Here is a 120,639-nt window from a genome sequence, read left to right on the forward strand (position 1 = left end):
CTCCTTGTTCCCCGGTTCCGGGGGCGGAGGGGGAACCCCTTCCGCTGTCGTTTCGCGACCCAGCACCATTTTTAAAAGAGCCCAGTGGGGACTCTTCTGCCGACGATCCTGGGGGTGGGATCGGGGCAGAGCCAGGGCCGGTTGGAGCGGCCGGGTCATTTGCCGTACCTTGTGCGGTCGATGGGCCGGCTGCTGGCGGCCACCTCCTGGAGGAGGACGGGGTCACGGTGGGGGACGCGGGAGAAGAACTAGAGACCACCGCCAGCGAGGCGGTGGATCTGCTCGCGGCCGCCGCTGAGACCCTCCTCATTCCTGCAAAGGAACTCCGGGACTTTTTGGCCCAGAGCAGGGGTCGCTGCAACCAAGCCCGACTGGCCCTGGAAAAATGGTCCGAGCCAGAACTGGTCAAGGGGTCCGTCCGCGCCGCCGCTAAAACCTTGGCCGCGGGCGGGCCCTTGACAAAGGCGCAACAATTTGAGCAACGCGAGCTCGAGGGACTCCTCGCTGGGCTGCGGAGGGAGCGGAGTTCAACAAAAGACTCCGCTCCCTCCCCCACAATAGGTTAAGGTAGAGGTTGCACTATGCTTTTGCCATGAAGATAACCATAGCCAGCCTCAACATCAACGGCGGCAGAGGGGCACGCCGTAGATTTGACAATTTTTCGCTCCTGCGGGAGGGGAAATATGCGGTGTGCTTCCTGCAAGAAACCCACACCGTTCCGGGAGACGAAGTCACGTGGCTCCTGGAATGGCAAGGCGAGGTCCGCATGAGCCACCTCACCGCCACTTCTAGTGGGGTGGCCATCTTGCTGGGCCCGCAAGGGCCGGGCGTGGAGGTCGTCCTCTCGGCTTACGCCGATGACGTGCTCCTCGCGGTAGAGGATCCCGCTGACCTGCGGAGGATGCGTGAGTGCCAGGAGATTTACTCGGCCGCATCCTCCGCCAGAATCAACTGGGAGAAATGTTCCGGACTCCTGGTGGGTCAGTGGCGGGTGGACTCCCTGCCGGAGGAGCTCAGGCCTTTTGCCTGGAGCACGACCCATCTCCTCTATCTGGGAGTCTACCTTAGCCCCGATGAGGGAGCTTGGCCGGCGAACTGGCAGGAGCTGGAGGCCAAGGTCGCCGCTCGCCTAGGGCGCTGGACAGGACTGCTCCGAGTGCTGTCCTACAGGGGTCGAGCGCTAGTCATAAACCAGCTGGTGGCCGCAATGTTGTGGTACCGGCTGGTCACTTTGACCCCTCCCCCTGCGTTTGTCGCCAAGATACAGAAGAAGCTGGTGGACTTCTTCTGGAACAACAGGAAGCACTGGGTCTCTGCCGCGGTCTTGAGTCTCCCGCTTGAGGAGGGCGGTCAGTCGTTGGTGTGCGTCAGCGCCCAGCTCGCGACTTTCCGTCTTCAGACCCTGCAGAGATACCTTTACGTCGAGCCCCCTCCTAGGTGGTGCGCTCTGGCGACGTATTTCTTCCGCCAGCAGCGCGACCTCAATTACGACACGCAGCTCCTGTTTGTGAACTTGGGGGGTGTCAGGACCGCCCTCCGGGAGCTGCCTGTCTTTTACAGGGAACTCATCAGGGTCTGGAACAAAGTCTCCACCAAGCGCAGCTCTCCGCCGGCTGGAGTGGCGGCCATCCTGCAGGAACCGCTGCTCGGGATTCCGTACCTCCACGGCCGAGGTTTTATGTGGCGGTCGGAAGAGAGGGCTGTGGCTGGTGAGGTGACCAGGGTCAGGGACCTGCTCGATGGCGGAGGAGCGGGCTGGATGGCGCCAGGCATGCTGGCGTGGCGCCTAAATTCAGCAGTCGTCCGCCGCGCGGCCGAAGCCACGAGTCGCTAAAAACAGCTTTAGGCCCTGACTCCGTTAGGTGCATCGAGGCGGCTCAAGCACGTGGGGAGATCCCGTCCGAACTGACCCCCGTCCGGACGGAATTCCTCATTGGCGCCAAACCCCGGAACCTCCCTCGGGGGCCGGCGCCTCACAACTTGAGCCGCCTCGTGGAAATCCCCTTCGTGCCTTTCAGTTCCGCGCGGAGGGGTTTCCTGTACGGGCTGCTCCTGCACACTCTCAACTTTGCCATCCTCGCCGGCCGTCCGGACACGCCATGGCGTACCATCTTGCCGTCCAGAGGAGACGGGGGTCCCCGATGGAGGGCACTCTATGCGGGAGTCCTCCCACTATTCATCGGGGACTTGGCCTGGGGGGTGGTGCACGGAGCAGTGCCGTGCAACAAATTTTTAAGCTGGTTCACGGACTCCCAGGCCGTCTGCAATTTCTGCGGTCTGGAGGAGTCCGTGTTCCATGTTTTTATTGAGTGCACGAGGTTGCAGCCCCTGTTTCATTACCTAAAGGGGCTGCTCCTGAAATTCTGGCTGCACTTCAGTCCCACTCTCCTGATCTTTGGGCACCCTGTGCGGAGGGGAGCGGGTAGGTCCGAGGGCCTCCTCGTAGGACTGCTCCTGGGCACGGCCAAGGGTACCATCAGCCGGTCCAGGCAGCGGGCGGTCGAGGGGGTCGTTCAACCTGACTGCCTGCCTCTCTTCCGCTCTTACATCTGGTCCAGGGTGTCCTTGGAGATGGAGCACGCGGTGTCCACCGGTACGCTCGCGGCCTTCCGCGAGAGGTGGGCACCGGAGGGACTGGAGTGCATCATCACGCCCGGCAACCAAATTTTAATTTGATTTTACGTTTTTAAGTTTAATTTGTTTTAATTGCCGGTGCTTTTAGTGTCCCCCTCCCCTTTTATAGGGGGCACTGGAGGAGAAAAAAATTTGATTTTAGTGCCCAAAAAAAAAGACAAACACAAAAAAAAACACAAAAAAGAAAAAAAATGGGCCTTGTAAATATCTGGTGTGTCATCCAGGTCGGGTGGCACCGATTAATGTTTATGTTTTACAGGTAAACTCCAAAAGAGTTTCATGCACCAATGGTGGAGCAGTGGAAGCGTGTCCTACTCAGTTCGCTGAGTAAGCAGTGAGAGAAGGAGCTATCAACTTTTGCTCCTGCCTAGGAAGGCCTGGAGAGCCCTGAGAACAGCCCAGGAAGAGAAGGAGGGAAGGGGCTTTCTACAATTCTAATCCATCTCGAGAGAGAGGAGGAGAGCTGCAAATTCAACCATCTTATTACTGCTACAGAGAGTTGGAGAGAGAGGAAAAAGAACACCATCCAGTGTGGAAGGAAGGAGAAATTTCAACAACCAAAGGTGGGTGTGTTTTGGTGCATTCCGCCTAAAAGACTTTGTTGTATTGGTGGGGGGAGGAAAGAAGACCACTCGAGGGCCGGAACATCGCGGGGGGTGTGTGTGTGTGGAAGTGTGTGTGGGGGCCTTGCTTACAACTCGGCCCCACACACAATTGAAGCACCCCTCCCCCATTGCCTAGCCTGGGATAGCTGGAGCTACCTGGCTGAAGAATATTTAAGTACCCTAATTAAACATCGTTGGGAGTGTGTGCTTGGGTGGCTCCAGCTACCCGAGGTGAAGACATCTCCCCCCACCCGAAGACCACCCCAAAGACTGTGCTTTTGTGTTTGCCATCTGGGGAGTGCACCCACCCATTGCTGTGAGAGGAGACCTGCCCTCGCAGCCTCCCTCTTTCCCACACCCCCTTTTCTCTATCTCTCTCTCTCTCTGTCTCTCCCCTCTCTCTCTGAGAGCCTTTCCTCCTAATTTTTTAAAAACAATTGAAACAACTGAGCAGAGGGAGCAAGGCCCCTCCCCAATTGCCAACTAGGGGAGAGGTGTGCCTCGTTAAGAGCTCCTCTGCTCAGTCTTATTAAACGACGCCAATTAAGACCATTAAGGCCTGTGACTTTGGGGTGGGTGTAGCCCTTAAAGGGACCCCGTGATGGCGACCCCATCTACGCCGGTGGCAGGGCCAGCTAGGACTTATGCGCAGGCGGCATCCACATCCACGGCACCTCCTGCGCCACCTGCTGCCCTGCCACCTTTCAGATTAATAACGAAAAAGCACGGGGTCAAGAGCTACACTCACCCCACAATGAGCATCGAGGAGTGCGTGCGGGCGATGGCTGGGGTAGTCAGCCCCTCAGCCATTGTCGCAGCCTCCAAGATGTCTGGGAAGGCCGTGTTCTTCCTGGGGTCGGAGCGGGCGGTGTCCCTGGCCATCGAGAAGGGGCTCACGGTGAGCGGAACGTTCCTGCCGGTCGACCCTCTCGAGGCCACCGCGCAGAGGGTCGTTCTGTCGAACGTCCCGCCCTTTGTTCCCGCTGAGCTCCTCCTCCCTCACATACAACAACTGGGGGAGGTAAGGTCGGGGATCAACCCCATACCGCTCAGCCTTAAGGAGAGCCGCCTGCGCCACGTGTTCTCCTTCCGCCGCCAGTCTTTTGTCCGGCTGGAGCGGGAGGAGAGAACAGAGGGCCACTTTGATGTAGCGCACGAGGGGACTGCCTACCGCGTCTTTTGGACGTTGGATGGCGTGCGGTGCCATGTGTGTAGGGAGGTGGGGCACGTCCGCAAGAACTGCCCCGCCTCCAAGGCCGCCAAGCCACCGAAGGCGGCCAAGGCTGGCGCCGCCGCCACCCCTCTCCCTAGTCGCGACCACGTACCGGAAGCCGTAGGTGCGCGGGCATCGTCGGAGTCCTTTGATTTCACGGCCTCCGGCAGGGGGGAGGGAGAGCGTCCGACCAGAAAGAAGGCGCGGGGAAAAGCGAAACAACTCAAGGCGGGCCCCCTCGGTGCGCCAGACAACCCGATCACCGCGCTCGGCCCAACCCAGTCATCGGCGAGCACGGGGTGCCCTGAGCCCGTGCCTGAGCCCTTGAACAACACCACGGAGGGACCCGGGCGCGGGCAATAAAAGGAAAAGGGGGGAGTGGAGCGGGAGGCCTCGGCAGACATGGAGGTCTCCCTGCCTCCGCGCTTCCCCAGTAACAAAAGGAGACGCCGCTCCAAGGAGGAAGAGGGGGAACAACCCCCCCCGGCGGAGGAGTCGGTGCCCACCGCGCGTCCCGCGTCCCCCACCAGCGCCCCCAAATCGTGCCGAAGGCGAGAGGAGTCTGTCCCCGGGGAGGGTGAGACAGTCGAGGCTGCCCAGCCTCTGCCTCCCGGGGTTGGAGTGGAAGAATTGCCTGTCGCGGGGGACGTGGGGTCGGCGGAGGAATGCGTTACCGCCGGGTCGAGCGTCCCGGGGACTGAGGCGGGCGGGGCCGGAAAGGCGGTACCTGAGCCCGCCCAGCCAATATCCAACTTCTCCCGGGATTTGCTCGACCCGGCAGAAAATGAACACGTTAACCTTAATTTAAATTTTAGTTTTGAAGAAACCGTACACGCTGGGCCGGAGGGTGGCAGCGGGGAGGGGGAGGAACACCCACCCTCGCCCCCTACTTAGGAGCTGGAGCACTTGGAGGGCCTGGGGATTTCCTATGGCCGGGTCTCTCCTTGTTCCCCGGTTCCTGGGGCGGAGGGGGAACCCCTTCCGCTGTCGTTTCCCGACCCAGCACCATTTTTAAAAGAGCCCAGTGGGGACTCCTCTGCCGACGATCCTGGGGGTGGGATCGGGGAAGAGCCAGGGCCGGTTGGAGCGGCCGGGTCATTTGCCGTACCTTGTGCGGTCGATGGGCCAGCTGCTGGCGGCCACCTCCCGGAGGAGGACGGAGACTCGGTGGGGGACGCGGGAGAAGATCCAGAGACCACCGCCAGTGAAGCGGTGGATCTGCTCGCGACCGCCGCTGAGACCCTCCTCATTCCTGCAAAGGAACTCCGGGACTTTTTGGCCCAGAGCCAGGGTCGCTGCAATCAAGCCCGACTGGCCCTGGAAAAATGGTCCGAGCCAGAGCTGATCAAGGGGTCCATCCGCGCCGCCGCTAAAACCTTGGCCGCGGGCGGGCCCTTGACAAAGTCGCAATACCTTGAGCAGCGCGAGCTCGAGGGACTCCTCGCTGGGTTGCAGAGGGAGTGGAGGTCAACAAAAGACTCCGCTCCCTCCCCCACAATAGGTTAAGGTAGAGGTTGCACTATGCTTTTGCCATGAAGATAACCATAGCCAGCCTCAACATCAACGGCGGCAGAGGGGCACGCCGTAGATTTGACAATTTTTCGCTCCTGCGGGAGGGGAAATATGCGGTGTGCTTCCTGCAAGAAACCCACACCGTTCCGGGAGATGAAGACACGTGGCTCCTGGAATGGCAAGGAGAGGTCCGCATGAGCCACCTCACCGCCACTTCTAGTGGGGTGGCCATCTTGCTGGGCCCGCATTTTCAGCCGGAGATCTTGGGGGTCGAGGAGCCCGTGCCAGGCCGCTTGCTGCACGTAACGGTTCACCTGCGGGACGTGCCGCTCCATCTCGTGAACGTGTACGCCCCTCAGCCCGGCCCGCAGCAAACGCGCTTCTTCGAAGAGGTGTCCGCTCTTCTTGGCTCCGTCGACGTCGGCGACTGCATTGTCCTCGGGGGGGATTTTAACTGCACCCTCGAGGCGAGGGACCGCCCCGGTGCCCCGCAGTGCATGACGGCGATGGAGAAGTTGAGGGACCTGGTCAGGTCCTTCGACTTGGTGGACGTCTGGCGAAAACTCCATCCCGACTCTGACGGGGTTAGACAGGTTAGATGCAGGAAGAATGTTCCCAATGTTGGGGAAGTCCAGAACCAGGGGACACAGTCTAAGGATAAGGGGGAAGCCATTTAGGACCGAGATGAGGAGGAATTTCTTCACCCAGAGAGTGGTGAACCTGTGGAATTCTCTACCACAGAAAGTTGTTGAGGCCAATTCACTAAATATATTCAAAAAGGAGTTAGATGAAGTCAATACTACTAGGGGAATCAAGGGGTATGGTGAGAAAGCAGGAATGGGGTACTGAAGTTGCATGTTCAGCCATGAACTCATTGAATGTCGGTGCAGGCTCGAAGGGCCGAATGGCCTACTCCTGCACCTATTTTCTATGTTTCTATGTTTCTATGACTCCAGCGCCTTTACTTGGCTGAGGCCTGGAGTAGGATGGTCCAGAGTCGACCGCCTTTACGTGTCTTGGGCGTATGTTTCCTGCGTCCCGGCGGCCTCCATGCGGCCGGTGCCGTGTTCGGACCACCACCTGGTGTGGGCGGAGCTCGCTTCGCTCCGCGCGAGGACGGGGTCCGCGTACTGGCACTTTAACAACCAGCTGCTGGAGGACGTGCGGTTCCAGGACTCGTTCCGTCGTTTCTGGGCCGACTGGAGAAGGAAGCAGGGGGGCTTCCCCTCCTTGAGGCTATGGTGGGACGTGGGCAAGGCTCACGTCCGCGTCTTCTGTCAAGAGTACGCGAGGGGGTCGACCAAGAGGGGGGCGGCCAGGGTCGGGCGCCTAGAAAAAGAGGTGCTCGACCTGGAGTCCCGTCTCGGTCAAGTCGTTGGGGACCCGGCCCTGCGGACGGTGTACAAAGCGAAGAAGGCCGCGCTGAAGGACCTGCAGCTCGTCGGGTCCCGAGGCGCGTTCGTGAGGTCGCGGATCCGGTTCCTGCGGGATCTGGACCGCGGCTCCCCCTTCTTCTACTCGCTGGAAAAAAGACAGTGTCCGTAAGCAGCTCTTGACGCTGCTGGCCGACGACGGCTCTCTCATCTCGGATCCGGAGGGCGTCAACAACAGGGCCCGTGAATATTATGGGGCTCTGTTCTCTCTGGATCCGTCCAGCGAGGAAGCGCGCAGAGTTTTGTGGGAGGACCTGCTGAAAGTCAGCCCGGAGGGCGGTGAAAATTTGGAAGCTCCGCTAAGCCTGGCGGAGCTGACCGGTGCCCTCGACCGGCTCTCGAGGGGAAAAACCCCGGGGCTGGACGGGCTGACCGTGGAGTTCCACAGGGCGTTCTGGGACGTCCTGGGGAGCGACTACGCGCGGGTCCTGGGGAAACGTCTGGCGACCGGGGAGATGCCCCTCTCTTGGCGCAGGGCAGTCATCGTCCTGCTGCCTAAGAAGGGCGATCTCCACCTCCTTAAGAACTGGCGCCCGGTCTCCCTCCTTAGCACGGACTACAAAATCTTCGCCAGGGCGATGTCTGCTCGCCTTGGTGCCGTGCTGGACCACATGATCCACCCCGACCAGTCCTACACGGTCCCGGGCCGGACAATCCACGACAACATCCATCTGGTCCGGGACCTCATCCATTGTTCCCAGGAAGCTGGTCTGTCGGTCGCCTTCCTATCCCTCGACCAAGAGAAGGCGTTCGACAGGGTGGATCACGACTATCTGCTCGGAACTCTGCGCGCTTTCGGGTTCGGGACGCATTTCGTCGCCCGGATCCAACTTTTGTACGCCGCCGCGGAGTGTCTGATTAAGGTTAACGGGTCCTTGACGGCGCCCCTTCGCTTTAGGAGAGGGGTGCGCCAGGGATGCCCCATGTCCGGCCAGTTATACGCCGTTTGCGTGGAGCCTTTCCTGCGCCTCTTGCGGACGAGGTTGACGGGGCTGGCTCTGCAAGGGCCGGGCGTGGAGGTCGTCCTCTCGGCTTACGCCGATGACGCGCTCCTCGCGGTAGAGGATCCCGCTGACCTGCGGAGGATGCGTGAGTGCCAGGAGATTTACTCGGCCGTGTCCTCCGCCAGGATCAACTGGGAGAAATGTTCGGGACTCCTGGTGGGTCAGTGGCGGATGGACTCCCTGCCGGAGGAGCTCAGGCCTTTTGCCTGGAGCACGACCCATCTCCTCTATCTGGGAATCTACCTTAGCCCCGACGAGGGAGCATGGCCGGCGAACTGGCAGGAGCTGGAGGCCAAGGTCGCCGCTCGCCTAGGGCGCTGGACAGGACTGCTCCGAGTGCTGTCCTACAGGGGTCGAGCGCTAGTCATAAACCAGCTGGTGGCCGCAATGTTGTGGTACCGGCTGGTCACTTTGACCCCTCCCCCTGCGTTTGTCGCCAAGATACAGAAGAAGCTGGTGGACTTCTTCTGTAACAATAGGAAGCACTGGGTCTCTGCTGCGGTCTTGAGTCTCCCGCTTGAGGAGGGCGGTCAGTCGTTGGTGTGCGTCAGCGCCCAGCTCGCGACTTTCCATCTTCAGACCCTGCAGAGATACCTTTACGTCGAGCCCCCTCCTAGGTGGTGCGCTCTGGCGACGTATTTCTTCCGCCAGCAGCGCGACCTCAACTACGACACACAGCTCCTGTTTGTGAACTTGGGGGGTGTCAGGACCGCCCTCCGGGAGCTGCCTGTCTTTTACAGGGACCTCATCAGGGTCTGGAACAAAGTTTCCACCAAGGGCAGATCTCCGCCGGCTGGAGTGGCGGCTGTCCTGCAGGAGCCGCTGCTCGGGAATCCGTACCTCCACGACCGAGGTTTTATGTGGCGGTCGGAAGAGAGGGCTGTGGCTGGTGAGGTGACCAGGGTCAGGGACCTGCTCGATGGCGGAGGAGCGGGCTGGATGGCGCCAGACACGCTGGCGCGGCGTCTAAATTCTGCCAACGTCCGCCACGCGGCCGATGCCATCGAGTCGCTAAAAACAGCTCTGGGCCCTGACTCCGTTAGGTGCATCGAGGAGGCTCAAGCACGTGGGGAGATCCCATCCGAACTGACCCCCGTCCGGACGGAATTCCTCATTGGCACCAAACCCCGGAACATCCCTCGGGGGCCGGCGCCTTACAACTTGAGCCGCCTCGGGGAAATCCCCTCCGTGCCTTTCAGTTCCGCGCGGAGGGGTTTCTTGTACGGGCTGCTCCTGCACACTCTCAACTTTGCCATCCTCGCCTGCCGTCCGGACACGCCATTGCGTACCATCTTGCCGTCCGGAGGAGGCGGGGGTCCCCGATGGAGGGCACTCTACGCAGGGGTCCTCCCACTATTCATCGGGGACTTGGCCTGGAGGGTGGTGCACGGAGCAGTGCCGTGCAACAAATTTTTAAGCCGGTTCACAGACTCCCAGGCCGCCTGCAATTTCTGCGGTCTGGAGGAGTCCGTGTTCCATGTTTTTATTGAGTGCACGAGGTTGCAGCCCCTGTTCCATTATTTGAAGGGGCTGCTCCTGAAATTCTGGCTGCACTTCAGTCCCACTCTCCTGATCTTTGGGCACCCTGTGCGGAGGGGAGCGGGTAGGTCCGAGGGCCTCCTCGTAGGACTGCTCCTGGGCACGGCCAAGGGTGCCATCAGCCGGTCCAGGCAGCGGGCGGTCGAGGGGGTCGTTCAACCTGACTGCCTGCCTCTCTTCCGCTCTTACATCCGGTCCAGGGTGTCCTTGGAGATGGAGCACGCGGTGTCCACCGGTACGCTAGCGGCCTTCCGCGAGAGGTGGGCACCGGAGGGACTGGAGTGCATCATCACGCCCGGCAACCAAATTTTAATTTGATTTTACGTTTTAAAGTTTAATTTGTTTTAATTGCCGGTGCTTTTAGTGTCCACTTCCATTTTATAGGGGGCACTGGGGAAAAAAGGTGATTTTAGTGCCCAAAAAAACCCCCCCCAAAAAAAACACAAAAAAAAACCAAAAAAAAAAAGAAAAAAAAAGGGCCTTGTAAATGTCTGGTGTGTCATCCAGGTCAGGTGGCACGGTTTAATGTTTTATGTTTTATAGGTAGACTCTAAAAGAGTTTCATGCACAAGGACCCCCAGGTCCCTCTGCACCACAGCATGTTGTAATTTCTTCCCATTGAAATAATATTCCCTTTTACTGTGTTTTTTTTCCAAAGTGAATGACCTCACATTTTCCGACATTGTATTCCATCTGCCAAACCTTAGCCCATTCGCTTAACCTATCCAAATCTCTTTGCAGCCTCTTTGTGTCCACTACACAACCCGCTTTCCCACTAATCTTTGTGTCATCTGCAAATTTTGTTACAGTACACTCTGTCCCCTCTTCCAGGTCATCTATGTATATTGTAAACAGTTGTGGTCCCAGAAGCGATCGCTGTGGCACACCACTTACCACTGATTTCCAACCCAAAAATGACCCATTTATCCCGACCCACATACCTTTATCTTCTGCAGTAACCTGTTTTGTGGCACCTTATCGAATGCCTTTTGGAAATCTAAATACACCACATCCATCGGTGCACCTCTATCCACCATTTTCGTTATATCCTCAAAGAATTCCAATAAATTAGTTAAACATGATTTCCCCTTCATGAATCCATGTTGCATCAGCTTGATTGCACTATTCCTATCTAGATGTCCCACTATTTCTTCCTTAATGATAGTTCCCAGCATTTTCCCCACTACAGATGTTAAACTAACTGGCCTATAGTTACCTGCCTTTTGTCTGCCCCCTTTTTTAAACAGAGGCGTTACATTAGCTGCTTTCCAATCCGCTGGTACCTCCCCAGAGTCCATAGAATTTTGGTAGATTATAATGAATGCATCTGCTATAACTTCCACCATCTCTTTTAATACCCTGGGATGCATTTCATCAGGACCAGAGGACTTGTCTACCTTGAGTCCCATTAGCCTGTCCAGCACTACCTCCCTCGTGATAGTGATTGTCTCAAGGTCCTCCCTTCCCACATTCCCGTAACCAGCAATTTTTGGCATGGTTTTTGTGTCTTCCACTGTGAAGATTGAAGCAAAATAATTGTTTAAGGTCTCAGCCATTTCCACATTTCCCATTATTAAATCCCCCTTCTCATCTTCTAAGGGACCAACATTTACTTTAGTCACTTTTTTCCGTTTTATATTGGTAAAAGCTTTTACTATCTGTTTTTATGTTTTGCGCTAGTTTACTTTCGGAATCTATCCTTCCTTTCTTTATTGCTTTCTTAGTCACTGGAATTATTTGAGGATATAATGAGCATGGTGGATAGAGGTGTACCGATGGATGTGGTGTATTTAGATTTCCAAAAGGCATTCAATAAGGTGCCACACAAAAGGTTACTGCAGAAGATAAAGGTACACAAAGTCAGAGGAAATGTATTAGCATGGATCGAAAATTGGCTGGCTAACAGAAAGCAGAGAGTCGGTATAAATGGGTCCTTTTCCGGTTGGAAATCGGTGGTAAGTGGTGTGCCACAGGGATTGGTGCTGGGACCACAACTGTTTATAATATACATAGGTGACCTGGAGGAGGGGACAGAGTGTAGTGTAACAAAATTTGCAGATGACACAAAGATTAGTGGGAAAGCGGGTTGTGTAGAGGACACAGAGAGGCTGCAAAGAGATTTAGATAGGTTAAGCGAATGGGCTAAGGTTTGGCAGATGGAATACAATGTCGGAAAATGTGAGGTCATCTACCTTGGAAAAAAAAACAGTGAAAGGGAATATTACTTGAATGGGAAAAAATTACAACATGCTGCAGTGCAGAGGGACCTGGGGGTCCTTGTGCATGAATCCCAAAAAGTTCATTTGCAGGTGCAGCAGGTAATCAATCAGGAAGGCGAATGGAATGTTGGCCTTCATTGCGAGAGGGATGGAGTACAAAAGCAGGGAGGTCCTGCTGCAACTGTACAGGGTATTGGTGAGGTCGCACCTGGAGTACTGTGTGCAGTTTTGGTCACCTTACTTAAGGAAGGATATACTAGCCTTGGAGGGGGTACAGAGACTATTCACTAGGCTGATTCCGGAGATGAGGGGGTTACCTTATGATGATAGATTGAGTAGACTGGGTCTTTACTCGTTGGAGTTCAGAAGGATGAGGGATGATCTTATAGAAACATTTAAAATAATGAAAGGGATAGACAAGATAGAGGCAGAGAGGTTGTTTCCACTGGCCGGGGAGACTAGAACTCGGGGGCACAGCCTCAAAATACGGGGGAGCCAATTTAAAACCGAGTTGAGAAGGAATTTCTTCTCCAAAATGGTTGTGAATCTGTCGACTTCTCTGCCCAAGGAAGCAGTTGAGGCTAGCTCATTGAATGTGTTCAAATCACAGATATATAGATTTTTAACTAATAAGGGAATTAAGGGTTATGGGGAGCGGGCGGGTAAGTGGAGCTGAGTCCACGGCCAGATTAGCCATGATCTTGTTGAATGGCGGAGCAGGCTCGAGGGGCTAGATGGCCTACTCCTGTTCCTAATTCTTATGTTCTTATGTGATTAATGCAATGAGGGACAGAAATTTGAACAGTCCAGCAGAAAGGACTTACCTTATATAGCCCTGGGAGGGAAGTCACAGGAGGTCTGAAGTTTGGGAAATGGCCATCCAGACGGACGGACATACCTGGGACTCACCCACAGGGAAGTAGCTTTCGGGGAATATGGCCTATTTGGCATATAGCCAAGGGCCAAAAAGGGGGAATTGTAAGTGGAAAAAATAGATTTGGCATTAGAGGGTATACAAGAAATGTTTAAATAAGTTAGCCAGAAAAGGGGGATAGCTGAAAAATAAACCTCACTGTGTTTCCAAGGTTTATGGGCTCATTGGAATGTTATCTTATCTCTCTTGCTTGACCAGATGGATTTTTCCATTGTTACTTTTGACCCCTTGTCCTGTTTATTTGCCCTTCTGGGTTTCCTGTGATGGGGCCTCCTGTAATTAATCATTCAGATATGTTACATCCTGATAAAATGGACCACTACAAAGGCCGATGTTAGCTCGTTTAAATTCCGAGGTGAGGTCCAGTCCTAACGATGTAATTATAACAAAGTTCGATAGCTCCAATAACCAGAAGGCCGCCAGGTCAGCACATTCTAGCAAGATGAGGTCACCCTAGGAAGGCCTGAACCTGGTCTGTCAATCCAAGGTATTACTGATAAGGTAACCAATCAGGAGTCGTGGGAGGTTGTATTGGGGAAGCAAATGGTCTTTTGAACATTGTATAAAAGATGGCTGATTTTGCTGTTCAGCGCACAGGAGGCTGTGTTGGGAAATTGCTCCTGGACCGTTTGTGATTAAAAGATCGTTGAACCTTGCCTTCCATTTCCGTCTATTAACTTCGAGGGTTGCTACACGGATTGGGATGAGTGTCGACCCCATATATCAGGGGGTACGCTCGTGGAAAGAGAAGCCTTTCCGCTATTTCCTTTCAACAGTGAACCCGGAGTGTTCTGCTTTTGTGCTTGCAATTTACAGCCCAGTCATTTTAATGGGTAGAAAATTGTGGCCTGGCTAGTGGAGAAATGGAAAACTCCAGCCATGATGTCAGTATATGGTTAAACATTGGTTGGGGGGGCGGGGGCCAGGGAGGGCGAGGAGGAGGGAGGCATCACAGTCGAGTACGATCCTGTGCTCATCTGCCGTCCACAAGTGCACTTTCCAGCAGAGTTCGCTTGATAGCCACCCCGAGGCCAACGTCAGCACTCAAACTAAAACTTATGAGCTTCTGATCAAGAGGCAAATGTACCACTTGTGCTCTGGGGTATAATACTATGACATTAAATTTGAAAAATGGCTGAAAGAAGTAATTATAATTATATCTAGAAAGTGATGAGCTAGCGAATATTACAAAATACATTTTCAAACTCTAAAAATAATATCTTGTGACTATTTGTCAAATAAATGTGACATTGTTCCATAAAGTGATATCAGTCCAAATGAATATTAAATAAGAGTTTGATACAAAGTATAATACTAGTAAAGTAATTAGAATTTAAAGATTGCCATAGAAAAGTCTCGACATATTTATCATTATTTTTTTTAAGTTTGTGCAGGTTTTATGCATTATTTTGTGCAACACAGACAAAACTAATTTAAGAAAAAGTAAATTTTTCAGGTTAGAAGATAATATAAATCTGATGCAATTACAAAGACCCGCTGGCATGGTGGATTTAATTCTTATATGTAGTCTTACTCAAGGAACATCTGGGACCTGAGTGAACCAGGGTGAAAATGTAAATGAGATGAATTCTCCATCTCGTTTCAGCACAGACCTCCTGTGGAACTCAGCACACAGTTAAATCAACTGAATCCTTTAGTGCAAGGCAATAATTGTCTCGTATCACGAATTTAAGAGTTCCCCTGCAGTCACTTGCATGCTGTTCAAATTGAGAATTTATATTTGTTAGGCAGGCTGTTTAAATATTATCCTGAAGGTATTTTAATGCTTCCGTTCCAGTCTACAGCATGGAAATGACTACTACAGACTTGTAAATGCTTGATAATTGGATTGGCTCAAATTTATGAAGGGAAAATAAAACATCAACATTGCGCCATTCAGATATGACTGGTGTGGTGTGACATTTTATTGTGTTTTTTTGTTGTGCCCTGTCTAAATTCAACACCATTTATCCAGAAATGCATCCAAACTAGTGCAACTTCTATGCTTCAGTGCTGTAAGGTACAATTTGTATTGGTTTGTGTGTCTATTGCCCCCATGTAAAACATCTGAGTTGCCAGTTCACCTGGGATTCATTTGTTTACCTTGTGATCACAACTTTCTCTACTATTGAATTATTTCATTTGTTTGATTTAAAAAAAATCTATATATAGTCCAAACTTTGTGCGATGTGAATTTAAAAGCTTATATTGATTCCACCATTAAAGTGGCTATGAGACGCGTTTAACTATTCGTTGATCAGGTCATTGGAGCTGACAGTGTTTCTTTTACCAAACAGAAGTGAAGTTAAACATAGATTCTGAAATCTATGTGGTAAAGCACAGTATAGTATTAGGCAGTCCCTCGGGGTTGAGGATGACCTGCTTCCACACCAAAAAAAAGTAAGTTCTCAGGTGTTTCCATGAGGGACCTGACGTTCCAGGTCCTGAACTTCAACCCGAAGGGTGGAAGATGCCTGTGCGTGAATTTTTTTAACACGGGTTGGCCGTTGCACACCAGCCATCACATGGGCTTGACAGAGCACCCTGTCTTCATCTGACCTTTGTACTCTATTCCTCTATTAATAAAGCCAAGTATCCCATATGTTTTTTAACAGACGTCTCAACTTGTCCTGCCACCTTCAAAGATTTGTGTATATGCAGCCCCAGGTCTATCTGGTCCTGCACCCCTTTAAAATTGTACCATATATTTCATATTGCCTTGCCTCATTCTTCCTATCAAAATGTATCACTTCACTGTATTAAATTTCATCTGCCATATGTCTGCCCATTTCACCAGTTTTGCTAAGTCCACCTGAAGTCTGTTACTATCCTCCTCATTATTTACTACATTTTTGAGATGTGTTTCATCTGCAAATTTTGAAATTATGCTCTGTATACCCAAATCCAGGTCATTAATATGTATGAAAAAGAGCAGAAGTCCTAATACTGACCCCTAAGGAACACCACTGTATACCTCCCTCCAGTTCTGAAAATCAACTATTCACCACTACTCTATGCTGTCTATCCCTTAGCTAATTTTGTAATTTTGTATCCATGCTGCCACTTTAACGCTATGGGCTTTAATTTGACTAGCAAGTCATTATGTGTTACTTTGTCAAAGGCAATTTGAAAGTCCATATGCATAACATCAACAACACTACTCTCATCAACCCTCTTCGATACCTCATCAAAGTACTCGATCAAGTTAGTCAAACATGATTTGCCTTTAACAGATCCATGCTGACTTTCATTTATTAGCCCATACTTTTCCAAATGTCAATTAATTTTGTCCCATTTTATTGTCTCTATAACTTTCCCCACCACCAACATTAGGCTGACTGGCCTGTAATTGCCGGGTTTATCTCTCGCCCCTTTTTTAAAAAGGATGTAACATTTGCAGTCCCCCATTCCTCCAAGGATGATTGGAAGATTGTGATCAGTATCTCTGCAATTTCCACCCTTACTTCCCTTAAAGTAAACTAGAATGCATCCCATCCGGACCCAGTGACATTACTACTTTGAGGACTGCTATCCTTTTAAGTATATCCTCTTTATCTACTTTTATTCAATCCAATATCACTACTGCCTCCTCCTTTACTGCTCCAGTGGCAGCATCCTCTTCTCTAGTGAAGACAGAAAGATAAAGGAAAGACTTGGATTTATATAGCGCCTTTCACAACCACCAGACATCTCAAACCGCTTTACAGCCAATGAAGTATTTTTGGGGTGTAGTCACTGTTGTAATGTGGGAAAGTACTCATTTAATACCTCAGCCAAGCCCCCTGTCTCCATAAAAATATTTCCATGTTGATCCCTTATTGACCCCACCCTTCCTTTGACTACCCTTTTACTATTTGTGTGTTTATAAAGTATTTTAGGGTCCCTTTTATGTTAGCCACTAATCTATTCTCATAATCTCTCTTTGCGCCTCTTATTCCTTTTTTGGATTACCTCTGTACTTTCTATATTTATATAATGCTTTTCATTACCTCAGGAGGTCCCATAGTGCTTCACAGCCAATGAAGTACTTTTGAAGGGTAGTCACTGTTGTAATATAGGGGAATTCTAAATGTTCACATCGACAGTTTTAATTTTAAACATTGACATAAAAGCATGACCAAGATTCACGAAGACAGGAAGTGCTTGACATTTAATAATGTATCGATTATTAAAATATTCTAGACATTTTTTGAAGCTCATTTGTAGTAGTGCTTTCTCCAAATGTTCTTGTTTGTTCCTCTTCGTTCCTGAAGCTGGTGACTCATGCTGGAGTACAGTTGCATGGCACTTCCTGCACTCTGGTACCATGCCCACACGGTGGCTCTTTCTGTGTGAGCACTGGCAGTATGCCTTGGCAGATTATTTGATCATGGTAGACATCATAGCCCAGCCTGACTGTGTCTTCATCTGGCCTTTGCAAGCACAGAAAAAGATTACTGGATGGTGACAAGGAGCAAGGACCGTGCCTCTGTTAATTTAGCCTTTCTATCTCAGAGACATTGAGGCTAATATTATCGCCTTCACTGCTTCTGCCTCTGCTCCTGATTTGTTATTCAGTGACCCTTCTGGAATTGCATGTAAGGTGAGGACAGGATCGGGCAACAATGAAGCCCTTCTGCTGTGAATGCAATGCTGAAGCTCACTGTCGGGGCTCATACTTGAAGAATGGGCACATGGAAGAGCTGCACCGAGCAAGGAATTAATGCTTTCAGTGCAGGGGGAAAAAAACGGCAGTGATTTTTTTAAAGTAGAACAATGGTAATTTAATTTAAATTCAGTAATAATACGAATAAATGTCGTAAGATTATGTGTGCTATTGCTAATATATTATATTATGCTCGTGAATCATAATAGTGTGTAATATTAAATCTCATCTTTCTCTCCATAATTTTAATAAGCTGAATGTAGGCCTTCATGAGGGTTTTGTCTCTGGGTTTTATTTACACTCTGTTGAAAACATTTTTATTTCTTCCAATAATTTTTCTTATTGCGCCCTTGCTCTATCTCTCACACTCTTTGTTTTAATTCCCATTTTTCTTTCATCACTGATTCTCTCAGCTACTATTTTTTTGTTCTCTCAATTATCTCCTTATCTATGTGAAAGTAAATCATTGTATGAAGTGCTTTGAATCATTTAGATGTGATACATTTTATATAAACACAAGTTGTATTTTTAATTAATTATTTTATTTTACTGGTACTTTTTTACAGTAGATATTTCTTTCTATCCAGTGTCCACTGGCTACTCCTGTAAGTGGTCCCTACATCCCTTGCGAACTAGAGTGCAGCCTTTGTCTTCCCAATGTATAGGTAAATGTAGTAAGACCTAGGGATCCATCATCATCATAGGCAGTCCCTCGGAATCGAGGAAGACTTGCTTCCACTCTAAAAATGAGTCCTTAGGTGGCTGAATAGTCCAATACGAAAACCACAGTCCCTGTCACAGATGGGACAGATAGTCATTGAGGCAAAGGATGGGTGGGACTGGTTTGTCGCATGCTCTTTCCACTGCCTGCGCTTGATTTCTGCATGCTCCAGTTAACTCCAGCTTAATGGAATCTTTCACATGCCATAAGTCTCTTTATCTTTGGTTGGTAGAAAAATAAACATTCTATCTGATTGGGGCTCTAGCTGTAAACCAAAAACCAAATTGCAGGTGAATAATCAGTATTGAAAACAAATAGTAACAATACAGTAAATACAGTCGTCACTGTTCTCGTTGGAATCAAAACATCAAAGGCACGTTCCCTGCACTAATTGTCGACTTGAAACTAACTCTTGAAGCATAATTGCTCACTTCTTACATGGTTTTGCACTACCACAGAGCCTTCAAACTAACTGTACGTGAAGAGACCCGCGTTGCCTCTTTACTTGAGTACTTGAGTAGTAAAAAAATAGTTGTTGCTTCAGGTTCAATACCTTTATTTCTTCAGTATGCATGCAAAGCACTTTCCAAGCAGAGTAGGTTAAACAGATATGAGTACAGAAATGAGGGCATGCACATTACTATTCCCTCGCTGCACTAACTATGCCAAGCAAAAATGTCTGTTTTTAAAGGATCCTCATCCCCTTATTAAACTTGAATCTGCCTCTTCTCCCTTGATTGAATTCCTTCTGTTACCTAACTTAACATGACATCCCCCTTTAGTAACCTCCCCATGGTATCCATGTTGAACCAAAATCATGTCACGTAATTTCGCTTATCTTGTCATTCCTCAGAATGTTATCTGTCCCTCTCTGTGTGAAAAACAGGTGCATTTTAATAACTCCTTTTACAGCTAAAGGGCTCGATTTTCACTCCCTTGCGCCTCTGGTATTTCCCCGGAGGGGCGGTAAAGGGTGTTTCTAGGTGCTACGGTGGGTGTCCAGTTTTTACCGCCCAGTTGGCCAATTTGGCTCATGGTTTGCAGTGGCGCAAAAACTTCCTGCTCGGCCCTCTAGTTTTACTGAGATCATCACGTCAATTCTTGTGCAATGCTCCGCTAGCGCCCCGGATGCAAAATTAGGCCCGAACACCTCATTATACACCTGCCCCAGGAAATGCCTGAAAAACTAGGCATTCCCAGGGTGCAGCAGGTGGTATTAGCGATGTATTTAAATGGAGGGAGAAGGATCCGACATCGCAGGTCGGATTGACTGCGTCATGCTCTGACTTGAAATGCTGACAGATATATTACATCTCCTATAGGCAGACCTATACCTGCTTCATCATCATACACAGTACCTCGAAATCGAGGAAGACTTGCTTCCACTCTAAAAGTGAGTTCTCAGGTGACTGTACAGTTCAATGCGGGAATTACAGTCTCTGTCACTGGTGGGGCAAACGGTGGATGAAGGAAAGTGTGGGTGGGGAGCCTGGTTTGCCGCACACTTCTTCCGCTGTCTGCGCTTGATTTCCGTATGCTCTTGGCGAAGAGACTCGAGGTGCTCAGCACCCTCCCGAATGCTCTTCCTCCATTTTGAGCGGTCTTGGGCCAGGGATTCCCAGGTGCTGGTGGGGATGTTGCACTTTATCAAGGAGGCTTTAAGTGTATCCTTGAAATGTTTCCTCTGCCCACCTGGGACTCGCTTGCTGTGTCGGAGCTCGGAGTAGAGCGCTTGCTTCGGGAGTCTCGTGTCGAGCATGCGGACGATGTGGCCTGCCCAACAATGCCTACACCACTCTGGAGGCAGCCTTCAACTCCCAACAACAGGTTTCCAAATTCATTGTGGTGTGCTGCATGTTGCACAGCTTGGCAATCATGAGGGGCCAGGCATTGCCAGTGGGCGTTGCAGGCCCATGTCAGGAGGAGGAAGACAACGGAGAAGTCTGCAAGGCTTCCATTATATAGCCACACCATCCACAGGGGAGGCAGAGTGGAGATGCTGCTGGACCAACACTAGGGATAGTGTTAAATCCAAGGAAGATGCATATAAATTGGCCAGAAAAATAGCAAACCTGAGGACTGGGAGAAATTCAGAATTCAGCAGAGGAGGACTAAGGGTTTAATTAGGAGGGGGTAAATAGAGTATGAGAGTTAGCTTGCAGGAAACATAAAAACTGACTGCAAAAGCTTCTATAGATATGTGAAGAGAAAAAGATTAGTGAAGACTAATGTAGGTCCCTTGCAGTCAGAATCAGGCGAATTCATAATGGGGAACAAGGAAATGGCAGACCAATTGAACAAATAATTTTTGTTCTGTCTTCACTAAGAAAGACACAAATAATCTTCCGAAAATATTAGGGAACCGAGGGTCTAGCGAGAAGGGGGAACTGAGGGAAATCCTTATTAGTCAGGAAATGGTGTTAGGGAAATTGATGATATTGAAACATAGAAAGATAAAAACATAGAAAATAGGTGCAGGAGTAGGCCATTCGGTCCTTCTAGCCTGCACCGCCATTCAATGAGTTCATGGCTGAACATGCAACTTCAGTACCCCATTCCTGCTTTCTCGCCATACCCCTTGATCCCCCAGTAGTAAAGACTTCATCTAACTCCTTTTTGAATATATTTAGTGAATTGGCCTCAATAACTTTCTGTGGTAGAGAATTCCACAGGTTCACCACTCTCTGGGTGAAGAAGTTTCTCCTCATCTCGGTCCTAAATGGCTTACCCCTTATCCTTAGACTGTGACCCCTGGTTCTCGACTTCCCCAACATTGGGAACATTTTTACTGCATCTAAACTGTCTGAACCAATCAGAATTTTAAACGTTTCTATGAGGTCCCCTCTCATTCTTCTGAACTCCAGTGAATACAAGCCCAGTTGATCCAGTCTTTCTTGATAGGTCAGTCCTGCCATCCCGGGAATCAGTCTGGTGAACCTTCGCTGCACTCCCTCAATAGCAAGAATGTCCTTCCTCAAGTTAGGAGACCAAAACTGTACACAATACTCCAGGTGTGGCCTCACCAAGGCCCTGTACAACTGTAGCAACACCTCCCTGCCCCTGTACTCAAATCCCCTCGCTATCAAGGCCAACATGCCATTTGCTTTCTTAACCGCCTGCTGTACCTGCATGCCAACCTTCAATGACTGATGTACCATGACACCCAGGTCTCGTTGCACCTCCCCTTTTCCTAATCTGTCACCGTTCAGATAATAGTCCGTCTCTCTGTTTTTACCACCAAAGTGGATAACCTCACATGTATCCACATTATACTTCACCTGCCATGCATTTGCCCACTCACCTAACCTATCCAAGTCACTCTGCAGCCTCATAGCATCCTCCTCGCAGCTCACACTGCCACCCAACTTAGTGTCATCCGCAAATTTGGAGATACTACATTTAATCCCCTCGTCTAAATCATTAATGTACAGTGTAAACAGCTGGGGCCCCAGCACAGAACCTTGCGGTACCCCACTAGTCACTGCCTGTCATTCTGAAAAGTACCCATTTACTCCTACTCTTTGCTTCCTGTCTGACAACCAGTTCTCAATCCATGTTAGCACACTACCCCCAATCCCATGTGCTTTAAATTTGCACATTAATCTCTTGTGTGGGACCTTGTCGAAAGCCTACTGAAAGTCCAAATATATCACATCAACTGGTTCTCCCTTGTCCACTCTACTGGAAACATCCTCAAAAAATTCCAGAAGATTTGTCAAGCATGATTTCCCTTTCACAAATCCATGCTGACTTGGACCTATCATGTCACCTCTTTCCAAATGTGCTGCTATGATATCCTTAATAATTGATTCCATCATTTTACCCACTACTGAGGTCAGGCTGACCGGTCTATAATTCCCTGTTTTCTCTCTCCCTCCTGAAGGCCGATAAATCCCCAGAGCCTGATAGCCTGCATCCCAGAGTACTTAAGGAAGTGGCCCTCGAAATAGTAGATGCATTGGTGGTCATTTTCCAACATTCCATGCACTCTGGATCAGTTCCTATGGATTGGAGGGTAGCTAATATAACCCCACTTTTTAAAAAAGGAGGGAGAGAGAAAACAGGGAATTATAGGCCAGTTAACCTGACATCGGTAGTGGGGAAAATGCTGTTATCAATTATAAAAGATGTAATAGCGGTGCATTTGGAAAGCAGTGACAGGATCGGTCCAAGTCAGCATGGATTTATGAAAGAGAAATCATGCTTGACAAATCTTCCAGAATTTTTTGAGGATGTAACTAGTAGAGTGGACAAGGGAGAACCAGTGGATGTGGTCTATTTGGACTTTCAAAAGGCTTTTGACAAGGTCCCATACAAGAGATTAGTGTGCAAAATTAAAGCACATGGTATTGGGGGTAATGTATTGTCATGGATAGAGAACTGGTTGGCAGACAGGAAGCGAAGAGTAGGAATAAACGGGTCCTTTTCAGAATGGCAGGCAGTGACTAGTGGGGTAAGCAAGGTTCAATGCTGGGACCCCAGCTATTTACAATATACATTAATGATTTAGACGAAGAAATTGAATGTAATATCTCCAAGTTTGCAGATGACACTAAGCTCGGTGGCAGTGTGAGCTGTGAGGAGGATGCTAAGAGACTGCAGCGTGACTTGGATAGGTTAGGTGAGTGGGCAAATGCATGGCAGATGCAGTATAATGTGGATAAGTGTGAGGTTATCCACTTTGGTGGCAAAAACAGGAAGGCAGATTATTATCTGAATGGTAACAGATTAGTAAAAGGGGAGATGCAACGAGACCTGGCTATCATGGTACATCAGTCATTGAAAGTAGGCATGCAGGTACTGCAGGCAATAAAGAAAGCAAATGGCATGTTGGCCTTCATAGCGAGAGGATTTGAGTATAGGAGTAGGGAGGTCATACTGCAGTTGTACAGGGCCTTGGTGAGGCCTCACCTGGAATATTGTGTACAGTTTTGGTCTCCTAATCTGAGGAAGGACATTCTTGCTAATGAGGGAGTGCAGCGAAGGTTCACCAGACTAATTCCCGGGATGGCAGGACTGACATATGAAGAAAGATTGGATTGACTAGGCTTATAGTCACTGGAATTTAGAAGAATGAGAGGGGATCTCATAGAAGCATATAAAATTCTGACGGGATGGGACAGGTTAGATGCAGGAAGAATGTTCCCGATGTTGGGGGAGTTGAGAACCAGGGGACACAGTCTAAGGATAAGGGGTAAGCCATCTAGAACCGAGATGAGGAGAAACTTTTTCACCCAGATAATTGTGAACCTGTGGAATTCTCTACCACAGAAAGTTGTTGAGTCCAATTTGTTGGATATATTCAAAAGGGAGTTAAATGTGGTCCTGATGGTTAAAGGCATCAGGGGGTATGGAGAGAAGGCAGGAGTGGGGTACTGAAGTTGCATGATCAGCCATGATCATATTGAATGGTGGTGCAGGCTCAAAGGGCTGAATGGCTTGCTGCTGCAACTATTTTCTATGTTTCTATGTAACACTCGCATGTCATCAGCTCATAATGGACTGGATCTCCTCAATGGAGGAAACTGAGGGATGGAGCTAATATTGTACATGCTATGTGCCCCCATAAAGGCCCATCTCCAGTGAACGTTAGAATGATGCACAAGTCACCAGTGGCAAATGATCTAACAGACATTTTACTGCAACAAAGTAACACTAACTCCCCCCACCAAAAGAAAACCATACAATAGGCAACATTACGTTGCATGGCACAGAAAGATAGAAACATAGAAAATAGGTGCAGGAGTAGGCCATTCGGCCCTTCGAGCCTGCACCACCATTCAATAAGATCATGGCTGATCATTCCCTCAGTACCCCTTTCCTGCTTTCTCTACATATTCCTTGATCCCCTTAGCCATAAGGGCCATATCTAACTCCCTCTTGAATATATCCAATGAACTGGCATCAACAACTCTCTGCGGCAGGGAATTCCACAGGTTAACATCTCTCTGAGTGAAGAAGTTTCTCCTCATCTCAGTCCCAAATGGCCTACCCCTTATCCTAAGACTGTGTCTCCTGGTTCGGACCTCCCCAACATCGGGAACATTCTACCTGCATCTAACATGTCCCGCCCCGTCAGAATCTTGTATGTTTCTATGAGATCCCCTCTCATCCTTCTAAACTCCAATGTATAAGACGCAGTTGGTCTTGTCTCTCCTTATATGTCAGTCCAGCCATCCCGGGAATTAGTCTGGTGAACCTTCACTGCACCCCCGCAATTGCAAGAACATCCTTCCTCAGATTAGGAGACCAAAACTGAACACAATATTCCAGGTGAGGCCTCACCAAGGCCCTGTACAACTGTAGTAAGACCTTCCTGCTCCTATACTCAAATCCCCTAGCTTTGAAGGCCAACATACCATTTGCCTTCTTCACCGCCTGCTGTACCTGTATGCCAACTTTCAATGACTGATGAACCATGACACCCAGGTCTCTTTGCACCTCCCCTTTTCCTAATCTGCCGCCATTCAGATAATATTCTGTCTTCATGTTTTTGCCCCCAAAGTGGATAACCTCACACTTATCCACGTTATACTGCATCTGTCATGCATTTGCCTACTCACCTAACCTGTCCAAGTCACCCTGCAGCCTCCTAGCGTCCCCCTCACAGCTCACACCGCCACCCAGTTTGGTGTCATCTGCAATCTTGGAGATATTACACTCAATTCCTTCATCTAAATCATTGATGTATGTTGTAAAAAGCTGGGATCCCAGTACTGAGCCCTGCGGCACTCTACTAGTCACTGCCTGCCATTCTGAAAAGGACCCGTTTATCCTGATTCTCTGCTTCCTGTCTTCCAACCATTCTCTATCCACATCAATACATTATCCCCAATACCATGTGCTTTGATTTTGCACACTAATCTCTTGTGCGGGACCTTGTCAAAAGACTTTTGAAAGTCCAAATACACCACATCCACTGGTTCTCCCTTGTCCACTCTACTAGTTACATCCTCAAAAAATTTCAGAAGATTTGTCAAGCAGGATTTCACTTTCATAAATCTATGCTGACTTGGACCGATCCTGTCACTGCTTTCCAAATGTGGACCGATCCTGTCACTGCTTTCCAAATGTGAAGTGCATTAAATCAAAGAAACTATTTACAAGCGTATTCAACAAAAATCAGGGCATCTGCAAACCGTGTCCTACACATTATTCTGACTTATTTAATGTCGCGATTTTCTGCTGGAGCGCAAAAACTTCCTTATGTAACGCCTGATTTTGTGCCCCCGATCATGGAACCTCATTGTTTGCTAAAATTTGCATACGAGGGCACCAACTTTTTCCAGGCGGTATCAGGGCCGCCACTACTGCCCCAAAATCACAAAAGCCAGAAATCTAGCCCAAACAGCCCTCTTCTGGCAGGCTTTCAGGGTCAAGCACAGTGTTTTATTTCAATCAATGATGCAGACGCGCACACACTCTCCTGCAATAATGTTTTCTATCACTATGCTAACCCAGCTTTAGTTTTTCTACCCATCTATCTATCAGTATAATTTCTTAACATCTCAGTTACCTGATTTTTTATTTTGTTTGCTAAGCTAACTTTTAATTTCCCAGCAAGCTCTCTGCCAAGTTAGTTCATTTGGCTCAGAAGTTTATTGTAATTACCTATGTGTACATATAAGGAAAATATATGTTAATAAACAAATGTGCACTGTCTTTTAGTGTTTGCTCCCTATACTATATGCTAAGCTAGCCTTAATATCCCATCAAGCTCTCTGCCTCTTCCTTCTCCTTATTTCAACACTAACCTCATTACTGATGGCTTCATACTGACATTACGCATTGTCACCCAAATTCCTTTGAAAATATTGTGGAACAAAGTACATTAAAACTATAGTTTTGAGAACCAGGTTAGGTGATCAGACATTCACAGGAATTAAAATGGTGTTTGTCCATATAAATACAGTTTACAAGCAAAAGTATCCTGTCAACAGCCCACATGCTTGAACCATTTATCTGAAAAAATCTGAAATACTTTGATCGATCTGAGATGGGTTTCCATCCAAGGACAATGGCCACAGTCAAATTAGGAATATTAAGACCTTCTTGAACTATGCATCATCTCGCGCCCAAATTTGCCACTTCCCTTAAGGCCTGTTAATGCCAGAAATCGGCGGCCAAGCTGCGAAGTGCAATGGCCGCCGATTTAACGTGTAATGGCCGCCATTTTAAAATTTCCGCTCCTGCGGTATCCCGGCGGTGACCCGTTCCCCCCCCACCGCTCCGCAGCTGCCGATCCATCCAAAGTGCGTCATTAGAGCACACATTGCTGGTGCTTCCCCCCCTCTGCCGTGATGGCGCAATTCTGCTGAAAAAATCTTGCCCCTGCCTAGGGGGTGCCAAAAGCTGCTTTTTTCTGCTGGTGCAGTGAGGCTCTAGTCCTTGTAAAATGGTGGAGCGGCTCCCATTAAAGGGGAGGGCGCACTGCCGCCTTGTTTTGGTTTTTGTCGGCCAACTGCCATGTCGGGCCAACAATTTTGCCGCCGGGTTCGGCTAGGCCGCCAACAGGCAGCCTGACACCCCCTGTGGACCAAACATAAAAAATCGCACAGGCTCTCCCCTTTGAGTGAAGGGAAGAGCCGTGGTGATGTGGCGTCGTGATGACGTCATCAACGCTACACTAATGACTGGCAGCAGCAGCCATTCCGTACCACCGTAACTTCTGTCCCTCTTGACTCCGAACTTCCGCTTACCGCCCCACTTCTGCCCCATTATGACCGAATTCCAGTCCGTCGAAAAAAAAGAAGCCAAAGAGTGGAATTTCGCTCAAGGGCCACCGTATCCACCGCGCCAACAGAAACAGGGCAGATGCGCCCTGTTTCCAGCTGTGTGCAATTTCGGCCCCGTTTCCAGCTGTGTGCAGAACCAGCTAGCAGTAAGCAATTTTAACTCTGGGTGTGCTGTAACCAGCAAGAAAGAATCCAATAAATAATTTATTATAGACAAACATGCTTCAGTTTTATTACATACTCTAAGAAAATTCAAATCTGACACCAAATATGGTTGTAACTTGTCCGTTTATCGTGTAACAACAAATTTTAACATATGCACAATATTTGAACAATAGTATAGCAAAAAAAGAAACAATATTACTCTATTCTTTCTTTGGGTAGAGGGAAGCAACCTCCTCGATTCATGTCTGGTAACTCTAGAGAACCTTGTCACATAGGCATGAGTGGGTTGTTCACAGCTGCTAATCTTTTATTTAGTTTTCCCCAGACAACAGAATGTGAAGGGCCTCTCATATCTTGTTTTAATGACACTTTGACTTTCTTAGCCTCTCTTCCGGCCTCCCAAAGATTTGCTGGAATAAGAAAGCTTTAGAAGCACCATTTGTCAAGTATCCTTCTGCCTTATGGATAGTTTAATTTGACCATCCTGTCTTTTAATTAGCTATTTATGTGTAAATGCTAAATCTAATTTCTACAAGCATGAGCTGGTTACATGTATTAGAATGCCTAACTCAAAAGTGACTGTTTTGTTTGTTGTAAACATCTAACCTAAACGAAGATTTACATATAAAAAACATCATATAAAAGGCTTACACCACTATTCCTGTATCCTTCTAAGTAGTAACTATTGGTACTGCATTTTTTTTGACAGGCCTGTCAAGCCCCGCCCACTGTGAAGCTCCGCCCCCCTCCCCCCTATTCCCAGCCCAAATCATTCCCTCCACATGATGTCAAGAAGTAGGACCTGAGGCTCCGACTCTCTTCGCCTGCTCAGGCCCCGGCCCTGGCCCTCTCCCTCGCGCCTCTACACTCTCCTCACCCGACTCTGTCCCCCCCCCGACTCTCTTCCCCCCATCTCCCGCTCCCCGACTCTCCCACCTCCTGACTCTCTCCCTCCCGGCCAGCGTGGGGTTCGAGAGCGGCCAGCATGGAACCGAGAGCGGCAGGCCTTGGGCTGGAATGGAGCCGAGAGTGAGATAGAGACTGGGGGAGAGAGAGAGACTGGGGGGAGAGAGAAAGACTGGGGGGAGAGAGTGAGACAGGGCGGGGGGGGGAGAGAGAGACTTGGGGGAGAGTGAGAGAGACATGGGATGGGGGAGATTGGAGGGGAGAGAATGAACTCAGGGAAGACGAATCACATTCTTCCAACCCCCTACAAGGGACTTCGTTGGAGTGCATGGTATCCAGAAGTCATGAAACTGTCACTGTTCACTTCATACCCAATAAACCTGTTAGCAATCCATACACAATGCCTGCCCCATCTATGGTGGGTGGGGAAAGGATGCACTGGCGCTGGGGTAAGGCACTTCGGCTGGGGGAGGGATGAATTTGGACTGGGGTAAGGCACTTTGGCTGGCCCTTGCTATCTTCTGGGGAGCTCTGACCTCTTGTCACTTCAGGAAGTCAAAGTGGATCGTGTTACAATTTGCAAAGTCAGTGAGACCTTGGGATGGGCGGTTCCAGTTACACATTCCTGTGAAACTTCAGGGTGTGGCTTATCCTCCAAGGGGACCAATCATAGAAAAGGGTGGAGCATGGTGGCCATTTTTGCAGTACAAATAAGCACATCCATCCTCCTATCCCTAAATCTGCGATCTCTGCCTGGTTCTATGTCACATCATGTCACCTTAAATAGAACACAGTAAGAAGATAGGAAGGTCAGAATTTAGGAACAGGAATAGGCCATTCAGCCCCTCGAGTCTGTTCTGCCATTCAATTAGATTATGGCCGATCTGTATCTTAACTCAATCTTTGGTTCCATAACCCTTAATACCCTTGCCTAGCAAAGATCTATTAATCTCAGTTTTTAAATATTCAATTGATCCAGCTTCAACAATTTTTTGGGGGGGAGAATTTCAGATTTCCACTACCCCCTGTGTGAAGAAATGCTTTCTGACGTCACCCTTGAACTGCCCAGCTCTAATTTTAAAGTTTTGCCCCATTGGTTTAGACTCCCCCACCAGAGTAAATAGTTTCTCTCTTTCTATTCTACCAACTCCTTTAATCAACTTAAACACCTCAATTAGATCATCCCTTAATCTTCTACACTCAAAAGAAATGCAAGGTCTAGTCGATGCAACCAGTCCTCATAATTTAACCCTTTTAGTCCGAGTATCATTCTGTTTTAGCTCCGGTATCATTCAGTAAATATTATTAAAGAAATATTTTACAACTACAGGTTGAACCTCCCTTATCTGCCATCATCACTCGTACGGCATCATTCTCGGCCGACATGAACAAATTGAAGTTCTTCCGCACCGTCGACTCCCGCAATTGCTGGCCTGACCCGGCGATCCACCGCCCCCCCCCCCACCACCACCCCCATGATCTCTCTGCTGCACTCCCAGCCCCAAGCCAGCCAGCCCCGATATCCCCTTGCTCAATACCTGTACCATCCAATTTAATGTGACCTTCCCTCGTCCGGCAAAATCCCTTATCCGGCACAGGCCAGGTCCCGAGGGTGCCGGATAAGAGAGATTCAACCTGTATCATAAATAAAAATAATAGTAGAATACTATGGCATCAAGAGTGGGACTGTAGATTGCTGAAAGCTCTGTGCAAAATACTTATAAGCGAGCGGTAGATTATAAATCTGAGCCCGTAATTCACTGCTGTGTGAATATGTGACAGGTCCATTTGAGCAAATCCCAAATGGAGACAAAATGCTCCCCCATGGGGTGTGAAACAAGTTGTTAGCTGGCTGTAAACCAATACAGCACACCTTCCCTCAATTAGTTACAAGACTGGCATTGTCAGAAAGAAGGGGGCGGGGTCGCTTCTCTGCTGTCTGGGCTGAGATTTAATGTGTGGAGCAGGAGGAGCTAAATAGGATTTAATTTTTTTTTAAGTAGGCAATTTTTGTATCGCAATGTGTATGTGTGCATGCAAGCCACTCTAAAAATGTAAGCAAATTGTATGTACAGGTCTATAATGTTGTGAATTTAAAACTCGCATCTAAAATTGAAAAGATAATGAAGTCTATAAAATTCAGTGGAGGGAAACGCCTGCTGACTAAGAACATGAAGTTAATAGAAATAGCAAATAGTTGCTTGACAATCGCATCCCTGTGTCAGATTGGTATTTGTCACTGTGTACCTCAGAGGCCCCATGAGAGTATAACAGTAATGCATTTTACATTCTGCAAAATAGGGTATGTGCTTTTTGGCCATCTCTGCTAATTAAGATGAGACTCGACAGTGGCAGAAAATGCTTTCACTTTGCATGCAGAAAAGTGGCAGTCATTCTAGTCAGGATTGACGTGAGTGAGATAGAGTGCAAGTCTTCCATAGCAAGTTGTCCCAAAAGTGCAACACAAGCCAGCTTTGCAGAAGTGCTCTCTGAAGCAATTGTGACCTTTCCTTCCTCATACTCTTTATTCTTTTAACTTCTCAAAACAACACCATTCAATTAGACTTAATTATAATCTAAATATAGACAATTTTAAGCTGTGGATTTATATCTACTGTGAGCTCAATTCAGGTTAAAAGAATCCATTGCATTTACAAAGCTAACTGATATCAAAGGAAAATATTATAATCCCATGATTAGAATCAAGATCTCACCAGTAAAAGGACAGCGACCGGTACGCTGCACCACCTAATAGCTTAAATATCATCACTTCATTTTAAAAAGTTCAAGTTTAATTTAACACAAAAAATACAATGCAAGCACCCTAATTCAATGAGAGTAGAAATGCTTTTCCATTAGTTGTTATATGATATACTTGGTAATCTCTACTCCAGTGCCACAACACTGTGTCTTGGTGAAAAGCAATCATTTACTCATAAATAATGTTAATAGGAGACATCCAAATACCTCATCACAGGCTTCAAACTATTCCTTCCAATGCAAGGCTAGAAATTCTGGGCTCAATTTTCTCCCGTTAGCTGCACCATTTTTTTGGCATGCACCGTATTTTTGGAGTAAATTAAAATCTCCAAGTTTCCCCAAAGTTTCTGCGCCAGCGTAACTCAGTTAGGTACTGGTGTGTATGCATGCCTGTTTACTGTGTGATGTCTGTAACACAGTACACACTTTACCTGTACACCAGAGGGTGCTGCTGCTGGAGACCTAAGCGTTACCTGCACATTGCAGGTAACCCAGTATAAAAAGGAACCCACAGCTTGGTGTCCTCACTCGAGGAGCTGCAAATAAAGGACTACAGTCTACACAGTTTCAGTATCATACTCTGCCTCGTGGAGTCATTTGCCAAAGATATCGACATACACTACAACTGGCGACGAGGATACGAGATCACGAACTACACGCTCAACATGTCTAACCTCAGCAACTTTCAGCAATTTACAAAGGGGGAAGATTGGGACATTTTTGTGGAAAGTTTGGAACATTTCTTTATAGCCAACGACCTGGATGGGAACATACCGGCTACATGACCGAACAAGCACAGGGCCATCCTGCTTAGCAGCTGTGGGCCCTCAATCCATTGTCTCATCAAGGACTTGCTAGCCCCAGCGAAGACAACCACCAAAAGCCATGAGGAACTTGTAACACTCATACAGGAACAACTAAAACCGAAAGAAAGCATCCTCACAGCCAGGCACCGGTTCTACACTTACCGGCGTCCTGAGGGCCAAGAAATTGCGAAGTATGCTGCACACCTAAGAAGACTAGCTGCTCCGAGTGATTTTGGAGACTACCTAAATGAAGCACTAAGGGACATATTCGTCATTGGAATCAGCCACGAGGGCCTCCTGCACAAGTTGCTCTTGGCTGAGATCACAGTCACCCTGCAGAAAGCAATCCAAGTGAGCCAGGCCTACATGGTTTCGGCCAGCGACTCCAAGTGAATACTGACCCAGGACTCTAACCCGGCGAGCGCAGTGCACCGCATGTTTACTTCGAAAGACAGGAAGGCTGGCCTGAGTCCAGCATCACTGAGTCCGCCACATGAGGAAAACCGGATGGATTCATGCTGGCGCTGTGGAGGAAACCACAGGGCCCACCAGTGCCGCTACAAAGACTATGCATGCAAAGGCTGCAAAGAAAAAGGGCACCTCCAAAGAATGTGCAGAAAAAGCTGTACTCACCACGTCTCTGGTGAGTTGGCTGATCACCCAAAGAGGAAGTTGCTCAAACCCTGGAAGAGGAGTATGGCATCTATACCTGATCCACCGAAAGTTCTCCATGGATGATAGAGTGGAAATCAACGGGGTCCCAGTCTCCATGGAAATCGACACAGGGGTGAGCCAGTTGGTGATGAGCCAAATGACCTTTGAAAAACTTTGGATAAATCCCGCCAGTTGACTGAAACTGTCTCCTGTCCAGGCACAGCTCTTCACCTACAACAAAGGTAAAATCCAAGTCGTTGGCAGCGCGGACGTCCAGGTCTCCCAGGGTTGCGTGTTGAACAAACTCCCCTGGCGACGGTCCCACGCTGCTGGGCAGGAATTGGATGAACCCAGTCCATATCAGGCGAAGTGGCAATGGCCTCTGGTCCCTGGCAATTGACCTCGAACATGGATCCATCGCTGCAGCCAGAGGTTCCACTGTCCAGCTCGACGGCACAGCGACGACTCCACAACACCACTGCAAAATCTCCAAGACCTAGGATCCAAACTCCACTTTCCGGGCCGTGACAGGACTCCAAGAGGTGAACTGTCATGTATTCAACCAGCAATGTAACCCATGTATAATCTGACCTAAGTTGTACACTGTGAGAACAATGACCACTAGGTGGTGAACTTGTGGGAGTTACTCCTAACCTGGACCTTCAAATATAAAAGGGGAAGCTCCACCCACTTCCTGCAATTGAGTGCTAAGGAATACAGAACAGGTCACAGACTGACCTCAAGCATGGGCCTCATGTGCATTTATACTGTATAGTAAGGACGTATCAATGGCGACGAGAAACTGGGATTTAAACCACGCGAGCATGGCCACTAGTAGAACAGACGAGAGGTACTGTGTTAAGGAATGGTCGGGACAGAGATTCAACATTGTTAAAGCAGCACACAGTTCTCCAGGCAGACAAGGGTAATCAGGCATGTTCCAACATGCAGTCGAACCCAGAGGGGGAGTTCGACAGAGACAATGGCAAGCTGAACGGCGATTCACGCCATTGCAAGGGACAATGCGGCCAGTAATGGGGCCATCAACACCTGTTAATGGCACACTCAAGGACAATAACAGGGGCAGTCAGGGACGATCGACTGGCAAGGGACTTTTTGTTTCCAACAGCAGCTCATGTTGGAGGCGTGGAGGCACACACTCAGCCAGAGTTTGCAGAGATGAGCAAAATACCTGCAGAAATGAATGCAGGGGGAAATCGCTGGAAGCTGAAGTTCAGCGAGTTCATGTGGAGCACATATACAGTTCATACACCAGGATGCCACCGATAATGATGAAAGTGCTCCTCAATGGCATCCCAATATCAATGGAGTTAGACACGGGGGCCAGCCAGTCCCTGATGGGTATCAAACAGTTTGAAAAGTTGTGGCCGTCTAAGGCCAGGAGGCCAAAATTATCGCCAATTGATGCATAGCTATGGACATACACAAAGGAGATCATTCCAGTGCTAGGCAGCGCCACGGTAGTCGTGACCCACAAAGATTCAGAGAACAGGTTGCCACTCTGGATTGTCCCAGGGGACGGTCCCGCACTACTGGGGAGGAGTTGGCTTGCTGTCATGAACTGGAAATGGAGCGATGTCAATGCAATTTCCTCTGTGGAGCGAGTATCATGCTCACAGATCCTGGACAAATTTGACTCATTATTTCAACCCGGCATTGGCATTTTCATGGGGGCCAAGATAGTGATTCACATAAACCCGGACGCCAGGCCAGTACACCACAAGGCCAGGGCGGTGCCGTACGTGTTGCAGGAAAAGATAGAAGGCGAATTGGACCGCCTGCTGAGGGAAGACATCATCTCGTCAGTCGAATTCAGTGACTGGGCGAGCCCGATTGTGCCGGTGCTCAAGGCGGATGGGTCGGTTAGGATATGTGGTGATTACAAGGCCACCATCAATCGGGTGTCACTCCAAGACCAGTACCCGCTACCGAGAGCGGAGGACCTCTTTGCGATGCTATCCGGTGGCAAACTTTTTTCAAAATTGGATCTGACCTCAGCTTACATCACCCAGGAGCTGACGAGTGAGTCGAAGAAGCTGACCACCATCACGACACACAAGGGGTTGTTTGAGTACAACAAATGTCCATTCGGGATTCGCTCGGCCGCTGCGATCTTCCAACAAAATATGGAAAGCCTCCTCAAGTCGATTCCAGGGACGGTGATTTTTCAGGACAACATCCTCATCACGGGTTACGATACTGAAGAACATCTCCACAACCTGGAGGAGTTGCTACGCAGACTGGACCGGGTAGGGCTGCGACTGTAAAAGGCGAAGTGCGCCTTCCTAGCTCCAGAGTTAGAATTCCTGGGGATGAGCATAGCAGCAGACGGGATCAGCCCTACTGCATCCAAGACAGAAGCGATCCAGAGAGCACCCAGACCCCGTAACACGACGGAGCTACTTTCGCTACTGGGGCTCCTGAACTATTTTGGTAACTTTCTTCCCAAATTGAGCACGCTGCTAGAGCTGCTACACGAGCTCCTAGGCAAAGGTGGCGAATTGGTCTGGGGGGACAGCCAGGAAAGGGCTTTTAATAGAGCACGCAATTTGTTGTGTTCCAACAATCTGTTAACGCTATATGACTCATGTAAGAAACTTGTGTTAACGTGCGATGCATCGTCCTATGGTGTCGAGTGTGTGTTGCAGCATGTCAATGCCAAGGGTCAGTTACAGCCGGTAGCTTATGCCTCCAGAAGTCTGTCCCAGGCAGAAAGGGGCTAGGGGATGGTAGAAAAGGAGGCGCTTGCATGTGTATATGCGGTAAAGAAAATGCACCAGTACCTGTTTGGCAGGAAGTTTGAGCTGAAGACAGATCACAAACCCCTAATGTCTCTTTTGGCTGACAACAAGGCCATAAATGCAAACGCATCGGCCCACATACAGAGGTGGGCACTCACGTTAGCCACCTCTGACTACACAATTCGGCACAGATCGGGCACCAAAAACTGCGCCGATGCACTCAGCAGGCTCCCACTAGCTACCACTGAGGGGGCTACCGAGCATGTTGCTGAGATGGTCATGGCTGTTGAAGCTTTCGGAAGCGAAGGCTCACCCGTGACAGCCCATCAGATTAAAGTCTGGACAAATAGAGACTCGCTATTGTCTCTAGTCAAGAAATGTGTCCTGAATGGGGACTGGCCAGCCACGTACAGGGCATGCCCTGAGGAATTTAAACCATTTCACAGGCGCAGGGATGAACTTTCGATTCAGGCCGATTGCCTACTGTGGGAAAACCGCGTAGTCATGCCCCAGATGGGCAGAGAGGTGTTCATCAGAGAACTCCACAATGAGCACCCGGGCATTGTCATAATGAAGGCAATTGCCAGGTCACACGTTTGGTGGCCAGGGATAGATGCAGATCTGGAACTTTGTGTTCGCAGGTGCAACACGTGTGCCCAGCTGGGCAATGCACTCAGGGAAGCCCCCCTTAGCCCCTGGCCATGGCCCGCCAAGCCTTGGTCACGCATCAATGTGGACTACGCAGGTCCTTTCATGGGAAAAATGTTTTTGGTTGTAGTAGACGCCTACTCCAAATGGATCGAGTGTGACATTTTAAATTCAAGCACATCCTCTGCCACGGTAGAAAGTCTACGGGTAATGTTCGCCGCCCATTGTCTACCGGATATCTTGGTCAGCGACAATGGCCCGTGCTTCACAAGCACTGAATTCCAGGACTTCATGGTAGGCAATGGAATTAACCATGTCAGAACGGCACAGTTCAAGCCGGCCTCAAACGGCCAGGCAGAACGAGAAGTGCAGATAATCAAACAGGGGATGCTCAGAATCCAAGGGGGTTCCCTACAAAGCCGCTTATCACGCTTCCTGTTGGCCAACAGATCCCGACCACACTTGCTCATAAGGGTTCCAACCGCAGAGCTGCTAATGAAAAGGACGCTCAAAACCCGGTTATCCCTTATACACCCCACCATGAAATAAATTGTCGAGAGCAGGCGCCAGTCACAATATGACTGCCATGACAGGAATGCGAGGGTGCGATGTATTGATGTAAATGATCCTGTTTTTGTCCTAAACTACGCTGCAGGGCCCAAATGGCTCGCAGGCACTGTGATTGCCAAAGAGGGAAATAGGATTCTGGTAGTTAAACTTACCAATGGACAAATCTGCCGCAAACATGTGGATCAAACAAAAAGGAGGTTCAGCAACCCCATAGAAGAAGCAGAGGAAGAACACAACATAGAGTTCACTCCTCCACAGGTGACCGAACACAGGGACCAAAGGGAGGAGAGCCCAGTCACTGTGGGCAGTCCGGATAGGCCTGAGGCACCGCAAACAGCAGACACTCAGGCCAGCGCCCAACAACCAGAGCCCCAACTCAGGCGCTCTACAAGCGAGCGTAAACCACCAGAGAGACTCAACCTGTGATCCCAATAAGACTTTGGGGGGGGAGGTGATGTCATGTATTCAACCAGCAATGTAACCCATGTATAATCTGACCTAAGTTGTACACTGTGAGAACAATGACCACTAGGTGGTGAACTTGTGGGAGACACTCCTAACCTGGACCTTCAGAGATAAAAGGGGAAGCTCCACCCACTTCCTGCACTTGAGTGCTAAGGAATAAAGGACGGGTCACAGACTGACCTTCTCTCAAGCATGGGCCTCGTGTACATTTATACTGTAGAGTAAGGCCGCATCATGAACAGCATCGAAAGAAAGGGACTCTCGACGTCCAGGGTCGAACCTGTGGAAGAAAAGAACACCACAGCCTACCTGAGGGAGAGCCAGAAGATGGCGGCCGATCCACGAGGAGCAGAACCTGTAATCAAAATGGCCGCAGCCATGCCACGAGAGGTAGCGTTGGAGGAGCGACACGTGGCACCAAACGGCCAATCGGATTGGGAGGCTCCCTTAAAGGAGACCGGTAACCAAAGAAATTTAAAAGGACAGTTTCAACTATTTGTGTGCAAGGACTTTAAAGCTAAAGACGCAATTAAAGGGTGCAAGTATGAAAATGTATGCAATGTAACCATGAATTGTGCTGCTGGTTTAACTAATGTGACTATTGAGATGAATGCAGGTGTCAGTAAGGTTAAGAACAAGTTTATTATGCTTAACAATAATGATAGAGAATGTGAAATGCCTAATGTATCCATGTCTGTTGAAACTAGGACACCCAAAAGTGATGCAAATGCTAGAATGTACAATGCAGGCTCGACTATGTGTGATTAGAGCCAAGGTGTCATGTATACTGGTAGGACAATGCCAAAGGACATTGGGTCCTACAGGGACCATGCTGATGCCAATGGAATCCCCCTGTGGGAGACCCCCAGGTCCAACAGGCTACCTGACCATGTAGCCTGGACCTTTGGAACGAATGTGATGCCCCTTGCAGGACACACACACACACCCAAGTGGGAGCAGACCCACTACAGGGACAGTGGTCAATGGGCAGCACAGCCACCACCAATGGCAACCTGCACCAGACCAGCCCTACAATCCCTGGGCACCTGGGCCAACAGGAGTGTGAGGCCAATACCCTCCAGCTTCCCTGGCAAACCCTGGGATGACCAGACTCTCACACCAATCGGTGGACAAGGAGCTCGCCCAATCCTGTGGTCCTGCCCACCATCCACAACTACCCACATCAGAGTGTATACACACCACCCACTGCTGCCATGGCTACCCCCCCCCCCCCCACGAGGGATCCCACAACAGTAACACCCACATTGTCTGTGTGTGAGGGAGGGGAAATGTATGAGGCCAGCCTCAAGCACAGGGGTCACCTGGCAACCACACAATCCTCACCAAAACCTCCCATAGCCTACCACTGATCACCTCCCCTGGTCATGACAATAAGGATATGAAAAATGCTCAGGGAGGAGTATTGTTGCCTATTTACTGTGTGATGTACTGTCTGTAACATTGTTATGCAACACTGAATGTATCCTTACATTGTACACACCTTACCTGTACACCAGAGGGTGCTGCTGCTGGAGACCTAAAGGTTGCCTACACACTGCAGGTAACTCAGTATAAAAAGGAGCTCACAGCTTGGTGTCCTCACTCAAGGAACTGCAAATAAAGGACTACAAGTATCATACTCTGCCTCGTAGAGTCATTTGCTAAAGGTATCTACATACACTACAGGTACGATTTTTTTTAGGTTGTGATATTTTTGCATCATAGGGGGCGAAACCGGATGTCTGTGCCAGTTTTTCACATTTAAGCAAGTTTGGCCAACTTACATTTTTCCTCAGACGGCTTGTGTGACCACTCCCAAAAAACCTTCTGGGCACTTAAGAGAAACCAGTGCATATTAAAAAATGGGCGCAGAAAGACGGCATTGTTTTTCGGCAAAGTTTTGGAGGGAGTCAAGAAGGCAAAGAATATGCAGCATGAAGCTTAATTTTTTCAAAGTCAAAAGGGAGAAAATGGAAGTCTGATGCAATTCTTTAATTTTTGATTTTTTTCAAAGTACCACGCTGCCACCGAACATTTCCTCACTGGACTCGAGGGTCGGAGCGTTGGCCGGCAGAATAGTTCTCTCGCTGGGACACAGGGGCTCAGCTTCAACTTCAACTGACTGGAGGGGTGGGGTGTGGTGGGGTGGAAGCCGAACTGAACTGCCAGCCACTTATATAAGGGATGGGAACCCTTCGGCTATACAGCAGCTTCAAAAGAAGCCCGGGGGCTGGGTGGGGGGTGGGTGGAAGCCAAGCCCCTGTGTATGTATCATCAATATGTATATGGTAGCAAGATCATGCTACGGACAGGCCATTAACCTTTGGTTTCTATACGATGCAAACCGTTATCTGCAGCATCAAAGCGACTACAACGGCTGCTCATTCGGCTCAATCAATATGACGTTGAAATAAAGTATCAACCAGGAAAAGAAATGTACCGAGGAGACACCCTCTCACGTGCATACCTCGAAAACATGGAGAGATCACCGACAGAAATTGCAGTAGAATGCATCCACATGGTGGACTTTCTCCCACTCTCCAAACATGGACTGACAACCATACAACACGCAACTGCAAGCGACTCCACACTACAACTGGTTATACAACAGATCACAATGGGATGGCCAGAAACGGCACATGAATGCCCGCCTGAAATGCATGCCTACTTCAAAGTTTGTGACAAGCTCACAACACAGGATGGCATAGTCTTCAAAGGCTATCGATGTGTCATACCAAAATCCCTGAGATCGGACATTCATCAGCGACTTCATGTTGCTCACACTGGCGTCAAGAGCACTCTTCGACGTGCCAGAGAATCCATTTACTGGGCAGGTCTGAACAGTGATATAAAAAATTATGTTTCAAAGTGTGAAACATGCAACACTTGGATAAAGAATCAATAAGACAATGTTTTGTTGTTGTTTGTTAAAATTATAGTTGTTTACTGCATGTATTCAATAGAGGTTAACCTTGAAGCTAACTTAATTTATTTTTGCTTCTTATGAAAGGAACGATGTGACAAGATAATGTATAGCGCCGTCTAGCTAGGAAGTATCGATATAATGTATAGCGCCCTCTAGCTAGGAGCTATAGGGAGCTGTTTTAATAGAAAGGGTCTGTGAAGGAATGCCATTTTAAAGCTCCATATAGCTGTCTGAAATCTCCCTAATAAATAGTTAAGTTGAGCTAAGATTGTTCAAGAGTGTTCAAGAGACTATAAAATACACTGAGGAACCTCAGAGCATTTAGGATGATGGGCAAGAGGCCTTACCCACATCGGCTATATCGAGACAGGTGTTCATACCTGCACCTGAGTGATGCAGACTTTATGAGAAGTTATAACTGAGATCTGTGAGTTAATAAAAGCTGACCTGCACCGTAGAAGTGTCAGCAGACTGCTTTGTCAATTGAAGTAAAGGTTACAGTTGCACTTTCATTTTATGCATCTGGATCATTCCAAGCCACAACTGTGGATATGTGCACCATTTCTCAACACATACCTGCATTCGGCAGGTGACTGCTGCACTATATGCCTGGAGGAATGACTACATAAAGTTCCCCATGATCGCCCAGGCAATGTGTAACAGGTCTGTGGGCTTTTCCAGGATTGCTGGCTTCCCAAATGTACAGGGCTGCAATGATTTAACCTACATCGCCTTGTGAGCACCTTTGGAGGATTCTGAGATGTACAGGAATAGAAAAGACTTCCACTCCATGAATGCGCAGCTCGTCTGTGATGACATGCATTGCATCATGTCAGTTGATGCGCGATACCTCGGGAACACCAATGATGCATTCATCCTACGCGAGTGCACTATATCTGCCATGTTTCAGCTGCTGGGAGACAAAGGGTATGGCCTCCTCACCTTGCTCATGATGCCCCTATGCCTGGACAGAAGCTGACCGGGAATACAACATGTTGCACAATGCAACGCGCAGAATAATAGAGAGGACCATTGGCATCTTGAATCAGTATTTCCGATGCCTGGACCATTCCAGAGGTTACTTGCAATACTCCCCTGAGATTGTCGGTCAGTGCGCTGTTGTCTGCTGCATGCTGTACAACTTAGCCATCATGAAGCAGCAGCAGCTGGTAGTAGAAGACCCACCTGAGGTGAGAGTGGCTGATGATGAGAAGGAGGAGGAGGACGAGGAGGAGGAAGCCATGCAACTACCTGAACCCAGAGCACTATGGCGGAGGAGGACGGGCCGTCGTGCCCCTTTAACAATTGCTCGAGCCTTGTGCCAGCAGCTCATCCGTGAACGCTTTGCTGCCTGAAGGCTCAGCGGCAACTATTCCAAATGTACCATGTTTACTGTTTGGACCTGTTCCGTAATGTTCTGTTGTGTTAATGGAACAAATAATGGAAATTCTTCTTCTTCACAACTATTCAAAAAGTTGTGTTAATAATGGAACAAATAATGTAGATGATTTAGTCATAATTTAAAATATATTTTATTCAAAAGTTTAACACTTGTTTGTACTTAACTTTAATAAAAATATTCTTGTATCATACTTTAAAGTTTTCAGTTAAGACCACTTACAAACTTTAAGATCACTTACAAACTTTTAAACTTGTAAATTTACATCACTTACAAAAAACTTTTAATTTGAGAACAGTTACAACAGTAACATCAATAATAATAACAGCAGCAGCAAAGAAAGGCTGCACCCATCTCTCCTCCACCTTATTCTAAGACCGCCCGCTGCACTTGGTCCTGGTGACTCCACCCCTGCCTGCAGGCAGTGGCGCAGCATTTCTCGGGTTGGTACCAAGTTTATTCTTTCGAGCATCTCGGGTAATGAGCACTTCTTGATGGGGGCGTGGCAGGCGGTAATGTGGAAGGTCGGGCTTCGGCCTCTTCAGAGATTGGTCTGCGGATTGGAGTGGGAGTGGCAGTTGATTCCGTTAATGGCTGTGGGTCTGAGTGTGTTCCTTTATTGTAGCAGCTACCTCCAACATTTCCTCCCTCATGTGCCCTGACAGCACCTCAACTACCTGCAGCATTCCCTCCTTCATGTTCACCGACAGTGTATCAGCTGCCTGCGACATGTCATCCCTAATGTGCCTGGACAGTGTTCCCATTTCTCGTGAGCGTGTTGCTACTTCTCCCGACAGTCCCGATACCTCATCACCCACCCCACTGATGGTGTCCAAGAGCGATTGTGTAAGGTTAGTGCTCTCCCCACTCATTGCCATCATCTGAATTACATCTGTTACTTCCTGCATCTCAGGAGAGTGCTGTTGAGCTCTCCTTCACCTCCTCACCCTGGGTGTGGCTTGCTGCACCCCACTGGAACCCGCAGCCTCAGACTGTGTGAAGCCATGTAATGTCCCAACATTCGTACCACTCAGGAAAGGTGCTGGCACCTCAATGGGTGCCACCAACACCTCCTCCAGAGTACAACAGTGGGGGTTTCATCCTCCCCCTCCCCCCCCCCGCATGCTCTTGGTCTGGAAGGTGGGATTGGAAGAAGTTCTCTTCAGGCTCGTCTACGTCTGAATCTTCTTCTGCATCGGCTTCAGCCTCATCCGGGTTGGCCTTAAGTTCTGCAAAATATAATTGAACAGACAAATAGTTAGCAGCAGAGGAGGGGACAAGGTGGCATGAGTAGGCTCACGCAGCGCAGGCAGCAGGCTCATTTAAAGGACCACGGTGAATGATAGCACATTGCAGCAACCGAAGCATAGCTGACGGAGTCATCCCCAGGAACCAAAGCATGGCTAGACCGCACACTACTCATTTAGCAAACCCAGACTGTGGAATTTGCAGGACTTACCCTCTCCCTCGAGTGTGGGCCCAGATTGTGCAGTGGTGGTTGCTTTTCTTCAGGCAGCACCCATCAAAGCAGCGACCCTGTCTTCCAAGGGTGTCAATGGGTGCTGATTTGCCGGGCCTCCTCCTAATCAAGTTCTCTCTCTTTTGTAATGTGCCACCTTCCTCTGTAAAGATGAAAATATAACTTTTTAGAGAGGGTGTCTTTCTGCTGGGTAGGACATACAGATGGTCACAATTGCAGTTCCAGCGACTAAATGAAAATATTAGTTACACTAACTACTTGACCAAGGACCTGCCACTTCTTTTTGCACTGGCCTCCGGATCTCGTGGTGGTCAGCATTGCACAGTAATCTTGTGCAAGTTGGTTCCAGCGTTTCTTCATTTATTTTGGTGCAACGTTTATGTGACCTCTCTGGTGTCCAGCTCGTGCCATCTGGCCTCAATCACAGTACCTAGTGCATCCACTTCCTCTTGTGAGAAATTCTTGGTCCTTGAGCTGCGTTGCATATTGTAGCTCCGATTTTTTCCAATGAGAATTAAAGTTCTCACACACATAAGAACATAAGAACATAAGAAATAGGAGCAGGAGTAGGCCATATGGCCCCTCAAGCCTGCTCCAACATTTAATACGGTCATGGCTGATCCGATCATAGACTCAGGTTCACTTAGAACATAAGAACATAAGAATTAGGAGCAGGAGTAGGCCATCTAGCCCCTCGAGCCTGCTCCGCCACTCAACAAGATCATGGCTGATCTGGCCGTGGACTCAACTCCACTTACCCTCCCGCTCCCCATAACCCTTTATGCCCTTATTGGTTAAAAATCTATCTATCTGTGATTTGAATACATTCAATGAGCTAGCCTCAACTGCTTCCTTGGGCAGAGAATTCCACAGATTCACAACCCTCTGGGAGAAGAAATTCCTTCTCAACTCAGTTTTAAATTGGCTCCCCCGTATTTTGAGGCTGTGCCCCCTAGTTCTCGTCTCCCCAACCAGTGGAAACAACCTCTCTGCCTCTATCTTGTCTATCCCTTTCATTATTTTATATGTTTCTATAAGATCACCCCTCATCCTTCTGAACTCCAACGAGTAAAGATACGACAACTGGCTGTTCTCCCTCCCTACATCATCATAAGGTAACCCCCTCATCTCCGGAATCAGCATAGTGAATCGTCTCTGTACCACCTCCAAAGCTAGTATATCCTTCCTTAAGTAAGGTGACCAAAACTGCACGCAGTACTCCAGGTGCGGCCTCACCAATACCCTGTACAGTTGCAGCAGGACCTCCCTGCTTTTGTACTCCATCCCTCTCGCAATGAAGGCCAACATTCCATTTGCCTTCCTGATTACCTGCTTCATCTGCAAACTAACTTTTTGGGATTCATGCACAAGGACCCCCAGGTCCCTCTGTACCGCAGCATGTTGTCATTAAATAATTAAAGCACATGGGATTGGGGGTAGTGTGCTGACATGGATTGAGAACTGGTTGTCAGACAGGAAGCAAAGAGTAGGAGTCAATGGGTACTTTTCAGAATGGCAGGCAGTGACTAGTGGGGTACCACAAGGTTCTGTGCTGGGGCCCCAGCTGTTTACACTGCACATTAATGATTTCGACGAGGGGATTAAATGTAGTATCTCCAAATTTGCGGATGACACTAAGTTGGGTGGCAGTGTGAGCTGCGAGGAGGATGCTATGAGGCTGCAGAGTGACTTGGATAGGTTAGGTGAGTGGGAAAATGCATGGCAGATGAAGTATAATGTGGATAAATGTGAGGTTATCCACTTTGGTAGTAAAACAGAGAGACAGACTATTATCTGAATGGTGACAGATTAGGAAAAGGGGAGGTGCAACGAGACCTGGGTGTCATGGTACATCAGTCATTGAAGGTTGGCATGCAGGTACAGCATGCGGTTAAGAAAGCAAATGGCATGTTGGCCTTGATAGCGAGGGGATTTGAGTACAGAGGCAGGGAGGTGTTGCTATAGTTGTACATGGCCTTGGTGAGGCCACACCTGGAGTATTGTGTATAGTTTTGGTCTCCTAACTTGAGGAAGGACATTCTTGCTATTGAGGGAGTGCAGCGAAGGTTCACCAGACTGATTCCCGGGATGGCGGGACTGACATACCAAGAAAGATTGGATCGACTAAGCTTATATTCACTGGAATTTAGAAGAATGAGAGGGGATCTCATAGAAGTTTATAAAATTCTGACGGGATTGGACAGGTTAGATGCAGGAAGTGTATTCCCGATGTAGGGGTCACAGTCTAAGGATAAGGGGTAAGCCATATAGGACCGAGATGAGGAGAAACCTTTCCACCCAGGGAATTGTGAACCTATGGAATTCTCTACCACAGAAAGATGTTGAGTCCAGTTTGTTGGATATATTCAAAAGGGAGTTAGATGTGGGCCTTACTGCTAAAGGGATCAGGGGGTATGGAGAGAAGGCAGGAGTGGGGTACTGAAGTTGCATGATCAGCCATGATCATATTGAATGGTGGTGCAGGCTCAAAGGTCTGAATGGCCTACTCCTGCAACTATTTTCCATGTTTCTATGTTTCTGGAAGTCCAAATACACTACATCCACTGGTTCCCCTTGATCCACTCTATCCGTTACATCATCAAAGAATTCCAGCAAATTTGTCAAACATGACTTCCCTTTCATAAATCCATGCTGATTCTGTCTGACCGAATTTTGCTTTTCCAAATCTTGCTACTGCTTCTTTAATAATCGACTCCAACATTTTCCCAACCACAGATGTTAGGCTAACTGGTCTATAGTTTCCTGCTTTTTGTCTGCCTCCTTTTTTAAATAGGGGCGTTACATTTACAGTTTTCCAATCTGCTGGGACCTCTCCAGAATCCAGGGAATTTTGGTAAATTACAACCAATGCAGCCACAATCCCTGCCGCTACTTCTCTTAAGACCATAGGAAGCAAACCATCAGGTCCAGGGAATTTATCTGCCTTTATTCCCATTATCTTACTGAGTACCTCCTCCTTTGTGATTGTGATTGTGTTAAGTTCCTCCCCCCCCATAGCCCCTAGACAATCCACTGTCAGAATATTGTTAGTGTCCTCTACCGTAAAGACTGATATAAAATATTTTTTCAGAGTTTCTGCCATCTCCATGTTCCCCATTACTAATTCGCTGGTCTCGACCAACTTTTACTTTAGCCACCCTTTTCCTTTTTATATACCTATAGAAATTCTTGCTATCTGTTTTTATATTTTGCGCTAGTTTACTTTCATAGTCTATCTTAATCATTTTTTTAGTCGTTCGTTGCTGGCTTTTAAAAGCTTCCCATTCTTCTGTCCTCCCACTAGTTTTGGCCACTTTGTATGCTCTTGTTTTTAATTGGATACCATCCTTTATTTCTTTAGTTTGCTACAGATGGTTATCTTTTCTCTTACATCCTTTCCTTTTCATCTGGGGACTTGTGTTAAAATTGGCAGAGCTGTCCCACAGACTAGCCAGGCCTACTACTCATACTCACAGAATCATACCTTTCAGCCAACGTCCCTGACTGCTCCATCACCATGCTGTCCCACTGGCAGGACAGACCCACCAGAGATGGCAGCACAGTAGTGTCTAGTCAGAAGGGAGTGGCCCTGGATGTCCTCAACATTGACTCTGGACCCAATGAAGTCTCATGTTATCAGGTCAAACATAGGCAAGGAAACCTCTTGCTGATTACCACTGACCGCCCTCCTTCAGCTGATGAATCAGTACTCCTCCATGTTGAACACCACTTGGAAGAAGCACTTTGGGCAGCAAAGGCACAGAATGGTGGGGCAGGGTGGACAGACTTCATCACCAAGAGTGGCTCAGTTGCTCCATTGCTGATTGAGGCCAACCGAGTCCTGTGGGACATAGCCAGCCTGAGGCTGCGGCAGGTGGTGAGAGAATCCACATGAAAGAAAAGCCTACCTGACCAATCTGTCCATGGCAGTATTGGTAGGAGTGACCACCCTCTTCACATTGATGTCACCCTCCATCATGTTGTATGGCACAACCACCGTGCAAAATAGGATAGATTCAGCTCAGATCTAGAAGCTCAAAACTGGGCATCTAGGAGGCACTGTAGGCCATCAGCAGCAGCAGAATTGTATTCCACCACAATCTGTAACCTTATGGCGCAGCACATCTCTTACTCGACCATTACCATCAAGCCAGGAGCCAACCCTGGTTCAATAACGAGTGTAGAAGAGCATGCTGGGAGTATCTAAAAGTGGTGCCAACATAGTGAAGCTAGAACACTGGACTACATGCATGCTAAACAGAGTTAAATGATCCCACAGCCAATGGATCAGGTCAAAGCTCCTGCTATAGCCAGTCGTGAATCGTGATGGACAATTAAACAACTGACGGGAGGAGGAGGCTCTATTTTTGTAAAATATTAATTCTGGGATGTGCGCGTCACTGGCAAGGCCAGCATTTATTTTCCTAATTCCCCTTGAGAAGGTGGTGATGAGCTGCCTTCTTGAACCTTTGCAGTCCTGTTGGTGAAGGTACTCCCATAGTGCTGTTAGGGAGCGAGTTCCAGGATTTTGACCCAGTGATGATGAAGGAACGGCAATATATTTCCAAGCCAGGATGGTGTGCAACTTGGTTGGAAACTTGCAGGTGATGGTGTTCCCATGCGCCTGTTGTCCTTGTCCTTTTAGGTGGTAGAGGTTGGGGGTTTGGGAGGTGCTGCCAAAGAAGAAAGAAGCCTTGCTCAGTTGCTGCAGTGCATCTTATAGTTGGTACACACTACAGCCATGCTGTGCGATGGTGAAAGGAGTGAATGTTGAAGGTGGTGGATGGGGTGCCAATCAAGTGGGCTGCTTTGTCCTGGTTGGTGTTGAGCTTCTTTAGTGTTGTTCAAGCTGCACTCATCCAGGCAAGTGAAGAGTATTCGATCATACTCCTGACTTATGCCTTGTAGATGGTGGAAAGGCTTTGGGGAGTCAGGAGGTGAGTCACATACTGCAGAATACCCAGCCTCTAATGTGCTCTTGTAGCCACAGGATTTATGAGGCTGGTCCAGTCTGGTCAATGGTGACCCCGGGATGTTGATGGTGGGGAAGTCGACGATGGTAAGACGAGGTGGTTAGACTCTCTCTTGTTGGAGATGGTCATTGCTTGGCACTTGTTTGGCACGGGTATCAGCTTGAGAATTATTCGGAGTATGGTTGTAAATTTCTAATCCCATTGCTAGATCTATCCTTTCAGATCCCAAAAATAAATCTGGTTGAAATAAAAACAGAAAATGTTGGAAATACGCAGCAGATCAGGCAGTATGTGTGTAGAGAGAAACAGAGTTAACGCTTCAGGTCAGTGGCCTTTCATCAGCACATAATACTAATAGGTTTCTGACTGTGTGTCCAGCTAGGGTCTCTGGCTGGCTGATAATCAGCAACATTCTGGAGTACTACAGACTTCTCTGGGTCAGCTATTGGATTACCAATCTTCCACCATCAGATGTGTCATGTTAGAGCCAGATCCAACCCTTGGGGGTGGGGCCATCATTCTGGGTGGATTTGCATTCAGACGACATGATCGATAGATAATTGTTAAAGATCAAAGAGAGTTGGCCATATTTTACTTACATGAGTAACTCACCCAAACCTTGACGATCTTTTAGCCTATGCATTTGCTTTGCACCCCGATTGCACATGTCTCTGTTGATTTAGTGGTTAAATGCAGCAAATGTTACCAAGATTTTGAGCTAAAATAATTTCCAAAGTACCTTGATTCATCACAGTCATTTCCTCTGCAGTAGAGACAGTAGAAAACCCTATAGGGACAATAACTACTAGATGTCAGCTTGAAACATTACAAATTCTCAACAATACATATTGGGCACAACTATCTGAGAGGGATATGAGGCTGTGGAGTTCTGATGGCTAGAGGGGTCACTAATGTAAGTAATCAGAGTTCATCAGAACCTCTCTCAATTGCAGAACAGCCTTAAAGAACCCAATCTTATATATCATTGCAGCAAAGAGACATCTTTTAAAAGCCAAAAAGTTGTTCAGCAAAGGAACGGTTAAATCATGAATTACTTCAGTGCACACATTAATGTGCTTAATGTGTTTTGTGGCTTTAAGTGCCGACATTTCAATCAGCAGCTTCTGGTGTTTCTTTAGGCAGGCTGTCCCTGTGTGGCTATCATTACAATTGCTCACAAATCAAATTAAAGACTAGCATTCATGGTGGATTTAGTGAATGTTATTCTATGCAAAATGTGGAATTCCTTCTGTGTCCTCAATAAAGCGTCATCTTTGGAGAGAAAAAGAGTACAGACAGAAGTTACAGGTCATGTTGGAGCTAATTACATGAGGAAAAAAATAAAATTGGAGACCTGAAAATTGAGTTTCAGGAATTAGGATATAGATTAAAGAGCAGTATCTGCAAGGTAGTAATCTCAGGACTGCTCCCAGAATCACGTGCTAATTGTGCAGCTGGAGAGATGGTAATAGAAACATGAATTCAGACACCTGGGACATTGGGACGAGTTCTGGGCCAGGATGGAGAGGCTTTACCTGAACAAGGCTGGGATCATTATTCTGGCTGGGAGAGTAACTAGTGCTGTGGGTAACGGTTCAAAATAATATGGTGGCTGATGTGCAACGGTCATTTTAAAAAAAATTCACGCATAGGCATCTTCCACCTCTTCAACTGGAGTTCAGGACTGGAACATCAGGTCCTTCATTGAACCATCTGTGGACTCTCGTGGAAGCAAGTCATCCTCGTTCGAGGGACCGCCTATGATGATGATGATGAAAGTAATATGCCAGAGGAAGGCAAAAACAAGACGATGAGGCAGAAAGAAAAGCAAAAGGGACAAGGAGAAAAAAGAGAAAAAAAGCTCAGAAGGAGGGTGGATTAAAGTGAGCAAGACTCAAACAGAGGGATAGAATCATTGAATCTTACAGCACAGAGAATTGGCAGGCTGTAACTAGTGTGGTGCCGCAAAGGTCGGTTTTGGGGCCTCAGCTATTTACAATCTATATTAATGTCTTAGATGAAAGGACCGAGTGTAATGTATCCAGGTTTGTTGACAATAAAAAGCTAGGTGGGACAGTAAGCTGTGAGGAGAACACAAGGGGGTGAAACTGCCCCTTTTTATAGCCCTGTTAGCACCTACAGGGGGGTCGCTAACAGGGCGTAATGTCGTTTTTCCCTGGGGGAGGATGACACTACCACCTCCCGGGAAATTGCCCCCGGTGGCTTGAGGGGGCGCTGCCACGGCAGTGTCCTGTCCCACGATTAGCACCCTGGCCCGGTACGCAACCAGCGATGATGTCATCAGCGTGCGTGCTGACCCCTTAACACCCCACAGGTGAAATTTCCCTGTGAGTGGATGTCACCGCCACCTTTGAGGGGTGCTGATCCACCTGGGTGCTCCTTAAAGGGGAAGCCTTTGGCTCCCTGGACCGCCATCTTTATTTGTCGGCCGATTCTTGGCTCGGCCCAACAATGGCGGCCCTCACTTCAACCAGGCTGCCATCATTCAGCCCGGCACTTTGTTTTGGGTGCTGGGCTGCTGGCCTGGTTGATTGCGTACCTGGTGGCACGGTGTCGGCCACCAAAGGAGCTGCAGAGTACGGAGCGGTCCCCTTTAATGGAAGGGGAAGGGTGTTGCAATGCATCAGCGCTACACCGAGCATCTGCATAGCGCTGGCCTGCTCCAGCGCCCCGCTACTGCCTTAGGAACGCTCCTCAAAGGAAACGGAGTGACGGAGAGAGCGCTCTGCTTCCTTTGAGGGGCATATGGCCCAATTCCGCATCAGGAGTGGGACTTCCAGGCCGGGTGCAGGGAGTCCCGGCCCCAGAAGGTTACCACCCTCAATCGAGGCACAGGGCAATTTCTAGCCCAAAGTGTCTGCAGAGGGATATAGATAGACTAAGTGAGTTGGTAGTAAGATCGCAGATGGAGTATAATGTAGGGAAATGTGACTTGGTAGGAAAAATAGAAAAACAGAATATTATTTAAATGGTGAGAAATTTTAAATGTTGGTGTTCAGAGAGATTTGGGTCCTTGTGCAAGAAACACAGAAAGCTAGCATGCAGGTATAGCAAGCAATAAGGAAAGAATTTGGCATGTTGGCCTTTATTGCAAGGGGGTTGGAGTATAAGAATACGTATAAGTCTTGCTATAATTGTACAGGGCTCTTAGTGAGACCACACCTGGAGTACTGTGCACAGTTTTTGGACTCCTTATCTAAGGAAGGGTATACTTGTCTTGGAGGCGGTGCAATGAATGCTCACTAGATTGATCCCTGGGATGAAAGGGCAGTTCTATGATGAGAGGTTGTGTAGAATGGACCTATAATCTCTGGAGTTTAGAAGAATGAAAGATTATTTCATTGAAACATACAAGATTCTGAAGGGGATTGACAGGATAGATGCTGAAAGGTTGTTTCTCCTGGTTGGAATGTCTAGAACTAGGGAACATTGTCTCAGGATAAGGGGAAGGCCATTTTAGACTCAGAAGAGGAGGAATTTCTTCACTCAGAGGGTTGTGAATCTTTGGAATTCTCTGCCCCAGAGGGCTGTGGATGTTGAGTCTGATTATATTCAAGGCTGAGATAGTTAGATTTTTGGACTGTAAGGGAATCAAGGGATATGGAGATCGGGTGGAAAAATGGAGTTGAAGTCGATGATCAGCCATGATCTCATTGAATGACGGAGCAGGCTACTGCTCCTATTTCTTCTGTTCTTAAGGTCCAGCATGCCTGTGGCGGCTCTTTGAAAGAGCTGTCCAATTTAATCCCACACCCCAGCCTTTTCCCCATAACCCTGCAAATTAGTCCTCTTTAAGTACATGTCCAATTGCCTTTTGAAAGGTCCTATGCATTCTGCTAACAGAACACTTTCAGGCAGTGCATTCCAGATCTTAACCACCCACTGTGTGAAATCTTTTTTCCTCATTTCCCCTCTAGACCTTTAGCCAATTATTTTAAATCTGTGACCTCTGGTTAACCGCTCCATTTGCCAGAGTAAACAGTTTCTCCCTCCTTGCTCTATCAAAACCTCTCTTCATTTTGAATAGCTTTTAAGTCTCCCCCAACCTCCTCTGCTCAAAGGAGAACAATCTCAGCTTCTACAATCTATCCACAAAACTGAAGTCCCTCATTCCTTGTTGCATGTATGTAAATGCACAAAATACATTTTGCAAGTAGATATGGTGAGCTAGAGACACAAATTGTTGTTGGGATATGATATAATAGCATGGTATGATATAACAGATATGGCTTAGATTAGAGCAGGATTGAGAGCTGGAAACATTTGTGCCCCGATATTTACGGGGAGACAAGGAGGGAGCAGAGGCAAGTGTTTGCGGGAGGGGTGGGGGGAACTGGATATGCTGGGAAGGTGGAGGTCCTGCCAAATTTAACGTCTGGACCTCATCATTTCTTTGCTCCATTTCCTGCCCGGCAGCTGGTCAGATTGACAAGCTGTCGGCTGCTGGGCGAGAAAGCCAGTGGAAGAAAGCTGTAGCCAGGAATGATTGGGGTCAGTCACCGGCAAATAGGAAACATCGCGGGTTGGTGAGGGGATCTTGGGCTGGCAATTGAGAGTGAGGGAGAACTGGGACACATCACTGGTTTGTCACACGTCGGGGGGATGGGCGGGGGGGGCAGTGAAAGTGTGGTTGGTTGGTCGATCACGGCAGAAGATTTACTTGAGGGGCAGGGGAAGCACTCCTGGTCCACAAGCAGTGGTGTAAAACACATTTACTTGCAGGATACCGCTGCTCCTGCCTCCCTTCAGCAGTCGGGATTTCTCGAGCCCTGGTTAAATTTAAATGGCTGTAAAAACTTGAGGAATAGAGCCTCATTAACATATTATAATGATGGACCTGCCTCTCCTGTGTGGGTTACTCGGATGCTCCCAAACATGCCATTGTTAAACCGGAATTAGCCGCATTGTGCAGGTTGAGGGTCAAGTTTTACATATTTGCCTATTTAATGCCTCCCCACAAGCCTCATCCGCCCGACGTGGGGGAGGAAGGTTAAAAGCCCCTTTGTGGGTTAATTAAGGATTACCAGCATGGATTTACAGACAGGCAAGACATGTCCGACAAATTAAATTTGAGGAAATAACTGACTATATTGAGAAAGAAAATACAATGGAGGTTGTGTATGTTGACTTTCAAAAGGTGTTTGAGAAGCTGCCATATACAAGACTTGTTGATAAAATTACTGCAGACAGTATTAAAGGGTTGTGCCACGAGGGCTAGGAAGTTCATTAGCAATGAGTGGGCCTTAGGCAGAAAATCATGTTCTGATTTTGATCTTGTTACCAGCCTTTTCCCTCTGGAAAATGGGGCTGTAGAGAGATTAATCTCACCTCCCCTGATCCCTAAAGACTGTAAGCTAAAAAAAAACACTTAAAAAAAGTAATTCGACAAATGTTGAAATATTAATTTTGTATAGTTTCTGCTTCATTAATCCTGTGTTAGAATATCTGCAGCATATATTACATATAGACTGTATCATGTTTTTCGCCACTAACTATTAAATTAATTTAGCATTGTCCAATTTATAGAGTACTTGTAAAGATGTTTTAATATAGTTAACTGATTGTCAGATTTTCAATACAGAAATTAAATGCTGTGTAATGAGATATGGAGTACCATTAACAAGTGATTTTTACTTCGATTCGGTCTGTTCAGATTTGCTGTACTTCAGTCAATCCCACACACATTTAGAGGCTCATAGTGGTGTCTAATGCATTTAGTTGAGATGTGTTAAATGGAAGTAAACTTGCTGCTTTACAGGAACTGGCACAGATTTGTTAGCTGTAGGGTAGGATTACAAATTGGATACCCAGTCTATAGTGCATGAATGCACCAGCATACTCTGCTGAAGTAACTGGCACACATTTACTCGGTTGCAAATTGCAACCCCTCAATAGTATGCCAGCACACTCTGCAGTCCACACGCTATACATTACTGGATTTAGCGGGAGTGAAACAGATTGTTTTCTATCCTGGGTGGTGGGCAGGGATGGTGGGTGCAAAGTAAGTCTATAGTACTGCCCTGCATCTCCAAGCAACCAGTTCAAGAATGCTAGCAGCAGAATCCTGGGTATGGATTGCCGAGAAGCCCGGGTGGTGAATGGTGCATAGGCACATATATAACTAAACAAGCTGGAACAAATCCTGACAAAATAAGGTCGATTGAAAGTGCAGCGGTGCAATTAAAAAAGATATCACGAAAGCAAAGAGAGAGTATGAAAGAATGTTGGCAAGTAAAATCAGGGAAAACCCAAAGATGTTTTAAAAATACATTAAGAGCAAGAGGATAACTAGAGAAAGAGTGGGGCCTATTAGAGACCATAAAGGAACTCTGTGTGTGAAGGCAGAAGATGTGGGTGTGATTTTTAATGAATACTTTGCATCTTTTTGCCCCTCATTTTCACAAAAGAGAGGGGCGATGCAGACTTTGCAATGAGGGAGGAGGAGTGTGAAATATTAGACGAGATAAACATAGTGAGAGAGGAAGTATTAAGGGGCTTAGCAGCTTTGAAAGTGGATACATCCCCAGGCCCGGATGAAATATATCCCAGGCTATTAAAAGAAACAAAAGAGGAAATAGCAGAGGCTCTGACCATCATTTTCCAATCCTCTCCAGCTACAGGTGTGGTGCCAGAGGACTGGAGGACTACTAATGTTGTACCTTTGTTTAAAAAGGGAGAAAGGGATAGACCGAGTAATTATAGGTCAGTCAGCCTAACCTTGGTGGTGGGAAAATTATTGGAAAAAATCCTGAGGGACAGGATAAATCTTCATTTGGAAAGACATGGATTAATCAAGAACAGTCAGCATGGATTTGTTAAGGGAAGGTCGTGTCTGACTAAATTGATTGAATTTTTCGAGGAGATAACCAGGAGCGTTGATGAGGGCAGTGCGTATGATGTAGCGGATGTGGATTTTAGCAAAGCTTTTAATAAGATCCCACATGGCAGACTGATTACAAAAATAATAGCCATGGGATCCAGGGCAAAGTGGCAAGTTGGATCCAAAATTGGCTCGAAGGCAGGAAGCAAAGTGTAATGGTTGATGGGTGTTTTTTGACTGGAAGGCTGTATCCAGTGGGATTCTGCAGGGCTCAGTTCTGGGTCCCTTGCTTTTTATCGTATATATCAATGACTTGGAAATTTTGGGGGTATGATTAAGAAGTTTGCAGATGATACAAAGATTGGCCATGTGGTTGATAATGAAGAAGAAAGCTGCAGACTGCAGGAAGATATCAATGAACTGGTCAGCTGGGCAAAACAGTGGCAAATGGAATTCAATCCAGATAAGTGTAAAGTAATGCATTTGGGGTGGTCTAACAAGGCAAAGGAATACACATTAAATGGTATGATACTGAGAAGTGTAGAGGAACAAAGGGACTTTGGAGTGCAGATCCACAGATCCCTGAAGGTAGCAGGCCAGGCTGATGAGGTGGTTAAAAAGGCACATGGACTACTTGCATTTATTAGTCGAGGCATGGAATACAAGAGCAAGAAACTTATGCTTGAACTGTATAAAACACTGGGTAGGTCACAGCTGGATTACTATCTGCAGTTCAGATCACCACATTATAAGAAAGATGTGATTGCACTGGAAAGGGTGCAGAGGAGATTTACAAGAATATTGCCTGGACTGGAGATTTTTGGTTATGAGGAAAGATTGGAGATGTTGTGTCTGTTTTCTTTGGAACAGAGGAAGATAAGGGGAGACCTGATTGAGGTGTATAAAATTATGAGAGGCCTGGACAGAGTGGTTAGGAAGGACCTGTTTCCCTTGGAAGAGGGGTGAACAACCAGGAGGCATAGATTTAAAGTAATTGGGAGGAGGTTTAGAGGCGATATGAGGGGAAATTTCTTCACCCAGAGGGTGGTGGGAGTCTAGAACTCCCTGCCTGAAAGGATGGTAGAGCAGAAACACTCACCACATTTAAAAGATACTTGGATGTGCACTAAGGTGCTGTAACCTACAGGGCTACGGACCAAGTGCTGGAAAGTGGGATTAGGCTGGATAGCTCTTGGTTGGTCCGCAGATACGATGGGCCGAAATGGTCTCCTTCCGTGTTGTAAATTTCTATGATTCTATGAAAGAAAATTCTGTTGGTGAGCTGTGATCTGCTATAGTGGAGGTCGATTGCTGAGATGGTTGAGTTGGTAATTTTTGATGTTTCTAAAAATGCAGCATATACATCTATGTTCATGTTTGTTTAACACAGGTTTTCTTTAATAACTATTGAAAAAACACCAGATTATGTTGCATGAGAAGTTATACTTGCTGAAATGCCATTTCCCTCCCTGGTCACTTCTAAGGCTGAATCAAGCTCTGATCTGAACTTCAGATCCCATATGCTCTCTATCACCAAGACCACCTACTTCCACCTTGATAACATTATCAGGCTCCACCACTGCTTCCACTAATCTGCTGCTGATGCTCATCCATGTCTTTGTTACCAGCAGGCTCGACTATTCCAGTGGTCCCCCTGGCCGGCCTCCCACTTACCACCTTCAGTAAACTTGAGCGCCTCTAATCCTAACTCACATCAAGTCCCGCTCATCCATCACCCATGTACTCGCTGACCTAAATCTGACAAAGCCTTGATTTCAAAAATGTCCACCTTGTGTCAAAAATCACTCCTGGACCTTGCCTCTCCCTATCTCTATAGCCTCCTTCAGCCCTACAACCCCCTGAGATCTCTGCGCTCCTTTGATTTTGGCCTCTTGTGCATCCCCAAATTTCTTTGCTTCATCATTAGCGGCTGTCCCTTCAGCACTCTTGTTCCTCACCTCTGGAATTCACTTCCTAAACCTAGCTTGACCATGCTTTTGGTCAGCTGTCTTAATATCTCTTTTGATTAATAATGCTCCTGTGATGCACCTTGGAATGTTTTACTACGTTAAAAGCATTATATAAATACAAATTGTTGCTGTAATCTTAAGTAGTGTGTTCTTTTTTTGCTTATGAGCTTGTATTAATTTTTTTTTTAATTTACAAGATGATTGTCCATAATGCGATGGTGCTGTCAAGTTATTGCCTTGGTTTACAAGCTTTACAAGATGGTAATCACAGAAGGAAAAAAAAGAACATTAGTGAGTGATTAGTTTTGGTTTTGAGGATTAAATAATAAAATCCCACAAAATGGAACATTTTGCAGTAGGTATTTGAAAACACCAAGGGGATGAAATTGCCCTGGCGATAGTCCCATCCCGGCTGGTGAATTAGGCTTATCACCCCTCAAAGGAAGTGCAGCGCAATCTCGCGTGTTCCACTTCCTAAAGGGCGGAACCAGCGGCGCAGATTCTCCATGTAGCGCTGACGTTCTTCACTGCCCCTCCACTTTACTTAAAGCGGAGGGCCGCTGCCTACTCTGCAAGGCCTCTGATGGCTTCCACTGGACTACCAGGGCAGCATGGTACTAGGGCTACAGCCCGGCACACAAAACGGAGAGCTGGGCTGCACGATGGCGGCCCAGACCACGCTAGGGGAGAACCAAAAGAGCCGACCTGAGCGTCGGCAAAACAAGCATGATGGCGGCACGGGGTGCTGGCGACCTTCCCTTTAAACTCCTCCCTACGAGCGGATGTCAGCCAGCTTCATGACTCATGAAGGGAAATATCTCCGAGTAAATATCTCTCGTGGGGCGGCAAGGGGTTGGCATGAGACGCTGACGTCATTGCCGGTTGGGTGTTGGGTCGGGACGCTACCCGCGGGGCGCGGAGCTGCCATGACAACGCCTCCGGAAACTCCCAGGCAATTTCCCGGGAACCGGTAGCCCCCCACACGCGCCCCCCCCTGGGTGAAAAGTGTTTTGCACTCAGTTAGCGCCCCCAGAGGCATTAACGGGCATCGCAAAAAGGGGCAATTTCACCCATCAAAACCTATTGGAAATAAACTAATAAAATATTGCTGCTCGGAGCTCTCGTTAATCACATCAGGCAGCTCGTGATTAAAAAGTTATTTTCCTATTTTATTAAAAAAAAGATTTTAGAATGATTTTTGACTTGTTTTAAATGTATTAAAATTAAAATCCTAAAAAAGTATTGCATTTGGTACAATTGGAAATCACTTAAAAAAAATGAACACAATTAAATTCAATCTCCCCTGCCTGAAAACAGAAAAACTTAAATATCATTTGGAAAAAAAAGCAAATGAAGAGAAAAATGCCTAAAAAAAAGAAATAACTTGCATTTTTATATTGTCTTTCACACCCCTAGGGCATTACAAAGTGCTTCACAGCCACTGAGGGGATATTGAATAGTAGTCACTGTTGTGATGTAGGAAACTTTCCATCGTTACTGCAAAGAATTGACTGGCCTGGAAGTGGAGGTGAGAAGGAGAGGTGAGAAGTGGGGAGGGGAATAGGGAGCAGCTAAGGAAATTTAGTCAGTGAGAATAAGTAAGAGCGATGAATAAAAAAAGGAAACACAATGATTATAGCTTGCATTACTGTGAGAATAAGTGTTGTCAAGTTAAGGTAAACCCAATTGACGAACTGTTGAATCTGATACTTTTCTTAAGAAGCTTGGTCCTATTGGCTTTCTCACTGGATAGTCAAAGGGGAACTAAACACAATCACAATCACTAAGGAGGCGGTGCTCAGTAAGATAATGGGACTAAAGGCAGATAAATCTCCTCGACCTGATGGCTAGCATCCTAGGGTCTTAAGAGAAGTAGTGGCAGGGATTGTGGATGCATTGGTTGTAATTTACCAAAATTCCCTGGATTCTGGGGAGGTCCCAGCAAATTGGAAAACTGCAACTGTAATGCCCCTATTTAAAAAAGGAGAGACAGACAAAAAGCAGGAAACTATAGACCAGTTAGCCTAACATCTGTGGTTGGGAAAATGTTGCAGTCCAGTATTAAAGAAGTAGTAGCAGGGCATCCAAGTATTTTTTAAATGTGGTGAGGGTTTCTGCCTCTACCACCCTTTCAGGCAATGAGCCCCAGAACCCCACCATCCCCTAGGTGAAGAAATTTCCCCTCATATCTCCTCTAAACCTTCCCCCAATTACTTTAAATCTATGCCCGCTGGATGTTGACCCCTCTGCCAAGGGAAACAGGTCCATCCTATCCGGGACCTTCATAATTTTGTACACCTCAATCAGGTCTCCCCTTAGCCTCCTCCTATTCCAAAAAAAACAGATCCAGCCTCTCCAATCTTTCCTCATAGCCAAAATTTTCCAGGCAACATCCTCGTAAATCTCCTCTGCACCCATTCCAGTGCAATCACATCTTTCCTGTAATTTAAGCTAATTTAAAACTGAGATGAGGAGGAATTTCTTCTCTCAGAGGGTTGTAAATCTGTGGAATTCTCTGCCTCAGAGAGCTGTGGAAGCTGGGTCATTGAATACATTTAAGACAGAGATAGACAGTTTCTTAACCGATAAGGTAATAAGGGGTTATGGGGAGCGGGCAGGGAAGTGGACTTGAGTCCATGATCGGGTCAGCCATGATCATATTAAATGGCGGAGCAGGCTCGAGGGGCCATATGGCCTACTCCTGCTCCTATTTCTTATGTTCTTATGTTCTTATGTAATGTGGTGACCAGAACTGCACACAGTACTCCAGCTGTGGCCAAACCAGTGTTTTATACAGTTCAAGCATAACCTCCTTTGCTCTTGTATTCTGAGCCTCGGCTCATAAAGGCAAGCATTCCGTATGCCTTCTTAACCATCTTATCTACCTGGCCTGCTACCTTCAGGATCTGTGGACATGCACTCCAAGGTCCCTTTGTTCCTCTACACTTCTCAGTGTCCTACCATTTAATTTGTATTCCCTGGCCTTGTTAGTCCTCCCCAAATGCATTACCTCACACTTATCCAGATTGAATTTCATTTGTCACTGTTCTGCCCAAATAACCAGTCCATTGATATCTTCCTGCAGTCTATAGTTTTCTTCTTCATTATCAACCACACGGCCAATCTTTGTATTATCTGCAAACTTCGTAATCATACCCCCGACATTCAAATCTAAATCATTGATATATACCACAAGAAGCAAGGGACTTAGTACTGAGCCCTGCCGAACTCCACTGGAAATAGCCTTCCAGTCACAAAAACCATCGACCATTACCCTTTGCCTCCTGCCTCGAAGCCAATTTTGGATCCAACTTACCACTTTGCCTTGGATCCATGGGCTTTTGCTTTCATGACCAGTCTGCCATGTGGGACCTTATCAAAAGCCTTGCTAAAATCCATATACACTATATCAAACCCACTACCCTCATCGACCATCCTTGTTACCTCCTCAAAAAATTCAATCAATTTAATCAGACATGACCTTCCCTTAACAAATCCACGCTGATTGTCCTTGATTAATCTGTGTCTTTATAAATGATGATTTATCCTGTCCCTCAGAATTTTTTCCAATAATTTTTCCACCACCGTGTTTAGGCTGACTTGGCTGTAATAACTCAGACTATCCCTTTCTCCCTTTTGAAAAAAGAGTGATGAGAATGTGGAACTCGCTACTATAGGGAGTGATTGAAATATGGCCACTTTGAGGAGCAGGCTAGATAAGCATATCAGAGAGAAGGGTATAGAGGTTATGCTGATTGAGTTAGATGAGGAAAGATGGGAGGAGGCTCGAGTGGAGCATAAATGCATGGACTGGTTGGGCCGAATGGCCTGTTTCTGTGCCATATAACCTATGTAATCCTATGTAAACTTGCTGCACTGCAGCAATTGCCCAGACTTCAGTAAAATGCTTCAAAGTAAAACGAAGACTTTTGCAAAATAGCTCCAAACAGAATTAAAAGTATGCAAGATGTTCAATATAGACTTTGGGAAAAACTTTCCGGCAAAGAAACTAGACAGCCACATTTGAAACACATCATCATCTTTGCTTTAAGAAACCGTTGAAAGCAAGCTAAATGTATTTAGCCTCCAGGTGTCCACTTTAGATGGGAATTGTGCTCACTGGGGGCAGAGCCTCACCCAAAATGGTGAAATTCAGTACGGGACTTGTCTTTATGCAATGATGATGCGGCTCACAGGTGCCTACATTGCAGCTTCAATCCCTGCACCTCTCCCCCTCCTCGCCTCTCCCACAACCCCTCTAAATTTGCACCAGTTTAGCACCTGGGTGGGGCACAAAAAATATTTTTTTTGCCGTGAAACGAGGCGCACAAGATTTTGTGCCCGGGCGGAACTTTCGGCAATGGTTTTGCGGCGGCTTTAAAACTTAGAGCCCGCCCGCTGTTTTCACCGTTTGGATGACGTAAATCGTCGTGCAATGCTGCGCTCGTGTCCCGGGTGGAACTTTCGAGCATATCGCCCGATTTAGCATTTTGGACTATTTGCTGGCTTCCCCAAGGTTCAGGGTGCCCTTGACTGTACGCAAAATGCCCTGCGAGCACCTTTACAGAATCCAGAGGTTTACCGAAACCAAAAGGGATTCCACTCCCTGAACATACGGATCGTCTGCGCCCATACTCAGCATATCATGACAGTCAATGCCCAATATCCAGGGAGCATCCATGATGCTTTCATCTTACGTGAGAGCACTGTTTCAGGTCTGTTCGAGTGTCAACCACAAGGTCAGAGCTGGATACTTGGGGGAAAAGATTACGGCCTCGGCACCTGGCTCATGACCACCCCTCCAGAACCCTCAGACAGAAGCTGAGCATCGCTATAATGCCTGGGCCATTCTGGAGACTGCCTGCAATACTTCCCTCAGCAGGTCTCTGAGTTCATTATGGTGTGCTGCATACTACACAACTTAGCCATCATGAGGGGACAGGAATTGCCAATGGGGATTGCAGGACCACCTCAGGAGAGAGGAGGGAGAACAAGGACGAGGAAGAGGCGCCTGGCGAGGAGCCCATGCCACCACCACCCCCGCCACCACCACAGGGGAGGCATCGTGAAAATTTCACTGCTGCAAATGCCTTATGTCAGCAGCTCATAATTAAACACTTTGCTTGAAGAATGAACAGCACGTTTGACTGTTGCCTGGCCACTCTATCCCACCATATTGACTATTCCCCCTCTTATTCTGCAAATAAGACACTACACAGGAATGGTTAAGGTGAACAAAAGAATTTATGACTTTGTTAACTTAATTTGCAAACATTGAAACTTTAATAAAATAAAATAACACTCCTGCCCCACTGTCTTTTACCACCAGCGTTCCCCCCACCTTGCCCTTAATCCCCCTCCCTGTACTACTTCTCATACCCAAAGTGCACCACGATGACATGCAGCAACGTTGTCAGAGCGCTGCTACGTTGGAGGGAGAGACTTTGGGGATGCCTCCTGGGGAGACACTGGACCAGCTCGTGGTGTGGAAGGCTCGGCTTCTGACTTGCAAGTTTCTTCATCTGCATCGCCAGTCACAGGTGGTGTGAGGGTATGTCTGGGTATCACACTGGGGAACTCGGAAAGGCTGCTCGCCATACTCTCCGGGACTCCAGTGTCACTGGTGGAGGCCACCAGCCTCGTGTGGGCAGTGATGACCTCGCAGGTTTCGCGGCTCACACCGACAATCTGCGATCCTACCCCCATTACATTCGCAATGAGATTCTCGATGGTCGCGGGAATCCTACTCAGGACATCAAGAAGCTGATGGGTGAGCTGGATGTTCTCCTTGGACAGTCCCACTGAATCCAGTTCCATGTCTGCCTGTCTGTCAGCAGACCGACTTTGCCGACTCACCCTCCGGAGAGATGGCATATGGCATATGTGTTGCATGCCACTAGTCCCTGGAGCTTCAGAGATCTCAAAGCCCGGGAAAATTACAGCATCCTCGGATGAGGTGTTTGCCAGTGGAAAAAGAGGTATAGACTGCATCTGCCCACCTAGAGTCAGCTGCTCTGTCAACTCCTCTTCCTCTTCTTCCGCCTCCTCCTCCATATGACAGCTTGACGTGGAGGGTTGATCTGAGGGATGCGGCGCCTATGATTGGTCATCTGGAAGTAGAAAGCAACAGACGAGTGGCTAGCAGCAGGGGAGGGGGCAGGGTGACATGAGGAAGGTCACATAGCATAAGCTCATTTGAAGGACTGCCGCTACTCCATTATATCTAGTCCACAGACACTGCATGCCATTGCCCCAACCCTAGTCCACAGACACTGCATTACATTGCCCCAACCCTAGTCCACAGACACTGCATCACATTGCCCCAACCCTAATCCACGGACACTCCATCACATTGCCCCAACCCTAGTCCACAGACACTGCATCACATTGCCCCAACCCTAGTCCACAGACACTGCATCACATTGCCCCAACCCTAATCCACAGACACTGCATCACATTGCCCCAACCCTAGCCCACAGACACTGCATCACATTGCCCCAACCCTAGTCCACAGACCTGGATTAAGATCCAAGGGATCTCGGGGTGAGTAATGTTGTGCAGGAGTATGGGTGGCAATGCACAGTGGTGGGGATATGATGACAGGCACAGCAGCATCAAGGTAAGTATCTCTTTATACTCACTTTTTCAAATCTTCGAAGATTATTGAACCATTTGCGATACTGGACCCAGGTGTGAGGCACTACTGAAGTCACCAATATTTCATAAGAACATAAGAACATAAGAAATAGGAGCAGGAGCAGGCCATTTGGCCTCGCGAGTCTGTTCTGCCATTCAATAAGATCATAGCTGATCTGATCTTGGCCTCAACTCCACTTTCCTGTATGCTCCCCATAACCCTTCACTCCCTTATCATTCAAAAATCTGTCTATCTCCACCTTAAATACATTCAATGACCCAGCCTCCACAGCTCTGTGATATAGAGAATTCCACAGATTCACGATCCTGTCAGAGAAGAAATTCCTCCTCATCTTTGCTTTAAATTGGCGACCCTTTATTCTGAAGCTATGTCCCTTAGTTCTCGATTCCCCCATGAGGAGAAACATTCTCTTTGCACCTACCCTGTCAAGCTCCCTCATAAACTTATACTTTTCAATAAGATCACCTTTCATTCTTCTAAACACCAATGAGTATAGGCCCAACCTGCTCAATCTTTCATCGTACGATAACCCCTTCATCTCAGGAATTAACCGAGTGAACCTTCTCTTAACTGCCTCCTATGAAAGTATATCCCTCCTTAAATAAGGAGACTAAGACTGTTTGCAGTACTCCAGGTGTGGTCTCACCAATGCCCTGTACAATTGTAGCAGGACTTCCCTACTTTTATACTCTACCCCCTTGCAAAAAAGGCCAACATTCCATTTGCCTTCCTAATTACTTGCCGTACCTGCATGCTAACTTTTTGTGTTTCACGTACAAAGACCCGCTGATTCCTCTGTACCTGGGATTTCCTGGGATATCTGTAGCCACGCTGCCTTTGTCTGTTGATGGAGGGACTCATTGCAAAAGTGCGGAACTGATCTCTATCTTTCTGATAACATTGTGCAGACCTGCCCTCACTCACATCAGATTAACGCCTGCAAAGTGAACTGACAGCAAATGGGCCTATAGCCCATTTAAATATACCGGCAAGAATCATGTCATCTGGGTGACCACACCAGACCCGCTCTTAATAATTGGAGTGGGAAACTTGCAGGGTGAGCCTAACAAGGCCTATTATGGGAAGATAGCACTTTTGGCCAGGATCACCGCAGAAACGGGTTCATCACCCGCTGTCGCCATCTCCTGCCTTCCCGCCCCCAGGTAGGGTAAACTGAGGTCTAACCAAGGTTTGATACAGGTTTAGCACAACGTTCCTATTTTTCAATTCTATGGGCTAGAACCTCAACTTTTTTTGCCTGCTTAACGCCCACTTAACGCCCATTTAACCGCTGAAATGATGTATAACACCCAGATATCGCTCAGTTTGGCACAAAATGGAAAGTGACGGACTTTTTTAGGAGACTTATCACCGAGCATTACTTTCCCCATATGCTTAACGCCAATAAAAAAAATTACTACCCGCCCACCCAGAATGGGTGATTTCCACGCCCATATTATTGGCCAGCGTTACTTTCCTCATGAACTTAATGCCGAGATTCAATAATAACGCCCGGTGACTGCTTTTTGTTGTATAGAGCATATTTACCCAAACTAGCGGCCATGAAGATCGCCCACCACCATCAATTTCACCACCTCGCACACATATCACCCACAATATCGCCTGCTCAAAATAACACCCAGAAAAAGTGGAACTGACTGGGACGGACACCAGCAGTATGGCTGGCATTTGTTAAATCCCACTCTTACGTGAGGAACTGATATCGGAAACATTAGCCTGAAAGAGCGCTGATGTGAGTGACAACGCTGACACACTGCTGTGTGTGTGCAGCTCAGACATCAATGGTGCCCATCACCTTGGTGCCAGTTAGTTTACGTTGATTGATGTGAAGTTGTATTTAACCATTTCACGGTAAGGAATTACCAGTGTGTAACGGTTCAGCATCTGAGACAATGCGCAACAAGATAATGTTCAATATCAAAAGTTTAATACCAACATTGGTCTGAAATCATAAGTATCACAGCCAATAACATCCACCCCCCACCCACAGCCCATTTTTTCCACCATTGACATAAATCACATGGTCAACATGTCCAGCAACACATAATACAAAGGCAAAGCAGGAGCATGGTCCCCAGCCCCCATACATTGCAACAAATTGCATACATCCAGATGGAGATATGACACTGCCATCACCTGCACACATGCACCTCACTTTCCTTTCCTCCTCTCTTTCTTCTTCCCCTCCTCGCTCCACGGCGCCTGGCCGAGGAGTTCCTCAGGTGGTGCCGCATTGGGGGGGGGATGAAGGCCGATGCATTGGTTGAACGGGTACGAGAGCGGGGGATGCCGAGGGGACAACATTCTCTGATGCAGGATCTTGGTCCTTGCTTGCATCAGTCATTCGCAGTGGTGGTGCGGCGCCTAGGGATGGAGTGCCACACTCTGGGACCACTGGGAGGTCTGTGGCAGCAGTGTTCCCGGCTATCACATCAAGGAACTCCGCCATACGCGGAATGTACTCGGACATGGTGGCCAGATGTTGGGATATGCCCCCCAAAGCTTCGATGAGCTGGTCACCAATGTCTACAGTCCTCCTGGACAACTGAACCATCTCTACGCTGTTATGTCGCGCTCGTGGAACAGACCTGCCACATCCACGAGACCTCCGTGGGGTAGGTGAAGTCCTGGGGACAAATGGGGCGCCCTGTGGAGAGGTGCTTGGGGTCGGCACCTCCAGAGTGGAGGCGGGAATGACCGGAGGACCAATTGATGGCCTTGGGGTGGAATGGGTTCTGGAGCGCGGCGATGCAGGTTCTTCGAAGTCCGCGCTCTCATCAGTCGAGAACAGACCCAGCAGATTGATGGATGACAATCGGAGCTCCTCAGCACCAGATATAGTAGGATCTACCGCCGACTCCTGCCCCGCACCCCCACCTTCTGGCCTCTGTGGCCTTGCCTGGGGCTGCGCTGCTGACTGCGCTGCAAGACACAAATGAGGTTTTTAGAAGAGAAGGGGGTGCTAGGGTGATAAGGTGAGTCCAGCGCTGCACACAGCATATGCACGACAAAAGCACCACCGCTCTCAAAATCATCGCAGACATCACATTTCATGAATTTCAACTAATTGTGGATTGCAATGATTTCCATTAGGACAGCATTATTTCTATGACACGTTTAGAAATCATATATCATATATGATTGGTCAGATATGAGTTGGTTGTGGCATCTATTGACTTTACATCACACAATGGTGTAAGCTTTACTCACGTGGCATCACTTCAGGGTCTGCAGATGTGTCCGGGGTTGCTTCCCCACGAGTGCTAGCAGTCGCTCCTCCATGTCAGTGATGTTGTTGGGGACTGGTGACCCCACACCGGTTCGCCTCTGCATGGACCTCATCGTCGATAGCTTCTTCTGTAAAAGGTGACAGGATGACATGGCATGTGATCATTGTGTGATATCATTGCTAGGTACTTTCACAGACACTGACAATACATAACCGACAGATGTAATCATGATTATTATAATTATTATCATTTTTTACCTAAAGACGTACACCGTGACCGCAGGCTTTGAGTAAAACATTCCCCGTAAAAGTGCAAGACCTCACATCTGCTGATAGTCACTCATGACTGTTACAAATCAAATTATATAAATACATAAGTACATGTAAATCAATGTAATACTTACTCTTGCAGATCCCACAAGGTCGTTCCACCGTTTGCGGCATTGGTTGCCCTCACGTACCTCGTTGGTCGCCAACGAGACCACCTCTGCTATCTCTGTCCATATCCTCTGGTAGGCCTTTGGGGTAGGTTTCCCACGCCCTTCCTTGTTTCAAATCAGCTTCCAGCAGGAGGGGGACATTTGCCTCGTCCGAGAACCTCCTCGCTCTTTCATGCCCTCCAATGTGCTCCTCTCCCACCTCACTGCTCTTTCCAGTGTCAGTCTCCACAGTGTGCTGTGATGCTTCCCCCTCTCCCTCCATTATAGGGCAAATTCGGTCAAATATGTGGCTAGTAACAGGTACTTTTTATTTTCCTATTTGCTGTGAAGCTCTAAAACCTCCCTCCTTCCTCCCAAAGCAGCCACACCACACCCAGACACGCCTTCAATCCCTCTGAGCTCCCTCTCTCTCTGACTCCTCTTCTGCGCATGTCATGGTGACCCTTGACCTCCTGAATCATGGGAATTGAGCGTTGCCATGCCGTTGCTAAGGATGACCACACTTTACGACAGAAGGTGAGAAAAATTTTACACTACCGCCCATTTGATATCGCCCACGGTAACACCCATTTTCAGAAATGTAAACTAGGTGTTTTGAGAATGGGTGAGAAGCCAGCGATCTGAAAACCCTTTTTTACTGCCCACATCGGAAATAACGGCCATTTTTGGATGATAAGCTCAAAAGTGGAGGTTCTCGCCCTAACCTCTGGAAATAAACCCTACTGCTTGTTTTTTTTTTAAGGCCTTGCTAACCTGTGTTGCAATATTTAGTGATTTGTATATTTGTACTCCGAGATCCCTTTGCTCTTCTACCCCACCTAGACTCACATCCTCCAAGTAATAAGTGACCTCCCTATTCCTCCTACCAAAATGTAAAACCTCACATTTATCTATGTTGAACTTCATTTTCAAATTATATGCCCATTCTGCAAGTTTATTAATGTCCTCCTGTAATTTTTTGCAGTCCTCCTCAGTATTGGCTGTCACTCCCAATTTGTTGTCATCCACAAATTTAGAAATTGTGTTTTGATTCCAAAGTCTAAATCGGTAATATAAATTGTGAACCACAGTGGTCGCAGCACTGATCCTTGTGGAACACCACTGCCCACTTTCTGCTACTGTAAATTACTATCTTTTACCTCTACTCTCTGTTTTCTGTCTTGAAGACAGCTCGCTATCCATTCTGCTACTTGTCCCCTGACTCTGTATTCTCTGACCTTGTTCATCAGTCTATTATGGGGTACCTTATCAAAGGCCTTTTGAAAATCTAGATAAGGGCCAAATTGCAAAGGGGCAAAGTGTGTTAAAAAGACAAGCCTGAAGGCTCTGTGCCTAAATGCGAGGAGTATTCGCAATAAGGTGGACAAATTAACTGTGCAGATAGCAGCTAATGGATATGATGTAATTGACATCACGCAGACATGGCTTCAGGGTGACCAAGGCTGAGAACTCAACATCCAAGGGTATTCAACATTTAGGAAGGATAGACAGAAAGGAAAAGGAGGTGGGGTGGCCTTGCTGGTTAAAGAGGAAATTAATGCAACAGTAAGGAAGGACATTAGCTTGGATGAGGTGGAATCGGTATGGGTGGAGCTACGGAATACAAAAGGGCAGAAAACGCAAGTGGGAGTTGTGTACAGACCAACGAACAGTAGTCGTGAGGTTGGGACAGCATCAAACAAGAAATTAGGGATGCGTGCAATAAAGGTACAGCAGTTATCATGGGCGACTGTAATCTACATATTGATTGGGCTAACCAAATTGGTAGCAATGTGGTGGAGGAGGATTTCCTGGAGTGTATTAGGGATGGTTTTCTAGACCGATATATCGAGGAACCAACTAGAAGGCTGGCCATCCTAGACAGGATGATGTGTAATGAGAAAGGACTAATTAGCAATCTTGTTGTGCGAGGCCCCTTGGGGAAGAATGACCATAATATGGTAGAATTCTTTATTAAGATGGAGAGTGACACAGTTAATTCAGAGACTAGGGTCTTGAACTTAAGGAAAGGTAACTTTGATGGTATGAGACGTGAATTGGCTAGAATAGACTGGCGAGTGATACTTAAAGGGTTGACAGTGGATAAGCAATGGCAAACATTTAAAGATCACATGGATGAACTTCACCAATTGTACATTCCTGTCTGGAGTAAAAATAAAACGGGGAAGGTGGCTCAACCGTGTCTAACAAGGGAAATTAAAGATTATGTTAAATCCAAGGAAGAGGCATATAAATTGGCCAGAAAAAGCAGCAAACCTGAGGACTGGGAGAATTTTGTAATACAGCAGAGGAGAACAAAGGGTTTAATTAGGAAGGGGAAAATAGAATATGAGAGGAAGCTTGCTGGGAACATAAAAACTGACTGCAAAAGCTTCTATAGATATGTGAAAAAAAAAGATTAGTGAAAACAAACGTAGGTCCCTTGCAGTCAGATTCAGGTGAATTAATAATGGGGAACAAAGAAATGGCGGACCAATTAAACATGTACTTTGGTTCTGTCTTCCAGAAGGAAGACAGAAATAACCCTCCGGAAATACTAGGGGACCGAGCGTCTAGTGAGAAGGAGGAACTGAAGGAAATCCTTATTAGGCGGGAAATGGTGTTAGAGAAATTGATGGGCTTGAAGGCCAATAAATCCATGGGGCCTGATAGCCAGCATCCCAGAGTATTAAGGAAGTAGCCCTAGAAATAGTGGATGCATTGGTGATCTTTTTCCAACAGTCTATCGACTCTGGATCGGTTCCTCTGGACGGAAGGTAGCTAATGTAACGCCACTTTTTAAGAAAGAAGGGAGAGAGAAAATGGGTAATTATAGACTGGTTAGCCTGACATCAGTAGTGGAGAAAATGTTGGAATCAATTATTAAAGATGAAATAGCAGCACATTTGGAAAGCAGTGACGGGATCGGCCCAAGTTAGCATGGATTTATGAAAGGGAAATCCTGCTGACAAATCTTCCAAAATTTTTTGAGGATGTAACTAGTAGAGTGGACAAGGGAGAACCAGTGGATGTCGTGTATTTAGACTTTCAAAAGGCTTTTGACAAGGTCCCACATAGAGATTGGTGTGCAAAATTAAAGCACATGGTATTGGGGTAATGTACTGACGTGGATAGAGAACTGGTTGGCAGACAGGAAGCAGAGAGTCAGGATAAACGGGTCCTTTTCAGAATGGCAGGCAGTGACTAGTGTGGTACCGCAGGGCTCAGTACTGGGACCCCAGCTATTTACAATATACATTAATGATTTGGATGAGGCAATTGAGTGTAATATCTCCAAGTTTGCAGATGACATTAAACTGGGTGGCGGTGTGAGCTGTGAAGAGGACGCTAAAAGGCTGCAGAGTGACTTGGACAGGGTTAAGTGGGTGGGCAAATGCATGGCAGATGCAGTATAATGTGGATAAATGTGAGGTTATCCACTTTGGTGGCAGAATATTATCTGGATGGCAGCAGATTAAGAAAAGGGGAGGTGCAGCGAGACCTGGGTGCATTGGTACATCAGTCATTGAAAGTTGGCATGCAGGTTCAGCTTGCGGTGAAGATGGCAAATGGTACGTTGACCTTCATAGCTAGGGGATTTGAGTATAGGAGCAAGGAGGTCTTATTGCAGTTGTACAGGGCCTTACTGAGGCCTCACCTAGAATATTGTGTTCCGTTTTGGTTTCCTAATCTGAGGAAGGACGTTCTTGCTATTGAGGGAGTGCAGCGAAGGTTCACCAGACTGATTCCTGGGATGGCAGGACTGACATATGAGGAGAGACTGGATCGACTGGGTCTGCATTCACTGGAGTTTAGAAGGATGAGAGGGGATCTCATAGAAACATATAAAATTCTGACGGGACTGGATAGGTTAGATGCAGGGAGAATGGTCCCAATGTTGGGGAAGTCGAGAACCAGGGGACATAGTCTAAGGATAAGGGGTAAGCCATTTGGGACTGAGATGAGGAGAAACTTCTTCACTCAGAGAGTTGTTAACCTGTGGAATTCCCTACCGCAGAGAGTTGTTGATGCCAGTTCATTGGATATATTCAGGGGGGAGTTAGATAAGGCCCTTACAGCTAAAGGCGCTAAAGGCATCAAGGGGTATGGAGAGAAAACAGGAATGGGGTACTGAGGTGAATGATCAGCCATGATCTTATTGAATGGTGGTGCAGGCTCGTAGGGTCGAATGGCCTACTCCTGCACCTATTTTCTATGTTTCTATGTAAATTGCATCTACTACATTCCCATTGTCTACTCTCTCTGTTACCTCTTCAAAAAATTCAATGTGGTTGATCAAGCAAGACTTTCCCTGTTGAAATACATGATGACTATTCATTATTATATTTTTGTCTTCTAGATGTTCTTCTATTTTCTCCTTTAGTAGGGCTTCCATTATTTTTCCTAACACTCATGTTAAGCTGAGTGGACTATAATTCCTTGGACATGTACTATCCCCCTTCTTAAATACAGGTATTACAACAATCTTGTGACAATACACCTTTTCCTAACTATGTGTAGTAATGCCTCTGCTATCTGTTCCCTAGATTATTTTAAAATGTGTGGATGCAATTCATCCAGACCAAGGGTTTTATCCTCTTGAGTTTGATTAGTTTATTTAATATATCCACTCTTTTTATTTTAAATGTACTTATCTCATTAATAATCTCATCATCCAATGTCATGCCCACCTGTTCTATCTCCCTGGTAAATACTGAATCAAAATAATTATTTAATAATTCTGCCATCTCTCTATCGTTACCTGTGGTATTATCCTCTTTATCCCTTAATGGCCCTAGTCCCATCCCAACCTTCCTTTTTTATTGATGTGCCTGTAAAATATTATACTTTTTTTAATGTTCCTTGATAATTTAATTTCATATTTCTGCTTTGCCTTCCAAATTGTTCTTTTGACTTCTCTCCTAATCTTTTCATATTCTCCATTATCATGGACTTCCCTACTGTCTATTTAAATATATGCCTCATTCCTTACCCTCAATTTTTCCCTTATGGCATTATTCATCCATAGAGTCTGATTAGTGTTTAGTTTGTTCTTTTTAGCGGAATATATTGTTCCTCTACTCTGCTGAATACCATTTTAACCGTTTGCCATTACTGTTCTACCTCGTTTTTTGCCAATATTGTTGCCCATTTTATTTTCCCAAGTTTTATTCGCACTCCTCAAAATCAGCTTTTTTCCATACTTATGTCCTGCTCAATTATCATCTTAAAGCATGTTATATTATTGTCACTATTGCTGCGATGTTCCCCTATTTTTACTTCTCTTATCTTCTCTGGTTCATTCCCCATTGCTCGATCCAATAGCAAATTCTCCCTTGTTGGACTTTTTACATATTGGGTTAGAAAGTAGTCCTGTACACATTGTAGGAACTCCATTCCCTTATCCCCTTTACCTACCTCTTCCATCCAATTACTATCAGGGTAGTTGAAATCCCCCATGATTATTATTCTATGTTTTTTACTCATTTCCCTGATTTAGCTGCATATTTCTTCGTTCACCTCCCTTCCACTATTAGGTGGTCTGTAGACTTCACCTATTCGTGTGATTGATCCTTTATTATCTTTTATCTCTATCCATATGGATTCTATTTTTGTCTTGTTGATAGCTGCGTTACTTCTGTCTACTGCCATTATGTTGCAGCAACGCAGTACTTGAAGACGCAAATAGAATGAGTGGGCCACTTCTGGGAGTCCAGGGCTTTGCTTTACAGCCATGGCCATTGCATTACATATGTAAATAATGTGTGATGTTATTCCGCACCAACTAATCAGCATATTCTCATATTTTGGGGAAAGAAATGTTGGTGAATTGGCATCTTGTCACGATAAAAAGTGGTTATGCTGTTGGATGAAACATTTGTGCACAGTGTCAACAATGACTGCCAGGTTAGTCATACAGAAATTGATTTTTTTTAGTTTTATATGTAACAAAATGTTTGCGCTATTTTCCTCCTCAAAATTCTAAGTACTTATCAAGAACTCAAATATCAACCAGGGCAGATTTTGAAGCATCAGGAAATAGTGTTAGTTTGAGAATAGGAAGTCCCCTCCTCAATAGCATTAAATTTTACACTACACAAAAGTTGTAACTTTATCAACTGCTATTTATTCTTGTGAATACAGAGAAGTTTACTGGTTTGGACATAATTGGGCCATGTGGGCCACTGCTGAGTACACTTGTCTACTTCAGTTTTTTCTCTTGCGTTCTGATGCAAGCATTTCATCTTTATCTCTTTGCCATTCAAATAGCCTAAAATCATGTCTCTGGCAATCAACTTAAAAGTTGCTTTCGCCTTTAAAGCAGTGAATAATCAGAAGAAAATAGGAACTTGAAATTCCACATGTCAATTTGCACTATTTTTACACCAATGAAAAATGCGTTGCACCCGCCGATGGTACAGATAGATACTTACAATAGAATTTCCTCATTCAGCTAATTTATATATCCATTAGAGTGATGATTGACATAAAACCCATGTAAAATGGGAGTAATATGCTGGGATGTATGGAAATTAAAGGGCAGTCTTAAAAAAATTATTTCTGACTGAAGATTGCAGCAGTAGACTGGGGAAGGTAAGAAACAGTGCTTGATTCAGTCAGCTGGCTGGATGTCTCAGTTTTTGTACCACTTTACAAGAATGTCTAACACAGGACAGAGGTATCTAAAATAGGGACAAGGGCATGTTGCAGATGTCACAATTTCACAATTTCTCAATTTCAACTGCAAACCCTCCTTGATGAAAGAGAACAGAGGAGAAACCAAGTGCTAAGTGTCCATTGCAGGAAACCGAACAAAATGTCATGCGTGTCACATGGAGCGAATCGACACTGGCATTGGGTGCCATCTATCTCACCCTCACCTCTCCGGACTACAGACCAGTGCTGCAAAATATTAATGACCTGACCAGAGCAGTCAAGGTAACACAGCGACCATGCTCACTTTTCTTCTTTGGGCACCAGTAAACCCTTCACCCTCTAAAAGTAATAAATGTACAACTAATCCTTCACAATGCATTTTAGTTAAGGGGGGGTGCTAACTTGTGACCTTATGGTATAGCTGCCCATCTCTTAGTTCAGTTCTTCCATGCCAGTTGAGGCACTCACCATGAGGGGATAATCTAAAGATGCAGGTTCAGGGTGAGAGTAGGGGGAGCCTTTGGGGCAGCTTTGCTTTGTGGGGAAGGAAGGGATGCAGCAGGACTAGCTAAATGATGGTCTTAATCTTAATGACAAGGAGTCCTTGAGCTCCGCTCACCTGCTGAATATGAGAGTGGAGGGAGCAGGGCAGATTGGTTTGAGGAAGCAGTTGGTAGTGGGAAAAAGATGCTAGGGGTTATCTTTGCTCTCCAGAATAATTCTGAAGTAGGGAATGGTTTTGGCAGAGGAGAGTGAAGCCTGCTAGAGCTTGATGTGATCCAATCAGACACAGTGATGAGTTCTGCACCAGATACACTCAAGTCTTTGCTCATTGGGCTTGAGTACATCTGGTACACAAGTAATATAGCCATCTATTACCAGGAGAAATGACCAGGGTAGGAGAGAATAATGTTTTTGCTAAGGACAAAGGCATCAAAGTTAAAGGTGAGGGAGTGGTTGAACAAATCAATGGCTACAAATAATTGTGGTGAATGAAGGACCAAAACGAGATAGGTGAGAGTTTGAAAGTGCAGTTGTAAGTGACCTGGGCGAATGTGGACGCAGAAGGGAGTAGGGTTGGAAGAGGATAAGGTGATGTGTGTGGTGAGGGATACAGGAAGTGGTCGGAGAAGGTCTTATCAGTAATTGAGAATATGGGAGTGGACGACAGGTTAATTGATAAGTAGATGTTGCTTTAGTCATATTCTGTTTGCTCTCTAGGAATATTTATTGGACAGCTATTAGGTAGCAATTATAACATTTAGGTGCGATACAAAGAAATAAATATGCGTGTATAGACAGATGTCGACAGAAAGCTGTGGATCTAAAAATAAATGCTGAAAACATTAACATTTCAGCAAACATTTACTCGTTCAAACTTTCTTCCTTCGGAAAGTTGAGGAGTACATTCATGTGGGTGCTCGGGAGTGCAATCGCATGCTATATGGGATCTGTTTACTGAGAACCAGATTGAACAGACTAACCAGTGATGCAGCACATGTGTTTTCTCTCTCTGCAACAACATTAACACCTTACATTTCATATCCAAATAGTTGTTGGATCTGGATGTCCAATGGCGCATTTTAAGTGGTGCATGTGAGAATGTGCTGGAGATAAACTGCGGCTGGTGAAACAGTAGTGGAGAAATACAAGTGGCCTCACCCAGCTGGATAGCAGGCAGAAAATACGAGACTGAGCGCACATTGTTAAATCAGGCTTGTGGATAAATATTGTATCCAGTGGGTGATACCATTAATGTAAACTGTTAACAAGATTGTGGAATATTTTAACATTTTTGCAAATAGTAAATGGTGAAGTTGATTGTGGATTAATGTGACACAGTGTAAAGTCTACTTTCATGTCGAGTTGTCCTGTGGCTGGGTTGTTGTTAATCTTAGATGAATAGCTGTTTTCATGTTTGTTGTTGAAAAGTTTGTTTTAATTTGTTAGTTTAGTTCTTGGTATTTAGTCTTTGTAATTAACTGGGCAGTCATGTCAGTGATGTTTGTTCTGTAGCTTATTGTTTTATTCTGCACCACAATAATTCATTAACAACAACACTTATTTCTCCAAAGGATAGCATAATCTTGCAGATCCATAAATTAAATGCTATTATTGGAATGAAAATCATACCTCTTAGGCTAAATAATGCAGCCTGTGAGATAAACACCACAAAAAACGAACTTACAGTCCTGTAGAAATCATTTGTGATTAACTGGCAGCTCAGTGTGGAATATTTAGTGAGATCGGGTGATTGTCTTGTAATATACTACTTGTTAAATTTATGAAGCATGTATAGGTCAAAGAAACGGGCCAAGCATCTATCCATTAAAAACATTGGGCATGGAGTGCCTGAAGCACTGATAACTTTAAGGACAAATGTTCCTAACAACGTGTAAATGGGAATAACATAAGCTTTGAAATGATGCCTTTGAAATGAATACTTAACTCTCTCTCTTATTTAACCTTTAAAATAACAAATTTATTTTAAGCGGGCCATCACCTCCACTGAAATAACGGAGAGAGAAATTTCAGGCAAATGTGTTCAGCATTTGTACGTGCGTATCCGATAGCATTATTTCAAGGCCATGGAATGAGAAACACATTACTTTGTCAGAGCATTCTATTCTGGGTTTTGCACTGCAGTCAATTCAATCATTTATTCAACAACTTGATCATCAGATTTACAGGAAATACTGTACTAAGACTTATTCCTTACACAGAAAAGCATTACATTTACAAAAGGCGTCGCTTGTTCCAGGTGTGGTTCCATTATGTAGCAAATAGATTTAACTACCGGATATTAAAAAATGCATCAGCAATGCATTTTATGTTCGGGCTAAGAATTTTATGCAATGCAAGTGAATAAGTCCATTGAATTTTATGCATGTATCTGAATTATAATTGATTCAATGATTTGTTTGTTTACTTGGAATCAACCATTTCTAGCTTTAATATGATGCAAGCAATACAGTTAAACTAATACAAAGCAAAGCCTGTGGATGCTGCCAATCTGATAGAAAAACAGAAAATGCTGGATACACTCAGCAGGTCAGGCAGCATCTGTGGAGAGAGATACAGAGTTGTAGAATTGTCTCCCGCACATGCTGCTTGACCTCCTGAGTGTTTGCAGCATTTTTTCTTTTTATCACAATTAAATTAATGGAAGATGTCTTAAAAAAATCAGACTTAATTTTAGCTTATCACTTCAGCGATAAGGGCTCCAAAATTCACGGTCCCGGGAAGGACCGTTACTGCCCGTTTACGGCGACCATTCATCAAAATTGAATGGCCGCCGCTCTGGGGTCAACTGGCCGACTCTACAACTCTGTATCTCTCTCCGCAGATGCTGCCTGACCTGCTGTGTGTATTCAGCATTTTCTGTTTTTCTATCAGATTGGCAGCATCGGCAAGCTTTGCTTTTGTATTAGTTTAACTGTATTGCTTGCATCATATTAAAGCTAGAAATGGTTGATTCCAAGTAACCAATTGAATCAAATATAATTCAGATACATGCATAAAATTCAGTGGACTTATTCATAGATTTGGCCCGGGAGGTTTTGCAGCGGTGTGGACCACCACCGATTCTCGTGACGGTGTGGGGGCTGCGGCAGCCGTGACGTGCTAAAAGTGCGCACCGCTGCCACTCCGTCCCCGGACCCATTTTCAGCGTGAAAAAGCCAGCCGTTCAGCTGGCAGTGCCCCCGCCAGCTTTTAGAGCCGGTGCAGAGTGGCAGAGATCTCGGAGCCGTGGGAGCAGAGAGAGACAAGAAGGTAAGATCCAAACCTGAGGATGTTCAGCACAGAATCCACACTCAAAGGGAGAGAGGGAGAGGAAGAGAGGGAGAGAGGGAAAGAGAGAGAGAGAGAGAGGAAGAGAGAGGGAGGGGGAAAGAGAAAGGGGAGAGGGAGAGAGAGAGGGAGGGAGAGAGGGAGGGGAAGAGAGAGAGAAGATGAGTGAGAGAAAGAGGGAGAGAGAGGAAGAGAGAGGGAGGGGGAAAGAGAAAGGGGAGAGAGAAAGGGAGCGGGAGAGGGAAAGAGAAAGAGTGAGTGAGAGAGCGAGGGAGAGTGGGAAGGGAGCAAAAGAGAAAGGAGAAAAGAGATAGAAATAAGAAAAGGGAATGAGAAATAGAATGAGAAAATTTGATGGGGAGAGAGAGAAATAGAGAAATAGGAATAGAGAAAGAGAAAAGGGAAAAAAAAACTAGAGAGAGAGAGAGAAATAGATATCTCGAAATTCACAGAGAGAAAACTGAAATCTCAATCCAGGGGCTCAGACTCAGCATTCTGAGCGGTAACAAATGGCAATCTGTTCAACCTCTGCAGCCTCCAGACTAGATCCAAGGTCGTCCCATCCTCTCTCATCGAACTATAGTACTCAGACGATGCTTGCATCTGCGCACACTCGGAGAAGAAATGCCAAGCCTTCGTCAACACCTTCACCGAAGTGTATGAAAGCATGGGCCTTACACTAAACTTGCGTAAGACAAAGGTCCTCCACCAACCTGACCCCGCCACACAGCACTGCCCCCCAGTTATCAAAATCCACGGTGAGGCCTTGGACAATGTGGACCATTTTCCATACCTCGGGAGCCTACTGTCAGCAGGGGCAGACATCGTTGACAACATCTAACACCGCCTTCAGTGTACCAGCGCAGCCTTCGGTCACCTGAGGAAGATAATTTTTGAAGACCAGGACCTCAATTCTGGCATCAGCTTATGGTCTACAGGGCAGTAGTGATACCCGCCTTCCAATATGGCTCAGAGACGTGGACTATTTCCAGCAGACACCTCAAAGCACTGGAGAAGTACCACCAACACTGCCTCTGCAAGATTCTGCAAATCCATTGGGAGGACAGACGCACCAACGTCGTTGTTCTCGCTCAGGCCAACATCCCCAACATCGAAGCACTGACCACGCTCGATCAGCCCTGCTGGGTGGGCCACATCGTCCACATGCCTGACATGAGACTCCAAAAGCAAGCGCTCTTCTCGGAGCCTTGACACGGCAAGCGAGCCCCAGGTGGGCTGAGGAATAGCTTCAAAGACACCCTCAAAGTCTCCTTGATAAAATGCAACATCCCCACCAGCACCTGGGAATCCCTGGGCCAAGACCGCCCTAAGTGGAGGACGAGCATGCGAGAGGGCGCTGAGCATGTCGAGTCTCGTCACCAAGAGCAACCAGAAACCAAGCCCAGACAGCAGATGGAGTGTGCGGCAAACCAGGATCCTCACCCACCCTTTCCTTCAACCTGTGTCTGCCCCACCTGTGACAGAGACTGTAGGTCCCACATTGGACTGTTCAGCCACCTGAGAACTCACTTTTAGAGTGGAAGCAAGTCATCCTCAACTTCGCGGGACTGCCGATGATGATCTTACGCGTGCCTAACCTGCGACTTCACCTCAGTGTCTCCCCTTTGGCTGCCTCATGGGTCTGGGATGGCTGCTGTGTTCCTTGTGTGGAAGCTGCAGATGAACGTCTAGGACGCCCACAAGCAGCTTTGGGCCTGGACGGGCCGGCTGAAGACTGGTCAACACCTTCCTGGGAGGGTTCAGTCTGGCTTGGTTCGGGCGAGGCTATGAGTGGAGGCACTGGCGGAGTGACAGGTCTGGGGTCAGGAATGCTGCGAGCCGGAGGGAGCGCATCATCAGTATCCTGGCCTGAGGAGCCTGAGTGACTCACCAGGGGCGGTACAATACCACCACCACCAATCTGAGGGAGCTCAGGTCAGTGCTGTGGCGCCACATCGGAAGGTCCCCTGTGGCCCGTGGTGGACCCAGCCACGAAAGCAACACTGAGGTCTCGGGGGGGCATCCAGCTTGAGACTGCATGCGAGCAGCCATAGTCTGAAAGCCAGTAGATGTCTCAGCACTTCGACGCACGGTCGACACTTGCAGAGCCGTGGCCATCCTCTCCAAAGCAGCACCGATACGCTCGTTCTCTCGCGCCTGTGCTGCAATGGCAGCTGCCACAAAATCCTAAGGATGAAGTTCCCGTGGGAATAACGCCCCAATTAAGATTATAAACTTTCAGGTCCTAAGGGCTAATAAGGCTGGAACACTTTTTTGTGGTCAAAAAGCTGAATTTGGATCCAATGGCCGCCACAAACTTTGCGGTACTAATCGGGGAAAAAAGGCCTTTACACCACCAGCTTTCTGGCTGCACTGAATTTTGGCCCCAAGCAATCAGACTGTTCTTGCTAGATATATGATCAATGGTTGGAGGGCCTCTGATTCTGCCATCTTGAAAGAAAGATAGCATCTTTCAAAACCACTAGCATTCCAAAGCACTTTACATCCAATTAAGTAATTTTTGAAGTGTAGTCACTGTTGTAATGACAGCAGCCAATTTGCGCACAGCAAGCTCCCACAAAGAACAATGTGATAATGACTAGATAATCTGTTTTAATGATGTTGATTGAGGGATAAATATTGGCTTGGACACTGGGGACAACTATACTGCTCCTCTTCGAAATAGTGCCATGGGATCTTTTACATCCACCTAAGAGAGCAGACACGGTTTGGTTTAACTTCTCATCTGAAACATAGGTTCCATGGTACATCAGTCATTGAAGGTTGACATGCAGGTACAGCAGGCGGTTAAGAAAGCAAATGGCATGTTGGCCTTCATAGCGAGGGGATTTGAGTACAGGGGCAGGGAGATGTTACTACAGTTGTACAGGGCCTTGGTGAGGCCACACCTGGAGTATTGTGTACAGTTTTGGTCTCCTAACTTGAGAAAGTACATTCTTGCTATTGAGGGAGTGCAGCGAAGGTCCAGCAGACTGATTCCCAGGATAGTGGGACTGACATATCAAGAAAGACTGGATCAACTGGGCTTGTATTCACTGGAGTTCAGAAGATTGGGAGGGGATCTCATAGAAAATTTTAAAATTCTGATGGATTTAGACAGGTTAGATGCAGGAAAAATGTTCCCAATGTTGGGGAAGTCCAGAACCAGGGGTCACAGTCTAAGGATAAGGGGTAAGCCATTTAGGACCGAGATGAGGAGAAACTTCTTCACCCAGAGAGTGGTGAACCTGTGGAATTCTCTACCACAGAAAGTTGTTGAGGCCAATTCACTAAATATATTCAAAAGGGAGTTAGATGTAGTCCTTACTACTAGGGGGATCAAGGGGTATGGCGCGAAAGCAGGAAAGTGATACTGAAGTTGCATGTTCAGCCATGAACTCATTGAATGGTGATGCAGGCTTAAAGGGCCAAATGGCCTACTCCTGCACCTATTTTCTATGAAAAACAGCACTTCCACAGCACTGCACTGGAGTTTCAGCTTAGGTATGTGTTCAAGTCCCTGAGTGGGAATTGAACCCACAACCTTGTGACCCAAAGGCAAGAGTGTTACCCACTGAGCCACAGCTACTCTTTGGTGTTATTGGTAGAACTAATTTGTTTTGGGGCCATTGTTAGGATCTGTAGAAATCTGACAATTTCAGAAGTCTGAAGTGAACCTTATGAAATGTGGGCAATTAGTGGACATTCCAAAGGACAAGAACCATATAAATACAACATTTCTATTTTTTATTAAAAATCGCAGGCATTTAGCATATTTATTAAGCATCAACTACCATCACAAAGTAATTTAAAACATTTTAATTGGTACTCTCGGGAATGATTGGCAGTTTGGCCCAATTAGTAGGACTGCATCAACAGAAACAATAGCTGCAGCGATTAATAATGAACTTATCAGTATTTTACTTTTGATTTGCACTGATAAGCTCGACAACCATTTTGAGTGATCTAGCAGCCATTTCACTGGTGTTGGTGGGACTGACAATCATTTTCAACATTGTGGCATCTTGTTTTAAAATCTGATTTGCAGTTGGGCCCATGATTCGCATTGTAATTCTGATTTATCTACCTTGTGTTTTGCTCCAAACCTTGGAATTATAGCAGTTCCACAGAGATTGAAAAGATAAATCAGTTTTCACTGCATCTTTGCCAAAACAGTGGCACTTTTTCACAGTGGTCATAGTACCTGATGAAACAAGGAAACGCAGCAGGAAAACTATTAAAATGGCCAGTGAAAATCTTGATACACATTCGGCCAACACATTAAATTAAGAGCAGCATGTATGCTGATATGTTAGCTTATGAAATGTTAAAAAAATAATCTTATAAAACTTACCTAAAAGTTTTTCAAAGCTATATTTAAATTCCTTTTAAAACAAAATCACATTGGTTACTTCGGATTGTAACTGAGATATAGGGCCCAAGTTTCCACATGATTCGCACCTGATTTTTAGGAGCAACTGATGGAGAACGGACTATTTTAGAAATCGCAATTCTCCACATTTTTTTTTCTGCAGTTCTAGTCAGGTAGAACAGTTCTAGTTTAGAACAGAATTTTTTCTTCAAAAGGGGACGTGTCTGGCCACTGACGCCTGATTTGAAAGTTTCCACAGTGAAAATGTACTCCAAACTAAAGTAGAATGGAGCCAGTGAAGATTTTTGTAAAACTGAAAAAACCTGTTCTACACATTCAAAAATCAGGCGCAGGTTACAAATTAGGCGTCCAGAACGAGGTGGGGGGGAGGGGGGGGGAAGGGAACTCATTAAATTTGACAATAAATCCTTATTTATACTTCTACAAATATTATACAAATAAATCCAACCTGAATAAACATTTATAAGCCAAGAAAAGATTAAATAAACCATCTTCCTACCTGTGTGAAAGTGCTTCAGCCAGGGAGAATTCTGCAGCCATTCGTGCCGCTGAGCGGGAGGGGAGAGAGAGAGAGAGAGGGGAGGGAGGGAGAGAGAGAGAGAGAGCGGGGTGGGGGGGGGGGGGAGAGAGAGGGGCGGGGGTGGTGGGGAAGGGAGAGGTCAGGTCGGATCGGATCCAGTCCGGGAGTCGGGAGTCGGGTCCAGTGGGGGGGGGGGGGGGGGGCGGGTCGGGTCTGGTCGGTGGGGGGGGCGGCGGGGAGCGGGTGTCGGGTCTTGTCGGGGGCGGGGAGCAGGAGCTGGCCGTGGGAGGAGCCTTATTCACGCAGCCCCAGTGAGGCCATTCAGCCAGGGCTAGGGGCTGCGTGCTTCGGGCCCCTCCTACACAGTTCGGCACCTGGAGCTACTGCACTTGTGTGCCGACTGTAGCGCGCATGTGCAGAGGTCCCGGCACTGTTTTCAGCGCCGGGACCTGGCTCCGCCCCCCCCACAGCTCGTGCTGGCTGCGCCGAGGGCCAGAGGACCTGTAAGTAGGTGGAGAATACCGAGGATTTTTTTAGGCGCCGTTTTAGGCGCGAAAAACGGGCGCCCAGCTCGGAGGGGCGCCCGTTTTTTTTCTTGTGGAAACTTGGGCCCACAATGTCAGTGTTCTGAGAATAACTTGGTAGGAGTTATCTGTAAAGATCTATCTGACATCATGACAGCATGTATTCTGGGAGATGCTGAATTGTAAAAAAGAGCTGTAAGAAGTGTTTAAAGCTTTAAGAAGAATGTAAAAAACATTACAGAATATGTTTCATTATTTGCTGGTTGGCATTGTGCAAATGGTCAAATTCAACTATGCTAGAACTTTAAACAGAAGACCAAATAAGAACTGACAAAGAAAATGAAAATAGTGCCCACCTGGAAGTAATATAACTGTTATCGCTCAGTATATTTCCAAGATATATTGCTGAGTTGAAATAAGAATTACCTCCGCACTATATCATTATTTTACGGCTGAAATCATAGTCATGGTGACAAACTTGCGCAAGTGGTGAAAAGGTAATTGAAATTCTTTGATTAATTTCAAATCCATTTTCTTAATTACTCAGTGTTAATCTGGGATATGCTTTCAAGAGTTCCAATCTAAAACCCTTCACCCAACATTCAGTTGCAGTCCTTTATAAGATTCTAGTATAAATTTTTTTGTGTCTTTTAACGTTGGAGAACCCAGTAAGACACAACCATTATAATTCAGCACTCGTTTACAATACATATTTTGTGTAGTTCTTAAATATACAATTAAATGCAGGTTGTGGCAATCTTAACAATTAATAAAGAAAGCTGCACATGTAATTAGAATTCAAGGGAAGGTTTGCAACAGTGCATTAATAGTGGGGAGCCTCACACATTGGGAATTTATGGTGGAAGTTTGGGCACGTGCTATGTATGCTATTCTAACCGTTATTTTAATTGTTCAGAAAATTGTGCTCAGTGCAATTCTGAATTTCCAATATTGCACTGCCAGCTGGTAAGGCGCCCCACCGCAAATGCAAAATGAGGTTACTGCCTTCGTCTCGTACCATAGAACATGATTGCAGCAGACATTGTATGCATCCTGCAAAAGGTTCTTAAAAATTTGTTCCTGGAATGTGGGCATCGCTGACAAGGCCAGCTTTTATTGCCCATCCCTAATTGCTCTCGAAAAGGTAGTGGTGAGCCACTTCCTTGAACCACTGCAGTCCGTGTGGTGAACATACTCCCAAAGTACTGTTAGTGAGGGAGTTCCAGGATTTTAACCCAGCGACGATGCAGGAATAGCGATATATTTCCACGTCAGGGTGGTGTGTGGCTTGGCGGGGAACTTGATGGTGAAGGTGTTCCTGTGCGCCTGCTGCAAAGAAACCTTGGCGAGTTGCTGCAGTGCATCTTGTAGATGGTGCACACTGCAGCCTTGTTGCGCCAGTGGTGGAGGGTGTGAATGTTTAAGGTAGTGGATTGCTTTGCCCTGGATGGTGTCGAGCTTCTTGAGTGTTGTTGGAGCTTCGTGTACGATTTTATGACATATTCTTCATATAGTGCTGAGGAGCCCATTTTGCAAGATTATACTAAGTTAGGCAGATATAATTATTCAAATTCATAGGTGTGCACATGTATTCACACTCACACGCATACAGACATGTGCACGCACACACGCATGCACAAGCACGCATACACACACATACATGCTTGCACCATACCTTGCATCGGAAGAAATTATTGCTGCTTGTTGGGTTGCCGTATTATGCCATATCACTATTTGCATCAAATACCATACTTTGTATTTAATGTTCGCTTCAAAAAGAATACGTATTAGAGAGACATTTCAGGGGTGACTATCTCCCTCCGAATTGGTCAGCTCCATCATCTGTAACAAGGACAGTAATCTTATAAATTTGGCGAGGGTGTTTGCTGGGAACATGGAAAGACTTGGTCGTGTGGTACCAACCAGCAAATCATAAGCTTCACATTGAGAGCTTGCTTCAACATCAGGGTTCAGCATTTGACCTTCTCCACATAACAACAACAGCAACAACTTGCATTTATATAGCACCTTTAATGTAGTAAAATGTTCAAAGGCGCTTCACTGGAGCAATTATCAAGCAAAATTTGAAATCGAGCCATATACGGTGATATAAGGACATGTGACCAAAGAGATAGACTTTAAAGGGCATCTTACAGGAGGAAAGAGAGATTTAGAGATGGAATTCTAGAGCTCAGGACTTGGGTTGATAAAGGCAATGTTGCTAATGGTGGAGTGAAAAAAATCAGGGATGTTCAAAAGGCCAGAATTGGAGGGGTGCAGAAATCTTGGAGGGTTGTAGGGCAGGATGAGGTTACAGAGTTAGTGTGGGATGAGGCTAAGGAGGGATTTGAAAATAAGGGTTAGAATTTTAAAATTGAGGCATTGCCGGAACAGGAGCCAATGTAAGTCAGCGAGCACTAGGGTGAATGTTGAACGGGACTTGGTCCAAGTTCGGATATGGGCAGCGTTTTTTTGGATAAGTTCAAATTTATGGTGGGGAGGTGAGAAATCGGCCAGGAGAACATTGGAATAGTTGAGTCTAGAATTAACAAAGGCATGGATGAGGAGTCCAGCAGAAAATGAGCTGTGGCAGAGGCAGAGCCTGGCGATGTTACTGAGGTGGAGCTAGGCTTGGTGATGGGGAGGATATGTGGTCGGAAGCTCAACTCAGGGTCAAACAGCACGCCGCGGTTGCGAACAGTCTGATTCACCCTCAGATACAAGGGATGGAGTGCCAGGTAACAATATTGCACAGACATGAGAGGTGGTCTGAAGCTTTGCTCTCGGTACTCTGAATAGCCATCTTAGGTTGATAAAGAGTATTAAGATGCAGCTGCAGGAGCTTTTATGTTCTTAGCATAATCATGAAATGCTGGTGCTCTATTCATAATCTAGTTTAACAAAGACATTAGGGTTGAAATCATGCTGTGCAGCATTAGTAACACATATATTAATACATTTGTACAAAATTAGTTTGTCTCCTATTTTAACAAAAGCATTATCCTATTAATTTGCCAAAATTCTATACAAATGCTCTCATTACTAATATCACACTAAGGAATCAATTCCATTATCTTTAATTTGGCTTCCTCCCATTCGAAGAAGTCTTCAAATGTACTTAGCCGAGATAAACTTAACAGTAATTATTTGCAGAAGATAGAGGTGAATTTAAAGAGATGGGAAAACCTTTCAATATCTCTAAGTAATAAAGTTGGAGTCTGTGAAACATTTTGAGATTTTCGACCATTTTGCCATGGAGGGATCTAAATTTGATTTCATTTTGAGAGCAGCTGGGGATAGTTCTGAGGAGCCTCCACCTAAGGGAGTGATGGCCAGTTTAATCGGTTGCTTAACTGGCCAACATCTATAATGGGAAGGGGTCAGGGGTCTAACCTCCTGTCCAGAGAGTGATCAAAGGAGGCAGAAAAATGAGTGAGTGCTAGAATGTTGCTAAGGAAAACAGGTAGGAGGGCACTTTATCATACTCCTCATCTTTCCGAAGAAAAGAATGGGTGTGAGTAAGCGTCCTGCAATATATGTGGAAGATATGCCTGCCATGGATGAAGAGTTGTGAATGTAGGCGAGGCATGAGATGAGGATGAAAGTGTTATGTATGTAAACATTGTAACTGTGTAACACTTGCCACCAGAGGGTGCAACTGTTGGAGGCCCAAGGGTCACCTGCACACCTCGTGCAAGGGAGTATAAAAGGTTGTCTGCCATACTGCTTCGGCACTCTGGAGTTGTATTAAAGAGACTAAGGTCACATCAGTTTTAGCTCACAGTACTCAGTCTTGTGGAGTTCTTCCATACTTAACAATTGGCGATGAGTAACAGATTACGAACTTTCACGCGGTCATAACTGCCATTAGTATTTTAGAGAGATTTGTAGAGGGTGATGATTGGGAAGCCTTCGTTGAGCGTCTCGACCAGTACTTCGTGGTCAGCACGCTGGATGGAGACGATAAAGCGATCAAGCGCAGAGCGATTCTCCTCACCATGTGTGGGTCCACAATATACGGCCTCATCAAGAATCTGCAAGCACCAGAGAAACCAGTGGAGAAGACATATACAGAATTGTGTACACTGGTTTGGAACCACCTCAATCCGAAGGAGAGCATCTTAATGGCCAGGTATCGCTTCGACACGCACCACCGCTCCGAGGGCCAGGAAGTGTCGAGTTATGTCGCCGACCTGAGACGCCTTGCAGGAACTTGTGAATTTGCCGGATTTTTGGGGGAATTGCTGCGGGACTTTTTTGTGCTTGGCATCGGCCACAAGGTCATCCTTCGTGAGCTGCTGTCCGCTGAATCCCTAGACCTGAGCAAGGCCATCACGATAGCCCAGACATTCATATCCACGAGCGATAATACCAGACAGATATCTTCCCAGCATCGAAGCTCACCGGCAATTACTGTGCATAAAATAACGTCACTAGCAGGCAGAATAGCATATGGCAGGACCTACACGTCTGCAGCTGCAAGAACTAGGATGAGTCAGAGTCCGCCATCGGGTGTGAATGCAGATCCATTAGCACCATGTTGGGCTACGGAGGTAAGCATCGAGCCTATCAATGTCGATTCAAGCACTATGTGCGTAAAGGCTGCAAAACAATGGGGCACCTCCAGCGAATGTGCAAGGGTGCTGCGACTCACCACATGGCAGAGTCGGCAGAGGATGATCGATCCGGCGCGGATCACGCAGAACAAACAAGAAAGACAACTCAACCCGAGGAAGAAGTGTATGGGGTACACACCTTCACCACCAAGAGCCCTCCTATCATGCTGAAAGTCAAATTGAACGGTATTCTGGTATCAATGGAGTTGGACACAGGGGCGAGTCAGTCAATTATAAGATAAAAGGCTTTTGAGAAACTGTGGGGCAACAAGGCACAAAGGCCCAAACTGAGCCCAATTCAGACAAAGCTACATCAAGAGCTCATACCAGTCATTGGCAGTGCGGCAGTTAAGGTATCGTATGATGGAGCTGTGCATGATTTATCACTGTGGATTGTACCAGGCAATGGCCCAATGCTATTTGGCAAAAGCTGGCTGGGAAAGATTCGATGGAACTGAGACGACATCAAAGCACTCTCTTCAGTGGATGATGCCTCGTGCGCCCAAGTGCTGAGCAAGTTTCCGTCGCTATTTGAACCAGGCATCGGCAACTTCACAGGCGCCAAGGAGCAGATCCATCTAGTCCTTGATGCAAGGCCCGTTCATCACAAGGCTCGAGCGATTCCATATATGATGAGGGAGAAAGTCAAGATCGAACTGGACAGACTTAAGAAACATAGAAACATAGAAAATAGGTGCAGGAGTAGGCCATTCGGCCCTTCGAGCCTGCACCGCCATTCAACAAGATCATGGCTGATCACCCACCCCAGCACCTCCCCCCCATGCCCCCACCACAGACCCCCGACCCCCGCAGCCGCAAGGACCACATCCAACTCCCTCCCGAACACATCCAATGAACTGGCATCAACAACTCTCCGCGGCAGGGAACGCCACAGGCCAACAACTCCCTGAGTGAAGAAGTCTCTCCCAATCCCAGCCCCAAACAGCCCACCCCCCATCCCAAGAGCGTGCCACCCCCCGGCTCCGGACCCACCCAACACCGGGAACACTCCCCCCGCACCCAACCCGCCCCGTCCCATCAGAATCCTTCCCAAATGCCGAACACCCCCGGATGTCGAGCCCCCTTCAATGAGAGGGAATCAGTCGAGTTCAAAGAGTGGGCCAGTCTGATTGTTCCGGTGTTGAAAAGCGATGGCACAGTCAGAATCTGCGGAGACTAAAAGGTAACGATTAACCGAGTCTCATTACAAGACCAGTACCCGCTACCCAAGGCAGAAGACCTGTTCACATCATTAGTGGGGGGGAAGTTGTTACCAAGTTGGACCTAACCTGACACAGGGGCTGGCTGAATCTTCGAAAAGATTGACATGTATCAACACGCACAAAGGACTGTTTATATACCACAGGTGTCCTTTTGGGATTCGCTCGGCTGCTGCCATCTTCCAGAGGAACATGGAGAGTTTGCTGAAATCGGTTTCGCGCACCGTTGTGTTTCAAGACGACATCCTGATCACCGGTTGTGACACCACCGAACACCTGCACAACCTGGAAGAGGTTCTAAGTCGACTAGACAGAATGGGACTCAGGCTGAAATACTCCAAATGTGCTTTCCTGGCACCAGAGGTCGAATTTTTGGGGAGAAAGATTGCTGCAGACGGCATCAGACCCACGGACTCAAAGACAGAGGCCATCAAGAATGCACCCAGACCACAGAATGTGACGAAGCTGCATTCGCTCCTGGGACTCCTCAACTATTTTGGTAACTTTCTACCCGGGTTAAGCACTGTGCTGGAACAGTTGCCCATGTTGCTATGTAAGGGTGATGACTAGTTTTGGGGTAAATTTCAACAGACAGCCTTTGAGAAGGCCAGAAACCTACTTTGTTCTAATAAGTTACTTGTACTGTATGGCCTATGTAAACAATTAGTGCTAGCTTGTGATGCATCTTCATACGGGGTCGGCTGTGTATTGTAGCAAACCAATGTATCGGGCAAACTTCAACCAGTTGCATATGTGTCTAGAAGTCTGTCTAAGGCTGAAAGAGCCGACAGTATGGTCGAGAAAGAGGTGTTAGCATGTGTCATGTATGTAACCTTCATGTAACTGTAACCTTCATAACAACACTGCATACTGTATACACCTAAGAAATACACACCTTGACCACAGACGTGAACGTGTGGGAGACACTCCTCACCTGGTCATCCAGGTATATAAAAGGAGATCCCACGCAGGGTCATCACTTCTTGGTCCTGTGAATAAAGGTTCAGGTCACAGAGTGACCTTGTCTGCAGAATGTGCCTCGTGTGAATTTATAGTAGTGTGTAAGGACATTACATTTGGCGATGAGAAACGGGAATCAACGACTCACAAGAATGGCCACCGGTAACACAGAGGAACGGTACTGTGTTGGTGAGGACTGGGATGATTTCGTTGAGAGGCTCCAGCAGAGCTTTGTCACGAAGGACTGGCTGGGAGCGGCAGCAGCTGACAAGTGAAGGGTGCATCTACTGACCAGCTGTGGACCTAAGACGTACACGCTGATGAAAGATCTGCTCGCACCCGAGAAGCCGACGGACAAAACCTTTGAAGAGCTCAGCAAACTGATCGGTGAGCACCTCAAACTGGCGAGCAGTATACACATGGCCCGACACCGATGCTATACACACCAACGTTGGGAAGGACAGAGCATACCGGACTTCGTTGCGGACCTTCGCCGCTTGGCCAGCCTCTGTAAGTTCACAGACGCCTGCAGGGGAGAGATGTTAAGGGATTTCTTTATTGAGGGCATTGGTCAAGCCAAGATTTTCAGAAAGCTAATTGAGACCAGGGACTTGACCTTGAAAGCGGCGGCATTGATGGCTCAGACCTTCGCGGCAGGGGAGGAGGAAACCAAGATAATATACGCGCGCAACTCTGACTCCAACGTGGCGATGGATCAGGAAGTTAACATTGTAAACACGACTCAGAACCCTGCAGGTAGGCAAGGGCAATTCGACACCACCCAGGCAGCAACATACTCTAGAGTGGGTCCTCGACATAGACAATGGCAGGTTGAACGGAGAATTACGCCATCACGGTAGACAATGCGTCCCGGGATGGGGCCATTGACACCCATTAACAGAGTGCTCAAGAGTAATCAAAGAGATAATCAGAGAGGAATGCCTGGTAACAGCCCTTTTGTTCACAACGATCTCAGCTCATGCTGGAGGTGCGGGATCAGACATGCTGCAAAAACCTGTAGGTTTCAACAATTTATCTGTAGAATTTGTAACTTCAGTGGACATTTAGCCAGAATGTGCAGGAAGCCCATAGCGAGGCTAATTTATGAGGCAGATGAACCAGAAGAGGGGTCTGCAAGGCAGGTTGATGCTTGGGACAAAGCAATGGACGCTGAAGTTCAGCGGGTTCATGTGGCAAACATCCACAGCTCTTATACCAAAACGCCACCTATGATGATGAAAGTCCTATTAAACGGCATCCCAGTACGCATGGAGCTGGACACAGGGGCCAGCCAGTCACTTATGAGTGTCCAACAATTCGAGAAACTATGGCCACTCAGAGCTAGCAGACCCAAACTAGAACACATTGACATGCAATTACGGACGTACACCAAAGAGATTATTCCAGTGCTAGGCAGTGCAATGTTGGTGGCCACACATAATGGATCAGAGAACTGGTTGCCACTGTGGATTGTCCCGGGAAATGGTGCTTTTGGGGAGGAGCTGGCTAGCCGAGATGAACTGGAAATGGGGGATGTGCACGCCATTTCATCTGTGGAGCGAAGTTCATGCTCATAGCTCCTACAGAAATTTGAGTCACTATTTCAACCTGGTGTCAGGACTTTCAAAGGTACCAAAGTAGTGATACGCATCACCACAAAGCCAGAGCTGTGCCGTATGTGATGCGGGAGAAAATTGAGAGTGAGTTGGACAGATTGCTAAGAGAGGGCATAATTTCGCCCGTTGAATTCAGCGACTGGGCAAGACCCATCGTCCCTGTCCTAAAAACGGATGGCTCGGTCAGGATCTGTGGCAACTACAAGGCCACTATCAACCAAGTGTCACTACAAGACCAATACCCGCTTCCGAGAGTGGAGGATCTTTTTGCCACGCTGGCAGGCGGCAAGCTGTTCACCAAGTTGGACCTCACTTTGGCCTACATGACCCAGGAACTGGCCGAAGAATCCAAGCTACTGACCACCATCACCACGCACAAGGAGCTGTTTGTCTACAACAGACGTCCATTTGGCATTCGATCAGCGGCCGCTATCTTTCAAAGGAAATTGGAGAGCCTGCTCAAATCCATCCCTGGAACAATCGTATTTCAGGACGACATCCTTATCACGGGTCGAGACACCGAGGAACACTTCCACAACCTGGAGGAGGTGCTACGCTGACTGGACCGGGTAGGCCTGCGACTAAAGAAGTCCAAGTGTGTGTTTTTGGCCCCAGAGGTCGAGTTTTTGGGCAGGAGGGTTGCCGCAGAAGGGATCCGGCCTACCGAATCCAAAACGGAGGTGATTCGTCGTGCACCCAGGCCCGGCAACACATAGGAGTTGCGTTAATTTCTGGGACCCTTGAACTATTTCGGGAACTTTCTGCCAAACTTAAGCACATTATTGGAGCCACTACATGTGCTCCTGCGTAAGGGTTGCGATTGGTTTTGGGGGGACTGTCAGGAACGGGCTTTCAATCGGGCGCGGAACCTTCTTTGTTCTCTGTACAACCCCTGTAAGAAACTGGTTTTGACATGTGATGCATCATCCTATGGGGTTGGGTGCATGTTGCAGCAGAGTAATGATGAGGGCCAACTCCAACCTGTGGTTTATGCCTCCAGGTCGCTCTCCCAAGCAGAACGGGATATGGGATGGTTGAAAAGGAAGCACTCACATGTGTCTACGGGGTGAAAAAGATGCACGATTTACCAATATCTCGCAAAGATTCCAGGTACCTTTCCCCTGCAGAGGAGAAGAATCCCTTTCTGGGCTTTTAAAATGAGTTTAAAGGGGCAGACGAAGCCTGCGGGGGATAAAAGGGGATGCATTCATGGAGACCCCCCCCCCCCAGTGTTTGGACTCATAGGAAAGGGAATTCAAAATGGACCTAAATTACAGAAGCTTGAGATCCCCTAAACATCTATGGGAAGGAGCATATCAATTTTAAGATTCTACAACATTTTGGCTGCAAAATAAAAAGTTAACAAATACAGGAGGTGGGGCCAAATTCGTGTATTAAAGACCCCAGACTGTCTGGGGGAACTATTCACCCTCTAAGAGATAATCAAATTACCCAATCAAGCACAATGGAAATCATGGTCAAGAAACTGGACAATCCTAAAACAATGCAAAACCAGTGATAGCACATTCTCACACCCTAATCGAGTTACTGCTGACAAAGGAGACACTTGAAAATCAATGGACAGAACAGTTCAAACAGAGCCCAAGAGATTTGATGGGAGATAATGGAGCCTTTTTTTGGGATATATCTATCCCCCAGTTTTACAAGGAAAGACCAGCAAGGAGCAGCACACAGTCTAGCAGAAGACAGGAGCGAAGCAGACTCGAAAGGAACACAGACAGACACAAGCAGCCTGCTTGCTCTACAGTGAAGAAATGGAATAGTGAAGGAAACTACCAGAACTCATCAGGAACCGACCGAGCACGAGGCCCACGAAACGGAAGGTTTTCAGCAACCAAAGAATCGACCTTTACTTCCACTCTACAATCTACTTCTGAATGACCCAACGGGTGAGAAATTACCAAAATGGACTAGCTAAAACTATTCCTAACCAAAGAAAGTGGGTACTTACCCCAAACATCCATAACGCAACTTACCGCATCAACGGACGCACCCCAACCGAAGACTATGCAATCCGAAGTCCTCTCCACCGTCCGGGGTGCGGCTCGCCTAGAAGGCCAAGTGCAGCGAACCCCCAAACCGTGATTCACCGGCAACTGTCTAAAGGGAATGGTGAGCATAGCCCCTGAACCCTCAGAGCTATAACTTAGTTAGTTAGGGGAATTGGGAGGGGGGAGGCTGGGATAACTTGTGTAAATGTATCTGCATTCTCCTCTTTACCCCATTTAGAGTTTAAGCTGTATTCTTTTCCGCATAGGCTGTAATTTGACATTTTATTCAATGTGTTGTACCCTTCAGTGTGTATTGGTCTGTGTGTGTTATTAAAGGTGTGCCTTTTACTTCTTTTTGAACACAATAAAGCCATACCTGCTTCCTACCTTGAAACCGATTGTCTGTCCAAGTCTGTCACAGTCCCTTCATAATTCCAGTGTCTAGAACCAAGGGTGTGGGAGCGATTCGGAACTGCTCATATAAGGTCAGAAGGGAAAGCTGACCCCCTGAAAACCACCCCTTACAGAATCCAAAACGGAGGCGATTCGTCGTGCACCCAGGCCCGGCAACACATCGGAGTTGCGTTAATTTCTGGGACTCTTGAACTATTTTGGGAACTTTCTGCCAAACTTAAGCACATTATTGGAGCCACTACATGTGCTCCTGCGTAAGGGTTGCGATTGGTTTTGGGGGGACTGTCAGGAACGGGCTTTCAATCGGGCGCGGAACCTGCTTTGTTCTAATAAGCTGTTGACTCTGTACAACCCCTGTAAGAAACTGGTTTTGACATGTGATGCATCATCCTATGGGGTTGGGTGCATGTTGCAGCAGAGTAATGATGAGGGCCAACTCCAACCTGTGGCTTATGCCTCCAGGTCGTTCTCCCAAGCAGAATGGGATATGGGATGGTTGAAAAGGAAGCACTCACATGTGTCTACGGGGTGAAAAAGATGCACCAGTAATTTTTTGGCAGAAGGTTTGAGTTAGAAACGGACCACAAGCCATTAACATCCCTGTTGTCAGACAGCAAAGCTGTCATTGCCAGTGCGTCAGCTCGCATACAGCGATGGGCTCTCACGCTGGCTGTGTATGACTACACCATACAGCACCGGCCAGACACCGAAATTTGCGCTGACGCGCTCAGCAGGCTTCTACTGACCACCACTGAGCGGACAGCGGAGCAAAGCACTTAGATGGTCATGGCCGTTGAAGGCTTTGACAGCGCAAGCTCCCCGATCACAGCCCGCCAGACCAAAATCTGGACCAACAGAGATCCCCTCCTATCCAGGATTAAGAAATGTGTCCTGACTGGGGATTGGGCGCCCGCACACGGAGCATGCCCCGACGAGGTCCGACCGTTTCACAGACAGATGGATGAGCTCTCCATCCAAGCCGACTGCCTACTATGGGGCAGCCGGGTAGTCATGCCCCAGAAGGGAAGGGAAGCATTCATCAGGGAGCTCCACAGCGAGCACCCAAGCATCGTGCTAATGAAGACCATTGCCCGGTCACATGTATGGTGGACGGGAATTGACTCAGACCTGGAACACTGTGTTCGCAGGTGCACGATGTGTGCCCAGACGGGCAATGCCCCCAGGGAGGCCCCACTCAGCCCGTGGCCCTGGCCCACCAGGCCGTGCTCACCTATTCACGTAGACTACGCGGGCCCATTCATGGGAAAAATGTTCCTCATTGTTGCTGATGCTTACTCGAAATGGATCGAGTGCATCATATTGAATTCATGCACGACATCCACCACTGTGGAGAGTCTGCATGCGGTCTTTGCGACCCACGGCTTGCCGGACATCCTGGGTAGCGACAACGGCCCGTGTTTCACTAGCTATGAATTCCGGGAGATCATGTCGGGTAATGGCATCAAACATGTCAGGACGGCACCGTTCAAGCCAGCTTCCAATGGCCCGGCGGAACGTGCGGTCCAAATCATAAAACAGGGCATGCTCCGGATTCAAGGACTCTCCCTTCAATGCCGCCTATCGCGCCTCCTGCTGGCCTATAGGTCCCGACAGCATTCGCTCACGGGAGTCCCGCCCGCGGAACTACTCATGAATCGTACACTAAAACCTCGGCTGTCCCTCATTCATCCTGTCCTGTCAGACATTGTTGAGGGCAAGCGCCAGTTCCAAAATGAGTGCCATGACCGTAACTCAAAGGGGAGAAGTATAGAAATCGATGACCCTGTATTTGTTCTTAATTATGCTTTGGGGCCCAAGTGGCTTGAGGGTACTGTAATTGGCAAAGAGGGGAATAGGGTCATAGTAGTCAGACTTAACAATGGACAGATATGCCACAAGCATCTGGACCAAGTAACAAAAAGGTTCAGCATGGACACTGAGGAACCTGAGGAAGATCATGAGATGTTGCCCACACCACTGCCAGTGAACAAACAACAAGAACGTTCAGCAGCATGCATAGTCCCTGCGGTCAGCCCGGACGAGCCAGAATCACCACAGGTGACAGAGACGCAAGCCAAGGCTCAACAACCAGAGCCCCAACTGCGGCGCTCCACGAGAGAGCGTCGGCCGCCTGAAATACTTAATCTTTGACCCCATAAGACGTTGGGGGGAGGTGATGTCATGTATATAACCTTCATGTAACTGTAACCTTCATGTAACAACACTGCATACTGTATACACCTAAGAAATGCACACCTTGACCATAGGGGGTGAACTTGTGGGAGATACTCCTCACCTGGTCATCCAGGTATATTAAGGGAGGTCCCACGCAGGGTCATCACTTCTTGGTCCTGTGAATAAAGGTTCAAGTCACAGAGTGACCTTGTCTGCAGAATGTGCCTCGTGTGAATTTATAGTAGGACATGTAATGCAAGGATATTACAGCATGTGTCTATGGGGTTAAGAAATACACCAATACCTATTTGGACTTCGGTTTGAGCTTGAAGCCGACCACAAACCACTCATTTCGCTGTTTTCAGAGAGCAAAGGTACAAACATCAATGCTTCGCCCCACTTCCAAAGATAGGCACTAACATTGTGCGCCTTTAACTATGTTATCCGCCACAGATGAGGTACTGAGAACTGTGCTGATGCCCTTAGTTGGCTACCATTGCCCACTACCGGGGTGGAAATGGCGCAGCCCGCAGACTTGCTTCTGGTCATGGATGCTTTTAAGAGTGAGGGGTCACCCGTCACTGCTCACCAGATCAGGACCTGGACCAGCCAGGATCCTGTGCTATCACTTGCAAAAAATGGTGTCCTCAATGGGAGCTGGTCGGCTGTTCCCGGGGAAATGCAAGATGAAATGAAGCCGTTTCACCAACGCATTCTTATGAATACCGCCCAAATATTGTGGCAGGTGGGACAGGGATTCTCCATATCAACCCAGCACACTTTCATTGGACGCTACCATCCAATTTCTGTAAAATGACAGCAGCACCTGCCCATTTTTAGATGGAAGCGTTCAATGAGGGTCATAATGAAGTGGTGATGTTGTCTGTCCCATTCTCTGTTATTTCTGCCTCACTTCATTTCCACTCATCGGTAATCAGGCCAGTAATGAAACAGGTGTTCAGGTTTATTTTGTAGCAGGGAAAAGGCAGATATAAATTTAAAGAGCCAAGCATAAATATTTGAACATGAAGGTGTGCCAAATCCTCCGACTTCAATGGAAATACAAATCAGCAGATATAAAATAAGCTGCTGATTCGCTCCTGCTCATTTTGCACTATCGCACAAAGTCAAAATTACCCCCATTAAGTCAGAATTTCATTTCAATGCAATTAGAAATTGTGCAAATACTGACAAATAGGTATACATTGGTCATGAAAAGACATTGTAGAACATTAGAGCAGGAGGCCTGGAAATTCCTTGGGGCTTTTCTCCACCTCCCACCGTAACATTGGCAGAATATCAGCAGAAATCCCAGAGAAATGGATAAGTAGATAGCTGTAAACAGCAGGAGATGGAGGGAACCCTTGCTGAATTTCCAGGCCCGTATGTTAACATCTACATTAAAATAACAGAGGAAGGGATTTTACATAAAGACATTAGGCATTCGTGTACCATTATCCCAGTGCATCGCTTCAGGGCTATTTATCACCAAGTGAAGGATCTGTTCAAGTGATGGAGACTTCCTTTTGAAAAATAAAACAAACCTTTCTGCGCCAAAAGAATATGCAAATACGTAACAATGCAATTCAAATTATTTAGATGTTTTCAATAACACATCAAAAAATGTCTGAACACATAGAACATTCGGAGACCTGCCTTTTGGCAATTCCTCGGGAGAGCAAGAACAAGACAGGAAAATCAACTAGTCATTGAATAAGATACTTTGCTTTCCTTGCTCTCTTTCCCCTGAAGCCCAAAAGGCAGAACCTTGCAAATGTTCTACTTTTATTGAGTCTATTTGGTGTTCAGTAGACAAAAAAATAAACACTTTGATGGTCAACAGTCAGACATTTCACAACAATATATCTTATTTTACCAAGGCAGTGGCACCTCACCTTTCTTCACAAGCTGTCAAAGCTGCAATGCTCTACAATTTTTGGGCTCAATCTTCACCACCAGTGGGCGCTGTTTTTTTGGCGTCCGCTGTTTTTTTTGGAGCAATCTTGATTTTACAACTTTTCTCAAAGTTGACTATCAGCAATGGATTTTTTGGTGCAGGTCTGGGTGAAAACTGATTTCCGCACCTTTTTTGGCCATTTTTGGTCATTTAAGCGATTTTCCCCAACACCGATTTTTTTTAAGGACGGCGCAGAGTGGCCTTAAGTACCGATCAGAAAAACCCTACATTAAGTTAAGAAAATCGGTACTCAGGTCTGTAACACAGCTGTTTCATTGCAATTTAATCTTGTGCATAAAGATAGTTTATAATGATCATGTTAAAGTACGTTCCTTTTTCATCTCTTTACATTAAAGATTAATTGTTTTGGGGTTGGCCTCCACGCTCCCGGTCCCGCTTCAATCCCAAACCGAATGGGCCCGGCCTCCGCTGCCTCCCCCCCACTGCAATCCCAGGCTGAATGTCCCCCTTCCCCGCTGCAATCTCGGGCCGAATGACACCCCCCCTTCCCCGTTGCAATCCCGGGCTGAATGCCCCTCCCCCCCCTTCTCGGTCCTGCTGCAATCCTGGTCAATATGCCCCCCAACCCAATCCCCTGCTCCCCTGCCGCTGCAAGCCCTGGCCGTGGAACTACAACTCGCAGGGGGAGCTTCAGCCCTCAGTGTGTCTGTTGTTACCCTGGCAACCTTAGCTTTTGGCGCTGACTTGAAGCTTCACTCCCAGATATAACTTCAGGTACCGCAGCGCCAAAATGACATTTTACTTTGGCGAAAGTTCTAACTTTTTTTTTCGGTGCAATCGAGCATAAAAATATTGACCATTAATCCTGCTGGACGCCAAAAATCAGCAAAGTGGAAAATTGAGCCCTTTCAATTTCTATTTTTTTATAAATCATTTTAGGAACCAAACTTCTGAAATGAAAACCATTCAAAAAGCTTAAGTTTAAAGATTACAGAATTGAATATAGCATAATAATTTATTCAGCTGTTTTTCATCATACTTCCCCTAAACAAAGTCATCCTCATAGACTCTGATCAATCCTGAGGTTGTGTAAAAATTGCCAAGTTGAAACTTCTCTGTATCACAAATATAAAGGGAGTCAAAGGCGGATCTTGTATCACACACATACACATGGAAAGTGTAGCTAAATTACCTTGGCTTTTGGATGCAGTCACTAATTTTGTGGTAAATAAGACATAGGAGCAGGAGTAGGCTACTTGGCCTCTTGAGCCTGCCCCGCCATTTAATAAGATCATGGTTGATCTGATCATGGACTCAGCTCCACTTACCTGCCTGCTCCCCATAACCCTTTATTCCAGAATCGCTCAAAAATCTGTCTATCTCTGCCTTAAATGTATTCAATGACCCAGCCTCCACAGTTCTCTGGGATAGAGAATTCCACAGATTTACAACCCACTGAGAGAAGAAATTCCTCCTCATCTCAGTTTTAAATGGGCAACCCCTTATTCTGAGATTCCCGCATGAATGGAAATATCCTCTCTGCATCCGCCTTGTCTATATATCGATAAGATCAACTCTCATTCTTCTGAACTCCAATGTGTATAGGCCCAAGTTACTCAACCTATCTTCATGAGTCAAACCCCTCATCTCCGGAATACACCAAGTGAACCTTCTCTGAACAGCCTCCAATGCAAGTATATCCTTCCTTAAATATAGAGACCAAAACTGTATGTAATACTCCAGGTGTGGCCTCAGCAATACCCTGTAAAGTTGTAGCAGGATTTCACTGCTTTTATACTCTATCCCCCTTGCAATAAAGGTCAACATTCCATTTGCCTTCCTGATTACTTGTTGTACCTGCATATTCATTTTTGTGTTTCATGTACAATGATCCCCAGGTCCCTCTGTATGCAGCATTTTACAATTTTTCTCAATTTAAATTATAATTTGCTTTTCTATTTTTTCTGTCAAAGTGGAGAACCTCACATTTGCCCATATTATACTCCATCTGCCAAATGTTTGTCCACTCACTTAGCCTGTCTCTGGGCTAGAACCCTCACTTTTGTGGTTATCGCCCAAAAATGGACGTTATTTCCGGTGTGGGCGGTAAAAAAGGGTTTTCAGATCATCGGCTTCTCACCCATTCTCAAAACACCTCGTTTATAGTTTTGAAAATGGGCGTTACCGCGAGCGATATCAAATGGGCGGTAGAGTTAAATTTTTCTGACCTTCTGCCTTAAAGTGTGGCCATCCTTAGCAGAGGGAAACAAAAAGGAGGCAAAAGCAAAAGACAGAAAGGAGATGAGGAAAAGTGGAGGGCAGAGAAACCCAAGGCAAAGAACAAAAAGGGCCAGTGTACAGCAAAATTCTAAAAGGACAAAGGGTGTTAAAAAAACAAGCCTGAAGGCTTTGTGTCTTAATGCAAGGAGTATCCGCAATAAGGGGGATGAATTAACTGTGCAAATAGATGTTAACAAATATGATGTGATTGGGATTACGGAGACGTGGCTCCAGGATGATCAGGGCTGGGAACTCAACATCCAGGGGTATTCAACATTCAGGAAAGATAGAATAAAAGGAAAAGGAGGTGGGGTAGCATTGCTGGTTAAGGAGGAAATTAAGGCAATAGTTCGGAAGGACATTAGCTTGGATGATGTGGAATCTATATGGGTAGAGCTGCAGAATACCAAAGGGCAAAAAACGTTAGTGGGAGTTGTGTACAGACCTCCAAACAGTAGTAGTGATGTTGGGGAGGGCATCAAACATGAAATTAGGGGTGCGTGCAATAAAGGTGCAGCAGTTATAATGGGTGACTTTAATATGCACATAGATTGGGTTAACCAAACTGGAAGCAATACAGTGGAGGAGGATTTCCTGGAGTGCATAAGGGATGGATTTTTAGACCAATATGTCGAGGAACCAACTAGGGGGGAGGCCATCTTAGACTGGGTGTTGTGCAATGAGAGAGGATTAATTAACAATCTCGTTGTGCGAGACCCCTTGGGGAAGAGTGACCATAATATGGTGGAATTCTGCATTAGGATGGAGAATGAAACAGTTAATTCAGAGACCATGGTCCAGAACTTAAAGAAGGGTAACTTTGAAGGTATGAGGCGTGAATTGGCTAGGATCGATTGGCGAATGATACTGAAGGGGTTGACTGTGGATGGGCAATGGCAGACATTTAGAGACCGCATGGATGAACTACAACAATTGTACATTCCTGTCTGGCGTAAAAATAAAAAAAGGGAAGGTGGCTCAACCGTGGCTATCAAGGGAAATCAGGGATAGTATTAAAGCCAAGGAAGTGGCATACAAATTGGCCAGAAATAGCAGCGAACCCGGGGACTGGGAGAAATTTAGAACTCAGCAGAGGAGGACAAACGGTTTGATTAGGGCAGGGAAAATGGAATACGAGAAGAAGCTTGCAGGGAACATTAAGACGGATTGCAAAAGTTTCTATAGATATGTAAAGAGAAAAAGGTTAGTAAAGACAAACGTAGGTCCCCTGCAGTCAGAATCAGGGGAAGTCATAACGGGGAACAAAGAAATGGCGGACCAATTGAACAAGTACTTTGGTTCGGTATTCACTGAGGAGGACACAAACAACCTTCCGGATATAAAATGGGTCGGAGGGTCTAGTAAGGAGGAGGAACTGAGGAAAATCCTTATTAGTCGGGGAATTGTGTTGGGAAATTGATGGGATTGAAGGCCGATAAATCCCCAGGGCCTGATGGACTGCATCCCAGAGTACTTAAGGAGGTGGCCTTGGAAATAGTGGATGCATTGACAGTCATTTTCCAACATTCCATTGACTCTGGATCAGTTCCTATGGAGTGGAGGGTAGCCAATGTAACCCCACTTTTTAAAAAAGGAGGGAGAGAGAAAACAGGGAATTATAGACCGGTCAGCCTGACATCGGTAGTGGGTAAAATGATGGAATCAATTATTAAGGATGTCATAGCAGTGCATTTGGAAAGAGGTGATATGATAGGTCCAAATCAGCATGGATTTGTGAAAGGGAAATCATGCTTGACAAATCTTCTGGAATTTTTTGAGGATGTTTCCAGTAGAGTGGACAAGGGAGAACTAGTTGATGTGGTATATTTGGACTTTCAGAAGGCTTTCGACAAGGTCCCACACAAGAGATTAATGTGCAAAGTTAAAGCACATGGGATTGGGGGTAGTGTGCTGACATGGATTGAGAACTGGTTGTCAGACAGGAAGCAAAGAGTAGGAATAAATGGGGACTTTTCAGAATGGCAGGCAGTGACTAGTGGGGTACCGCAAGGTTCTGTGCTGGGGCCCCAGCTGTTTACACTGTATATTAATGATTTAGACGAGGGGATTAAATGTAGTATCTCCAAATTTGCGGATGACACTAAGTTGGGTGGCAGTGTGAGCTGCGAGGAGGATGCTATGAGGCTGCAGAGCGACTTGGATAGGTTAGGTGAGTGGGCAAATGCATGGCAGATGAAGTATAATGTGGATAAATGTGAGGTTACCCACTTTGGTGGTAAAAACAGAGAGACAGACTATTATCTGAATGGTGACAGATTAGGAAAAGGGAAGGTGCAATGAGACCTGGGTGTCATGGTACATCAGTCATTGAAGGTTGGCATGCAGGTACAGCAGGCGGTTAAGAAAGCAAATGGCATGTTGGCCTTCATAGCGAGGGGATTTGAGTACAGGGGCAGGGAGGTGTTGCTACAGTTGTACAGGGCCTTGGTGAGGCCACACCTGGAGTATTGTGTACAGTTTTGGTCTCCTAACCTGAGGAAGGACATTCTTGCTATTGAGGGAGTGCAGCGAAGGTTCACCAGACTGATTCCCGGGATGGCGGGACTGACCTATCAAGAAAGACTGGATCAACTGGGCTTGTATTCACTGGAGTTCAGAAGAATGAGAGGGGACCTCATAGAAACATTTAAAATTCTGACGGGGTTAGACAGGTTAGATGCAGGAAGAATGTTCCCAATGTTGGGGAAGTCCAGAACCAGGGGACACAGTCTAAGAATAAGGGGTAAGCCATTTAGGACCGAGATGAGGAGGAATTTCTTCACCCAGAGACTGGTGAACCTGTGGAATTCTCTACCACAGAAAGTTGTTGATGCCAATTCACTAAATATATTCAAAAAAGAGTTAGATGAAGTCCTTACTACTTGGGGAATCAAGGGGTATGGTGAGAAAGCAGGAATGGGATACTGAAGTTGCATGTTCATCCATGAACTCATTGAATGGCGGTGCAGGCTCGAAGGGCCAAATGGCCTACTCCTGCACCTATTTTCTATGTTTCTATGGCAACGCTCGATTCCCGTGATTCTGGACGTCAAGCGTCACCATGACATGCGCAGAAGAGGAGACAGAAAGAGAGGGAGATCAGAGCGATGGAAGGTGTGTCTGGGTATTTTTGGTTGCCTACTTGCTGTGAAACTCTAAAGTCTCCCTCCTTCATCCCAAAGCAGTTGTGGCTGCTTTGGGAGGAAGGAGGGAGACTTTAGAGCTTCACAGCAAGTATGCAAACAAAAATTAGCTGTTACCAGCCACATATTTGATGAATTTGCACTATAATGGAGGGAGAGGAGGAGGCATCACAGCACGCTGTGGAGACTGATGCTGGAGAGAGCAGAGAGCTGGGAGAGGAACACATTGGAGGGTGAAAAAGAACGAGGAGGTTCTTGGATGAGACAAATGCCTCCCTCCTGCAGGAGGTCGAGTTACGCTGGGGTGATTTGACACAGGGAGGGTGTTGGAAGCCTACCCCAAAAGCCTACCAAAGGATATGGACCGAGGTAGCAGAGGTGGTTTCGTCGGCGACCAACGAGGTGCGTGAAGGCAACCAATGCCGCAAACGATGGAACGACCTCGTGGGATCTGCAAGAGTAAGTATTACATTGATCTACATGTACTTATGTATTTATATAATTTGATTTGTAACAGCCATAAGTGACTATCAGTAGATGTGAGGTCTTGCACTTTTACCGGGAATGTTTTACTCAAAGCTTGCGGTCACGGTGTACGTCTTTAGAAAAAGAATGATAATAATCATAATAATCATGATTACATCTGTCGGTTTTTTGTGTTGCATCAGTGTCTGTGACAGTACCTAGCAATGATATCATGCAATGATCTTAGCCATGTTGTCCTGGTACCTTTTACTGAAGAAGCTATCGACGAAGAGTTCCGAGCAGAGGCGAACGGGTGGGGGGTCACCAGTCCTCAACGACATCACTGACATGGAGGAACGAGTTCTCGCACTCGTGGGGAAGCACCCCTGGATAGCCACGGACGCATCTGCAGATCCTGAAGTGATGCCACGTGAGTAAAGTTTACACCATTGCGTGATCTAACATCAATAGATGCCACACCAACTCATAGCTGAACAATCATATATGATAGATGATTTCTAAAAGTGTCATATAAATAATGCTGGCCTCATGAAAATCATTGGATTGCAAATGTGTTGATGGTCATGAAATGTGATGTCTGCGATGATTTTGAGAGCGGTGGTGCTTTTGTCGTGTATATGCTGTGTGTAGCGATGGAATCACCTTGTCACCCTAGCACCCACTTCAGTTATGTCTTGCAGCTCAGCCAGCAGTGCGGCCCCAGGCAAGGCCACAGAGGCTAGAAGGTAGGGGCGTGGGGCAGGAGTCAGCGGACAATCTTACTACTTCTGGTGCTGAGGAGCTCCAATTCTAGCTCCTCAATCCACTGGGTCTGTTCTCGACGGATGAGAGCGTGGACTTCGAGGAACCTGCATCGCCACACTGCAGAAGGCCATCTAGTGGTCCTCTGGTCATTCCCACCACCACTCTGGAGTTGCCGGTCCCAAGCATCTCTACAGAGGACACCCCATTTGTCCCCGGACGGTGCCGACCCTGCGGAGGTCTCATGGATGCAGCAGGTCTGACCAGCTCATTGAAGCATTGGGGGCATATTCCGACAACTGGCCTCCATGACCACGCATGGCGGAGGCCCTGGCTGCGATAGCCAGGAACACTGCTGTCACTGGCCTCCCAGTGGTCCCCGAGCGTGGCATTCCACCCGTAGGTTCCGCCCCACCACTGCGAACGACAAATGAGAGCAAGGACCAAGATTCTACTTCTGCATCAGAGAATGTTGCCCCCTCGGCACCCCCCATTCCCGTACCCGTGCAACCATCGCATCTGCCTTCATCCCCCCCCAATGGGGCACCATCTGAGGAGCTCCTCGGCCAGGCGCTGTGGAGCGAGGAGGGGAAGGGGTAGAGGTGGGGAAAAGAAGGATAGTGGGGAAGGAAAGTGAGGTGCATGTGCGCAGGTGATGGCGGGGTTATATCTCCATCTGGGTGTATACAATTTGTTGTAGTGTATGGGGGCTGGGGACCATGCTCCTGCTTTGCCTTTGTATTCTGTGTTGGTGGACACGTTGAACATGTGATTTATGTCAATGGTGGAAAAAGTGGGGTTTGGCGAGGGTTGGGTGTTATTGGCTGTTATGATTTCAGACCAATGTTGCTATTAAACTTTTGTTATTGAACATAACCTTGTTGCGCATTGTCTCAGATAGCTGGACCGTTAGACACTGGTGATTCCTTACCATGAAAGGGTTAAATACAACTTAACATCAATCAACGTAAACTTTAACTGACACTGAGGTGATGGGCACCATTGATGTCTGAGCTGCATACACACAGCAGTGTGTCAGCATTGTCACTCACATCAACTCTCTTTCAGGCAAATCTTTCTGATATCAGCTCCTCACGTAAGAGTAGGATTTAACAAATGCCAGCCACACCACTGGCATCCATCCCGGTTAGTTCACCCTTTTGTGGGTGGTTTTTTGAGCGGGCGATATTCTGGGCGATATATGTACGAGGTGGTGAAATTGAAGATGGGTGATCTCCATGGCCGCTAGTCTGGGTAAATATGCTCTTTACGACAAAAAACAGTCACCGGGCGTTAATATTGAATCTCGGCATTGAGTCCGTGAGGAAAGTAACACTGGGTGATAATATGGGTGCTGAAATCGCCTATTCTGCTGATTCCGCCCAAAAAAGTGGGCAGGAGGTAATATTTTTTTCTCGCCGTTAAGCCCATTGGGAAAATAACGCTCGCCGATAAGTTTCCGAGAAAAGCCCGTCACTTTCCATTTTGTGCCAAAATGGGTGATATATGGGTGTTATACGTCATTTCAGCGCTAAATTGGGTGTTAAGTGGGCGTTAAGCATGTAAAAAAAGTGAAGGTTCTAGCCCCATATCCCTTTGCAGATTTTTTGTGTCCTCCTCACAATTTGCTTTCCCACCCATCTTTGTATCATCGGCAAACTTGGCTACGTTACACTCAGTCCCTTCATCCAACTCACTAATATAGATTGTAAATAGTTGAGGCCCCAGCACTGATCCTTGTGGCATCCCACTGGTTACTGTTGCCAATCGAAAAATGAACCATTTATCGCGAATCTCTGTTTTCTGTTAGTCAGCCAATCCTCTATCCATGCTAATATATTACCCGCAACCTCGTGAGCTCTTATCTTGTGCAGTGACCTCTTATGTGGCACCTTATCGAATGCCTTCTGGAACTTCAACTACATCACATCCACTGGTTCCCCCTTATCCACTGTACTCATTTCATCCTCAAAGAACTCCAGCAAATTTGTCAAACTTGATTTTCCTTTCATAAAACCATGCTGACTCTGCTTGACTGTATTATGCTTTTCCAAATGTCTCACTAATAATGTACTCCTGCATTTTCCCAACGACAGATGTGAGGCTAACTGGTCTATAGTTTCTTGTTTTTTGTCTGCCTCCTTTTTTAAATAGGGACATTACATTTGCGGTTTTCCAATCTGTTGGGACCGCCCCAGAATCCAGGAAATTTTGGTAGATTACAACCAATGCATCCACTATCTCTGCATTCACTTCTCCTAAGACCCTAAGATATGAGTCTTCAGGTCCCGGGGACTTGTCCACCTTTAGTCCAATTATTTTACTGAGTACTACTTCTTTAGTGATAGTGACTGTATTCAGTTCCTCCCTCCCTCCCTTGATTATCCACTATTTGGATGTTTTTAGTGTCTTCTACCGTGAAGACTGATACAAAATATTTGTTCAATGACTTTGCCATTTCCCTGTTCTCCATTATTAATTTTCCAGTCTCATTCTCTAGGGGACAAACATTTACTTTATCCAAACCTTTACTTTTTATATACCTGTAGAAACCCTTACTATGTGTTTATATTCCATGCTAGCTTACTTTCAAAATCTATCTTCCCTCTCTTTGGGCTCACTTTTCCCCAAGCCCATTTTCTGGCATATTGCCAGAGTTGCGCTGCTTATTTAGATCCTGAAATGTGCCAGAAAAACATTTCCAAACTTCCCCCATGTTTCTGCTGTGATCCGGACCCACACAGCATGGCCAGTCACCTCGGAGGTGGAGCCTGCGATCTGCGCCGAAAAACGAACCTCAGGCCTTCTGCGCATGCTCACGTTCTTGACGTCACTGAAATGGCTGCGCATGCGCAGTAGAGTCCCCTCCACCCCCCGCCCCCCCCACCCGCCCGCCTTTGATTCTTGTGACCTCTCTCTCCCTTTGTCCTCCCCCTCTTCGGGCACTAAGCCTTCAGATCGGCTGTCTTCGACCCTCTCCGGTCCCCAAGTGAGGAGTCTTCCTGGTCCGCTGTGGCCCCGAGTGAGTACCTTCCTGGTCCGCTGTGGCCCCGAGTGAGTACCTTCCTGGTCCGCTGTGGCCCCGAGTGAGTACCTTCCTGGTCCGCTGTGGCCCCGAGTGAGTACCTTCCTGGTCCGCTGTGGCCCCGAGTGAGTACCTTCCTCGTCCGCTGTGGCCCCCGAGTGAGTACCTTCCTGGTCCGCTGTGGCCCCGAGTGAGTACCTTCCTGGTCCGCTGTGGCCCGAGTATATGCCGGTCCCGGTCCGTTGTGACCCCGAGTGAGTGCCGGTCAGTGTGATCCCTCCCCCGCCGATCCTCTCCGGTCCCCGAGTGAGGTGCCTTCCCATTCCGCTGTGGCCGACCCCCGAGTTTGTGCCGGTCCTGGTCCGCTTTGGCCCCCAAATGCGTGCCTTCTTGGTCTGCTGTGGCCCCCGGGTGCGTGCAGGTCCCGGTCCACTGTGGCCCCAAGTGCGTGCTGGTCCCGGTCCGCTGTGGCCCCGAGTGCGTGCCTTCTCAGTCCACTGTGGCCCCCGAGTGGTGGCAGTCTTGCCCCGTTATAGCCCCCAGGTGCGTGCCTTCCCGGCCCGCTGTGCCCCCCGAGTGCATGCCTTCCCAGCCCGCTGTGTCCCCCGAGTGCGTGCCTTCCCAGTCCACTGTGGCCCCGAGTGCGTGCCTTCCCGGCCCGCTGTGCCCCCCGAGTGCGTGCCTTCCCAGCCCGCTGTGTCCCCCGAGTGCGTGCCTTCCCAGTCCACTGTGGCCCCGAGTGCGTGCCTTCCCGGCCCGCTGTGCCCCCCGAGTGCGTGCCTTCCCAGCCCGCTGTGTCCCCCGAGTGCGTGCCTTCCCGGCCCGCTGTGCCCCCCGAGTGCGTGCCTTCCCGGCCCGCTGTGCCCCCCAAGTGCGTGGCTTCCCAGTCCACTGTGGCCCCGAGTGCGTGCCTTCCCGGCCCGCTGTGGCCCCCGACTGCGTGCTGGTTCCGGTCCGCTGTGGCCCCTGAGTGTGTGCCTTCTCAGTCTGTTGTGACCCACGAGTGCGTGCCTTCCCGGTCAACTGTAGCCCCTGAGTGAGTGCCGGTCCCGGTCCGCTATGGCCCCGAGTGAGTGCCGGTCAGTTTGCTCCCTCCCCCGCCGAGCCTCTCGGGTCCCGAGTGAGTGCCGGTCCAGGTCTGCTCCGCGTCCCGCCGCTAGCCCAGGCCGAATGGTCTCTGATTTACTTACCTACGCCGATTTCTTTAACTCTCCGCAAAGGTTTTCTCGAGAGTCCACACACGCTGGCCTAAGCAGAAATGGAGTAACTATCAGCTGGCCAAAGTTCACTAAATGGCCAGAATTGGCGTAGGTGGCTGGTTGCGCTCCCTTTGGATGAATAAAAAACTTACCTAAAAAAACTTAACTATATGAGTTACAGTGGTGCAAATTGATTGGGGCAACTGTGGATTTTTAAGTTAGGCCAGAAAAAGTAGCTTGCTTAAAAAAAATGGTACAAAACACTGGGAAAAATTGAACCCTTTATCATTTTTTTAGTCGTTGTTTGTTGGCTTTAAAAGTTTCCCAATCCTCTGGCCTCCCACTAGTCTTGGCCACATTGTATGCCCTTGTTTTCAATTTGATACCATCCCTTAATTCCTTTGTTAGCCATGGAGAGTTATCCCTTTTCTTACAGTGTTTCCTTCTCAGTGGGATATATTTTTGTTGAGAGTTATGAAATATCTCCTTAAATATCTGTCACTGCTCATTAACCGTGCCAGTTTTTAATCTATTTTCCCAGTCCACTTTATCCAACTCTGCCTTCATACCTTTGTAGTCTCCTTTATTTAAGCTTAGGACCCTGGTTTGAGATCCAACTTTCTCACTGTCAAACTGATTTTGAAATTCAACCATGTTATGGTCACTCATTCCTAGAGGATCCTTTACTAGGAGATTATTTATTAATCCTGTCTCATTACACAGGACCAGATCTAAGATAGCCTGCTCCCTGGTTGGTTCCACAATGTACTGTTCAAGGAAACTATCCCGGATACACTTTATGAAATCTTCCTCAAGGCTACCCTGGCCAATTTGCTTTGTCCAATCAATATGAAGTTTAAAATTGCCCATGATTATTGCCGTTCCTTTTTTACTAGCCTCCATTATTTCTTGATTTATACTCCGTCCAACAGTGTAGCTACTGTTAGGGGGCCTATAGACTACACCCACCAGTGACTTTTTCCCTTTATTATTCTTTAGCTCCATCCAAACTGATTCAAAATCTTGATCTTCTGAGCCAATATCGTTTCTCACTAATGCACTGATCTCATTCTTTATTAACAGTGCTACCCCACCTCCTTTTCCTTTCTGTCTGTCCTTCTGAATTGTCAAATACCCTTGATTATTTAGTTCTCAGTCCAGGTCACCTTGCAACCATATCTCTGTAATAACTATCAGATCATACCCATTTCTATCTATTTGTGCCATCAACTCATCTATTTTGTTACGAATGCTACGTGCATTCAGATAAAGGGCTTTTAAATTTGTTTTTTAACCATTTTTTCCTGCTTTGACCCCACTTTCTGATGCACCTTAATGTTTATACATTCTGTCCCTTCCTGGCATGCATGGTCTTCATTTCCCCCAGTGCTACCCTGATCGATGTTGTTATATATGTAAACTTGAATTTACTCTGTACAGCACCAGAGGGTTCATCCCCTGGGGTCCCAAGGGATTCCATAATTCCTTGGGAGCATAGGTATTTAAGGAAACCTCACAGGTTTGAGAGGCATTCTGGAGACCTGCAATAAAAGACTAGAGTCACACTTTACTTTGAGCTCACAGTTTTCAGTCTGACTCTTTCTCTATACATAACAATTGGTGACGAGATACAGATAAGTGAACCTAAAGATGCAGAGGACAGTGGGCATCCTGGAGAAATTCTCAGAGAGAGATGATTGGGAAACTTTTGTGCAGCGACTCAACCAATACTTCGTGGCCAACGAGCTTGATGGGGAAGAGAATGCTGTCAAACGAAGGGCGATCCTTCTCACCATCTGTGGGGCACCAACGTATTGCCTCATGAAGAATCAGCTCACTCCAGCAAAACCTACAGAGAAATCGTACGATGATTTGTGCACAATGGTCCGAGAGCATTTGAACCCGAAGGAAAGCATTCTGATGGCGAGGTACTGGTTCTACACCTACAAATGGTCTGAAGGCCAGGAGGTGGTGAGCTATGTCGCCGAGCTAAGATGCCTTGCGGGACATTGTGAATTTGAAGGACATTTGGAGAACATGCTCAGAGACTTTTTTGTATTGACATTGGCCACAAAACCATACTTCGCAAACTTTTGACTGTAGAGACCCCAACCTTGAGTAAAGCCATAACGATAGCCCAGGCATTCATTGCCACCAGTGACAATACTAAGCAAATCTCTCAGCACACAAGTGCTACTACAAGTACTGTGAACAAAGTGATGTTGGTTTCGAATCGCAACGTACAGGGCAGCTCACACATGCCTGCAGCTGCACGTCCGCAGATGTCTCAGAGTCCACCATCAAGGGTGATGAATGCAAGGCCATTAACACCTTGTTGGCACTGTGGGGGTGATCATCGTTTCCATTCATGCCAATTCAAAGGGTATGTTTGCAAGGGCTGGAGAACAATGGGATACCTCCAATGTATGTGCAGGCGAGCTGCTAATTCTGCTAAACCTGCAAACCACCATGTTGCAGAGGAGGACAGATCCACGGAGGATCATGACGAACCAGAGCCTCAGACCGAGGAGGCAGAGGTATATGGGGTGCACACATTCACCACGAATTGCCCCCTGATAATGCTGAATGTTGAACGAAATGGACTCTCAGTGTCAATGGAGCTGGACATGGGCACGAGCCAGTCCATCATGGGCAAAAAGACTTTCGAAAGATTGTGGTGCAACAACAAGGCCTCAAGGCCAGTCTTAACTCCAATTCGCACGAAACTAAGAACTTACACAAAATAACTGATTCCCATAATCGGCAGTGCTACCTACGATGGAGCGGTGCAAAAGCTACCACTCTGGATGGTACTGGGCATTGGTCCCACGCTGCTCGGTAGGAGCTGGCTAGGAAAGATACACTGGAACTGGGACGACGTCCGAGCGCTCTCGCCCACTGACGACACTTCGTGTGCCCAGGTCTTAAACAAGTTCCCTTCGCTATTCAAACCAGGCATCAAGAAATTCCAAGGAGCAAAAGTGAAGATCCACCTAATTTGGGGGGCGCGACCCATCCATCACAAGGCGAGAACAGTACCGTACATGATGAGAGAAAGGGTAGAGATCGAACTAGACTGGCTGCAACGAGAGGGCATCATTTCACCGATCGAGTTCAATGGGTGGGCCAGCCCAATCGTTCCTGTCCTCAAGGGAGATGGCACCGTCAGAATCTGTGGCAATTACAAAGTAACTGTCAATCGTTTCTCCCTGCAGGACCAATACCCACTTCCAAAGGCCGATGACATCTTTGTAACGTTGGCGGGAGGAAAGGCGTTCACGAAGCTGGATCTGACTTCAGCCTACATGAGGCAGGAACTGGAGGAATCATCGAAGGGCCTCACCTGCACCAACACGCACAAAGGTCTTTTTATTTATAACAGATGACCGTTTGGAATTCAATCAGTGGTGGCGATATTCCAGAGAAACATGGAAAGCTTACTGAAGTCGATCCCGCACACCATGGTCTTCCAGGACGACATCTTGGTCACAGGTCGGAACACAGTCAAGCATCTGCAGAACCTGGAGGAGGTTCTTAGTTGACTCAACCACATGGGGCTCAGGTTAAAACGCTCAAAGTGCATTTTCCTGGGGCCTGAAGCGGAATTCTTGGAAAGGAGGATTGCGGCGGACGGCATCAAGCCCACCAATGCGAAGACGGAGGCAATCGAGAACACACCGAGGCCACAGAACGTGACGGAGCTACGGTCGTTTCTGAGACTCCTGAACTACTTTGGTAACTTCTTACCGGGTCGCAGCACACTGTTAGAACCACTGCATGTCATACAATGAAAAAGGGATGAATGGGTTTGGGCAAAAGCCAAGAAAATGTCTTTGTAAAAGCAAGAAAATTGTTTTGCTGAAACAAATTGCTTCTGTTGTATGATCCATGTAAGGGTTTGGTACTAGCATGTGATGCATTGTCATATGGCGTCGGGTGTGTATTGCATCAAGCTAATGATTTTGGGAAACTGCAACTGGTTGCTTATGCATCCAGGAGGCTGTCTACGGCTGAGAGAGCCAACAGAATGATTGAGAAAGATGCATTAGCATGTGTCTATCGGGTAAAGAAAATGCATCAATACCTGTTTGGGCTAAAATTCGAACTGGAAACTGACCATAAGCCACTAAGATCCCTGTTTTCCGAAAGTAAAGGGATAAATACCAATGCATCGGCCCGCATCCAGAGATGGGCGTTCACGTTGTCCGCATGCAACTACTCCATCCGCCACAGGACAGGCACAGAAAACTGCACCGATGCTCTCAGTAGGCTGCCATTGCCCACCACGGGGGTGGAAATGGCGCAGCCCGCAGATTTAGCCATGGTTATGGAAGCATTTGAGAGTGAGCAATCACCCGTCACTGCCCAGCAGATCAAACCTGGACAAGCCAGGACCCCTTATTATCCCTAGTCAAAAGCTGTGTGCTTCACGGGAGCTGGTTCAGTGTCCCAGTGGAAATGCAGGAAGAGATAAAGCTGTTCCAGCAGCGCAAAGATGAAATGTCTATATAGGCCGACTCCTTCTGTGGGGCAATCATGTAGTTGTCCCCAAGAAGGGCAGAGACACCTTCATCAATGACCTCCACAGGACCCACCCAGGCATCGAAATGATGAAAGCAATAGCCAGATCCCATGTGTGGTGGCCCAGTATTGATGCAGACTTCGAGACCTGTGTTCACAGATGTAATACATGCTCGCAGCTAAGCAATGTACCCAGGGAGGCGTCGCTAAGTTTATGGTCTTGGCCCTCCAAACTATGGTCTAGGTTACACGTCGATGATGCAGGCCCGTTCTTGGGTAAAATGTTCCTTGTGGTTGTAGACGCGTACTCCAAGTGGATTGAAGGTGAGATAATGTCGGCTTGCATGTCCGCTGCCACTACTGAAAACCTGCGGGCCATGTTTGCCACACATGGCTTACCTGATGTCCTGGTGAGTGACAACGGGCCATGTTTCATCAATGCTGAGTTCAAAGAATTCATGACCCGTAACGGGATCAAACATGTCACATCTGCCCCGTTCAAACCAGCATCCAATGATCAGGCAGAGAGAGCAGTGCAGACCATCAAGCAAGGCTTGAAAAGGGTAACTGAAGGCTCACTGCAGACTCACCTATCCCGAGTCCTGCTTAGCTATCGCACGAGACCCCACTCGCTCACTGGGATCCCACCTGCTGAACTGCTCATGAAAAGAGCACTTAAGTCAAGGCACTCAATGGTTCACCCTGAACTACATGAACCGGTAGAGAGCAGACGGCTTCAACAAAGTGTATACCATGATAGCGCAAATGTGTCATGCGAGATTGAAATCAATGATCCTGTATTTGTATTGAATTATGGACAAGGTCCCTAGTGGCTTCCCGGCACTGTCGTGGCCAAGGAGGGGTCAAACTTTCAAATGGATTAATTCACCGGAAACACTTGGACCAAATCAAACTCAGAATAATGGTCTATCCTGAGCAACCCACCTTGGGCCCTACCTTTTTTGATCCCCCAACATACACACCAGTGGCAACCGGCACCATGGTTGACCATGAAGCAGAACCCATCATCCACAGCAGCTCAGCAGGACCCAACACACCAGGCAGCCCAGCAAGGCCAGCTACAGAGTAACCCAGCGAGGGCCCAACAAATGATTCAACAACACCAGCTTTCACACCGAGACGATAACCAGGGCAAGAAGGGCCCCAGATCGACTCACATTGTAAATAGCTACACTATTGACTTTGTGGGGGGAGTGTTATATATGTAAACTTGTATTTAGTCTGTACAGCCACCAGAGGGCTCATCTCCTGGAGTCCCAAGGGATCCCATAATCTGGTATTTAAAGAGGCCTCACAGGTTGGAGAAGCACTCTGGAGACCTGCAATAAAAGACTAAGGTTATACTTTACTTTGAGCTCACAGTGTTCAGTCTGACTCTCTTTCCAGACATAACAGATTGCCTTTTACTTATTCTTTGAGTTTTTATATTTCCGCTCACCCTCCCCTCCCCTCCCCTAATTAGTTTACAGCCCTCTCTATAGCCCTAGTTATTTGATGCTCAAGGACCCTAGTCCCAGCACGGTCTAAATGAAGCCTGTCCAAATGGAACAGCTCCCTCTTACCCCAGTACTGGTGCCAGTGTCCCATGAACTAAAACCTATTTCTCTCACACCAGTCTTTGAGCCACGTGTTTAACTCTCTGATCATATTTACCCTATGCAATTTTGCACATGGCTCAGGTAGTAATCCAGAGATTATTATCTTTGTGGTTCTGTTTTTTAATTTGGCCCCTAGCTGCTCATAATCCCTCAGCAGAACCTCTTTGCTTGTCCTATCTATGTCATTGTTACCCACATGGACCACAACAACTGGATCTTCCCCCCCGCCATTCCAAGTTCCTCTCCAGCCCTGAGGAGATGTCCTTAACCCTGGTACTGGGCATGCAACACAGCCTTCGGGACTGGTATGCTAGCTCTAGATCTTATTGAACTTGTAGTGGAGTAAGGATCAGCCATTGTCAATTAGGAATGCTCCACAATTCATCACTTTCATTCCTAGAGTCTTTTTCCATCCGTTGTCTTTACTTACTCAGTCATGCCATTCATCTTGTATCTATTGCAGTCTTTCGGATTCATCTAATTGCTTGACCTGGCTCCCGGTCGTTTGACTTTGCTACTTCACCATTAAATACAAAAATCTTGGCTGTTTTTGTGAGCAACCTGCTTAAGTTTGAGAAATGTTGCTTAGGCCACTCTATGCCTTGTCCCAACTAGGCAGAGAGGGCGCAGTGCATGTGCTGCCCATTGGTACTTGATGATTGTGTTGTGGTCCTATGTACATTTGCATGCCTGGATTATACACCAGTCTGGCCATTTCTGTTATGTCTCAAATAAAGCAATGTGACTGAGTACTGTAGACTTGAGCAAGTGTGCCCTTATTCTCTTTATTCTGAGTCCAGAGTGCTGGTACAGCATGGGAGGCCTGCTTATATACAGTGCTCCCAAGAGATGCTGGGATCCCTTGGGACTCCAACAGATGCACCCGCTGGTGGTGGTAGAATGCTGGTTACATGGTGTTGCATACATAACATCACTCCCCGCCAAAGTTATTAGTATACTTATTTACAGGGTGAGACGATCTAGGGGCTTTCCGCTCCCTGATCGATCATCTCAGTACAAACACAGGTGTAGGTGAGTTGGTTAGGCCTGCGCTGGGCTGCTGCGCAGCTGGCCTTGCTGTGTTGCTGGGGATGGTGAGTTCAGCTTCGTGGTCAACCGTGATGTCGGTTGCCACTTGTGTGCGTGTCGGAGGGTCGAAATTGGTGGTGTCCTCTTCAGGATGCTCGTGGCTGTCTGTGAATCGCAGTTTGGTTTGGTCCAAATGCTTTCTGCAAGTTAGGACATTTGTGAGTTTTACCTGAAACATGCTACTCCCTTCTTTGGCTACAACAGTGCCAACAAGCCATTTGGGACCATGTCCATAATTGAGTACAACTACAGGGTCATTGACTTCAATATCGCGTGACAAATTTGCGCAATCATGGTACATGCTTTGTTGATGCTGCCTGCCCTCGACATGATCATGGAGATCAGGGTGGATTAGAGAGCCTTGTTTTGAATGCCCTTTTCATAAGCAGTTCGGCAGGGGGAACCCCGGTGAGCGAGTGGGGTCTGGTGCGGTAGCTGAGCAGGACTTGGGATAGGCAGGTCTGCAGGAAGCCTTCCGACATGCATTTCAAGCTTTGCTTAATGGTTTGGACTGCCAGTTTTGCCTGGCCGTTAGATGCAGGCTTGAACAGGGCAAATGTGACGTGCTTGATCCCATTGCAGATCAGGAATTCCTTGAATTCAGCACTGGTGAAGCACGGCCCATTGTCACTGACAAGGACATCAGGCAGGCCGTGTGTGGCAAACATGGCTCATAGGTTTTCGATGGTGGCGGTGGACGTGCTTACAGACATTATTACACACTCAATCCATTTTGAATAAGCATCCACAACAACCAAGAACATTTTGCTTAGAAACGGGCCAACAAAGCCAACGTGGATCCTAAACCATGGTTTGGAGGGCCATGACCACAAACTTAGCAGTGCCTCCCTGGTGCATTGCTCAGTTGAGAGCAAGTGTTGCATTGGCGCATGCAAGACTCCAAATCTGAGTCGATGTCGGACCACCACACATGGGATCTGGCTATAGCTTTCATCATTACTATGCCTGGATGGGGACTGTGTAGGTCATGTATGAACGTTTTCCTGCCTTTCTTAGGCAAAACCCCGCGATTACCCCATAAAAGACAGTCCGCCTGTATGGACATTTTGTCTTTGCGCCGCTGGAACGGCTTGATCTCTTCATGCATCTCAACTGGGACGCCGGACCAACTCCCATGGAGGACACAGTTTTTTTACAAGGGACAGTAAAGGATCCTGGCTGGTCCAGGTCCTGATCTGGCGGGCTGTAACGGGTGACTTTTCATTTTCAAATGCATCCATCACCAAGAGCAAGTCTGCAGGCTGCGCCATTTCCACCCCGGTGGTGGGCAATGGTAGCCGACTGAGGGCATCAGCGCAGTTCTTTGTGCCTGGCCTGTGGCGAATTACATAATTATATGCAGACAGCGTGAGCGCCCATCTTTGGATGCGAGCAGAGGCATTGGTATTAATACCATTGCTCTCTGAGAATAGCGATATGAGCTGCTTATGGTCAGTTTCTAACTCGAACTTAAGCCCAAACAGATACTGGTGCATTTTTTTCACCCCGTAAACGCATGCCAGAGGTTCTTTTTCAATCATGCTGTCGGCCCTTTTGACTTTGGACAAACTCCTGGATGCATAAGCGACCGGTTGTAATGTTCCCGATTCGGTTGCTTGTTGTAACACACACCCGACCCTGTACGAAGACGCATCGCAAGCTAGCACTAAACGTTTACATGGGTCATACAGAACAAGCAGGTTGTTGGAACATAACAGATTTCTGGCTTTCTCAAAAGCAGTCTCTTGTGATTTCCCCCATACCCAGTCATCTCGCTTGCGTAGCAACATGTGTAGAGGCTCTAGCAAGGTGTTTAACCCAGGTAGAAAATTACAAAATAATTGAGGAGTCCCAGGAACGACCGTAGCTCCGTCACGTTCTGTGGCCTCGCCGCATTCTCAATGGCTTCCGTCTTGGCGTCGGTGGGTCCGTTGCCATATGCCGTGATTCTTCTCCCTAAGAACTCGACCTCTGGCGCCAGGAAAACACACTTTGAGCATTTCAACCTGAGTCCCACATGATCTAGCCGACCTAGAACCTCTTCCAGGTTCTGCAAGTGTTCGATGGTGTCCCGACCTGTGATCAATATGTCGTCCGGGAAAACCACGGTGCCTGGAACCAACTTTAGCAGACTCTCCATGTTCCTTTGAAAAATAGCCACGGCCGATCGAATCCAAAACGGGCATCTATTGTAGATGAACAGACCTTTGTGCGTGTTGATGCAGATGAGGCCTTTCGAAGATTCCGCCAGCTCCTGCGTCATGTAGGCCGAGGTCAGGTCCAACTTGGTGAACGTCTTCCCTCCTGCCAGTGTCGCAACTAGGTCGTCTGCCTTGGGTAGCGGGTACTGGTCCTGAAGCAAAAAATGGTTAATCGTTACTTTATAGTCCCCACAAATTCTGACCGTGCCATCGCCCTTGAGAACCGGAACAATCAGACTGGCCCACTCGTTGAACTCAACCGGCACGATGATGCCCTCTCATTGCATCCTGTCCAGCTCAATCTCCAATTTCTCTCGCATCATGTAAGGCACCGCCCGTGCCTTGTGGTGGACGGGTCGTGTACCAGGAATCAAGTGGATTTGCACCTTCGCCCCAGAGAAATTTCCGATGCCTGGCTCAAACAACGACTGAAACTTGTTCAGAACCTGGGCACATGAGGCGTCGTCGACGGACGAAAGCACTCGGATGTCTTCCCAGTTCCAGCGGATTTTTCCCAGCCAGTTTCTGCTGAACAGTGTAGGGCCATCTCCTGGTACAATCCATAGTGGTAGTTCGTGCACTGCTCCATCATAGGAGACTTTTACTGCTGCACTGCCAATTACAAGGATCAGCTCTTAGTGTAAGTTCTCAGCTTGGTGTGAATAGGGCTCAGCTTGGACCTTTGTGCCTTGTTGCACCACAGCCTGTCGAAGGCCTTTTTGCTCATGATAGACTGACTCACACACGTGTCCAATTCCATGGATACTGGAATTCCGTTCAGTTCAACTTTTAACATGATCGGTGGACATTTCGTGGGGAAGGTGTGTACCCCGTACACTTCTGCCTCCTCGGTTTGAGACTCTAGTTCAGTTTGATCGGCCATGGATTGGTCTTCCTCTGCATCATGGTGGTTTGCAGGGTTTGCAGGTCATCTGCACATTCACTGGAGGTGTCCCATTGTTCCACAGCCTTTGCATGCATAGTGTTTGAAGCGGCATTGATGGGCTCGATGAGCACCTCCGCAGCGCCAACAAGGTGCCAATTGCCTCGTATTCACGCTTGATGGCGGCCTCTGAGTCATCTGAGGTTGTGCAGCTGCAGGCGTGTACGTTCTGCCATATGCATTCCTGCCTGAAAACGACGTTACTTTGTGTACAGTACTTGCCGAAGCATCTTTATGCTGCAAAATTAGTTTGGTGTTATCGCTGGTGGACATAAATGCCTGTGCTATTGTTATGGCTTTGCTCAGGTTCGATGTTTCAACAGTGAATAGTTTGTGAAGGATAACCTCATGGCCAACGCCAAGCACAAAAATGTCTCTTAGCATTTGCTCCAGGAATCCACTGAATTCGTAATGTCCTGCAAGGCGCCTTAGTTCGGCGACGTAGCTCGCTACCTCCTGGCCTTCAGACTGTTGACATGTGTAAAATCGATACCTTGCTATCAGAATGCTCTCCTTTGGATTTAGGTGCTCCCTGACCGGCGTACACAGTTCTTCATACGATTTGGTTGTTGGATTCACCGGAGCAAGAAGATTCTTCATGAGGCCATAGGTTGCTGCCCCGCAGATTGTGAGGAAGATCGGCCTTCATTTGGCAGCGTTCACACTCCCTTCCAGCTCGTTGGCCACAAAGTATTGGTCGAGTTGCTCCACGATGGCTTCCCAATCGTCACCTTCTGAGAATTTCTCCAGAATACCAACAGTTCTCTGCATTTTCGCGTGATGTTTCGTTATTTCATCGCCAGTTGTTATGTCTCGAACAAAGCAATGTGACTGAGTACTGCAGACTTGAGTAAGTGTGACCTTAGTCTTTTTATTCTGACTCCAGATTGCTGGTACAGCATGGGAGGCCTGCTTATATACAGTGCTCCCAAGGGATGTTGGGATCCCTTGGGATTCCAATAGATGCGTCCTCTGGTGGCAGTAGAATGCTGGTTACATGGTGTTGCATACATAACAATTTCCAAGACCAGCTGGTAACCATGCTGACGTATCGAGAGCATGAAAGGGGGAAGCAAGTTCAGCGCCATGATCTGTTAAGAGTGCGACCTCCCCATGCATGCTAAGCGGGATCAGTGAACATCGGCCCCATTCACTCTTGAGGTAATACAAGCAGCATTGCCCTATCCTTTAAAGAAGCAGTAAGGAATGCATCAGAAGGTGTTAAATCATGTAAGGACATTCCTTCTCAGTACGCAGGTAATACCAGCTCCCAATCTTGGATTGGTTGATTTGAGCACCTTGATTTACAACGGCTCTTAAGAAATGTTGCCTTCCTTTGTACTTTGTGCAAGAGATCAACAGGTGTATTGCCTGGCATGCTTTAATAATATGGATAGAATTAAACAAGGAAACGGTACCTGTGGAATGACACGTAGTTTTATCGCTGCTGGAATTAAATCACTGCTGCAATCGCTGTTGTAAGAGAGACACACTGACCCTGTGTTATACACACAATTCTACAGACAAAGGCCCTGTTTGTATGCCAGAACCTTACTGTATAATATCAGGGCCATAGACCTTTAGGATAAGAACATAAGAAATAGCAGGAGTAGGCCATTTGGCCGCTGAACCTGCTCTGCCATTTAATAAGATCATGGCTGATCTGATCTTGGGCTCAGCTCCACTTCCCTGCCCGCTCCCCATAACCCTTCACTCCCTTATCGCTCAA

General features: G+C 47.1%; 1 long non-coding RNA gene across 1 annotated transcript; it reads right to left on the minus strand.

Annotated features, from left to right (window-relative positions):
* Positions 1-18,258: 18,258 nt before the first annotated feature.
* Positions 18,259-98,128, minus strand: LOC139277508 (uncharacterized). Its single transcript, XR_011596099.1, has 2 exons — positions 97,641-98,128; positions 18,259-18,724 (listed from the first exon to the last, which is right to left on the minus strand). It is a non-coding gene; the product is annotated as an uncharacterized lncRNA (long non-coding RNA).
* Positions 98,129-120,639: the final 22,511 nt, after the last annotated feature.

This window comes from Pristiophorus japonicus, chromosome 12 (genome assembly GCF_044704955.1).
Source record: "Pristiophorus japonicus isolate sPriJap1 chromosome 12, sPriJap1.hap1, whole genome shotgun sequence".
Classification (NCBI taxonomy): domain Eukaryota; kingdom Metazoa; phylum Chordata; class Chondrichthyes; family Pristiophoridae; genus Pristiophorus; species Pristiophorus japonicus.